The sequence below is a fragment of the Pelophylax lessonae genome (genome assembly GCF_965119305.1).
Source record: "Pelophylax lessonae genome assembly, chromosome: 6".
NCBI classification, from domain to species: domain Eukaryota; kingdom Metazoa; phylum Chordata; class Amphibia; order Anura; family Ranidae; genus Pelophylax; species Pelophylax lessonae.
The window spans coordinates 235,460,933-235,605,111 of NC_138773.1; the positions used below are offsets into that span (position 1 = coordinate 235,460,933).

Consider the following 144,179-nt stretch of genomic DNA (forward strand, 5'->3'; position numbering starts at 1 on the left):
AAAAATTTGGTGGAAACCATCAGCTTTACAGAGGATTCCTTAATCAGTGTCACATTTACTTCCAAATGCACCCTGCTGCGTTTTTCTCTGAAAGAAAGAAGGTACTGTTTATTATCAATCTCCTGACAGAGGAAGCTTTATTTTGGGCATCTCCCTATGTGGAAAAGGATGACATAATTTTAGATAATCTCCACTCCTTTACTAAAGCTATGGACCAAGTTTTTGACGATCCAAATCGATGTGCTACTGCTGAGGCCAAACTGCATAATTTGCGTCAGGGACGACGCTCCGTGGCTGAATGCACTACTGAATTCAGGCGCTGGATTGCAGATACAACCTGGAATCCAGCAGCACAAAGAAGCCAATTTCGGCAGGGGCTTTCTGAGCAAAAAAAGGATGAACTTGCTAGAGGTGATACCCCTGATGATCTGGAGAGCTTTATCCAATTGTGCATCTGTATTGACCAGAGACTTCCTGAAAGGAGAAAAGAAAGACTGGGAATACTGGGAAATACTGAGGGTATGCGTTTTTCTTTTAGTCAACCTCCTTCTCAGGTTTTTCATGATTCCAGTAACCCTGAACCTATGCAGATTGATTCCGTTAGAAGGGGTATCACTACTCAGGAAAAGGAAAGAGGTCGGAGTGAAAATGTATGCCTTTATTGTGGGTACTCTGGACATTATGCTATTACCTGTCCAAATAAGCTAAGGAGAACAGTTGCTGCAACTGATGTTAAAGACATTGAACAAATTAGTTCCATCGCTCAGTCAGTTTCTCCAATACTTGAAGAAAGCAATCCTATACAAGCTCCACCCACTCACTTTATAATTCCCATTCGACTCTCTGATGGAGCTAATGACATTTTCTGCTCTGCCATGTTGGACTCTGGAGCGGGGGAACATTTTATGGACATTGGATTTGCTCAAGACCATCATATTGAATTGAGGACTAAATCCTCACCTGTAGATATGGAGACTGTTGATGGTTTCCCCCTATCCTCCAGGCCAGTTACCCATGAGACTGCTCCTCTTAGTCTGTTTTTTGAGCCTGATCACCAGGAGACCATATGTTTGCAGTTGATTTCATCACCAAAGTTTCCTATCATTCTAGGTATCCCCTGGTTCTTGATTCATAACCCCTCTGTCAATTGAGAAACATGTGTTTTAACTTTTGCCTCCGAGTACTTTAAAGGACATTGTCAACCTGATTCCTCCCATGTCGAGAATCTCCAGGTGGAGGAACACATGGTTCCTGGATATGACGGCCTGCCACCCCAATACAGAGAATTTCATGATGTGTGTAATAAGAAGAATGCTGATCAGCTACCCCCACATCGCCCTTATGACTGTCCTATTGAACTTTTACCTGGGTGAGAGATTCCTTTTGGCCGCCTCTATTCTATGTCTGAACCTGAATTAAAGGTGTTAAGGGAGCGGTTGGATGAAAACCTGGCAAAGGGGTTCATAAGACACTCAACCTCTCCTGCTGGAGCAGGTCTCTTCTTTGTTGAGAAGAAGGATAAGACATTGAGACCATGCGTTGATTATAGGGAATTAAATAAAATCACTATCAAGAATCGCTATCCCCTCCCACTAATCCCCGAGCTTTTGGAAAAACTTTGTTCTGCAAAGATCTTTACTAAATTGGATTTACGGGGTGCATATAACCCCATTCGCATTCGTAAGGGTGATGAATGGAAGACTGCTTTCAGAACCAGATATGGACATTTCGAGTCTTTGGTCATGCCTTTCGGTCTTTGCAATGCTCCAGCAACCTTTCAACACTTTATTAATGATGTGCTGCGAGATCTATTGGATCAATTTGTGATTGCTTATTTAGATGATATTCTTATCTTTTCAGATTCTCCACAGGAACATCGCAAACACGTATCCATTATTTTCGAGCGCTTGAGGAAGAATCGGCTGTACATCAAATTGGAGAAATGCGAATTTGAACAGACCAAGATTCAGTTCCTGGGGTACATAATCTCCCCTGAAGGGTTGAGCATGGACCCTGATAAGATTAAAGCAGTGGTAAAGTGGCCTGCTCCTAGGAATGTTAAAGAAATTCAACGATTTCTTGGATTTGCCAACTTCTACAGAAAGTTTATAAAGGACTTTTCCAAGGTGGTTGCACCAATTACCCAGTTAACCAAGAAGGGACGGCTCTTCACATGGGCACCAGAGGCACAAGCTGCTTTCTGTAAACTAAAGACACTCTTTACCTCTCCACCACTTCTAGTACATCCTGACCCTTAACTGCCCTTTGTTGTAGAAGTTGATGCCTCAGATTCTGTTGTTGGAGCTATCCTTTCTCAGCGTACAGGTGAAAAGATGCAGCTTCATCCCTGTGCTTACTTTTCCCGGTTGATGTCCTCTGCTGAAAGGAACTATGACATTGGGAATAAAGAATTGCTGGCGATAAAGGAAGCTTTCTCTGAATGAAGGCATCTGTTGGAAGGGAAGAAAGGTTATAACCGCGCTAAAGGCAACAGATAGTGAGCTGCGACTTCAAGTGTGACCACACCCCTAAAAATTATATACTGTATAAGTCGCACTAAATTGAAAAATAAATAAATGAATGTCCAACTGTTTAAAGTCCCAAATAACATAAAGTGACTGTAAAGTGACTGGTGATGTATGAAATCTTGTGCTGCTTCCAAAAGATCCCGTAGGAATTGTGCTTACCAGAACGGCAATTTTAAATTGCAGAATTCATGTGATGAGATGAGTTCACGTGCCCAGGTGATCCAATGGAATTCTAGCACTAGGAACTCCCAATGTTGTGGTCGTGTATCATGTGAAGGAAAAATAATAATCCATAGCGTGATACCGTACAAAATTGTCAATATTATAACTGTGTAGGACTACAAATACTGTGACTCCTTCACCAATTGTGCAGCCGCTTACCAAAATGACTAGTGAAAAAGGCATGTAATCAAATCAGAAGAAAGGACCGCCACCAAACGTAGAGCCTCTTACCAGATAGATCTGTATAGATGTGTTCTATCCAAGTGTAGAAAAGGTGAACCACCACCAGACATAAGGCCTCTTACCAGATGGAAATGAAAAGCCAGCAGAACATTGAATCCACATGCACCAATATCAGCAAGCCACCCAAGAGCGTATACGGATCCTCACCACCGTCCAAGAAGATCTCGAGCAGGAGAAGGCGATCCGATGCGGCTGGGCTCTCTACTCGCAGTCCCGACTTGCTCTCTTTCTCCCTCCGTCTCCGATCCTCCGAGTCCTCTGGCTTCTCCTGCTGGGCCTGGCTGCGACACTCCTCCTCGGGGCTCGGGCGGGAACTGACAGAAGCCGGCTTTCACTAGTTTCACTAGTTTCACTAGTCATTTTGGTAAGCGGCTGCACAATTGGTGAAGGAGTCACAGTATTTGTAGTCCTACACAGTTATAATATTGACAATTTTGTACGGTATCACGCTATGGATTATTATTTTTCCTTCACATGATACACGACCACAACATTGGGAGTTCCTAGTGCTAGAATTCCATTGGATCACCTGGGCACGTGAACTCATCTCATCACATGAATTCTGCAATTTAAAATTGCCGTTCTGGTAAGCACAATTCCTACGGGATCTTTTGGAAGCAGCACAAGATTTCATACATCACCAGTCACTTTACAGTCACTTTATGTTATTTGGGACTTTAAACAGTTGGACATTCATTTGTTTATTTTTCAATTTAGCGCGACTTATACAGTATATATCTGTTGGAAGGGGCTGAGCATTTAGTGACTGTTCTTACTGATCATCGGAACTTAAGAGTTCATCCGTTCTGTAAAGAGACTGTCCTCACGACAAGCACGCTGGTCTTTATTCTTCTCCCGGTTTAATTTCATAATTTCTTACATACCTGGCTAAAGAAATGGCAAGGCTGATGCCCTGTCATGGAGTTTGTCTGAATCCCCTTAAGAAAGCAACTCTGACTGCACCATTCTTTCTCAAAAGAACTTTTTAGGAGCCACTAATCCCAAAGAATTTTTGACCTTGCTTAAAGATGGCTACTCTTCTGATTCCCCTCCTTAATCATCCTCCCAAAGACCTGAGTCTCACCTTCAGAAATGGCTTTTGGATTCAGAACCATTGCCTCTATGTCCCTCAAAGTGCGCGGCTAGAAGTCCTCAGACTGGTTCATGACTCTTAAGCTTGCAGGACATTTTGGGGCCTTTAAAACTGCTGAACTGTTGTCTCGTTCATTCTGGTGGCCCAGTTACGAGAAAGATGTAAAGAACTATGTTGCTTCTTGTCCAATTTGTGCACGTCATAAGACACCCCGATCTTCCCCTGTGGGACTGCTTCAACAGCTTTCAATTCCATCATGGCCTTGGGGATCAATTTCTATGGATTTTGTGGTTTAACTCCCTCCTTCGAAGGAACTGACCACCATCTTGGTAGTGGTCGACCGCTTCACCAAGATTGCTCACTTCATCCCAACTAAGGGGGTACCCAATGCGGAACTAACTGCAGAATTAATGATCCGTGAAGTATTTAAACTACATGGGATCCCGGATGATGTGGTCTCAGATAGGGGGGTTCAATTTACTTCCAAATTCTGGAGAAATTTCTGCATGTCCCTGGGTGTCACAGTCAATCTTTCCTCTGCATTTCATCCTCCATCCAATGGCCAAATGGAAAGAACAAATCAGACTTTGGAACAATATCTTTGCTGTTTTTTTTAGCTATTTGTGCACGGAGTGCCTTGCGCCCTGGTGCCATGAGCTGAACAGGCGCCGTGAGCTGAACAAGTGCCGTGAACTGAACAGTGTTGCAAACCGCCCTTCGACCAGCTCGGCTCAAAACTTCACATGCGTAGTTCCGGAGATGCTCGAGAGCCAGCCGCCCGAGACGATGTGATCCGAGTCTCTGTAGCTGCAACAATTGCTCCGCCCCCCCGCCACCTCTCAGCCAATCAGCATTAGAGATCTACTGTTACCCACCCCCCCCTTCTGCAGCCCGCCACATTTGAAAAGAAGATGTGGGCAGCCAGAATACGGGGGCTGTACTGTATCGAGGCGGGTGGGAGTCTGCTGTCCCCAGTAACCAGGTAAATAAAAAAACTGATTTGAAGCTCTTGCAGATGTGGGTTGGAAAGAAGAAGCACTGGAAGTGAGCAGAAGTCTCTTTATTGTGTTTGTTGGGCAGGCTGAGGCTGGCAGGAGATGACACCCGCAGAAGGATGGGAGGAGGAGGTCACAAGGATGGATCTCAGAATTTTTTGCTGGGACTTGTAGTCCCTCCCCTTTGCGGATGTTATCCCCCAAAAGTGAAGGACTACAGGTCTCAGCATGAACCCCTCAGAGCTGAGGCTGTATCACACCCTGCCCCCCCCCCCAAACTAGTGAAGGACTACAGGTCCCAATGTCCCAGTATAAACCCCTCAGAGCTGAAGAGGTGTCCCCCCGGCCCCCCAACTAGTGAAAAACGACAGGTCACAGCATGAACCCGTCAGATATAAGGGGCACATCCTTAGATCTCATGGGGTTCATGCTGGAACTTGTAGTCCTTCACTTTTGGGGGAGATCACATTCTTAAATCTCAGGGGCTCATGTTGGGACTTGTTGTCCTCCACTAGTTGGGGGGGGATGTCCCATCCTCAGCTCTGAGGGGTTCATGCTGGGACTTGTACTCTGTCACTTTTGGAGGATGTGACCCTCCCTAAATCAAAGAACTGCAAGTCCCAGCATGAACCCTTCAGAACTGAGGACATGTCACCCTTCCCCAACTAGTGGAGGACAACAAGCCCCAATAGGCATATATTGATTGTTTTGCGCAAAAGTTATAGCGTCTACAAACTATGGAACATACAGTATGTGTATATATATATATATACGTATATATATATATATATGTATATATATATATATATATATATATATATAAATATATATTATTATTTTTTTTACTACTAGTGGTGGTGATCAGCGACTTATAGCAGGACTCATTGCCTTAGAAAAATTTGTAAAGGGGAGGAGTTAAACGATGACCACGCCCATGTGGGGGCGCCAGAAATATTTCTGCACCCAGGCGTCTGTGTCCCTAGGATCAGCCCTGGCAGGATGATTGGGTAGATTACCTTCCAACAGCAGAATTTTCCTACAATAATTCTAAGCACAGCTCAACAGCTCTAATGCCCCGGACACACGTGCAGATCGTCGGCCGAACGATCGGCCGTCTTTTGTCCCCGGGCTGTCGTGTCTGTTGAAAAGTGCAAAAGACTGCACAAGAATTTTGTCCGCCGACTACAGCCGACTGCAGAAGTGATGTCATGTGATGGTTAACTTTCCCTGTGTTTTTTCTTTTCTGAGCATGCCCAGTCTTGCAAATCTGCTGTCTGTCGGCCGAATTCTGTATTGACTGGTGAACAATCGACCGCTTTGGTGTCGGCATGCAAAAATTTTAATGCTTGCACGACAGATTCTGTTCGGCCGAAAGTGCGCTGTCGGCTGTCGGAAGCTTCATACTAACAAGCCTACAATCGGCCGATCGGTCGTCGGCCGAAGCTTTTCGGCCGACAATCTGCACATGTGTACGGGCCTTTAGTCCTTTTTATGTGAATACAGGGTACCATCCAGTTTGCATTCCTGACCTCCCTATTGCTACACCGATTCCTGCTGTTAATGAAAGGTTATCTCTTTTACAGGAAACTCAAAGTAAACTGCTTGAAACATTGAAGGTGGCACAGGAGGCGTACAAGAAGGCATCTGATAGACGTTGAAGAGAAATACCGTCTTTCCGTGTTGGAGACAAGGTCTGGTTATCCACAAAGAATCTCAGGACTCAGGTACCATCTGTTAAGTTTGGGCCAAAGTATATAGGACCTTTTCAAATCCTGGCACAAGTTAATGCAGTTACTTTCCGCTTGAAACTTCCTGATAGTATTAGAGTCCATCCTGTTTTTCATGTTTCTTTACTTAAACCCTTCTATGAAAATTCCTTCCCATGGAGAGTCCTCCTCCCCTGCCTGTGGTTGTTAAGGCCCCTTTCACACAGGCGGACCGTTTAGATCCGCCTGTCCGTTTTTTTGGCGGATCTGAACGGTCCCCCCATGCATCTCTATGGGGGATCGGATGTCAGCGGAGACATGTCCGCTGACACCCGATCCGATCCGATCTGTCAAATCTGGACGGATGGAAACCCTATTTTCCATCCGTCCAGCGGATCGGATCGGATGGGATCAGGTGAGAACGGACTGACGGTCCGTTCTCACCCGATTTCCCCCATAGAGATGCATGGGGAACTGACAGCTGTGTCTCCGCACACAGCGCGGAGACACAACTGTCCTCCTGCTGCTCAGCGGGGGATCGGCGGCTCGATCCCCCGCTGAGAAAAACGGACTCCGTCCAACGGACGGAGTGTGTGAAAGGGACCTTAAGGGTGAAGAGGAATTTATTGTAGAAGGAATAATTGACTCCAGGATCCACAGAAACAAGTTGCAATACCTGGTGAAATGGGAAGGATACGGACCTGAAGAAAATTCTTGGGAACCTGCTGAGCATGTCCATGCTCCTAGACTGGTTTGGGAGTTCCATCAAAGGTTTCTGCTTAAACCTGGTCCTGAGACGCCCTGTGGTTGTCCTAGAGGGAGGGGCATACTGCCTGACAGATTCGAACCCAGGTCCTTGGTTGCTTCTGGCAGTGCTTCTTCTTGCTGAGCTATCCAGCAGCTGATATTTATGCATTCTAGATCTATGTGGTGACCGAGACCTTGTCCAGTTTCCTGTCTAGTTCCTTGCCCAGCCTCCTGTGAACTCTGAACCTTTGGCCACTCCTTTCAACTTCTTATTTAAGCCTGATCTGGAAACTTCCTGATGCCAGATTATTGTGCTTTTGCCAAGATCTAGCTTAGTGTGCTTCATCCTCCTGAATCTTCAACTTGTGTACCAGACCCTGCTTGTTGACCACGGTTGTGCTGCTTTCTGCGACTGGACTCTGAGCCTGACCCAGTCATCGTGACACAGACATTCTTATACAGGCCACATTTTAGGGGCATGACATAATGACACAAGTTGACCAGGCCAGCTACATTTTGGACATCAAAAGGACAAGGTAATGACTGTTAATTATGTTAATTTTATGCAAGAGGCAGATACCTCACCCTGGCCCTTGGGGGCCAATCTAATAAAACATCTTAAAGGAGGTGATTTGAAAATTTGCAAAGGATTGTAAAATAAAAATTGCCTGAACAGACTTAAAAGGGATTGTAAAGAACTGGGGGGGGGGGGGTGGAACAAATTAAATGTTTATGTTTCTCTACATGATAAATGGTTGTTTCAAGAAATAAAGATTGCAGTTTGGCCATAAACAATACAAGAAGTATTTAATGATGATACCTGGTGATCAATAGGGGTCTTAAGTATTTATGGAGTACTTGTTTATGGTAAACAACATTCTTCAAAGGGTAACTTGTATATCGTAAAGGAATGAAAATTAGGAAATATCCCAACAAATTTTAGCTGTCCAAGGCCAAGGGGCATTACCTGTCACCCAGAAGATCAAAGGGGCTTCTAAAACTGACCAACCAGATTGCTTGATATTTTAGTAAATGGGGAGAATGTGTATATTAGTGAAGGTTATTTTGGCTGAGTAATGACAGGGAAATAGGGTTCTCTAAAGGAGTCTAATTCATTGCATGAAGTACCTAAGTACACTGTCATCTGCCTTGTCTGTATCTCTGTTCTACTATGAAATCAGGTAAATGCTAATCCCTCTGGGAAAGAACTGTTGAACTTGTTACTGCAGGGATACTTATATAAGACAATCTGCTTGGTGGTAATAGGAAAGGTTCCCCAGAGTGCACCTGCCTGGTAACCTGGTCCCTCATAGGGGGTCTTATGGGCCTCAGGTGCTCAGTGGGACCCCCTGTGGGCTAGGTCTGGAAACACTGAGACAATGAAGCCTCTCATCAGTGTGTAATAAATGCAGGACTCTCCCACCCTTTCAACAAATGGCACAACGTATAACCGATTACTAGAACTGTCAGTAAGGTGTATTTGAATCTGTTGGAGAATTGCTTTATGTCTTATTTATATGTGCAACACATTTTACTACAACATGAAAGAGGATCTATTTACCTCTAATTTTATTTTTACTGATGTAATGGTATTTCTTTATGAATTTGTGTCGGCCATAGTGACAGAGTGAAAAAGGGTCACATGTAGGAACTACCTTTAATTTATTGGATGCATCAGAAATAGCAAGAAAATTGATCCACCGCTTTCATTAATTAGGTGCAGGACTTTCTTATACAGCCATAATGCCCATGTCACAAAGACTTAATTTGATCACCCCATATGTGTTTACAGTGAAAGCAGACAGGTAAAAATGTATACACCAGTCACAATAAATCCCATATTACTAAGCCCAGGAAAACTCCAGCCACACACTGCTGTTTCTTCATTTACAGAGCCAAGGCCAGTTGCAGTTTGGTCCCCTGAAGAGGTATCATTGTATTTTTTTGGTGCTGTGACAGGAACCAGCCACAGGTGCATATTAACATTACTTGTACTGACATGCCCCCCAAGTAAAACATGTAACTGTGTTAGCCATGGATAATAACAGAAAAGCAAAAAATGTAATGTAAGTGATACATTTCGATGGCTAACTAATGAAATTTGTTGGACAAACTTAGAACACCACCAATTTTTTTCTTTCAGGTATGGTTATTCAAAAAGCTAAAAAATGAACCCGTGTTTGGAGAAGATAGGTGAGGATTCTGGAAAGCTCACTATGCTTACCAATGTTCTCTTTTGGTCATGGACAGGCATCATCTTTCCTTTGTACTTGCTTTAAGACAATGCTAGACCATGTCCATACAATGCACTCCACCAGGAGGGTGACAACCTAGGAGTATATTTGGGAGGGATTTATCACCGCACAATAGGATGTGCCTAAACAAGGACCTTCACAGCAGGATCACCAAGTAATATTCTAACAAAAGCTGCCTATTTACAACAAATTAAGTCAATTTTTCGAATTATATTAATATGTTAAAGCTTTTATGAGATTTAGTGATTGTCTTTAGAGTTCCAGTACCTGAATATCCAATAACAGTGTCTACTTGTCCTATTCTTTTTTTTTTAAGAGAATATTTTTTCTGAATTAAAGGTAGAAATAATACATTCTCATCTCAGCCGCCTCCTGCAGGGTAGACAAATGTGGTGTCGTAAGTATCGCATGTTGTACTGGAATTATGGCCACAGTAAAATGAGGACACAATTAGGCCTTCCTACATAACTAATGATGTAAAGTTATTGCATTAAAATAGCTAGTAGTTTTCAATCAGTTAGAATTTTTTCCAAATGTTTATTTATATAGCAGTTTTAATATTTGCACTATTTACATGATTGTCTTCTCAACACCATTTAGCAAGTTCGCAATAAGAAGAATACAATTAAACCAGTAATGCATGAAATATGGATGAATTGACAATATTTCTCATTCTGTATCAGATTATGATTATGATGTGTGTTGAAATTTTGAAGTTCATTAAAGAGATCCTGCTTAAAAAAACACCACACGTAGCTGAGAGATAAAATGCTTCCTGGAATTCTGTAAGGTGACAAAATGATCAGCATTTTATAGTTCTTATACTTCAATACAAAAAATGGCCAAGTATTCAATGGTCACACTCATCATCTTCATCCTCGTTATTTTCTTCTTCTTCCTCACGAAATGCAGAATCCTTCTGTTTTTTCATCTGTGTAACCCCTGTATAGAGACATAAGCTAATTAAATAAGTCACTTGACTTTCTACGTAGACTTACCAATGTGTCATGCTTAAAATAACTGTAAGTTGTAAAATAAAGTCAGTATCCTATATATTATTTAAGGATAAACTTATTTCACTCTGTACAGCCCACTTGAGTCCATTGCCTGCAAGCGACCAGGACAGTCAAAAAGAAAAAGTGAACCCAAAAGAAACACCGGGGAAGAAGTCAGCTGTCTCAGCAGTGTGCGGGCGCAGATGGAGGGTTTTGTTTTAAGGTAAGTATTTCATATTACGATGCATACTAGCTCATGATGCCTTTTTGTCTTACTGTTTTTTTTTTTTTTTCCCGGGATTTACAACCACTTCAAGTTTGCTCGCCAATAAGTATGTCTTTTCTGTGTGGCATAACATAAGCCAGTTTTTGCCTTTGTGCATATCCTAGAGCAGTGTTTCTCAACTCCGGTCCTCAGGGCACACTAACAGGCCAGATTTTAAGTATTACCCAGGGGAGTTGCAGACTAGAATTCTGCAATCACTGAGCAGCAAATGTGATCACCTGTGAGTTTTCTTGCAAACCTGGCCTGTTAGTGTGCCCTGAGGACCGGAGTTGAGAAACACTGTCCTAGAGTATGCTGTCTCTTTGATTGGAAATGCAACCTTATTTTTCATGACAGTCAAGTTACTCATCCCAACGTTGGAACTTATCCTCTGTTTCCCATTCACTTTAAACCTTCCCTATCCCGGGTCAAGAATTCAAGTAATGAAGCTAGATCGTCAAAGTATTTGAATCCTTAATCCATTCCAAATGCAGTCTGGCTGGATACAGAAGGTCAACAGTTTTTTCCCCCAGCCAGGCTTCAGCAGACTGGGGCAAACAGCTTTCTCTCCTTAGCCATTTCTGTGGCATAGTAATGAACCTAAAGCAGTTTTACCCCTTCAAAAATAAAAGCTGGAATCCTCCTGTAAGCGTCTATAAAATCAAGCTTCGCCTGAAAACGTAAATGTATGGAAATAACCATTCTAAGCTTTTCCAAAAAAGGGCCCACTTTATGCTCTATTTCAATTGGGAGATTTCCTTTTTATCAAAGATAGAATTGTGGGAGACTACTGCTAAGAAACTCCACTAACTCTCACCTCACTATGGACCTTGGCAGCCCAGCCAGTCTTAAGTTATTACGCCTTAATGTGTTCTCTTTTTCTTTATCTCCCCAAAGGTCTCATAAATTCTTATTAATTACTAATTTTTCTTGTGTGCACGTAACGATCAGGAGATGGGTTACTGGAGGTTTGTGCTGGGACATCACTTCCGATTTCTCAAATTTTTGTAAGATATATTTCCCTTTTACAATCTCTGAGTTTAAATCCCAGTATATTCAGTTAAAGCAATTCATTACCAGATAAATAAAAGTTATTGATGCCATGGTGCCTAACATATCCATTTGTTGCAGGAAAGCATTGCTATGTTTTATTGGGAACTGTTAGTTCTGTTTCACTTTCTAGTTGAGAACCCATGTATGGAGAATAGAGAATGAGACTGTTAGCTTATTAGATATCTCAGAAAGCTTAGTCTCCTTTACTCAATTATGAATCCTAATGCAGGGGAGGTCTCATTCAGTAAATCCAGTAGCACTTCTAGCTGAACACTTTTTGTTATCAGAGAAATAAATTATAAAACTGATCCATCTGAGTCTACTCCAGATATCTGGATCTCAATATATCCTCTATAAGTCTCCAAAACAGCTCATAATGGTTTATCCCCTGCCAGACAGCAGCACAGAAGCAATTCATTTTGCTGATTTGTTAGCATGAACTTCAAAGAGTTAAAACTGGATGCTAAACTGAGAGCTGGTTCCAACCTTCCTCTCCATCTGATCAGCTCTGTCTCGCCCATTTCAGCATTTTCTTGGAGGGAACTCTCAGAGAGTTTATTAAGTAGACCGCCCAATGTGCCTGCTTTCTGTGGGCATCCTCCTTCTCCTCTCTGTCTGCCCCCATTGAACTCTCTCACTTAAGTGGTTGTCCACCCTAGTGTCTCAGAGTCTGGGTGCTCTCCCACAGCCACACATAGCCATACACATGTCTTTTCTGGTCCCTGCTACCTATGACAGGTTCCAGAGACATCCTATGCTGGCATATTGCTGAATTACAGCTTAGGTCTTTGCTGACTGTGAAGCAGAGGAACACTGTGTAGATGTTAAGGAAAAGGTTCAGGCTCATTTGTACACCTTAATTGCCTGGTGGATATTATGTGGTTGGTGTTGCAAAGAGAATTTTACACATTTTGAAAAGACTCTGTTTAAGAGAACTAGGTCTTTCATAACTCCTTAATAGCCTCTAGTGATTTCCCACATCATGACCTAATAGTCTCTCCATCACTGTACGCAACAAGCAGATCAGTCATTGTAAGCAAACTTCTAGATGTTTGACAAAATGTTTTCTCTTGTAGAGGAGGGAAACGTGCCTTTATAGACTAGTGACCCTCAGTCCAAGATGGGAAAGGGACTTTGAATGTCAAACCAATGAGAGAAGGGCCATATGTCCTGCCATTTCTGAGTATCTGGTTGCCATCTTCAAGCATTAATCCTGAAGAAGCTAATATAGCAAAACGTGTTGATTGACATGCATGAATTTCTCACAAATGTCTGTTTGGACCATACCATTTCACATTTTCAATGGTTTTAATAGATGGCAACTTTTAATGTAAATTAATAAATTTGTGATTTTATATTTAGAGTGTATTTTGTGTTCCTCTCTCATTGGTTTGGCACATTCAAAGTCCCTTTCCCTTGTCAGACTGAGGGTCACCAGTCTATAAAGGCACATTTTCCTCCTCTACAAAGTAAAACATTTTGTCAAATTAATGTTATGGGATAGTGCCACAGTGAGATTACAACTTTGCTGGAACTACACTTTCCTCTCTCTCCCTTTCTTTTGTTAAAATTCTAGATGTTACTGCATATAAAGTATCTCACAAAAGTGAGTACACCCCTCACATTTTTGTAAATATTTGAATATATCTTTTTATGTGATAACACTAAAGAAATGACACTATGCTAAAATGTTAAGTAGTGAGTGTACAGCTTGTATAACATTGTAAATTTGCTGTCCCCTCAAGATAACTCAACACACAGTCATTAATGTCTAAACCACTGGCAACAAAAGTGAGTACACCAAATTGGGCCCAATTAGTCATTTTCCCTCCCCGGTGTCATGTGTATCATTAGTGTTACAAGGTCTCAGCTGTGAATGGGGAGCATGTGTGTTAAATTTGGTGTTATCACTTTCACTCTCTGATACTGGTAACTGGAAGTTCAACATGGCACCTCATGGTAAAGAACTCTCTGAAGGTCAAAAAAAAAAAAAGAATTGTTTCTCTACATAAAGATGACCTAGGCTATAAGAAGATTATCAGGACCCTGAAACTGAGCTGCAGCAAGGTGGCCAAGACCATACAGGGGTTTAACAGGACAGGTTCCACCCAGAAAAGGCCTTGTCATGGTCAATCAAAGAAGTTGAGTGCACGTGCTTAGTGTCGTATCCAGAGGTTGTCTTTGGGAAATAGACGTATGAGTGCTGCCAGCATTGCTGCAGAGGTTGAAGGGGCGGGGGGTCAGCCTGTCAGTACTCAGACCATACGCCGCACACTGCATCAAATTGGTCTGCATGGCTGTCGTCTCAGATGGAAGCCTCTTCTAAAGATAATGCACAAGAAAGCTCGCAAACAGTTTGCTGAAGACAAGCAAACTAAGGACATAGATTACTGGAATCCTGTGGTCTGATGAGACCAAGATAAGCTTATTTGGTTCAGATGGTGTCAAGCATGTGTGGTGGCAACCAGGTGAGGAGTACAAAGACAAGTGTGTCTTGCCTACAGCCAAGCATGGTGGTGGGAGTATCTTAATCTGGGGCTGCATGAGTGCTGCTGGCACTGGGGAGCTACAGTTCATTGAGGGAACCATGAATGCCAACATGTACTGTGACATACTGAAGCAGAGCATGGTCCCCCTCCCTTCAGAGACTGGGCCGCAGGGCAGAATTCCAACATGATAACGACCCCAAACACACCTCCAAGACGACCACTGCCTTGCTAAAGAAGCTAAGGGTAAAGGAGATGGACTGGCCAAGCTTGTCTCCACACCTAAACCCTGTTGAGCATCTGTGGGGCATCCTCAAATGTAAGGTGGGAGAGTGCAAGGTCTTTAACATCCACCAGCTCCGTGATGTCATCATGGAGGAGTGGAAGAGGACTCTGGTGGCAACCTGTGAAGCTCTGGTGAACTCCATGCCCAAGAGGGGTAAGGCAGTGCTAGAAAATTATGGTAAGGAAATAAGTTCCGCGCTGTGGATATCTTAACGGATGAACACAAGGTAATTAGGCTGCAGCCTACCCTAAACTACAATCCGGGGATTGTATAAGCAAAAAGGTCAGTGAGTGGGTAATTGGCGCTGCATATAGTGAATATGATAAAGTGCAAATATCAATAAATATATGTAAATGTGGATATCAGTGCATTAGTACGTGAAGTTGATATCATAAAATTGGCATATATATAATAAAAATGGTATTAAAAGATCAACATGTAAACATTAGTGATAATAAAAAATTGAGTACAATCATGTGATAAAAAATATATAAATATATAAAATCCATTATCAAATCAGTTGAAAGTGACAAGTGGCCGTTGGTGATAGTAAAAGGTACTGAGTGCAATCCTGTGCTTATATCCAAATGTATAGATAAATCTATATAAAATCAATACAAAGTGACTAGTGACTAGAAAGTGCTGTATGGGTGAACCAAAATATAAATATATATGGATATATTGCCAACAAAGAAGTGTAAGATATAGGTGTAATAAAGTGCAAGAAAGATGATCGATGGTAATGCAATCAACAATATAGTGACTGGTTAAAAAAAAAATTTATGGTGGCCACACAAAATATTGACACTTTGGGCCCAGTTTGGACATTTTCACTTAGGGGTGTACTCACTTTTGTTGCCTGCGGTTTAGAAATCAATGGGTGTTTTTTTAGTTGTTTTGAGGGGACAGCAAATGTAAACTGTTATACAAGCTGTACACTCACTACTTTACATTGTAGCAAAGTGTCATTTCTTCAGTGTTGTCACATGAAAAGATATAATAAAATATTTACAAAAATGTGAGGGGTGTACTCACTTTTGTGAGATACTGTATGCCTACAAAGAACCTGTGACCTGTGCGGTGTCTGACTGCGGCTCTTTTCGCTGTGCCACCTGAGATACTGGATAGCTACCTACCTGATCCCCTGGACAACCTTACTTTTTATCTTGTTTCTGGTGAACCTTGAACTCATTGCTCCTCCCATTACCTTTCAAGTTAAGTCACGTCTTGCACTTCCTGCTTGCCTGATTATTGTGCTCTTCTCCAGGCTATATCTTGCTCCTTTCGCTCCTGCTGCCATCCCTATCTTCACTACCACTCGTTACTGACCTTGGCTTGTTCCTCGACTATGCTTTTACTTGATCCATACCTGTTACCTAAGAACCCCGCCTTGCTCACCTCCTGGTCGGACAATCCGGAGGACCACTTCCTGGCACTAACACATAGCAAAACCTATCTACATCATCAGGTGCTCTGGTGAAGACCGGTTAGAGCATAGACCCTGCGCCATCCACCATGGGCACCTGCTTTTGCATTTATCCTGCTGGTTTCTGTGTAAACCTTTCCACTGCCGATTTAGGAGGAATGAGTACTGGAATATGGGAATATGATACTGGAAGGAGTGACCCTGACAGCATCTTTTCACAGCAGGCGAGCTGCTATAGGGACACAATATGGATTTAGGTGTACTTTAAAAAAAATTATAATAATAAATACCTGATAGCACTGTCATAAATGTTTTTTGCAGGAACATCCTGTTATAGGGTGTGAATGTTGTATTATTTTAGTTCAGATGGTTTGGTGATATACTAAATGTCTTTATTAGCAACAGCTTGGAGTCATGATGTTCCGTTTTTTGTTTTGGTGAACACTGCAGTTCTGTTCTGTTCAAGTCCTTGAGTTTGTTTTGTCTATTTTTTTTTTTTTTTTGAGCTTATCAAAAGTCACATTGTTCCAGATTATCTAGCACTCATGTTACAAGGCTTCTATATTCTTCTGTCTAAACAAAGGCACTATAATTGCTTTTCTCTGAATTAGGCCACGGTGTCTTTTTTTCCAAAACTGGTGACAAGTTATAATTTTTCTTTACTATATTTTTTGAGAGTTTTTCAAATAATTTGATAAAGTTTTTAAAACTTAAATAAAAAAATCAGCACAACACAAACATATTAGTAAACCAAAAGCCACAAATAATGCTAGTGCAATCTGACCCCTCTAAAAAAAAGGGTAATATGTACAGTACATTAAAAAAAAACTGCTTCTAAGAGCCGGTTCACCCTAATCCGACTCAAAGTCGCCCCCTGCACCGCGACTTCATCGCGGCTTGCAAACGACTTCTCATAATAGAAGTCAATGCAAGTCGCTCCGACTTCGCCAAAAAATAGTGCAGGAACCTTTTTCTAAATCGGAGCGACTTGAGTCGCTCTGATTAGAACGGTTCCATTGCACAGCATTGGGAGATACTTGTCAGGCGACCAAGTCGCCTGACAAGTCGGAGTAGTGTGAACCGGCTCTTAGGAAGATAAATTATCTTTCCAAAATATTTGTCTTAGATTCCTTGGGGTGAGGGCACTGATCTTGAAAAAAAATGAAACCAAGGGAAATTAAATGTAATTTAATTTCAAAAGTAGTTTTTTTTATTATTTTTAAAAATTACGCTTTGATTAAAAGAATGCCTTTTGATTCTGCCTTGAAGAGCTTTGTTCAGGCACTTCCTGTAATAAAACTGTGACAACTGTCAACCCCAACACCTAATGGAGTCTATGAAGCCTAGTACACACAATGAGATTATCGGGCGAATTATCATCCTTTTTTTTTTTGTTTTGCACGCTAGTCTCATATTGAAAATATATAGGTTACTAAAGTACAAAAATTTTTGTAGAACAGAATAAAATTTGGAAGTGATGTAATGTATTTGTATTGTATTTTTTGATGAAAAGTGTACTGATTAAATGAAAATGTTTGTCCCTTCAGATAATTTTGAAGGAAAGCTGTATACTAATGATCAGATTATTGTACGATCGCTTGGAAAGTAGTATTTTATATACAATATTCTGATCGAGTTTACTAGGCTTAAGAAGTCACACAGACCCATATTGTGCGCATTGTCATTTTCAGGAAGCTGGGGCAGAACAATATGTGCAGCGAATACTGGAATGAGTGCGTGTGGACAGGAAGCAGCTGAAAATGGTTACATGAGATCTCAGCACCGAGATAAGAAAAAAAATGAAAAAAAGGTAAAAACAGTATTCTATGAAAAAAGAACATGCCGATTTTTTATAATACACAGTGCTAAAAAATATGTAATCCAGTTAGGACTTAGTCTTCATTGGGACCTATGTTGATAGGCTTTTGTTCACATCAAACAGATTTTGCAATCCCGTACAAAACTATAGTAATACAAAATATGTTTGAAGCAGATCAAATGCAGGTCAGAAGGAGCGGAGGTCAACTCCACCTGTCAATATCTAAATGATCTCAGAAATGTCCCAAACTGATGTCAAAATGATGCTATTGACGAAAGCACATTTCTCATATACATTCCATAAACTGGAATTTTAATTAAAGACATCGTCAACAGGCAGGTTTTTTAGTACACAAGAGAGATAGTTTGTCTCTTCGGCATTAAAGTATTCTTACCTGCATGCACAGCTCAGTGTAGAACTTTGGCATCTGCTGATATGAATGAACTCCCTAAAAACTGAAGGTTGGAAGAAAACTGGCCAAAGATGTCAGTGGCCAGCAGGTTGCTCCCAAACACCGCATTACTGGAGTGGAGGTAAGTTTAGTTCAACTTTAAGCATTTTTAAATGTTTTATTTGCCCGGTCTACCTAATACAACTCATATTGAGACCTTACTGCAGTCATTGGTAACAGTGTTTTTCATCATTGAACTGAACAAATACCTCTGCCCCACAAACATTTTTACCTTTTCTCATCTACTGCTTTTCCTGCTTTACATATCCCAGTATTTTTGTGCTTCATGTCAGTGTTGTCACCTTATGTATATTCATCAAATCAGTCCTAGAAAGATTTATCATCTTCTACAGGGGGGTTTAATTTATTCTGGAATTTTATTCTCTTTGCAAATTTTGTTGCTTTGAAACTTATCACGCTTATCCCACATATTTAACTATTCTGTGTAGTTACTGCTATTTCAGATTTTCATAAATTTCACTAGCTTTTCTCAGTAAACTGGATTGATTAAGGCAGGGGTGTCCAAACTATGGCCCTTCCGCTGTTCAGGAACTACAATTCCCATCATGCCTAGTTATGTCTGTGACTGTCAGAGATATACAATGACTCATGGGAATTGTAGTTCTTGAACAGCTGGAGGGCCATAGTTTGGACACCCCTGGATTAGGGGATGGGGTTATGAGAAAATGTTTATTACATTAATACATTTCTATTTAGCTATGACAATAAAAAGGCAGTGGTGTCCATTTAATAAGCTATTGTACATTAAATTATATCTAAAGCCATTTTTTTATAGAGTATGGAAGGGTTAAAACACTTCTGTGTCCCATTGGAGAGATTTCATTTCAATTCCTGTTCTGTAGACACAACAGGAAATCTATCCAAGGAAAGGGAAGCCCCTGCTTAATCAGTTGTCACTATTCATAGATTTCCTCTCTATTCCTGCCCTGGAGAATTTCCCCATTACTTTTAGCTCCTGAGACTAAAATCAGAACAAAAACAACTTGAATTTTATGGGGACACAGGGGATTCTAACTTTTCCCCACTCTATGAAAAAAAAAAACCTTTTAGCCTTATAGTATCTACCCTATATATCCCACTAGAGACCCTACCTGGAAAGCATGGCAAATCAAGATGATACGGAGTGTCTTTTCGTCTTGGTTTCACGAGCAGCTTGGTATTCTCTGTTACTGTTTGCTCATACGGCATGCTGGTGGACTGATGTCTATCATCAATAGAAATTAAAGGTTTTGCCTGCTCATTGCTGCCTGCACATGCAACAAAGCACATACAAAAACAAAATAAACCATAGCAAAATAAGAAATAAAGAAATAATGCAGGCTTTATAAATAAATAAATAAATAATGACAAGTATTTGGAAAAAGAGCTGAGGGAAGACCATATGGCAACCAAGCAATATCAAACCTGTAATGGAAAATGATAGCTGGAGAAAGAAAGGTCTAATATGATTGGTTGTTCTATATTTTCTGAGAAGCTTCTCTAGCCACCTCAATACCAGCAAATGACACTCTGTCCTTCCCAGTAGGGATGATCGAACTTTTGAAAAGTTCGGTTCGACCAGAACACCCGAATTTCCTGAAAGTTTTGTTCGGATTTCAGAACCCCATTGAAATCAATGGGACCCGAACTTCTGGAATCAAAAAACACCATTTTTAAGCCCTAAAACCCAATAAATGCCCCTAAAAAGTGCCTAGGGTTCAGGGTCATGCCCCAGGGACTATTAATCACACAAAAAAAGTTCTTAAAAATTTTCATTTTTGATAGAGAGACAATTATTGAAAAAATTATTGAAAAAAAAAATGAGATTTCTTTGGATTTAGTGTCTGGGGGTCTAAAAGTGTACCTGTGAAGTTTCAGCTCTGTAGCATGTCCAGAACCAGAAAAAAAAGATTGTTTGTCTTAGAATTAATATAGAACAGGGATATGGCTCCGTTATTTTTACACCTTGCTGGTTTTGTAGCAAGCGTTTTTTGGGCATTTTTTGGGGTTCTTTGGAGGCAGGCATAACATCAGAACTTCTGTGTAGGGGTATATATACACACACACATGTATGTATATATATATATACACATACACATATATAGGTGTGAAAGTAGCAGAACACTATGCTTGCGCTAATGAAATAATTAACAGGCATATGTCTCCGCTCCTATAACATGTGTATATACATACATGTGTGTGTGTATATATACCTATACACAGAAGTTCTGATGTTATGCCTGCCTCCAAAAGATGCCCAAAAATGCCCAAAAAAACGCCAGCTACAAAAACGCCCAGGTGTGTTTTTGCAGCAGGCGTTTTTTTTTGGCCATTTTTTTGGGGTCTTTGGAGGCAGGCAAAACATCTGAACTTCTGTATAGGGGTATATATACACACACACTTATATGTATTTATACACATACACACATATATAGGTGTGATAGGAGCGGAGACATATGACTGTTAATTATTTCATTAGCGCAAGCATAGTGTTCTGCTACTTTCACACCTATATATGTATATGTGTATATGTATATGTGTATGTGTATATATACAGACATGTGTGTGTGTATATATACCCATACACAGAAGTTCAGATGTCATGCCTGACTCCAAACATGTCCTCAAAAAAGCCCTATAAACGCCTGCAACAAAAAGCAGGGTGACAGGTGAGAAGACATATCGCTGTTCTATAAGTGACCTAAGAGAAACAATCTTTTCTCTATAGCGGTCACCCTGACATGGAAGGGTTTTGTCACCCTGCCATAGCAGTCAGAGTCAGTTAACCCTACACTACACTACGGTCCCCTTACACTTAACACTTTCCCTACAGAAACTAGAATATTAAAGCTAACTATAGTGGAAAATAGTACCCTAACTACACTAGATATCCCTTTCCTCACACTAATAATTGCTAAATGACACTTTGAAGCAGAAGTAACAGAACTGCTTCCACTCTCTTCCACGTCCCTGTATTACAATGCTAGGAATTTTGGCGGGTCTATCTTATATACTGGGGGGCGTATTCACTAATGATTGGCCTCTGGACCCCCTAGTCACTCCAATCACATTCCTAGCATTCTCCTGCCCCCTCAATTGGCTTTTACTGATGGTTCTGGTCCAATCACGGGCTTTTAAAGCCCATTTCCTGTCCCATTGCATTTTGGTCGGTTCTGGTTGCCGAATTCCGAACTTTTTCAGCAAAAAGTTCGGAATTCAGCCGAACCTCGAACAGTCAATGTTCGGGTCGAACCGATGGTCGACCCGAACCGTTCGATCATCCCTACTTCCCAGGCCTTTTGTCGGTTTTTAGTGCTGTGGTACATTGACTGACAATTAGTCATGCAAGACTGTACTATGAGTTTTCCATAATTCATTTATAAAAAGAGTGTTCTTTTGGTGGTATTTATGAACCACCGCTTTCCTTAGAGTGGTACTAAGGTCAAAACATTTTAATGCATTCTCTCTAACTCCCCACTACTTGCCCCCCCCATACCTAAACACTTACCTGCCTCCTCCCACAATCCTCTCAGCTGCAGCACCATTCTCCCTTCTTCTGGTTTTCCCAGGAGACTCTGAGAGCAGCAGGAGCCATAGGCTTTGAGAAGTGAGAGGAGGCGGTGCTTATCAGCACTTTGTGATTCTATTGATGCACACAGCCTGGATCGGAGGTGCTCCTGCATGGGTGCCCCCTTAGCAATGTGCTTGCTGAGGGGTCACCTGGAGGAGAAGAAGAGTGGAAAGCATCAGTGGGGGACTCCAGAAGAGGAGGTAAGAAACCCTTTACTAAATAATGGTAAATATGTTTGTTTTGTTTTTTACATTTTAATTTAAAAAAATGCCTTTAGAATCACTTTAATTTCTCTTATAAAACATATCAACTAAAATGGAATGATAGCACGAACACTCCCAAAAACACTCCCTCTTTGGAAAGTAGAGCTATTTTTTTGCCACAAATATTTAGAAAATGAGAAACATGTTGGTATTGAGGTGGTTAAGGTGTGTTTACCCCTATAAAAATCACTAACAGAAGCCAAGTATAAGTCTTCTGTTATTAATGGAAGAGAGTTCCCTGGAGGATGATTTCGCATTGCACTAAAATTGCATTGTGTACCAGGGGATAGATGTCTCGTTAAACCCAAAACAATCCCACAATTATTGGTCATCAGTGGCACGCTAACCCCCCCTCCCCCTCCCCGGAAAAAAAAAAAATACCACAGTCATTGGTGATTAGTGGCACTTTGAACTTGAAAGAACCTTTCCTTTTATAGCCATCCCCTCACAGCTGTCTTTCTCCTCATCTCCGTCAAAAAGTCTGCAGTCCTCCTTCTGCTTCTCTTGTGAGAGAAAGGGGAGAACTCTCAGATGTAAATGCAGACAGTGTTTAAATGTGTGATCGCTGTGATTGGCTCACAGACATCACAATGCTCAGAGTCACGCTGATTGGCTTTGTGCATTTTGCCTGTGATCTGTGCTTTTCTAAGGACAACACAACCCCAGGCACTGCAAGTGTGCGCCAACAGTCAAAATTAGGATATTTACGATGTAACATATAACATCCACCATCTCACCCCTCAATCCACCCCTTCCTTGTGACAGGGGGCGGAGGACCTTCTCCCTGCACCCACTGTCAGAATTTGAAAACAGTATGGCCATGCAATCCACCTCGTCATTGTGACAGGGGGCAAAGGACCTTCTCCGTGCACCCACTGTCAGAATCTGAAAACAGTATGGCCATGCAATCTGCCTCTTCCTTGTGACAGGGGGTGGAGGACCTTCTCCCTGCACCCACTGTCGGAATTTGAAAACAGTATGGCTATACAATCTGCCTCTTCATTGTGACAGGGGGCAAAGGACCTTCTCCCTGCACCCACTATCAGAATTTGAAAACAGTGTGGCTATGCAATCTGCCTTGTCATTGTGACAGGGGGCGGAGGACCTTCTCCCTGCACCCACTGTCAGAATTTGAAAACAGTATGGCTATACAATCTGCCTCTTCATTGTGACAGGGGGCAGAGGACCTTCTCCCTGCACCCACTGTCAGAATTTGAAAACAGTGTGGCCATGCAATCTGCCTCGTCATTGTGACAGGGGGCGGAGGACCTACTCCCTGCACCCACTGTCAGAATTTGAAAACAGTATGGCTATACAATCTGCCTCTTCATTGTGACAGGGGGCAGAGGACCTTCTCCCTGCACCCACTGTCAGAATTTGAAAACAGTGTGGCCATGCAATCTGCCTCGTCATTGTGACAGGGGGCGGAGGACCTTCTCCCTGCACCCACTGTCAGAATTTGAAAACAGTATGGCTATACAATCTGCCTCTTCATTGTGACAGGGGGCAGAGGACCTTCTCCCTGCACCCACTGTCAGAATTTGAAAACAGTGTGGCCATGCAATCTGCCTCGTCATTGTGACAGGGGGCGGAGGACCTTCTCTCTGCACCCACTGTCAGAATTTGAAAACAGTGTGGCCATGCAATCCACCCCTTCCTTGTGACAGGGGGCAGAGGACCTTCTCCCTGCACCCACTGTCAGAATGTGAAAACAGTATGACCATGCAATCCTTCCTTGTGACAGGGGGCAGGGGACCTTCTCCCTGCACCCACTGTCAGAATTTGAAAACAGTATGGCCATGCAAGGCTAAGCTTACACTGCTACATCATTCATTCATTCACAGAGTTCTGTGAATTATTGCCTACAAGTAGCTTCATCCTTTGCTGCTGACAGCTTGTAGTTCTCAATGAACTACAAGAGCGCTTGTAAGTGCTCTCATGGTCCATTGAGCTTCCTTGATTTCAGTAACTGCCTGCCCATATCAAAGGTAAAGACAGTGTATTGACTGTCTGCCAGAGCCTGACAATGCACCCATGATCTGCTGATCATGGGTGCAATGCTTTACAGGCTCCCTAGAAAAAAATAAATAAATGTACATTTTTTTCCCAATCAAAAAGGTAAAAAAGGTGAATTTATCCTTTAAATGTCCATTCAAAACACCCACTACTGTGACTGGCCGTTTAACTAAAATGGCTGATGACTAGGATTTAATATTTTTTTAGGTTCAGTAGCCTGACAATTAGCATGTAAAAGAAACTTGAAGTAAATCAAATATGAAAACACAATATCTAAGCCCAACTGAACTTTCAGTTTAAGTGAGCAAAATACATTCAGATGCATCAAAACAAAGCATGTGCAAAATCTCACGGTTTATTTTCTTTAGAAGCCACACAGAAGAAAAGTCCATCCCATGCAAGCATGCTGCAGAGAAGGATCCTTTCTCTTTGTGTGGAAACAGTTGTCTCTCTGCAGAGGCCTGACATGCTCGGTCAGAACTATAATTCTGCAATGACAAAGCTCATGCGCATGCTCATTAAACATGCTGTATGAAAGCAATACAAGCTCAAGCTAACATAAATAAGCAGTTATTTTATGGCATGCAAGCAAAACAGAATTAAAAACAGGGCTTGTGTACCGAATAGTAATTAGGAAAGTTAAAATGTTACAATGAACGGTTTAAAAAAAAAACTGTACTCCACCACCGCCCAGCCTTCCTCATCAAATTGAAAACAAATAAATAAATAAATGTGTGACAAGCAAGTGTTCTCATCGCCATAATGCAGTTACATTGATGGCAACATTCGGAGAAGATGAAACATCTATATGTTTAAAATATTGTACTACACAAATTAAATAATCAAACCAAACATTTTTCTTTATTATGTTTAACATTCAAACATGGTAATAATTAAAAATTTATTTTAATAAAAGAAGCAACCTGTCCATGGCCTTGTCTAAATAACGCCTAATCCAAAAAAAGTTGGGACGCTGTGTAAAAACTACATAAAAACAGAATGCACTGATTTGAAAATCTCATAAATCCATATTTCATTCACAATAGAAAATAGAAAACGTCTCAAAACTGAGAAAATTTATCATTTTTGGAAAAAAATAAGGTTGTTTTAAAATTCATGGCAGCAACATGTCTCAAAAAAGTTGGGACAGGGTTACAAAAAGCTGGCAAAGTGGTACTAAAAAGTAAGAGCTAGAAGAACATTTTGCAACTAATTTGTCTATTTTGTAACATGTCAGTGACATGAGTGTAGAAAGAGCATCTTAGAGAGTCAGAGTGTCTCAGAAGTAAAGACAGACAGAGGTTCGCCAATCTGTGAAAATCCTCATCTAAAAATTGTAGAACAATTTCAGAATAATGTTCAAAATTGCAAATTTTTAAAAAAACCACCACTTACAGTACATATCATCAAAAGATTCAGAGAATCTGGAGAAATCTATGTCAACAAGGGACAAGGTTGAAACGTAATACTGGCTGCCTGTGATCTTCGGGCCATTAGACAGCACTGCATTAAAAACAGGCATGATTCCGTGATGGGCATCACTTCAGGCGCTCAACAATACTTCAAAGAAATGACTGTCCAAAATACAAGTGAAAGCTCTATCGTGCAGAGAAGAAGCCATATCTCTACATGATCCAGAAACACAGCCATCTTCTCAGGGCCAAAACTCATTTAAAATGGTCTGTTCGAAACTGGAAAATTGTTCTGTGGTCAGACAAATTAAAGTTTGACAATTTTTTTAATCATGGGCGCTGTGCTCTGTGGATTAAAGAGGAGAGGGACCTTCTGGTTTATCAGTGCTCAGTTAAAAAGCCTGCATCTCTGAGGGAATGCAATGGCTAGCTTGCACGTCTGGAAAGGCACCATCAATACTGAAAGATATATCCAGGTTTTAGAGCAGCACATGCTCCCATCCAGACAAAATATTTTTCAGGGAAGGCCTTGCATATTTCAGCAGAACAGTGTTATGCCCGAGTGCTTAACTTGCCTGCCTGCAGTCTAGACCTTTCACCAGGACTGTTGAGCAGTTAGAATCCTATATCAGGCACAATTCTTATTCCAAAACTCCCGAAATTTATCTCCTCAGTTCTCAGACGTTTACAAAGTGTTGTTAAAAAAAGAGGGGATGCTACACCATAGTAAAATTGGCCATGTTTATGGGATGTGCTGCTGCCATCAATTTCAAAATTACCTTACTTTTTACTTAAAATGGTACATTTTCTCAGCCTAAATATTTGATATGTTTTCTATTTTTTATTGTGAATAAAATATGGGTTTTTGAGATTTGCAAATCATTGCATTCTGTTTTTATATAAATTTTACTGTGTCCCAACTTTTTTGGAATTGGGGTTGTAGGTCTCCAAAGGCTGGTACTAGGTTTATACATGAATGTAAGAAGCAACAAACATTCCAAAAATGTTTAAAAGGAAATTGGGTCTCCTTTTGTACCACTGTCTGTGTCTTTATCCCTTGCCGATAGCCATTATGTTCATTTTAATGTAGGCCCACCATTTGTGAGTCAAGTTCGCAGTGTTGTAGATCAAATGGAAAGCATTTTATTGTTGCAAAATTATTCTGTCATTGCGGAGCAATCAACAGTGAAAATGCAACAATGTTTTTTGTATGTTTTCTGTTCCTATAGCCAACTCCACAGGTGAAAGGTAAATAGGTTTAGTAGTCATTTATGGTAGAGACTTTCTGCAAGTGGTAAGTGTACTTTTGTGGTTATTCCTTACAAGCTCAAGGAATACTTTTCCATATATACTGTGCTAAAATTTTTGAGGTCTGTTTTTGGTATCAATAAGCAAATAAGTTCTCAAGAACCATAATATTTAGCAGCCAGCCAGAATGTCTTGACTTCTCACTGGGAAGATGAAGAAAGGCAGTTAAAGCAGACATTGCCCTGTGCTGGGTTGTGGTTGTCTTCTAGTAAATCTTGCAGTCCTCAACTTCCCAAAGTCTTCCTTGAAGGCCCATGACATTACCCTCACCAACCCAAGTTGTAAGGTAAGTATCTTTTTTTTTTCCTCTTAATGTTTGTTTTTTACGTGTTGTGCTCGCATCCTTTTTTTTTTTTTTAAAGGACAAGCACTACTGTTCTATTGTTCAGCAAGAACAATTAAGTATCCAAGATAATCGTGAATCCTAATGTGCATATGTGTTCAAAAGTCAATAGGGTTAATTAGCTAGGGGCGGGCATATAAGGTTCGAATCTCTGCCGATTACTGATGAACCAAAGTTAATTAATTTACTTTTGAACACATATTCACATTGAACTGGTAATGGGTAGGCTGAATGTACCAAGTTGATTGATCAACCAACTTGGGTACAACCAGCCTGCTGGATTCTGATGTGATTATAGCTAGTGGTTGCTATAGTCGTTAGCTATAATCACTATCTTCTCTCAGAGGGGACGACTTCCTCCGAAAAAGTAAATAAACTCTCAGCGCAAACAGTATATTTAGATAAACCCCAATACAAAGGCCAGTTTCTAGGAAGGGAGTGGAAGTCTGTAAGAGTCTATTGGGAAATCCCATAAAAAGTTTCACTTATATTGACTGCTACAGCACTTCTTTTATGAGGGTATTGTAACCTCTAGCAATTGAAGGATAAAAAAACAAGAAGGTGTAGCCTTCTAAGTGTATCTGTTTTTTCTTAAAACACATATAATAAAATAGATTTTACTCGCACAGTGTGGAGATTGGGCTAGCAAAGTTCATCGTCCTCCTCCGGATGTGCCAGATAACAATTCCCTGGATCCTATAGATCAGGGGTCGGGAACCTTTTTGGCTGAGAGAGAGCCATGAACACCACTACCAGGCTTTAGGGACAGTTAACAGTTAACCTTTGTCAGTTTTTTTTTTTTTTTTGCCATCTGTGTCCCATTAGTCCACTTTCCATCTGATAGCCAAAACAGGAAGTTAGACGAAATCCCTGGTTGGCATCAGGGTCTCCAGAACTAACAACCCCCACTATACCTGTTTAGGTGACACTATTTTTAGTCAGTTTTTTTACTTTGACTTTAGTCATAAAGGTACAAAGGACAATTGAGAGGGTGAATTCCCCTAACGGGGGCAAAGACAGCAATAAAAACCTGACTGGTGTTCTAAACCCCCCTCCACGCTATATGTTAACATTCTCTACTCTTTTAGTAGGTAAGCTGCAAGGCTCCAAAAAGCTGGTCCAAGGACTTGTAATTTAAAGCTCAAACATTTTTTGATTCCTTGGACATTTATATGAAAGTATTTGTTGAAAAAAAAAAACATGTTGCAAACATATGTTATTAGCTATGCTAAAACAACGTGACAAGGCAGTCAAACATATAATTAGCACACATGATTATGGCATAAGTAGAAGTTAATTTGTCAGAACATTGAACAGTACCTGAACAGTACCTTTCATCGCCGGGGCTGAGTAGACACTTTGCTTCCTCTGTTTTGGGGAAACGTTCTAGGTTTACAATATACAAATAAGGATGTAGTTTAGTTCATATATTTACATATTCATGCATTATAATTCTAAGAGAATAAATACTAAAGAAGGCAGAACTTCTAATGACTGAAATCTGAACCATGTTGAGGTTAATATAGGTTGGGATGATCGAGTCAAATGGCACACTCCTACAGATAACCCGGATTTACAAGCTTGTAAACTTGGTATATGCAAATTTGTAAAGAATGGAGTTACATAGAAAGCAGATGGCTTCTTCAGAATAAGGATCTGGTTCCCAAAGTAACTACAATACATTACCAAAAAATTGCTGTTGACAGTTATAAAGGACAAGCCCCTAGAGGGGCCTGCACATACCTGCAACAGAGTCCAATGCCTCTGCTTGCACAAATGGCAGGTCATTCTGATCAAGAGAAGCATTGACACTTCCTGGCATTGACTAAGCTTGCCTGCCCCACCCACATCTTCATATATTTAAGTAAGCCAACTCATCATAGTAAGGGATCAATATGAAAGTATGAGAATGGGAGAGAGAGAGTAAACTCCAAAACTACCAGGGAGTGACAGAGTTATGTGTCCAATTATAACAGATAAGCATTTGGGCAGAATACAGGCATCAATAGCTTCTGCCGGTATATGTATAGGCAACTCTAACTGCTGCTCTTTATACCTGCCAGAAGCATGTTTTTCTTGTTAAAGTGACAGAGTCACTGTAAAGCGATCTTATCATAAGAAAAAATGAATCGGTGGTCCTTGGGGGCTTCCTTCGTGCTGTTGCCACTATGGCTGGAGCACGTATGCAGATCAGGAATGTCATAGCAAATATAGAAGTTGTTACCAGTTTCCCTTTTTCCCAAATTTTTCTCTCTACAATTAGGATGTGGTACCACTCTGTAGCCTTGTTTTTCTTTTATCTGTACATTCCTATGGGTTACTGATTCAAAATATCGAACTAAAGCTGGGTACACATTAATAGTTTTTTTCTGACAGATCACCGTACCAACACAAGCGATGTTGGTGCAATGATCTTCCCTACTGTATTGTATTCTTACAGCGGGAAAGCTCTCCTGCCCCACCCCCCTCCCCTCATTAGAATTTAATAGCTGCAAACACAGATCAGATGCTAGTTTTCCAGCATTACCCTTCACCAAAATCTTGTTGTTAGAGCAGCTCCTGCCAGATAGACAGCCGTACACACTGACTGAAAGTTCCTGCTGAACCGGCTGATTTTTGGCCTGTGTGTACCCAGCTTAACCACTTCAATACAGGGCACTTTCACCCCCTTCCTGCCGAGGCCAATTTTCAGCTTTTAGCGCTGTTGCATTTTGAATGACAATTGCGCGGTCATGCAACACTGTACCTAAACCAAATTTATGCCACAAATAGAGCTTTCTTATAGTGGTATTTAATCACTGCAAGGTTTTTTTCTTTTTTGCTAAACAAATGAAAAAAAGACAGAAAAGTTTGGAAAAAAAAAAAAAAGTTTTTTTGTTTATGTATTTTGTAAATAGATACGTTTTTTCATGCACTGATGAGCACTGATGAGGCTGCACTGACAGGCACTGATGAGGAGGCAATAATATGCGGCACTGATAGGCAGCACTGATGGGCACTGATAGGTAGCACTGATATGCAGCATTGGTGGGCACTGATAGGTGACACTGATGGGCACTGATAGGCGGCATTGATGGGCACTGATAGGCAGCACTGATGGGCACTGATCGGCACTGATGGGCACTGATCGGCACTGATAGGCACCACTGGTGGACAGTAATGGACACTGGTGGGCGGCACTGACGGATGGCAATTATGGGCACTGGCGGGGGGGGCACTGGCAGGCAGCAGTGATGGGGAGGGCACTGGCGGGCTTCCTGAGCCCTGATTGCCATCCCTGGTGGCCATGGTGGGCATCCCTGGGGTCATGGGTGGGCATCCCTAGTGGTTTTAGTGGCACCCCCCCCTGAGGGTCTACACTGGCAATCAATGATCTGATTACCAGTGCAGACCCTCCCCGTCAGGAGAGCCGCAGACCGGCTCTCCTCTACTCGTGCTAACATGAACTAAGGAAAGCCGATCAATGGCTCTTCCTTTGTACTATGTGACCAGCTGTGATTGGACACAGCTGGTCACATGGTAAAGACCCTACGTTAGTAGGCTCTTTACCGAGATCGGAGATGCGGTGTGTCAGAGTGACACGCCACCTCACCGATCGCCGCTCTGCGCACCCCCTGGGGGCGCACGGAGCGCATTATCCCACCGCCGTCAAATGACGTCCGGTTAGGATAATACAACCACTTTTCCGCCGTCAATCGCCTATAGGGCGGGTGGGAAGTGGTTAAAGCGGACCTTCAGTCATTTTTTCATCTTTACATCTATTTATTCTTCTGCCCTTGTTTTAAACATTTTTTTTTCTGCCAGTAAATACCTTATACAGCCCACTTCCTCTTTCTTGTCTGGTAATAGCCTTGGCTAATGACAGATAAACTAATAGTGTATACCAGGCTTTAACCCAGCGGGTTGAATGGAAAAAAAAAACCTGACAGCTCTGGTCGGAGTACAGCGTTAGTACGTTTAGTACAGCGATCTCCCCCTCTGAGCTGTTGTGTTCTGATGGGGGGGGGGGGGGGGGCAGCTTCTATTGGACTGGCTGACATACACACAAGCAGAATGTCTGCCAGTTTTCCTGAACCAGCCAATGCCTCCTGAACTTTGTACTAGGAATTGAACAGAGACGGACATGTTGGAAGTCCAACCAATATGACATTGCTCCATCTAGAGAAACATTGGAGATATGAATGAAGCCCTGAAGATGCATGGACTATATTATTTGCAGAATCAACAGGTGAAAATAAAGAGCATAAAAAAGATAAAAGCATGAAAAAATGCAACCAGCACATCAAAGGACTGGTACGTTGCATTATAATAAATGTACAGTGAGGGGAAAAAGTATTTGATCCCCTGCTGATTTTGTACATTTGCCCACTGACAAAGAAATGATCAGTCTATAATTTTAATGGTAGGTTTTTTTTTTTAGCAGTGAGAGACAGAAAAACAAACAAAAAAATTTGGAAAATCACATTTCAAAAAGTTATAAATTGATTTGCTTTTTAATGAGTGAAATAAGTAATTGACCCATTCGCAAAACATGACTTAGTACTTGGTGGCGAAACCCTTGTTGGCAATCTCAGATGTTTCTTGTGTGTTGTGGGTCATTTTCATGCTGGAATACCCATCCACAACCCATTTTTAATGACCTGGCTGCGGGAAGGAGGTTCTTACCCAAGATTTTACAGTACATGGCCTTGTCCATCGTCCCTTTGACACAGCAAAATTGTCTTGTCCGTTTAGCAGAAAAACACCCCCAAAGCATAATGTTTCCACCTCCATGTTTGACAGTGGAGGTGGTTTTCCTGGGACATAAGCAGCATTCCTCCTCCTCCAAACATGGTAAGTTTAGTTGATTCCAAACAGCTTGTCTTTGGTCCTATCTGACCACAACACTTTCACCCAGTTCTCCACGGAATCATTCAGATGTTTATTGGCAAATTTCAGATGGGCCTGTGCGTGTGCTTTCTTGAGCAGGGGGACTTGCGGGCGGCTGCAGGATTTCAGTCCTTCACAGCGTAGTGTGTTACCAATTGTTTTTTTGGTGACTATGGTCCCAGCTGCCTTGAGATCATTGCACAAGATTCTCCCATGTAGTTCTGGGCTGATTCCTCACTGTTCTCATGAACATCAAAACTTCAGGAGGTGAGATCTTGCATGGAGCCCCAGACCAAGGGAGATTGGCAGTTATTTTGTGTTTCTTACATTTGCGAATAATTGCACCAACTGTTGTCACCCTCTCACCAAGCTGCTTGGCGGTGGTCTTGTAGCCCATTCCAGCCTTGTGTAGGTCTACAATCTTGTCGTTGACAACCATAGACAGCTCTTTGGTCTTGACCATGGTGGACAGATTGGAATCTGATTGATTGCTTCTGTGGACAGGTATCTTTCATACAGGTAACAAGCTGAGATTAGGAGCACTCACTTTAAGAGATTGCTCCTAAATTCAGCTAATTATCTCTATAGAAGACACCTGGGAGCCAGGAATCTTGCTGGTTGATAGGGGATCAAATAATTATTTCACTCATTAAAATGAAAATCAATTTATAACTTTTTTTAAATGCATTTTTCTCGATATTCTTGTTGTTATTCTCTCACTGTTAAAATAAATCTACCATTAAAATTATAGACTAATCATTTCTTTGTCAGTGGGCAAACCTACAAAATCAGCAGGGGATCAAACATTTTTTTCCCTTTACTGTATGTTTTTTGGTTTAGACACAATTTAAGAGAATTTATTTTTATTTAATAGGGTAGCAGGAAGCATTTGTTGATAGCAAGCAATCCAGTTCTGCTATTTAATCTCACATCTCAGTCTAAAGTGGGATACACACTATAAGAAAATCGGGTGAACAAGCATACGATTTTCTTCATTGTTTCACAGCAAATCGGAACCAATGAACGAAAATTTGCACGAAAATTTTCGTACGACAAAGGCTTTATTTCATTGTTTTATTGTTTATGATCATGCGCAGTCTTTCTTTTCTGATTTTTCTTGTACAAAAATCATACAAAAACGGTACATATTAAACGAAAAGTGTTAGTTTTGTTCCCGTACGAGAAAAATTTTGGAGTTTGTCCCTTCGAGAATTTTCGTAGGAAAATTTGGAATTGGCTGTTGAAAGTTGTGTACACACTATATGAAAATCGTAGGAAAATTATTTGGATGACATTTTCTTATAGTGTGTGCTAGCCTTAAGGAAAGGAGCATGTTGGAGAAGACATTGATTGGTTACTATAAGCAATAAAAACAGTTCTTTCTTCAGATAATGTTGGTAGAGACCCATTTTATAAAGGACAGTACACAACAAGCCAAGTCAAGCGTCATATACTGACATATAGTGGGAGACTAGTCACAGCAAGCTAAGCTTTTGAACAATGCACACAAATATAAGACTGATGTAGGAACAAAAGGTTGTTTGAGAGCTGATGACTTACCTCTTCATGTGTGCTGGTTGTCCTATTATCATTTATTTCTAGGCAGAAAAGAATATTTATATGAAGTCTATGTTTTATAGATCACATATCCAATATCTATATATTTGCAGCTTCTGTGACATAAACACAATAAAATATAATTTCATTCATTAGTTAAAACGACTTCAATACAAGCCATTGATATAGTAGTAGTCAGAAATTAATTTCCCCTCGTCATACAAATATTTACTGTATTTATTGTCATGTTACCCAATCCTAAATCAGTTTATACAGTAAAATAATTTCTTATAAAGTAACATAAGTTACATATGTAAAACCACCAAAAGCACTGACAAATAAGATGCTAACATTTTTTATCTTTATTTCATGTGTAGTTTGGAAATACATATGGGTAGTTATATTTGTTCATGTCTTATGCAGTGTCCTACTTTACTGAGCTTCACAGTAGTTTTGGTTTATTGCTCCTTCTTACAATGCAATTAAAGTCAGTCAAAACCAGTGCACTCCCTTTGTGGCCGATATCTTATCTCACACATAAAATACATTCTGTAACACCTTTAATAATTGCTACATCATAATTAATCATATTATTATTTTTTTTTACTACATGCCGGATTGTTCAAAATTAATATATTTTCCTTCTCTTTCATACTAATAAATGCACTATTCATACTAGTGCACTATGCACTATTATACAGTAAACCCCCACTCCATCGCGGTTCAGTTTTTGCGGTCCCGGTATATTGTAATGTTTTTTTTTGTAATGTTATTTTACTATATAAATATTAAAAATGAAATATTTTTGTGCTTTCCATAGCTCTTGCTATGTCTCTCAGTATCTTTTATGTGTTTTAAATGAGTTTCTATTGTTTTAAAAGTGTGTTTAAAGACCTTAAAATGCTTTTACACGTACAGTGACAGTAAAAAAAAACATGCCTACAATGCATTTTAATAGGGTTTTTCTATTTCGTGGATTTTCACTTTTCGCGGCTGGGTCCGGAACGCAACCCCCGCAATGGAGGGGGGTTTACTGTATTGGAACCTATATTTAGTATATACATGCAGCTAGCTTATTACATTGCCCATAACTCCAGTGATGTTTTATTCTCAATTTATCCTCACAGTGTAAAGTTTAATTTAGAGTCCAATATATGGCTGAGGTGTCAAAAAAAGCTACACCACGAACCCCTTTTAGGACATTTTCTAAGCTGCAGGCAGAATCCAATCATCGACTGGCAGGACCCAATCTTGGGTCTCCTAAACTCCATTGTGTGTACCTCCTCCATACCCCTCCACCTTCCACTGATGCTAGGTAAGTTTGTTTCTGTATTAGAAGTATTGCAGAGTGCAGTCAAGCAGCAATAGTTGTATAGTAAATGTTGAGTTGAGCTGTCCAGCCTCAACAGCTGTACAATAAGCACTAAATCAAGCGGTCAAGCTGCAGAAGCTTTGCAGTATAGAGACAATCTCAACACTTCACTAGCATTACCATTTTTTCCAAGGGGTCCTAGAATTGTATTTCAGAATAGCATTTAATGCCTATTAAATTGCATAGCTACCTCAGATGTTCAGTGTTTACAACATAACGACAGGAGCTTGATTGCTTTGTCAGTGCTTGTTGAATAGCCTTTGATACTTGACATCTAAGCCGAGTATTTACTGCAAAGCTTCTGCAGCTAAACTGCGTTAGCCAGGCTTATGGATAGTACAAACGATAAGAAAATTGGTTAAAAAATATTGCTTTCGAAGAGATCGTCTAATAATCTGATTAATAAACAGTTTTCAAGAGCCAATAACGACAGTTCATGTGAAAACATCCAAATTTTTCTCATACAATAACAAAACTAACAATTGTTATGTAATTAGCATGGTATTTGCACAAAAAAATAATTTTGTAACCAAGATTACACATGCTCAGAAATGAAAGAATACATTACAATACAATACAATCCATAACATCGATTCTGAAGTTGTATTCTTTTGTATGAGAATTTTCATAACTTTTTGTAACCTATTGGTTTTCGATATGGGACTAGCAGGCAAAAAAATAAAAAAGACCATCATTCATGTAATATTCTTATCGTGTGCACTAGGCATTATTATGCAGCTATTGCAACCTAACTGCCTAATCCAGCATTTACTTTAAAGCTACTATGGGTTGACATCTCTCTGGTATATTGCCAACATGGAACCAAGCCTATCTAGCATTAGTGGAAGGAGGAGTGTTTTGGATGAGGGATGGGAGCAAACAAGACTTGGGAGAGGGACTTGCCGGTTGAAGAGTGGCAAAAGCAGTCCCTTAGCAGGGGATCAAGGTAAAGTTGTCAGCACTCCAGGCTCTTATTGGAACCAGATGCTTTATCAATTCTGAAGTTGTATTCTTTTGTACGAGAATTTTCACAACTTTAGTAACATATTGGTTTTCGATATGGGACTAGCATGGAGAAAAAAAAAAAGGACCACCATTCGTCTATTATTCTTATTGTGTGCTCTAGGCATTATTATACAGCTATTGCAACTTAACTGCTTAATCCAGCATTTACTTTACAGCTACTATGGGTTGACATCTCTCTGGTATATTGCCAAAATGGAACCAAGCCTATCTAGCATCAGTGGAAGGAGGAGTGTTTTGGATGAGGGATGAGAGCCATCCAGACTTGGGAGCCGGTCTTGCCGGTTGATGAGTGGCAAAAGCAGTCCCTCAGCAGGGGATCATAGTGAAGTTGTCAGCACTCCAGGCTCTTATTGGAACCAGATGCTTTATGATAAAAGGGATAAAGTGTGCATATATATAAATGGAACTTTATGCTGAAATAATAACATAATTATAAGCTACCTGTTCATATTTATAAATGTAATATACATTTATTTTTGACTCTTCATAAAGTATGAAGGAAAAGGGGTAGGTCTGTATGGATTTGAAATATGTGGGCATATTTTTTAGTATCTTGTGTAATACAGGGATAATACAGGGATAATTGTAGTTTTTAAATACCAGGCTGAAAGTGAATAAATAACATGTAATTGCTGTTTTGTTTGAATTCATGCTGTTACAAAGAGATTGTTAAAGTTGTAACAGAGCATAGTCTATGATGAATAAATTATAACAAGTGCCAAGTGCTGCAATGTTACCCCACTAACCCCTGAGCATTATGTGGGCAACATACTCCCATGTTTCATAGGGGGAAGGACATTACATCACTGACAACACTATTTTACTCTGCTTCCCACCTGCCACTGTGGCTGTCCTTTGGCTTGTTGTCTCTCCATCTTTACTTATTTTCCTTGCTTTTATCCGGCCAGTTATGGAGCTTTTGTTAGCTTTCACTAAGGAGCACTCAACAATCCAAAGCTGGACCACAATCACCACAGGGATCAAGCACACATGGCTTTATATAAGGCACAGATTCAGTCGATCCCATCAACCTTTGATTACTTAGGTAGAAAAAAAAGGTGGAACATACAGTATCTCACAAAAGTGAGTACACCCCTCACATTTTTGTAAATATTTTATTATATCTTTTCCTGTGACAACACTGAAGAAATGACACTTTGCTACAATGTAAAGTAGTGAGTGTACAGCTTGTATAACAGTGTATATTTGCTGTCCCCTCAAAATAACTCCACACACAAAAATTAATGTCTAAACCGCTGGTAGCAAAAGTGAGTACACCCCTAAGTAAAAATGTCCAAATTGGGCAAAGCTAGCCATTTTCCCTCACCAGTGTCATGTGACTTATTAGTGTTACAAGGTCTCAGGTGTGAACTGGGAGCATGTGTGTTAAATTTGGTGTTATCGCTCTCAGTCTCTCATACTGGTCGCTGGAAATTCAACATGGCACCTCATGGCAAAGAACTCTCTGAGTATCTGAAAAAAAAGAATTGCTGTTCTACATAAAGATGGCTTAGGCTATAAGAAGATTGCCAAGACCATACAGCGGTTTAACAGGACAGGTTCCACTCGCCATGGTCGACCAAAGAAGTTGAGTGCAAGTGCTCAGTGTCATATCCGGAGGTTGTCTTTGGGAAATAGACGTATGAGTGTTGCCAGCATTGCTGCAGAGGTTGAAGGGGGGGGGGGGGGGGTCAGCCTGTTAGTGCTCAGACCATACGCCACACACTGCATCAAATTGGTCTGCATGGCTATCGTCCCAGAAGGAAGCCTCTTCTGAAGATTATGCACAAGAAGCCCGCAAACAGTTTGCTAAAGGCAAGCACACTAAGGATTACTGGAACCATGTCCTGTAGTCTGATGAGTTCAAGATAAACTTATTTGATTAGGAGGGTGTCAAGCGTGTGTGGCGGCAACCAGATGAGGAGTACAAAGACAAGTGTGTCTTGCCTACAGTCATGTGGCGGCAACCAGATGAGGAGTACAAAGACAAGTGTGTCTTGCCTACAGTCAAGCAAAGTGGTGGGAGTGTCATGGAGTGTCATGGTCTGAGTGCTGCCGGCACTGGGGAGCTATAGTTCATTGAGGGAACCATAAATGCCAACATGTACTGTGACATACTGAAGCAGAGCATGATCCCCTCCCTATTTTGGGACCTCATTGGTCATCCATGACATATATACAATTATACATACATATATATCTAGCTGTGCTCACTCAAAGTCCCACAATCCCCTCTGTTCTTTCCAAATTTCACATAGGGATGGAGACAGCTAGATACTCTATGTGATGTGACAGACCTACTCTCCCTATTTGCCCTAGTTCACTTTGGGTGGTAGACACCCCTTTTTGCTAGGTCTGCCACATTTACCGTTTTCTTTTAAGATGTATATGTAATTACCATTTTTCTTGTCAATAGTAATCTAACAACCCCTTAACTTTACCTATTATACACATTAGAGACATCCATCTCCTTCCCTAATGTTGAGTTTTTATTATTTATTTTACTTTTTAGTTTTAATGCTATCATACAGTCCTATGGAGGCTTTTCAGACCAGGGTTTTGGTCCGGGTCCCTGCTCCGGGGCTGCGATGGTATCTAGCCGCCGCTCCCCTTCGCCTGTCTCTGTGTTTCACATCCAGGCTGGGGGCGGGGCTGTGCTACTACCATCGGCGCCATGCTATAGTGGTCGGGTGGTGCGGCGTCCTTCCGACGCCGCCTCGCTATGACTACGTTTACCATCTACATCGGAGGCGGTCTTCTCCGACCAACATCCGGTCTCTGACCGGATGTGGGCGGGTCTGTCTTCCGCCCATATATATCCGATGCCTACATGGCGTTGGCGTGGATTACATCCGAGGTTTGGAGAAACGCAGCCTGGTCACATCTTCAGCATTTCATCTGCTTAGTCCACTTTGACGTATCCCTGCACATTTGTTTTTGGGGTAAACTGTCTTCATTACATTATATCATTCCTCTCTATCACTGCATGTAGCTTTTTGTTTCAATATGATTCACCTGCTTTTCGGGACAAATATGGGTTTCACTAGTGTTCTATACTTCACCACGGCTTTGGCTTTCTATCCTCCCCCTAATCTCACTCATAATCTGAGATCACCTCTATTACAACTTTTTTTTTTCATCACATCAATCTCTTCACTTTTCACACGTCCCCTTAATTGATATATTAATATCATCTGTTCACTTTCACGTTTGGCAACCCCTTCTCCTTGGTATCTCCATGCGGACGTTGCTTTCTTTGGTGGTTCATCAACTTTTATCTACCATACAGAGATTTCTCTATATCTGGTTATATTCTCTTCTCTCCCTTTTTATTATACCAGTTATATTTCTACTGTATTAGAAGAATTTAAACTAAACTTAGTTCAATATATTATATATTTTCAGAATTTACTGGTATCGAACTATTTACCATCTCATTTTTCTGTCTCACATGGGGTTCCCATTCTCTTGCTGCTTACCCCCATTCTATTGGATGCTGTCCATGCCTCAGCCCCGGATCAGGCTTTTCTCGGCTCAGCCCTATGCCTCCTGTCTAGGATTGGATTTTCGGAGATATGACACTACTCAAGGTAGTGTGCACTCCATGTATACTCTGATAGATATTTTTTCTTCCCTCTTATCCATACTATCATCATTTTGATACAATCCTAATCTATATTTCCAGACATACAATTAAATTCTCATGCTCCTGATGAGTGGACGGAGGTCCATGAAACGCGTCGAGCCTACAATCACTCAGCCATCATATACAAGCCCGCCATATTGAAAGATTATATACCCACAAAGAATAGATCCTCATAGTTTATATGCCTCATATAATTTATCATTCTGGACATGTTACTTATATGTTTATTGTTTATGTGAACTTTACACAACCTTTTATTGGTATTGATACATGTTATATTTTATGTTATGAATCTTGAATTGAATATGTTGAACCATGTGCCAGCCCTCTGTAGGTCCCCATTTTCTGGGTCTTAGTAATTTATGTATATTAAAAGATTGTGTACCTACAGAGAATCTGTTGTCACAATAAACCTGTCATTTATAAATAATAAGTTTGAATATGTTATTTCTGTATTTATTTATACCTATAATAATTATATATATGATGTATCATTTATATAGATTCATACCATGTTACTAATTATGAATTATATATTTAATGTCAGTCCATTTTGGGTCCCCTATTTTGGGACCTCATTGGTCATCCATGACATATATACAATTATACATACATATATATCTAGCTGTGCTCACTCAAAGTCCCACAATCCCCTCTGTTCTTTCCAAATTTCACATAGGGATGGAGACAGCTAGATACTCTATGTGATGTGACAGACCTACTCTCCCTATTTGCCCTAGTTCACTTTGGGTGGTAGACACCCCTTTTTGCTAGGTCTGCCACATTTACCGTTTTCTTTTAAGATGTATATGTAATTACCATTTTTCTTGTCAATAGTAATCTAACAACCCCTTAACTTTACCTATTATACACATTAGAGACATCCATCTCCTTCCCTAATGTTGAGTTTTTATTATTTATTTTACTTTTTAGTTTTAATGCTATCATACAGTCCTATGGAGGCTTTTCAGACCAGGGTTTTGGTCCGGGTCCCTGCTCCGGGGCTGCGATGGTATCTAGCCGCCGCTCCCCTTCGCCTGTCTCTGTGTTTCACATCCAGGCTGGGGGCGGGGCTGTGCTACTACCATCGGCGCCATGCTATAGTGGTCGGGTGGTGCGGCGTCCTTCCGACGCCGCCTCGCTATGACTACGTTTACCATCTACATCGGAGGCGGTCTTCTCCGACCAACATCCGGTCTCTGACCGGATGTGGGCGGGTCTGTCTTCCGCCCATATATATCCGATGCCTACATGGCGTTGGCGTGGATTACATCCGAGGTTTGGAGAAACGCAGCCTGGTCACATCTTCAGCATTTCATCTGCTTAGTCCACTTTGACGTATCCCTGCACATTTGTTTTTGGGGTAAACTGTCTTCATTACATTATATCATTCCTCTCTATCACTGCATGTAGCTTTTTGTTTCAATATGATTCACCTGCTTTTCGGGACAAATATGGGTTTCACTAGTGTTCTATACTTCACCACGGCTTTGGCTTTCTATCCTCCCCCTAATCTCACTCATAATCTGAGATCACCTCTATTACAACTTTTTTTTTTCATCACATCAATCTCTTCACTTTTCACACGTCCCCTTAATTGATATATTAATATCATCTGTTCACTTTCACGTTTGGCAACCCCTTCTCCTTGGTATCTCCATGCGGACGTTGCTTTCTTTGGTGGTTCATCAACTTTTATCTACCATACAGAGATTTCTCTATATCTGGTTATATTCTCTTCTCTCCCTTTTTATTATACCAGTTATATTTCTACTGTATTAGAAGAATTTAAACTAAACTTAGTTCAATATATTATATATTTTCAGAATTTACTGGTATCGAACTATTTACCATCTCATTTTTCTGTCTCACATGGGGTTCCCATTCTCTTGCTGCTTACCCCCATTCTATTGGATGCTGTCCATGCCTCAGCCCCGGATCAGGCTTTTCTCGGCTCAGCCCTATGCCTCCTGTCTAGGATTGGATTTTCGGAGATATGACACTACTCAAGGTAGTGTGCACTCCATGTATACTCTGATAGATATTTTTTCTTCCCTCTTATCCATACTATCATCATTTTGATACAATCCTAATCTATATTTCCAGACATACAATTAAATTCTCATGCTCCTGATGAGTGGACGGAGGTCCATGAAACGCGTCGAGCCTACAATCACTCAGCCATCATATACAAGCCCGCCATATTGAAAGATTATATACCCACAAAGAATAGATCCTCATAGTTTATATGCCTCATATAATTTATCATTCTGGACATGTTACTTATATGTTTATTGTTTATGTGAACTTTACACAACCTTTTATTGGTATTGATACATGTTATATTTTATGTTATGAATCTTGAATTGAATATGTTGAACCATGTGCCAGCCCTCTGTAGGTCCCCATTTTCTGGGTCTTAGTAATTTATGTATATTAAAAGATTGTGTACCTACAGAGAATCTGTTGTCACAATAAACCTGTCATTTATAAATAATAAGTTTGAATATGTTATTTCTGTATTTATTTATACCTATAATAATTATATATATGATGTATCATTTATATAGATTCATACCATGTTACTAATTATGAATTATATATTTAATGTCAGTCCATTTTGGGTCCCCTATTTTGGGACCTCATTGGTCATCCATGACATATATACAATTATACATACATATATATCTAGCTGTGCTCACTCAAAGTCCCACAATCCCCTCTGTTCTTTCCAAATGTACTGTGACATACTGAAGCAGAGCATGATCCCCTCCCTTTGGAGACTGGGTCGCAGGGCAGTAATCCAACATGATAACGACCCTGAACGCACCACCAAGATGACCACTACCTTGCTAAATAAGCTGAGGGTAAAGGTGAGGAACTGGCTAAACATGTCTCTAGACCTAAACACTATTGAGCATCTGTGGGGCATCCTCAAACGGAAGGTGGAGGAGCGCAACATCCACCAGCTCCATGATGACGTCATGAAGGAGTGGAAGAGGATTCCATTGGCAACCTGTAAATCTTTGGTGAACTCCATGCCCAAGAGGGTTAAGGCATTGCTGTAAAATAATGATGACCACACAAAATATTGACACTTTGGGCCCAATTTGGACATGTTCACTTAGGGGTGTACTCACTTTTGTTGCCAGCAGTTTAGACATTAATGGCTGTGTGCAGGGCCATCTTACCGAATGGGCAAGCTAGGCAGTTGCCTGGGGGCCCCACTTGCCCAGGGGGCCCCACCTGCCCAGCGACCCAGCCCGAGCCAAGCATTAGTCCCGATTTCGTGTGCATCCCGCCGCCAAACTTAGCAGGTGGCAAGCGCCTGTCGGCCCTGCGCTGCTGTCAGGCCACTTGAGTCGTGGAGGGGGAGCCCACAACTGCAGGAATGCCTGTCGGCCTCCAGGGGAACAGGCACACACAGGACAGTCAAGTCTGACTCCCATCCGTGTGTGTGTGTTCACCGGACCCAGCCACTGCATTGCCCGGGGTCCTTTAATGCTCTTAAGATGGCACTGGCTGTGTGTTGAGTTATTTTGAGGGGACAGCAAATTGACACTATTATACAATCTGTACACTCACTACATTACATTGTAGCAAAGTGTAATTTCTTCAGTGTTGTCACATGAAAAGATATAATAAAATATTTAAAAAAATGTGAGCGGTCTACTCACTTTTGTGAGATACTGTATATATTTTCCAGTATTAATACTATAGATCAGCATTGGGTTTGTTTGTTATTTTTGCTGTGATGTCTTCCAAAATTCAAAATAATATTAATATGGCGTTAAATCCACAAGCTAATGCTTTAGAATTCATGAAGCTGTAACTCACATGATCTACTGTTAAATACATGATTGCTGTGATCTTAATCGATGTAACCTGTTGTTGTACTCTCTGAAGTTTGATATATTATTATGAAAAAAACATTTAATGAATAATGTGTATACTTCATAAAGGGCGACATAGAGTTTCATGGAGCTTGGGAATGCATAATAGACTGTTGAGCAACTGGTTTCCAAAACCCTTTTGCTATTCTTCACAATTACAATCACTTAGAAAAAAAATATATACATTTAACCCCTAAAAGCAATTTAGGGACAAATCAATGCATGATTACCTCAATCATTATTTCCCACTAGAAGAGGGAGGAGCCTACATGGTGCAGGCGTGAGCGCTGGGAGCAGCAGCGTGGCCATCCACCATGAGGCGACAGGGTTCTGAACCCTAGCCTCCTCACCTTTCTGTATCCCCGCTCCTCACCCCCCCAGGCCTGGCTGGTCAAACAGCCACTCTTTTCTGCCTGACTTGCTGGTGGGGCACCACGAGCCATCTCGGGACGGAGAATGGAGGTCCACCGCGGCTCTTTCAGGGGGAGTCACGGGTCTGAGCAGCGCCGGGAAACCTGGATAGGTGGAACTCCCCATATCCAGTCCACCATACCACCTTATTTTTGTACCATTGCACAATGCAAAATGGTGTAACCTACCACTTACCCTCTATAGAAAATCGCTCTCCTTTTCTGATAGGCTATTGTAATCTAAGACTGCAACTTATGTAATATTGCCGGATATAAATGATTTCCCGCTGTAGCAATTCTCTATTAACTGTAGGATAGAACTGTGTGAATTGCTAGGGGGTCTGAAAAGTCCTAGGAGGGATAGTAAGCTCAAGCTTAAGCATGAGAGGCAAGTCAGCAAGAGGTGGTGCAACAGCAAAGTCGCCCAAAGTGAGCTCCAGTCCGGGTACAATTAAAAAATGTATGTTACAAGAAGATAATATAGGAAAACTGCCTCAGGAGAAATCACAGGGAGCTCACTTGAAACAAAGGAAAAAAGCAGTCAAAACAGAGTATCATCAGACCTGCCTTCTGCAGAACAAACCAGCTTAGAACAAGAATCGGATGTTAATGCCGGGCTAAACCACAACACAGAACAAACATCAAGCGTCCAACTGCCCACAAAGGGAAAATGGCTATCATGCTTGCTGCAGTAGAAAAATACTTAAAAATAGAACTAACAACAATTTTCAGAGACCTGGCTCACTTACTATCATGAGTCGAAGACTTGGAAAAAAGACAAGACAGTTATATACAAACAATAAAAAACCTAAAAAGAGAGGTAAAAGAACTAAAAATGGAACACAGGTATCTCTTTTATAAAATGGATCACAAAAAAAAAAGGAGTGGGAGGAAGAACCTGAGAATACGTGGATTACCAGAACAGACACTCGGGTAGGACTTATCCGAAAAAAAGAGAAACATTTTCAAATGGTTACTGGGTAGAGGGGAAGTGGGCCAGATAAAGTTTGAGAGAGTACATTGACTCAGAAGGCCAAAAAATGTCCCACTGAATACTCCCAGAGATTTCATCTTAAGATTTCAGAGTTATTTTTAAAAGGCCAAGATTTGGGAGAGTCTGAAAAGAAAGCCATCCATAAATTGTGAAAGAAGAAGAAGAGACTAGACAAGGCTTCAATGGAGTTGCAAGGGAAAGGTATAAATGGGGAAATAAACCAGGAACATATTTAGCAAAAATCAAGTACCTATATTGAAAAAATAAAAAATAATAAGGGGGAAATGGTTTATTCCACAACAGAAACAGCTAAAGCAGTTCAAAGCTATTATAATATGATATACACTGTCCGACAAAGGGAATCAGATGAAGTAGAACAGCATAGAAAACAAAGGATATAAAAATACATAAGGGAATCAAAATTACCTGAATTAGCAATTGACAAATTATCAGCAATAGAGACACCAATCCCTCAGAAGGAGATAAGGGAGGTTCTAAAAAGTTCTCCAAGTGGGAAAAGTCCTGGACCCGATGGATATACTAGCCGATATTATAGGAGGTTTGAGGAAATATTAGTCCCAAAACATTGCACGTAGAAAAGGTGGTGGTTGATATAGACAGCAGAATGGTGGCCATGGAAGTCAGAACCTACTAAGGAGTGTGTAACAACTGACCTGCCGATTCAACTAGCCAAAAAAAAAAAACTCAACCATCATATAACACTCAGTACAATCAACCTATTTTCTCAAAATAAGGTCTTTCCTTGTATGTCAGAAACCAATAGCAAACAGCAGAAATCAAGAATTCTACATCCTATTGGCCAGTATGGTTGATTTTAAAGTATAACTAAAGGCAAAACTTGTTTTTAATTTTGGAAGAAGTTCAGAGTAATTTTAACATATGTCAGGTTTTCATGCTGTCTGTGCTCCCATTAGAGAGATTCAGGCACCTTCCTACTGTCTATATCAACTAACACCTTTTCTACGTGCAACGTTTTTGGGACTAAAATTGTCATATTTACCAATATCACCAAAAGTGAAAGAAAATCACAATGCTGGGTTGTCAGTAGGGATGATCGAACTTTTGAAAAGTTTGGTTCGACCAGAACACCCGAACTTCACGAAAGTTCGGTTCGGATTTCAGAACCCCATTGAAATCAATGGGACCCGAACTTCGGTAATCAAAAAACACCATTTTGAAGCCCCAAAACCCAATAAATGCCCCTAAAAAGTGCCTAGGGTTCTGGGTCATGCCCCATTAACTATTAATCACACAAAAAAAAGTTCTTAAAAATTGTCATTTTTGATAAAAAAGCCAATTATTGAAAAATTAAAAAAAAAAAAAAAAAGAGATTTTTTGATTTTTACTTTGGATTTAGTATCTGGGGGGGGGGGGGTCTAAAAGGTGTGCATGTGAAGTTTCAGCTCTGTAGCATGTCCAGAACCATGAAAAAAAAGAGATAATTTTTCAGTAGAACAGGGATGTGGTTCGGGAGCCTCCTTTAACTTTAACACCTATATGATCTTTTTTTCTGGTTCTGGACATGCTACAGAGCTGAAACTTCACAGGTACACCTTTTAGACCCCCCAGACACAAAATCACACAAAAAAAAGTTCTTAAAAATTGTCATTTTTGATAAAAAAGCCAATGATTGAAAAATTATAAAAAAAAAAAAAAAAAAAGAGATTTTTTTATTTTTACTTTGGATTTCAGATCTGGGGGGTCTAAAAAGTGTACATGTGAAGTTTCAGCTCTGTAGCATGTCCAGAACCATAAAAAAAAAAGATCGTTTGTATTAGAAAACTTTAAGCACAGGAATATGGCTTCTCTGCTGTAACACCTTGCCGGTTTAATAGCAGGCATTTTTTTGGGTTCTTTGCAGTCAGGAAAAACATCTGAACTTGTGTATAGTGGTACTGTGCACAAGTTCTGATGTTTTGCCTGCCTCCAAAACCCCCCAAAAAATGCCAGCAAAAACACACCTGGGCATTTTTTTTTTGACGCTAGCGTTTTTTTTGGCATTTTTTGGGGTTCTTTTGAGGCAGGCAAAACATCTGAACATGTGTATAGGGGGTATATATAGACATATATGTCTGAATATATACCCCTAGACATATATAGGTGTGATAGTAGCAGAAATAAATGCTTGCGCTAATGAAATCATTTACAGTAATATATTTCTGCTACTATCACACCTATATATGTCTAGGGGTATATATTCAGACATATATGCCTATATATACCCCCTATACACATGTTCAGATGTTTTGCCTGCCTCAAAAGAACCCCAAAAAATGCCAAAAAAAACGCTAGCGTCAAAAAAAAAAAATGCCCAGGTGTGTTTTTGCTGGCATTTTTTGGGGGGTTTTGGAGGCAGGCAAAACATCAGAACTTGTGCACAGTACCACTATACACAAGTTCAGATGTTTTGCCTGCCTCAAAAGAACCCCAAAAAATGCCAAAAAAAACGCTAGCGTCAAAAAAAAAATGCCCAGGTGTGTTTTTGCTGGCATTTTTTGGGGGGTTTTGGAGGCAGGCAAAACATCAGAACTTGTGCACAGTACCACTATACACAAGTTCAGATGTTTTTCCTGACTGCAAAGAACCCAAAAAAATGCCTTCTATTAAACCGGCAAGGTGTTACAGCAGAGAAGCCATATTCCTGTGCTTAAAGTTTTCTAATACAAACAATCTTTTTTTTTTATGGTTCTGGACATGCTACAGACCTGAAACTTCACATGTACACTTTTTAGACCCCCCAGATCTGAAATCCAAAGTAAAAATAAAAAAATCTCTTTTTTTTTTTATAATTTTTCAATCATTGGCTTTTTTATCAAAAATGACAATTTTTAAGAACTTTTTTTTGTGTGATTTTGTGTCTGGGGGGTCTAAAATGTGTACCTGTGAAGTTTCAGCTCTGTAGCATGTCCAGAACCCCAAAAAAAGATCATATAAGTGTAAAAGAGGGGTCCCACCATCCCTGCTCTACTGAAAAATGATCTTTTTTCTGGTTCTGGACATGCTACAGAGCTGAAACTTCACAGGTACACTTTTTAGACCCCCCAGACACTAAATCCAAAAAAAGTCATGCCTGCCTCCAAAAATGCCCGATAAATGCAAGAAAAAGCGCCGTAGAGAAGCCGTATACCTGTTCTAATAAAAATTATAAGAAAATGCTAATTTTTGGGGGGTTCTGGACATGCTACAGAGCTGAAACTTCACATGTACACTTTTTAGACCCCCCAGCTACTAAATCCAAAGTAAAAATCAAAAAATCTCTTTTTATTTTTTTTATTTTTTTTTTTTATAATTTTTCAATCATTGGCTTTTTTATCAAAAATGACAATTTTTAAGAACTTTTTTTTGTGTGATTTTGTGTCTGGGGGGTCTAAAAGGTGTACCTGTGAAGTTTCAGCTCTGTAGCATGTCCAGAACCATAAAAAAAAGATTGTTTGTATTAGAAAACTTTAAGCACAGGAATATGGCTTCTCTGCTGTAACACCTTGCCGGTTTAATAGCAGGCATTTTTTTGGGTTCTTTGCAGTCAGGAAAAACATCTGAACTTGTGTATAGTGGTACTGTGCACAAGTTCTGATGTTTTGCCTGCCTCCAAAACCCCCCAAAAAATGCCAGCAAAAACACACCTGGGCATTTTTTTTTTTGACGCTAGCGTTTTTTTGGCATTTTTTGGGGTTCTTTTGAGGCAGGCAAAACATCTGAACATGTGTATAGGGGGTATATATAGACATATATGTCTGAATATATACCCCTAGACATATATAGGTGTGATAGTAGCAGAAATATATTACTGTAAATGATTTCATTAGCGCAAGCATTTATTTCTGCTACTATCACACCTATATATGTCTAGGGGTATATATTCAGACATATATGTCTATATATACCCCCTATACACATGTTCAGATGTCATGTCTGACATCAAACATGTCCTCAAAAAAACACTGGCAGTGGCAGCCCCTGCAGCATAAAAAATGCTTGCTGGTGAGAAGCCACATACCTGTCCCGAAGCAACTCAGAGAAATGATCATTTCTCTATAGCGGTCACCCTGCTATGGAAGGGTTTTGTCACCCTGCCATAGCAGTCACTGTCAATTAACCCTACACTACACTACGGTCCCCTGACACTTAACACTTTCCCTACAGAAACTAAATTTTTGAAGCTAACTTAAGTGTAAAGGAGCACTCTAACTACACTAGATATCCCTTTCCTCACACTAAAAATAGCTAAATGACACTTTTAAAGTAAAATTAACAGAACTGCTTCCACTCTCTTCCATGTCCAGTATAACAATGCTGGGAATATGGCGGGGGCGATCTTATATACTGGGGGGCGTATTCACTAATGATTGGTCTAGGGACCCCCTAGTCACTCCAATCACATTCCTAGCATTCTCCTGCCCCCTCAATTGGCTTTTGCTAATGGTTCTGGTCCAATCACGGGCTTTTAAAGCCCATTTCCTGAAGCATTGCATTTTGGGCGGTTCTGGTTGCCGAATTCCGAACTTTTTGGGCAAAAAGTTCTAAATTCGGCCGAACCTCGAACACCCAATGTTCGGGCCGAACCGATGGTGGACCCGAACCGTTCGATCATCCCTAGTTGTCAGCAGAACAGGAATACAGAGGAAATTTACCAATAGGGACACTAGTTTCTTTGACTCTAGTGACAACTGATTCCCTCAATTTCCTCTCACTTCCTGTTTTGACTATGAGGCAGCAAATGAAGGAAAATTTCCCCATTGGGACACAGAAGGCAAAAAATACCAGATGGGGGTTTTAACCTTTCCTTGCTCTGTTCAAAATGGGGAAACAAGGTTTTGACTTTAGCTCTACTGTAAATACAACTGTTTTCCAGTTTATACTTACAAAACAATATTAAATGGGACGAAAATCATTCAAAACCACAAAAATGCCACTTAAAAAGCCTTTTTTAACAAAGTTCCACCCCACCTTTTATAGTTTCACTAGAAACAAGAAACTGCTTTTTACCATAAGCTTAATAAAAACAACAAAACTGCCCTATATATCCAGCATAAATCTGGTGCAATTAGAACAACGTACTAGAAATAAAGGCTGCTGTCACCTGCTAGCAATGGATCTTTTGACCCAGAAACACGGACTAATGACTTATTAGCTCCTCTGCGTGATGTATTAACCTTGTCACAGAACAGAGATGAACTCAATGATCTTGAAAAAAGTCCTTGGCTTTTATTAGGATATCATTACATCTATCCCAAGCACAGGTAATTTTGGCTGCAGAGGTTCATTTATGTGTCTCAGTGCTGGCAACCTGCCTAATACTCAACTAAATATAATATTCCCTTAAGGACAGCTCTACAAAGTCAGAGAATGAGTATCCCTGAATAACAAGCTGAATTGTTCTAAAACACACTAAAATACCTAAAGTATGTCAAGCAAACATCAAGGATTATTCATTGCTGTTATGTGCCAATATCCATATATACACATAAAAAGAGAGAGAATGACTATGGGGACTGCTAAGGCACACAATGAAAAGAGAAGCATAAGAGAATACTTTATATCATCAATAAAATTGTCAAAATGTATTAACACGTTCAGTTAGGACAATGGAGCCCCTGCCCGGCCGGGAATGGGGCTCCATTGTCCTGACTGGAAGTCATATGATGTCCTTCAGAACAATCCGCCATGTGCGCCCCCAGGGGCATGCAGCACGGCGATCAGTGATGTAGTGTGTTGCCTGAACACACCGCATCTCCGATCATGGTAAAAAGCCTATGAGGTGGCTCTTTACCACGTGATCAGCTGTGTCCAATTTCAGCTGATCACAATGTGAATAGGAATTGTCCATTATCGGCATTCTTCTACTCGCACTGACAGGGCATGAGTAAAGGAGAGCTGATACGTGACTCTCCTGACAGGGGGGTCTGCACTGATGATCAGTGCATTGATTATTAGTGCAGCCCCATCAGCAATGCCTGCCAGTGCCCCCCCCCCCCAGTGATGCCCACCTGTGTCCACCAGTGATACCAATCAGTGCCCAACAGTAGTGCCAATCAGTGCCGATCAATGCTGCCTTTTAGTGTCCATCAGTGATGCCTAACAGTGCCTCAAAATCAGTGCCACCTATCAGTGCTGCATATTAGTGCCTCCTCATCAGCGCACATCAGTGAAGGAGAAAAATTACTTATTTACAAATTTTGTAACAGAAAGTAAGAAAAACTTTTTTAAAAAATATTTTGGTATTTTTTCATTAGTTTAGCAAAAAGTAAAAAAAACATTGGTGATTAAATACTACCAAAAAAAAGCTGCAGTGTTGCATAGCCACGCATTTGTCATTCAAGTGGGACAGCGCTGAAAGTTAAAACTGGCCTGGAAGGAAGGGGGTAAACGTGCCCAGTATAATTAAACAACAATGAAAGTTGTTTTTTTCATCAATAGAGCTGATGTATAGTACTACATCCCTTCTTTAAATAGTTTTATTTTGTAATTGAACCACCCAACCATCCATATGGAATCGAAGTAAGGTCAAATCCTGCTGTGAAGCACATTCATGAAGGCAGTGCTCAAAGCCTAGGGATCCACTGTGTCTACGGGCACTTCAGCCATTACTCAGTGGTCACCCCATACTCCACTTTGGTTTAAACCAACTCTTTAGGAAACTCCAATTGATCCCTGACACGATAGTTTGGGCATCTAAGGGCATTAAGACGCTTGGACATATTTGTACTGGAGTAGAGTTGACCACCTTTGATAACCTGAAAACCCCGCTTTAACTTGCCTAAATCTTACTTTTCAGATTCCTCCAGCTTCGTAATGCCTACTGTTCTCAATTCAAGGCCTGCCTGGTTGTTCTAGAAACTTCAGACCTTGAGTGTATACTCAGAGATGACTCCTTGTCAAAGTCCCTGTCTATACTGTACAGGGCTCTCTAGCTTTCTGTGCATTCCGGCATGGAGCGGCTTCACTCGGCATGGCAGACAGTTGCTCCTGACATTGACAATGAGGATTGGGAGGATTTTTGAGATTACCTCTTTTCCCTGTTGAAAAACAAGCCGATCCAATTTAAGGTGTTACACAGGGATTTATTTGAAACCATACAAACTGCATAGAATATATACAGGGGTTTCTTCCCAGTGTTGGCGATGCGTGGGTGGGCCTCCTGACTTCCTTCACATATTTTGGATCTGCCGGAAAATTAAAACTTTTTTGTTCAAGGTCACTGTTTTTATCACACATCTGACCACTGTTGAAATCCCTCGGAGTGTGGATGTCTATTTGCTTGGACTGGTGGGCGCATTGGCCTTACGTGGGGCACTTTGGACTCTTATTTGTTTACTGCTTTTTTTTGCCCGCAAGGCTTTTACCCTGAAGTGAAAGTCCAAGGAGGCTCCCACATTACAATCCTGGAAAGTTCTGATAAATAAGGCAATATCCCTTTATAAAGCAACATATGTTTCCTGTGGATGTCCTTTAAAGTTTAATAAAGTGTGGGACATTTGGCTAGGTTGTTCCTCTACAGCCATGTAATTATACTTTGCTGGTATTGTAACCTAATGGGATTTTGTGATGATGATATGTTTAGAAATAAAAAAAATAAACCCAAATGTGCATTATATTCTGGGTCACAAGATCCAAACTGCTATGGTCGGAATTACATGTGACATATTAATGGAAAGAAGGGGCAAAACAGGAGCTGTCTGGAGGGACTGCATCATAGGATGGTGTACTTCTAGGTCCTTGTTTAACCCGTTAGGGGACATTGTGGACCATTAGAATATCCAAAAGGTTTCCATTCTGCACAACAAAGCTAATGTTTCATTGGCAGTAGGATGTGGAATTCTCTTCCACAAGCAGTCGTATCACCAGGGAGCATTGATAGTTTCAAAAAACTATTAGATGGACACCTTAACCACTTGCCGACCGCCGCACGACTATCTACGGCGGCGGTCAGCCCCTCACAGGCAAAGTGACGTAGGTCTACGTCGCTCGCCTGTGAGGGTTTAGGGAGCGAGCGCGCGCCGCCGGAGGCGCGCTCCCGCTCCCGCGTGGTCACGGACCCCCCCGCGCGTGTGACCGGCGGACCCGATCGCCGCCGGCCACTCTGCGATCGGCGGGGGAGAGGGAGAAAGTCAGGCAGCTTGTGTAAACAAGCTGCCTGTCATTCTCCTCTCTGTATGAGAGATGATCACATGGATCTACTATGTAGATCCATTGATCACTCTGCATACAGTTGAAGCCACAGCCAATCACAGTTAGAATCACGCCCCTAGGGACACACACAGCCCCTCTCTCTCAAATAAAGTTAACCCCTTCACTACCAGTGTATTTTTACAGTAACAGTGCATATATATAGCACTGATTACTGTAGAAATGTCACTGGTAACCCCAAAAGTGTCAAAAATGTCAATTAAAATACGCTTTTTGCGATTTTTTTTTACCAAACATAGGTAGCATAAAACAAATTAGCCGAAAATATTAAAAAATTTTGATTTTTACATTTTTTTTGGGGGAATTTCATATAAAAAAAAGGGAAAAATATTGCTATTTTTGCAAAATTTACGCTCTTTTTTTGTTTATAGCGCGTGATCAAAAAATCGCACAGGTGATCAAATACCGCCAAAAGAAAGCTCTGTTTGTGGGAAAAAAAGGACGCCAAATTCGTTTAGGTACAGCGTCGCACGACCGCGCAATTGTCCGTTAAAGTCACGCAGTGCCGAATCGCAAAATACCCTCTGGTCGTTTAGCAGCCAAATCCTCCGGGGCTTAAGTGGTTAAAGACCACAACATACAGGGGTATACAATGTACCGTTAAAAGCAAACACACACACACATCATAGGTTGAACTGGATGGACTGATGTCTTTTTTCAACCTCACTAACTATGTAACTATGTAAGGGACCCTTCTGGTATACACTCAATGGCTGTTACGAATAGTTTGCTAATGTCCTTTTTTATAATGAATTTTAAAGTGCAGAGGTACACTGTGTTTATTACAACACTTGATAATAAAATTACGACGTTCTCCTATGCATTTTCTGAGAGTACACATGGTACATTCTACGTAAGAGAGATTGCAAGGGCACCTAAGAATATAAACAACATACACAGTCAAGCAAGTTATAAATTGCTTAATGTCATAGGTATTGCCTTTTCCATCAGTAATAGAAGTCTGTCCATGACTGAGGAAATGACAGGTAAGGCAGCCCCTCTTCGTGCACTGAAAAGAGCCCGTCCTACTGTCAAAGTATGAGTGTATATCCATGGACCTCCTATTGCACGTGTTCTTGAGTTTGCTAGGTGCTATGATGCTTTTAACCCTGCATGCTCTCTTAAAAGGTAACTTGAGGAGCTGAGGAACAATTAGGACCTAACTATGGATTCATTTGGAGGATGTGCCAATGTTTTTTTGATAGTTTTAAAAATTGACTTGTATCTACTGTTAAACCCTGTTATGAATCTGACATTGTTATTAGTGATGTTGTCTTTTCATACCAGAGAGGGGGCTTCCAAGAATTTTTAAAAGATTCCTGAATATATTGGGCAGACTAGATGGGCCAAATGGTTCTTATCTGCCGACACATTCTATGTTTTTATGTTTCTATGTTTAATAAATGTCTAGGGATATCCTTTTTGTTTGAATTTACTAGTCAACTAAGCACCCTGATGGACATAAAAGTTTGGCCCTACTTCTCCTTTAAAATGCACTATACTCTCTCTTAAAAAATAAAGTAAAAATCATAGCATCTACGCAAAAACTGCCCAAAAAAAACACGAATAAACATGTAACAAGTCTACTATGAAAACTGTTATGTTTTAGCCAAGTCCTGAATCCAGTGTAAACATATTTAACTGCAGGCGAATGGTAGAAAAAGATAAGAAACAGTGATGAGCAAGCATATAGAAGGAAGAGCCAACACTGGGGAACACCAGCATGTATAATTCAGGGCATAAAGTCATTTTTTATGATAAGAGTTCTTCTTTCCCTTGTTTTTAAGTATTGGATAATGTAGGGAAGGATAAAGCCTGTGTCATTTTTTAGTGTTCCATTCTGGAAATTTCACATAGTTTTCTGTCCAGAAGACACACACAAAGTAAAAAACCTAAACAAAGTGAAGGAAATTCCCTTTCTGAACAGTGGTTACCAGAACTGGTGCCCTCAAAATATATTTACCATCACTTTTTTTAAAGTGACAATTTTTGCTTCCCCATCACTTTCCGTGTCAGTGACAGTGCTCATCAGGACAAATTGAGAGGAAACAACCTGAAAGGGGGACACATTTTTACCAATTCCATCGAAACTAAAAAAAAAAAGTTTTAGCTTTAGATACTAATTTTAATGACCACAATATAAGAGAAAATACCACACCAAAGGGGATTTATTACAGAGGGGGGTAAAGAGAAATATTATACCAATTATGAGAGAACCAGCTATGTTTCTTTTACTTCATTCCAATCATGGCAAAATCCCTTACCCCAGGGGATCTCAGGTATAAAAAGAGCATTTCACCTGTTTTCACCATCTTGAAAGCTTGATGCACACAGATCTAAAACAAACCGTTTACAACATTAAAGTATTTTTGATGTTAAAAAGATTAATGCTTTTTTTTAATGTCCCTCCAAAACTGTAGCTATTTTATATAAAAGATCTGGAGATCCTGCCGTAAAGGTCCTAGTGCAGGCACTTCTGGTTATGGGGTGACAATTGTCTTTTAATTGTGCTCCTGCATTGTCACCTTGTCACAAGCGCACCTGGTGGAGAGGACAAGTGACTGTGCTGACACGCATTGTGTAGGTGTGTTTCACCATTGTTTGGAGCAATGATGCAGACATCTGATGAATGATTGATTATAGAAATGAAGTGGCTGAAAGAGGCTGGAGGAGATCAGTAGCATGGAGATTTAAAAAGAATGGAAATAGTGAACACAGTATTTCATGAAAAAATCAACATGACAATTGTTTTTTGACAACAGCAAGCTAAATGTCTTGTTAGGGTTCAGATCAGGATGGCACATGGGTTCTGCCATTACTAACTTGTTTTTAAAAATGGAAGCTCAGGGTTGTCATTCATGTCTTTATTGACTTGCTTTGTACACTGGTGCGCAGTTTTGTTGGAACATGAAATTGTTCAAAATGTCTTGGTATGCTGTTGCCTTAAGAGTTCCCTTTACTGGAACTATGGGGCCAAGCCCAAACCCTAAAAAACATCCCCACGCAATAATGCCCCCTCCACCAAATGATTTAGACCAGTGCACAAAGCAAGGTCTATAAAGACATGGATGAGGGTGGAGTGGGCGGGGTGAAGGAACTTGACTGGCCTGCACAGTCCTGACCTTAACCCGACAGAACACCTTTGGGATGAATTAGAGTAGAGACTGTGAGCCAGGCCTTCTTGTCCACATCAGTGCCTGAACCTCACAAATGCGCTCTGGAAGAATGGTCAAACATTCCCATAGACATACTCCTAAACCTTGTGGACAGCCTTCCCAGAAGAGTTGAAGCAGCAACAATTTTGGTAATATAGTGTAACGCAAGAACACCAAGGGGACAATCCACCGCCTAGCCGTGGGGAAGCACCAACCGACCAGGAAGCTGAGGATCAGATAAGTGTTTCTTTCTCCACTAAAAAAAAAACAAGTTAGTAAGCTTTGCAGTAAAAGCTCGACCCCAATGCAAGGGAATTTATATTTGTGGCCAGAGTTGGGCTTTAAAGCAGGGCTTAACCATGGCTGAATCTAGCTTGTCTGGTATGGGGGTACAGTAAAAAATATCAGAGGGGTAGAGGATGCGAGGTAAGCAGGGCAGTGTTTAAGAGTTAGTGGGGCAAGGTGCAAGAGGTCAGCAGGGCAGAGGATAGGGTCAGCAGTTTGTAGGGCAGTGTACAGAGCGTTACCAGGGCAGTGTACAGAGGGTTATCAGGGCAGTGTATAGGGGTTAGTAGGTCAGAGGAAAAGAGTCAGCAGTGCAGAGGAAAGGAGTCAGCAGTGCAGAGAACAGGGGTCAGCAGTGCAAAGAACAGGGGTCAGTAGTGCAAAGAACAGGGGGTGAGCAAGACAGCATACAAGGGTCAGCAGGTCAATAACCAGAAGTCATTAGGGAAGTGTACAGGGGTCAGCATGGCAGCAGACAGGGGGTCAGCAGGGCAGTTGACAGAGGTCAGTAGGGCAGTGTAAAAAGGTTAGCAGGGCAGCGTACAAAGGTCAGCAGGTCAGAAGACAGTGGCCAGCAGAGAAGAGGACAGGGTAAGTGTCAGCAGGGCACTCAACAGATCTCCTCCTTCCCACACAGCACATAGCTGGGATTGGATTCCCTCCACCAGGTGTGTAGCTAGCTATTGTAGCTGCAAATCCGGTCTGGGATTTTAACAGGTCAGAATTACAACATAGCAGCCAGCTACACATTGTCAGATGGAGGTTGTGTCTGTAGGAGAATCTGTTCTCAGCTATGTGCTATGTTGGGAGTAAGAGATCTGTTGAGTGCCTTAAGTGCTGTGTGGGCAGTGCAGGGACAAGGTCATTTAGCGCTCAGGGTGAAAATTCCCTCTGCAAACTAAAATTCTCCCCAAAGAAAAATGCAAAAAAAAATCCTCTCCTCCCAGTCCAAATCCCTCCTCCAGCACAAATCTTTGCCCCCCCAATCCCACCTTCCAGCTCAAATCCCCCAAATTCCCCACAAAGCTCCCCTGCCCAAAAAAAATCACCCCCCTAGCACACATCCTGTTTCCCCCCAAATCCCTCCTCCTAGCACAACCCCCTCCAAATTACCCTTCCCAGCACAAATCCTCCCCCCAAATTATGCCTCCTACCACATACCCTTTCCACATTTCCTCCTTCTAGCAAATAATCCCCTGCCCCCCAAATTACCTTTCCCAGGACAAATCGCCCCATACCCCCTCCTCCACAAATCTTTAATCCCAAGCCCAAATGGTTGTTATTTTCCCCATCCCCCCCATTGTGTTTCCAGTACAATTCCCAACCCCCCCTGAATCTTACAGGCGGGAACTACAGGAGTAGTGAGGAGGTGCAGTCTGTGCTGTGCTCTCCCTCTCCTGTGATAACAGCAATCCTCTATAGAGCAGATAACACTGGATCACTCTAACATTGGACTGTACACAGCTTGATTACCTGCCCCCATCTCCTCTGAGGACTGCTCTTCTCCCAGCAACAGTAAATGTGGGTAGGGGGCAGGTAACCATACAGTGTATAGTCCGATGTTAAAAATGATCCAGTATCATCTGTTGTATGGAGGAGCACGGTTGTGACAAGGAGAGGGAGGACAAACGCCAGCCTAGCCCTCCTCCTAGTTCTCTCCTTTCTGCCGCTTTCACTTGTCAGGACTTTTTACATTAGTTCACTGCGCCAGCTGCTCTCCTGAGTCCCGACCCTGAGTGTGGGGATAGGGAGAGGAGCTCAGCAGGCATGGGAACAATGTCTAGGGGAAGGGTCTGCCTGTGGGGGAATGACTGAATCTAGGGGCGCATCCCACCTCAGCAACCCCTGGGTCCTGCCATGTACTTAACCCATCAATTTAACAGTTTAAAAAAAAAATTACATTCCTGGCATGTGCCGGGAATGTAACTGTCCCCTTGGTAGTGCTCTCAACCAAAACTGTCAAACTATTAAATGGCTAGTGTAATGCACATGCACATGTGATCAGTACATGTGCATCATCATGGCAGTTGGAGATCAAACAGAAGGCAAGATGGCAACTTCCTTGGCTGAAAACGATAGGAGGGTTTAGTTCTACTTTAAAGGTAAACTCTGGGGGGGGGGGGGGGGAGATGATCCTTTCTGTTGGCTCCCCCGCAATGCAGAGTCAAATGCTTGTGTTCTCTAGAGGGAACATAAAAGACAGTTGTACTGATCTTACTCTCTCTCTGGCAATCTATATTGATGGTGAGCCCTCAGCATTCTTCACTTACAAAGCAGGACTGCTGGTTACCGGTTATGCAGCTAGGAGGAAGTCTGCAGGAGGGAGTAATTAGGTAAGTATAGTCGCTTCCTAGTCAAAATGAACATTTAACCCTCCCCACTGCATAGGTGCCCCGGGTCGGGTTCAGCTTTAAATGCTTATGCCTCAAAAATAGTTTTAATAGTATAATCATCCTTTGATGCTATAGCATTTACCAAAAAAATACCCCATTTGGGTGACCTGACCTTTCAAATATATCTACCCATCACTGTTAAATTATGTAGAGTGGGAGGATTATTTTAGTCCAACAAACCTCCTGGCACTATACTATTTATAAACTGGACTGAAACATTTAAAGGAAGAATAAATAAAAATATTGTTTTTTCCCATACTGTGTGTTCCATAGTTTTTTTTTCATCTGTTTCTAAGAAGTCGACTTCCTTAGAGTTACAGTAAAATATCAGATTCAACTGTCATCCATTAAATATTAAGAGGAAGCTGAACACCAAGGATAAAAGCCAGGAGCTTGGCACAATGCCAACTCACACAATACAGCCTTCTACATGGGCCTTTGGGGATTGCGCTAACATTAGCTGTAAGGTTTAAGGTTATTTTATTCACATACTATAAAATATTCTTAAACACAGTGTGACTTTTTCATGTAAATGGATTTTTCTGCCTACAGATTCTCTTTAAAGTTCACAATTATACAGTATGTGTCAAGTGAGTCTAAAAGATGAACAAGTTGAAGTATTATGGATGTCATCAGGCACGTATCTTGGGTTTTAACTGGAAATCATTTGGCAATAAACAAGCTTTTTCCATTCTCATAAATACATTTTATTTGATGAAATGCTTTGTGGACATTTTAGGCTGCAATTTCTAACATTAAATATGAATGTCTGGCCATGTTTGATTTTGTATAAAGATACGTCTCTAATTGTTGGGGTGGAGGGATCACTGTCGGATAAAACTGCACTGAGTATATTGGACAGTTTTGTAGCCCACAGAAGGAAAATGACCAGGCTTAGAGAGAATCTCTCATGGAAGGGAAGAGCAGAAACTGCTGAAGTTATGAAATTTAGACCTCTCGAGTTGCACATACCTGCAGCAGTTACATCAAATTCTCAGGCAGTACTGACAGGCAAAATGTAATCCGCTCCCCCACCCAATTTTAATTCCTGGATATTGCTGTTGGACAGTGAGGATGTGCATCATAGTGATGGACCAATAGAAATGTGTAGGTATAGGGCTTAGCAGAAGCCGACACTTCCTGGAAGTAAAAGCTTTGTCTGCAAGAATGGCATGGGAATCAGCTGTGATGGTAGGTTGTGGAGGTTGCTGCAGTTAGACTAGCAGAATTATTTCTGTTGGATATTTGTTTTTTTTTTTTGGATTGGAAATGTTATAAGTACTTTATAAGTACTTTAACTAGCCCTGAACGCTGACTGTAGCTTTGGATAAATACTGTAAATGGTACAGTCATTGTGGTGGATTTACTAAAGCCAAGTAGACTGGGCACTTTGCAGGTGCAGTTGCTCCAGAGCTTAGTAAATATGATGAAGCTGCACTTTGCAAAGAATATCCAATCACGTGCAAGGAGCAGAGGCATAAGTACAACCTTTAGGGCCCGGAAGGGCACCCTGACCCCATCCCGGTGGCCTTTCTCATGTTCTGCAGCGGGCCACCTCCTGCCATCTTGAGGCCCCCACATGGTGGTGGAACACCAGGACTCAGTCGCAAGTGCGACCTTTGAGACCCTGGTAGTTCTGCCACTGACCTTACTAGGGGGCAGTGCTGGTTGTGAAGTGGGTGGGATCAGTGGTAGTGGTAGTGGTGAGGGGGGTGGGATCAGTGGCGGCGGTGGTGGCAGTGAGTGGGGTGGGATCAGTGGCAGCGGTGGTGCCATCTTCACCACCACAGAACTCTTCCCTTTTGATGATATCTGTGGTTGGGGGGGAGATCCCTTTCAGCCTTCCAGTGATTGCCTCCCTACATTACTTTTCTCAGGAGAGGATAGGCGGGGAGGCACAGTAAAGTGATAGTCACTGCTCAGCCTCCACTTAGCGGCCAATGGGCAGCGGATCGAACGAGCGAATGGATGGGCCCCTCACACTGACAGAGCCAGAACAGGCAGACGGGCCCCTCACAGCGGAGCGGGAGAGGAACAGATGGGTGGGCCGCTCACAGTGGGATGAAAAACCAGGAGAGGAACGGGCCGGTGGGTCCCCCCACAGTGGCGAAACTCCAGGGTCCAGTCCTAACTGTGGCTGCTGCAACCCTAGTAGTTCCGCCTCTGGCAAGTAGAATGAAAAATAAGCATTTTTGCTTGCACATGATTGGATGAAGGAAGTCAGTAGAGCTTTCCCTCATTTACGAAGCTCTGAAGCAATTACACTTACAAAGTGCACAGTCTATTTGGATTTAGTAAATGAACCCCATTGTATGAGACCTTATAAATGTATACAGTTTCTACAGATCCTGCTAAGAAACAAAACACACCCATTTCCCTAAATATTCATTTCCAGTCACTGTTCACCTATCAAGGAATAAGTGACTAATAAACAAAAAGTAATATTTTACATACTCTAACAAGACTTATAATGCATTCCAAATACTCACTCATCAGTAAAATAATTAGCATGGTTCTTTTAGAGCAGTGGTCCTCAAACTAAGACCTGATCCTTGCAGTTTACAAGCCCACACAAAGAAAGGTCCTGCATGCAGGGCCTTCCATTTGCATGCCAAAGCCATTTTAGGCTCCGTTCACATGTAGGCGTTTTGGGGCATTTTTGGGGAGTTTTTCTGCTCTAGGATCCGCTCTCAAAATGCCCAACAAGACAAATCCTATTCATTTCAATGGCCCCTGTTCACATCTGAGCGTTTTGACGCTGTGAGCAAAACGCCCAACTCTCAAAAAAGTACATGAGCTTCTTTTTGGGCAGATTATAGGCGTTTTCCATTGGTCTCTATTCAATCTAAAAACGCCTGCACAAAAAAACGCCTGTAAAAATGCCTGTAAATCACGGTAAAAATTGCGGTAAAATCACGGTAAAAAAACGCGCGAAAACGCTACGCTCAGGTGTGAATATAGCCTTAGGCAGAAAGGCAGGAGGTGTTGTACTTCAGCCAGCATTTTCGGACAAAGTGATCTCCTACCTGACACTGGCTGCATAGTTCCATCAATTAAAATCTATCCAATAGAGGAGCTGCATGGGACATAAAGCCTACAAAAGGTAAGTGCCACTGAACACCAATGCAGGGGGGGCTTTCCAAATTCCACTGAGACAAATAGCGGGGCTCTATTCCTCCCAACGACACCAAGGATGGGGCACTATACCTCACATTGACACCAACCATGGGTCATAATTTCTTCCTGTGACTTATGACAAGCAAAACAGGACGTTTCTTTATCTTTACCCCCCACTGAGCACTGAACCGGAGGCATTTTTTACTCCCACTGACCACAGTCCAATCCCTCTAGTAGTCTGAAGGAATGTAAATTGACAGTTGATCTAACAAGTTTGAGGACCCCTCTTTTACAGTTTGTACATTTGAGAAAACATATCGTTACCCTGCAGTATGCTTTGATTTCATAGTGATCTCACAGTACTGAACACCAGCTTTGCCAAACTGATCTAGATTATGTGAAAAGCGGGCAAAAGGGCAGCACCAAATCTCATATTGTACAAGCTGTAATAACTTTTTTATGGGCTTTGTTTCCCTCTCCTGCCAACTCTGGACATTTGTGGTCAAAGTCAAAAATAGAACTGTAGGGAAAAGGGAATGCAAGTCAGAAGAGTCATTACAGTTCAAAAAACATGAAACCAGCTGTTTGTTCTCTTGTTTGGTGGTCTGTACATATACAGAAGTATTCTGCCTCCAATAGCAAAGTCTATTGTTCTGGTTACTAAAAAATCATGTGACTCAAAGGGTTGTGCTTTTACCAAAGGTCACCATCATTTGGGTGTGCCTAGGGCAGCATGGTACCTAAATACAGCCCCACACGTAATTGTATTATTGATAAAGGGAATCCTTGGAAATCCTGAGCTATCATTCTTGTCATTCAGGTGGAACTCCGGCCAAAATGTTTTTTTTTCTTTTTTTAGTTTTGATTGAGAGGAGAGGGATTTGATCATCTGTCAGGTTCTCAAATTTGTGGAGTGCATTCTTCATATATTGTTTTTTAGTGAATTCTCTAAGGGCTGATGACAGCGTAACTGACTGATTAGTTAACCACTTAACCCCCCGGAGGATTTGGCCGCTAAAAGACCAGGGGTTTTTTTGCGATTTTTTACTGCGTGACTTTAACGGACAATTGCGCGGTCATGCGACGCTGTACCTAAACAAATTTGACGTCCTTTTTTTCCCACGAACAGAGCTTTCTTTTGGTGGTATTTGATCACCTGTGCCATTTTTTGATCATGCGCTATAAACAAAAAAAGAGCGTCAATTTTGCAAAAATAACAATATTTTTCACATTTTTTCATATGAAATTCCCCCAAAAAAAATGTAAAAATCAAAAATTTTTAACATTTTCGGCCAATTTGTTTTATGCTACATATGTTTGGTAAAAAAAATCGCAAAAAGAGTATTTTGATTGGTTTGCGCAAAAGTTATCGCGTTTACTAACAAAGGGAAAGATTTTTGTAATTTTTGGTGTTTTTTTTCTTAACGCGTAATGGCGGCGATCTGCGATTTTTTTTTCGGTACTGCGACATTGCGGCGGACAGATTGGACCCTTGACTGACATTTTTGACACTTTTGGGGGTACCAGTGACATTACTGCAGTAATCAGTGCTATACATATGCACTGTTACTGCAAAAATGACACTGGCAGGGAAGGGGTTAACTTTATTGGACAGGGAGGGGTTAAGTGTGTCCTAGGGGCATGATTCTAACTGTGCAGGGACATTGCTATTGGTGTAAAAACAAAGATCAACGGTCCTACATAGTAGAACCGTCTGATCTTCATTTTTACACCAGGGAGAATGACGGGCGGCTTGTTTACATAAGCTGCTCCGCCTTTCTCCCTTCACCGGAGCGATCGTAGTGTGACCGGCGGACATCGAGTCCGCCGGTCACACGCACTGACTTGTCTGTGAACGAGCCGCGGCGGGTGCGCGCCCGCCCGCAATTGGCTCGCAAGTCAGTGACAGGCGAGTGACGTATCCATACGTCACTCTGCCTGGCTGGGGCTGACCGCCGCAGTATATAGTCGTGCGGCGGTCGGCAACCGGTTAATTGTTCATAGAAATGAATGAACAATACACTCCAGAAAGTGAAAAAAGGAGGTTGACCTCATAGCAACACCCGAAGTTCTCCTGGACAAGAATAGACACAGGATTTATCTGACTGACTCTCTGCAGTCTTTAATTTCCTAAAACCCACACAATGCACCTGTTAGCCAAAAAGAATATAATCGAGACTGCTTAGGCTTTAAATCACATGAGGGAGAGAATAGGATAATACAACTGTCAATTCTGTATGACAGCAATGCAATGCCAAACAGTAGCAGGGAGATGGATTTTAACACATATGTACTTTTATATTTTAACTTCCCAGGATTCTTGATTGATGAAAAGAAAGAGGTACTCAAAATAAAAATGTGATTTGGCAATGCAGGAATATGCACTAATGATTCCTATAAAGTGTGAATAATAAAGAAAAGTCTGCATTAATTTCTACCACACAATTGTCAATTTATTTGATTCCTAGTTAGTTCATATTTGATATTTATTTTTTAAAATTCCAAGCCCTAGCAGCAATTTACCCACAACTTCCACTCTGGCCCTGCTGATGTACAATGGGTATCCTAAATATTGTCCTCCCATGAAACAGTAAAGGCCCGTACACACGATAAGAAAATATGATGGGAAATTACGTCCGACGACCAATCTGCCGATTTTCGGATTGTTAGTATAGTGCTTTCGACAGCCGACGCCGACTTTTCAGCCGACGAAATCCTGATGTGCAGGCTATATAATTTTTGTATAGAGAGGAGGCGCCGCGTAATCACTCACATCGTTATACGGCGGTTTGCACTGCAGGCAGCCGCTGTCATCTGTGTCCCGCATAGGGTGATTGCAATGCAATGTAAGTGCGATTCTTTACATATAATAAATGTTAAACGATAATGCACTATTGGCGGTTCCTTTCTTTCCCCACTCACACTGAGGGTAAGAACAGCGATAACCCACCAGAGACCCACCCATTACCTACCGTGTTGGAAGAGAGAAGTGTCTCTTGTTTTACAGCTCTACGCATATATCGATCTGGTAAGAGGTTCATCACTTCCACTCCACTTGGATGGTGTTAGGGGTTACATCTTCCCAGCCTTCTTTGGTGTTTGATCTCTGGAGCGGAATCACATATGTACATGCCCTAAATTTTCCTCTTTCTGGTAAGAAGCTACGCTGGTGGTGGGATACTGAATCTTATTCACATGACCTTCACCTTTTCAGCTTAACGGCTTCATCACAAGAAATTTTATTTGGACTAAATTTGTGCATTGTTTGGGACTGTTTTTTATCACGATACACACTTGAGTCACTTATTGGTGTTTTCACTGTGAATGCTGTGGTCTTATTTTGTATTCAAGAAATCCCTTATATATGTTATTAGCACCTTTTGTTGTTATATTCCAGTTTTTCTTATGTTATAAGCACAATATTGGTTCACTTAGACCCCTTTTCTTTGTTTTCACATTGCATAAGATCTTAGTTGAATCATCACCAATTGATTAGCGCACCTGATATACACATCCCTAAATTATTTTTGTCGTCCGTCAAAACAACGTCCGATTTTTTCGTCTCATTAGTACAGATTTTGATGGAAAAAGATCTTAAGAGCAAGACTAGGCATGCTCAGAGACGTAAGAACACACACAAAACAATCCAGCACATGACATCACTTCTGAAGTAGAATGGGAAAATTCGTATGAAAATAACCTCTTCACTTTCCACATCAGACTAGCATGCCACAAAAAACGGACGACAGATCGTTCGATAATCTGATCGTGTGTACGGGGCTTAAAGCTGGCAATAAACTGATTGAAATTCAGATGGCCAACAGGGACGAGGCAAATTTTAAACAGTGTGTGTGTTCCCTTGCTTGACAGAACTTGATTGTTTAATCGACTTCTGTTGAAGGGAGATGTTGGAAAATCTTCCCATTAATTAGCGCCTGCAGGCACTCAGCTGAAGCCACAGATCAGTGTATTCTGATAGAGGCAATGTCCCAGGCGGGAATGATTCCTCCATCCACCATGTTTGTGTGGATAGACCATTCTGGCTGCTTGAATGAAAAAATAAATAAATAAAAGCAAGCCGTGTATGGCCAACTTAAGGATGTACACAATACACATTGATGTACAGAAATGCAAACAGGTGAAACATTCATACAATTTTACAAGATTTATAAATTATTTTAAGTATAGGCTTTGGAAATATACTAAAACATGAAACAAACACTTGTACTATATTTTATGTATTAGGCTCTTCAATATATCCAGGGACAACAAGAAACTCTGCATACATAAACTCACACTACTACATTTATTTTTCCTGCCTTACTCAAGCTGGTGTAAACATTGTTTTGTTTACTCTGGGCAGGTATGCAGTCTAAACTTTAAAGTAGTGATACTTCCTTAGAACTAGAAAGGCTCTCAGTACTCCTCTAGTTGGGCATTCTGCTTTCCACAATTGGCTGTCTAGAATCACATGACAATTTAGAATGGGCAGCTAAATGTTTGCAGGGTCTGCCTTCTTCCAGTATTTTGTGATCTTTTTATCCTGTTATTATATAAGTATATACTCTAAAATCCATCATGTATGGCTCCTGATATGGAATCCAACAGGTATGTGGATCATATGCCATCATTGTCCCCCTCAATCCTGGTCTGCAGACATATTGTTCCCTGCACTATAGAGACAAAGTAAGTTATTATTATTCATAGATCAATACAGTTCTGAAATCAGTAACTATACAAATAGTTACTGAAATAGTTCTTGCTATTATTCTTATTTCTGCTTTTGGCTAGAGTCCCGACAGTTCCTTTGTTAAGTCATTCAGTGCCTACGTGCCCCTTGACTTTGTTTGGTATGACCTGTCTGAGCAGAATTCTATTGTTCTATCATTTTAATTTATGTGGCAGGTGTTTAATGTGGACTGCAAACAAGTCAGATGGGTCTATGTATGTACAGCATTTGTGGTATACCCGGTTTAGAAAATTATTTTAGTCTTTTTTTCCTAATTATATATTCAATAAGAAATAATTAGAGACCTTCAAAGATTTGAAAAGTGTTTAAAAAAATTGTTCTCTGTGTAATTTGTATGCTCTTTTGTAACTATGCATCATTTATTCTATGTTTTCAAGTCCTTTAAGTGCTCACTGTCTTAGCATTTTCTTTTAGGCTCCTTTCACACTTGTACGACTTGGGATCTGACCTGTGAGACTCCAAATCGCAGGACATGTGAAATTCAATATATTTCTATGACAGTAGTTCCTACTCACACTACAGAAGTCGCTGGGACTTCAGAAAAGGTTCCTGCACTACTTTGGTCTGACTATTAAGGCAACTTTGGTCCAGAGATTGTAAAATCAGGTCAAAGTCACACCAAAAGTCGCATCAAAGTTGTGCTTCAAAGTCACACTGGAAATCGTGTGACTTTGGAGACACGCTAATTTAAAGGGAGCCTTAAAGGAAACTAGATGTGAAAGAAATACAAGCATGCAACTGCTAATTCTAGATGCCTGGATGTCACCCTGAGACTGCAATTTAAATATGATATTTTTTCAGTAGTTGAAAAAACAAACAGTAGTAATTGAACTAAAAACTGCTGATCTGTGTATTTCATCCAACCTGGAATTTAGAACATAATCAAATAAAATATAGGTCTCTAGTTAAGTTCCCACCTTGTCCCATTTTTGAACGTGTGTGTGTGTGTGTGTGTGTGTGTGTGTGTGTGTGTGTGTGTGTGTGTGTGTGTGTGTGTGTGTGTGTGTGTGTGTGTGTGTGTGTGTGTGTGTGTGTGTGTGTGTGTGTGTGTGTGTGTGTGTGTGTGTGTGTGTGTGTGTGTGTGTGTGTGTGTGTGTGTGTGTGTGTGTGTGTGTGTGTGTGTGTGTGTGTGTGTGTGTGTGTGTGTGTGTGTGTGTGTGTGTGTGTGTGTGTGTGTGTGTGTGTGTGTGTGTGTGTGTGTGTGTGTGTGTGTGTGTGTGTGTGTGTGTGTGTGTGTGTGTGTGTGTGTGTGTGTGTGTGTGTGTGTGTGTGTGTGTGTGTGTGTGTGTGTGTGTGTGTGTGTGTGTGTGTGTGTGTGTGTGTGTGTGTGTGTGTGTGTGTGTGTGTGTGTGTGTGTGTGTGTGTGTGTGTGTGTGTGTGTGTGTGTGTGTGTGTGTGTGTGTGTGTGTGTGTGTGTGTGTGTGTGTGTGTGTGTGTGTGTGTGTGTGTGTGTGTGTGTGTGTGTGTGTGTGTGTGTGTGTGTGTGTGTGTGTGTGTGTGTGTGTGTGTGTGTGTGTGTGTGTGTGTGTGTGTGTGTGTGTGTGTGTGTGTGTGTGTGTGTGTGTGTGTGTGTGTGTGTGTGTGTGTGTGTGTGTGTGTGTGTGTGTCAAGTACCATGGCATCTTAATATAAAAAAGTATTCAAAAAGCAGTAGAAAGGGTAAAAAGTGTAATTGCAGTAACTGAAAGTAAGCAACCAGAACTCAGCTATTTCTGTAACTGTTAAATATTATAACTACAGCAACATGTTAATAATCTGTCGTCACCTACTGTAACACAAAAGACATACAAATAAGCATTACAGTATTTCATGAGCAGATTTATTAAAACTTTATTTACCTGTGTTTTAGGCAATATGTCATTTTGTACCTAGAATTCTGGATAATTCATGTTCCAAATTACAGTTTAGTATAGACTAGCATACTGTTTTTTTTTTTATCCTTTTTTTTTACCTTGTCACTTCAGTTCTAATTTTCTTATATCTATTATACCTCACCTTCTCCTGATTAACATTGCAAAATAAATAATTGACAAAAAAAAACATAAGTATTATATAGAAAAGAACATCAAACTGTTATACACATTCTGACATAGTAAGTATAATAAACATTATACGTTATGGCCCATTTTATTGGTTTTATCCATTAGTGCACCAAAATACAATATCACTCCACTCACATTGTGAAGCATAAAGCCAAAGTCAAAAAATGTTCTTTAGAAGCAACATTGAACCTCATGTTTATAACATAACTGTGTTCGGTTAAAACCAGGAACTCATCCTTTACTTACCTGGTGGTGGCTGTTCGTTCATTATTACCAGTGAGGCTGGCGTGGGCCTTCTTTTTCTGATCTATTTATAAAAATAAAAAAAAACACAAAAGATCAGAATGTAAAGTAAGGCTGATATGATAGGTAAAGCTCTGTTGTCTTTCAGAAGTTCAGCAGTAGGGTGCATAGCCATGAACCCTATAAGTGCACCTCAGTCTGTGTGCCCCAGCTCTGGCTCCCAGGGTGTCCATTTTTGTCACAGTCATATCTGCTGTTTTTTGATAAATACAGCTTTACCTAGGTACATATTTGAGAACACACCTTTATAGGGCCTTTTGCTTCTAGCATGTTGCATTATTACTACTAAAAAAACTAAAAGAAAAGTGTGATACTGAACCATGCCTAAAATGAATACGAGTCCCAACTGGACTTTAAAAATGTTCTACTGGGTATAAAAAAGTACTAAACTGAAAATATTGGTAGACAGTAAATCATAATAGCAAAAAAAAATGTACCGTAATATATATGCCATCGTCCCCAAATTGTATACAGATCAAAAAAGAGAGTAAAGAAAAAGTGGGACTATACCGGCATCAAAAATGAAGGGATGCAAACAAATCTTCACACTTTCATTAAAAAAATAAAACTTTATTGATAAATAAAAAAGACAAAAACCATGACACCACATATTACATAAACATATAGATAAAAATTAGATCCATAGCTTCCACCTCAGTTGGCTAGTACAGAATACCAAATTGTTGCAGGATCTAAATATAAGTGCCGTCTAACGGTCCCCGTTAAGCTTACCAGGGAACCGTCAGACGGCACTTATATTTAGATCCTGCAATAATTTGGTATTCTGTACTAGCCACCTGAGGTGGAAGCTATGGATCTCATTTTTATCTACATGTTTATGTAATACGTGTTGTCATGGTTTTTGTCTTTTTATTTATCAATAAAGTTGTATTTTTTAATGAAAGTGTGAAGATTTGTTTGCATCCCTTCATTTTTGATGCCGGTACAGTAAATCATAAGGTGCCAGATGGTACCCTACTTATCAGAAAAAAGGCCTGTACACATGATCAGAAAACTGTACAAAAAATACTGCCTAAGAAGCAATCATACGATAATCTGATCATTAGTTCACAGCTTTCATCTGAAATTATCCAAAGGGACAAACAAAAAAAAATTTCTCGCAGGATACCAAATCGTACGTTTTTTTTTTTTTTTAATCAGTACAGTTTTCGACCGAAAATACAATACAAATACAATACATTACATCACTTCCAAATTTTTATTCTGTTGTAACCTCTTAATTTTTGATATGGAGACTAGCATGCAAAAAAAAATTGACGATTATTTGTCTGATAATCTCATCGTGTGTACTAGGCTTCAGCCTTTTGACAAGTTTGCTTGGGGGCCGTGGAAGATTCTATGCAAATACCGACCTGATAGTCTATATTTGCAAAAGGTTATGTATACCCTGCCCATAAGACAGTACTAGGCCTCCCAGCCTACATAGTTTTCCCAGTTTCGGATTCCTAAAAAAAAAATACTCTAAACATTTAATTTAATAGTTATTTCCACCTGTGTTACTTTGTTGCATCATTTGCCAGGTACTAACGAGAGGTAAATATAAGCCTCAGCAATATTAATTGATACGAGAACGATCACTGGATGAACCTTACAAAGAGCTTGAGGGCACATCTAGGGAGCATTTATAGGTATCAGCTTAGCGCAATGGTATGTGTGGTAAAATATACACTTTGTATGCCTCAGAGGAAGAGGGAGTTTTTTTTTTAGGTTATATTTGCTATTTTTTTATGAATTAAATTTGACCTATGCACATTGTTGAGGTCACACCTTTATAAGGTTTTATATCTTTGTTTTTACCATGTTGCATGCTAACCACTACAAAAACAAAATTTGATACTATGCCATACCCCATTTTAATATAAGACCCAACTGGACTTCTAAAATGTTCTACTAGGTATAAAAGTACTAAACTAAGATTTCTAGTGAATAATAAATCATATGGTGCCAGGTGGTATCCTTACTTATCACAGTAAGCCCATTGACAATGCTGCTGGGGGCCTTAGAAAAATCTATGCAAATACAGACCTTCTGAACATCCATAGTTGCATCGCTTTAAGTGCACATTGCCCACAACGTTGACAGTACTAGGCTTGGCAGCCTAAATCATTTTCACAGCTTAAGATTCTTTTGGGTGCATAAAGCTGACCATAGATAGATAGAGTTGTTAGGAAAAGTGTTATAAAATTTTGTAGGAATATTCTCAGAATTTTGCTTGACGTTTGAAAGATTTAATTTGCTTTTAACATTTGATTTTGGAATGAATTTACTTTACTGAATGAAAGGCACATACACTGTTAGAAATAAGTTTCTTCAAGAAAAAAATTTTCCATCCTGCTCCTTCAAATGTTCTGTTCACTGCGGTCGAAAATGAATGTCAATTTGATCCACTAATGATTAGAGTAATGAACAAACTTTCTTAGACCCTTCTTTTCCTAAGAATCCTCCTTCAAAATTATACCCATCTATGGCCAGCTTACGTCAGAGGTCTGAGAGAAAAATAAGATAGTTGAATGTAACCAAAACTACAATGCGTCTATTATATAAAGTAATAAAAACTTCTACAAAGCCCCGTTTCCTAATATGCAGTTGTGCTCATAAGCATACCCTGGCAGAAATCATTTTTGGCATTGATATTGAAATAATGACTGATCATGTCTTTTATTTAGGGAAATTGATCATCATATGAAGCTATTTATTATCACATAGGATCCCTTTTAAATCCTAATGATAAAAAAAGTTTACATATCCTGGAATGTTGGTACAAACACACAATGTGACATACATAGGTTTAAATGGTAGTTATAGGTTAGTTTCCCACTTCTGTGGCTTTTTAAATGGCAATTAGTGTCTGTGTATAAATAGTGAATTTATTTTGTTAACTCTCACGTGAATGCATTGAGCAGGCTAGATACTGAGCCACAGGGAGCAGAAAAGAACTATCAAAAGACCTACGTAAAAAGGTAATGGAACTTTATAAAGATGGAAAAGGTTATAAAAAGATATCCAAAGTAAGTACTGTTCAATCACTTATAAAGAAGTGGAAAATGAAGGGATCTCTTAATACCTAGCCAAGGTCAGGTAGACCAAGAAAGATTGCAACAACTCAAAGAATTGTTTGGGATAAAAAGAAAGATCCTCAGGATAAATACAGGCTGTTTTGGGAAAAGCTGGTGTGGTTGTTTCAAGGAGCACAATACGACAATACTTAAACAATATGAGCTGCATGGTTGAGTTGCCAGTTTAAGCATTTACTGCGTCAATGCTACAAAAATGCCCAGTTACAATATGCCCGACAACACCTTGACATGCCTCACAGTTTAGGGCACACAGTAATCTGGAGTGACAAGACCAAAATAGAGCTTTATGGCCACAATCATAGGTGCTATGTTTGTAGATGGGTCAACAAGACCTATAGGGAAAAGAATATCGCCCCCCACTGTGAAGCATGAAGGTGGCTCACTAAAGTTTTGGGGGTGGGGTGTTAGCTCTAAAGGTACAGGGAATCATGCAAAAATTATGGCAAGATGAATGCAGCATGTTATCAGAAAATACTGGCAGAAAATATGCATTCTTCTACACAAAAGTTGTGGGGTAGTCTTGGAGTTTCCAGCATGGGAATGAGCCTAAGCACAAGGCCAAATTGACCCTCCAGTGGTTACAGCAGAAAAAGTTGAAGGTTCTGGAGTGGCCATCACAGTCTCCAAAATTAAAGTGGTTGTAAAGGCTGAAAGTTTTTTTTTTACCTTCATGCATTATATTCTCTTCAATGGCTGAGACAGCAGTTGATACCCTTTGTCTCCCACAGATGTCAATCACAGCCAGTGAGCCAATGAGGAGAGAGTGGGGAATTGGGGCGGAGCCGCAGCTCTTTGTGTCTTATGGACGCAAAGAGCAGCGGCTCAGAAGCGAGAACTCAGGGGTGCCCCAGAGAAAGAGGCTTTCTTTGGAGGCACTGCTCTAGGGGGATGAGCCAGGAGCGCCAGCGAGGGACCCGAAAAGAAGAGGATCAGAGCTGCTCTGTGCAAAACCACTGCACAGACCAGGTAAGTATAACATGTGTGTTATTTTAAAAAAAAAAACAAGCTTTTATATCACTTTAATATTATCAACCACTCTGTGGAGATCCCCAATGTGCGGTTCACGTAAGATGACAAAAGACTTTGCATGACCTTGCAGCATTTTGCCAAAAAGAATGGGTAGCTATACGACCTGCAAGAATCTGGGGCCTCATAGACAACTTTTACAAAAGACTGCACACTGTCTTTGATGCTAAAGGGGGCAATACATAGTATTGTGGCAATGTTTTGTTTTATGATTGCGCCATGACCTACAGTTGAATATGAAACCTAGAAGAAATGTTTTTTGCCTGCTCACCCATGTTTTGTAGAAAAATGGTACATAGAGTATTGTATATAACCAAGTCTCCAAGGATATTCAAACTTTTCAGCACAACCGTATCTATACATCTACAAACCTTAGTGGTGACCAGACAGGAAAAATAAAAAAAAAAACTAAATGGACAGATAGATATTGCTGCCCCTGTTACCTCGTTGAAATGTTTGCTTGTTACCAATGAATGATAAATAATCCTTGGCAATACAAAAACCTTTTGGGTCCATCTAAGGAGCATTTATAGGTCAATGATTCATGAGGTAGACTTTACACCCTTTATACCCCAGAGCTAACCAATACAGTCTCATTCAGCCAGAGATGAAAACATAATTTTTTATTAATGTGGACTTCTAGCCTTTTAACAAAGCTGTGGACTAAATCCTAATATCAGTATATACTTCATATGGAACCACCTATAAGATGCTTGTATTAGGAGTAACAGTGAGGTTCTCCTTCTAAACATGCCAATTGCCCACTTGTCCCTAGCCTTGATCTATTTTGAGTTACAGACCCACACCAAGCATGCAGTATGTCAAAACAAAGTCAGAACTCTTACTATGCATACTTGATTTAGGTTGTTGATGTAGATCTGCATGGCAGCCAGGCAACTAGCCTGTAAAAAAATCCAGCAGTGCTCACACAGATCTTTAGTGCAAAAACAACAAGCCACTTTTTATTGCTGTCTGTGCCACCATAAGGAAGATTCATCCTCTATTTGTCCTGTTTACCACTATTATTGAAAGTGAAAGTAAAAGAAAACCCTAAATTTTGGGTTATCCCCAGAAAAGTAAGAGAGGGTAAGTCTTCCAATGGGAGCCTGGGGGTCCCCAAGGAATCTTAATTTGAAGGGATTTTTTCACTTCCTGTTTGGCTATGGGATAGGAAGTGAAGGGAAATTTTAGCAATGGGACACATATTGCAAAAAAAAATCTGACAGGGTTTATAACCCTCATTTGCTCTATTCAAAATGAAAAAAAAAAAAAATAGTTTTGCCTATACAGTAATACCTTGGTTTGCAAGCATAATTTGTTCTGGAAACATGCTTGTAATCCAAAGCACTCTTATATCAAAGCGAATTTCCCCATAAGAAATAATGGAAACCCTGATGATTCGTTCCACAAGTCCTTCAGTTTATAGTCTATATACAAAGATTATAGCAATGTGATAAGGTTGTGTAACCATAAAATGTCCATCCACAATATGCAGCATTCCCAAGGGGATTAGAAGCAAAATCTAGCAGAGCTACAGTGTATAAGAGAGATGAGAGGAGCCTCTAAGTGTAGCAAAATGGTTACATTTAATGAAGGTTCAACAATTAGCAACTCACATGGTTGATGATTAAAGAGGCACACCTAAGTATGCAGGCATCCGGGGTAAAGCTGTCCACATAGACCATCTTCTGAACCACCAGCTCTCACCACCAGCTCTCACCACTGTCAGTCTACAATCATGACCGGGAAGAATAGCCTGCAGTAGAGTGATCTGAAAGTGAGGCTTTGAATCACTCGTGGAGTGCAGCGGGGAAGGGATGATGAAGATGGCTGTGCAGAGGACGGTCTATGTGAACAGCTTTACCCCAGATGCCTGCATACTTAGATGTGCCTGTTTTAATCATCAACCATGTGAGTTGCTAAATATTGAACCTTCATTAAATGTAACCATATTGCTACACTTTAGAGGCTCCTCTATTCTTTTTTATACATGACGCTACTTGTATATCAAGACATCGCTTGTATATCAAGTCAAAATTTATTTTAAAAATGTGCTTGTCTTGCAAAGCACTCTCAAACCAAGTTACTCTCAAACCAAGGTTTTACTGTAGTTCTATTTTAATTTAGAAAAAAGCAGATAACACTTGTAACAATATAGCAAGACACTTAATCTAGATTTCCGGCTGCAAGGTTTTTCTGAAGTATTATAGCTGTGTTGTGTCAATGTTTACAACGCAGTCCAGGCATGTGTGTATCAAACTGACAGTTGCAAAAGGCACAGGGTGGGAAAAGTAGCATTAACAAACTAGACACAAATCGACTGAGTTTCGGCCGCTGACACTCAGCCTCTGTCTGGAGGTAAAATCACTAAATTACTAAACAAGTGACAGCGCGCTCTAGAGCTGGTCTCCTATATTGGTGACTTTATTGCCTGCCTATTCTGATGAGTTTCAATTGGATACCACCAATCTTTCTCAAGAAAGGCCAGCCAGAGGATTCCTCTCTCATTATATTCCCTTTCACTCTGCTCTGCCTGCTCATTAACTCCACATAGCTGCATTGAACAGGAAAATCAACCTAAACACCCCCCAAAAATGACTGCATCCATGCACTACTGTATATTAAAGTAGAGCAAAAGGTATAAAAAAACAGGGAAAAAATGGGAAAATATAGAAAATAGAGGGGAAAAAATAAATCAAAAGGGGAAAAAGGAATATATCATGTGAAAAAAGTATCTTTAATATTAAATTGTGAACAGTTCAATATCTAAAATTCAGTCCCTTTGGGGCAATAATGTTCAGTTTAAAAATGAATTTAGACTCACATCTTTGTAATGTAATCTCCTCCTCTCCAGTCAGGTTTCACTACCTCTATGTGCAATGTTCCGGTACCTTTGGTACCCTAAATTACTCTTTTCACAAGTGTATGCGCCCCACCATTCTCTTTTGGAAAGGTGCGCATACACCTTTAAGACTGAAGCTGTCATCACTCAGCGCCGGACTAGATGGCTATTTAAATCGCCGGTTCTCACTCGCATGTGTTCGTTCAAACACCCTTACCTGGATGCTAACTTGGCTTGAAGCTTTCGTGCCCCTCTATAAACTTATACTAAGCTTACACTATCTAGCTCTGCATAGTAAAGACTATTTATCACATCTGCATATCTAGATTGCTAGCTCTTAAGACTACTGCTACTTATTCCTGCACTGGGTTGATCTCTCTTGTATGTCCACCTGCTACTCTGTCATCTGCTACCATACATGATTGCTAAACCTACCTGCATCCATCTGCTACTGTCTTACCTTCAAGTGTCTGTCACCTACCACCTCCACTCAACCTGTCTCTTAAATCTTCATCACTATGTTACTACATACATAAAGTCACTCTAGGAACCAGCTTGTTGAGTGTGTGTATTACTAGCTGAATTAAGACCTTCCACACATGATGAGTCATTGAGGTTGGGAATGGTATCTCAGCATCTCTCTTACATGACTACTGAAGTGGAATATTTCTGCAGCTGAAAATCCACACCATACATGAAACGCAGGAGCGTTACACTATGTCCCAAAATGTAGTACCTTTCAGAATCTGGTTATAGTACTCACTAGAGTGCCTGGGGAAGGGATGTCTACCATGCCCTTGTACAGTAGTATTTTGCTAAAGTGGTCTTGAATTCAAGCTCTAAGTTCCCTTTCAGTCCACCCTACATAAAGTTTATGGCATTGGCATTGTATTGCATATACCACACCCTTGGTTACACAGGGTAAATACCGTTTTTTTTTGTTATAGTATATACCTGCTGATTTTCTGGAATAACAAAATCTGTTACCTTTTTTTCCCCACTGTTTTTACAGGTCATGCATGAGTTACATCAAATGATCGTATTTATTACCAATTGATATGAGGTTGTTTCTAGCAGTAGGAGCAATCTCCAGGCCTGGAGTTCTTGCTTATATATATATATATATATACATATATATATATATATATAAAAAAATATATATATACTGTAGATATTGGGCTTGGAGGTAACTTAGGGCCCAAAATGTGGTCTCCTTTTAGGATTATCCAATGTTTGGAAAGAATCTTTCTCATGATATGAGCTGTGAACTAAATATAATTACTACAAAAATATATTCCAGATCAAATGGTCTGTCTTGATTTTCCCGGGTGCTTTTATCTTTCTGGATCTCTTCTCTAGGTATGCTCTCCACCTCCCTTGCCATATAGTTACATAGTTAGTCAGGGTGAAAAAAAATAGTCCATCTAGTCCAACCAATAAACAACCAACCAGCAGTAACAAGGAACTCCTTATGGTACTCCTCGTCCAAAATCTGGTAGGTCAATAGTTTGGATTCCTGACTATAATCGGTCAATTTGCTGTAAATGAGGTGTGTAAACTGCCCTTTTGGGATGTTCATCAACCAGCCGGCCAAATAAAAATATGTGTTAAGAAATAAAAATCTTATTCAAGAGTGTTCCCACCCATAAAAGGTGAATGCAAACACCCTACATGGACTAGAAGCAACAAACATATCTGGATGGGATTTTTCAAGCATTCAATATGTCCACATATATACATGAATAAAAAATCATAATTATTAACAGCCGCTAGCGGAGCTCCAGGCTCCTTCAGAAAAAAAATAAAATTTGACAGCTACAAATACTGTAGCTGCTGACTTTTCATATAAGGACACTTACCTGCCCACGAATCCAGCAGTATCTTCACCCGAGTAGATTTTTCAATTAGCTCTCAGGTGCTGCCGCTGCCATTGTGACTAGGGGAAACCGTCAGGGAAGCCTTACGGCTTCACAGCTGGCTCCCTACTGCACACGCGCAAAGCATGCTGCGCTTTGTGAATGGCCGGCGATAAAGAAAGGAGGAGGGGGCTGATCTTCTAGCTGCATTCGCCGAGGCAAAGTCAGCCGGAGGTGGGAGCGGATACCTGTCAAAACCAGGTACCCTCTCCCCCCGAAAGGTGAACACCAGAGCTTCCCCTTTTGGGTGAAACTCTGCTTTTAAATTTTTGACACATGTAAATAATTAAAAAGAAAACGGGGTCTAACAATACAAATATACAGTCATGATGTTGTGTACAGCTCTTTTTGTTCACAGCGCATTTCAAAATGTCCTTCTTCCTCAGGGGAGAAGAAAGTTTATTCACTGAAACATTTAATATGTTATAATAACCTTAGAGATGTCATATTTCACATAGAATACAAGTAAACATTCAAACAAACTTATGGCACACATGTGCACGTATGTGTATGTGCCTGCCTAGTAAAAACAGCTTTGATATGTTCTGGTGTAGTCCCCTCAACGAGATCTGTAGCCCCCTCCTCTAAAAGAACCTGTGGGTGTTAATCCAAATAAAGTAATTAAAAAGTAACTTTAATCTATATATCTATATGTGTGCCCATGCATCCCACACAACCAATAGAGCTAAACTATGAAACAAAAAAAAAAGAATAACACTCACCTTTACATATGATACAGTATCAAAAAAGAAATGCAACTTCAATAGCATCATCCCAAGACACTGCACCAGAGAGATCCCCCCACAGATGCTGAGGGTAAAGGTGATGGACTGGCCAAGCTTGTCTCCAGACTTAAAACCTATTGAGCATCTGTGGAGCATCCTCAAACAGAAGGTGGAGGAGCGCAAGGTCTCTAACATCCACCAGCTCTGTGATGTCATCATGGAGGAGTGGAAGAGGACTCCAGTGGCAACCTGTGAAGCTCAGGTGAACTCCATGCCCAAGAGGGTTAAGGCAGTGCTGGAAAATAATGGTGGCCACACAAAATATTTACACTTTGGGCGCAATTTGGACATTTTCACTTAGGGGTGTACTCACTTTTGTTGCCAGCAGTTTAGACATTAATGGCTGTGTGTTGAGTTATTTTGAGTGGACAGCAAATTTACACTTTTATACAAGCTGTACACTCGTTACTTTATATTGTAGCAAAGTGTAATTTCTTCAGTGTTGTCTCATGAAAAGATAATAAAATATTTACAAAAATGTGAGGGGTGTACTCACTTTTGTGAGATACTGTATCTCAAAGGAGAACTAAGGCACTCAGTAGGGCACTCAGTAGGAGACCTGGGGCCCATGCCTGGGTGCAAGGATCTAGCAACAACCTTGGCGACATTACTTAAGCAGCACAGGTACATCCTATTCAAGTCTATGGGACATTACTGGCAAGGTGTGAGTAGCACTGTGCTAGATTTTTTCCAGCAGGGATTTAAACAATATAGGCGGTCGCCACTTTCGGAAGACATAAGCACTGAGCTGGGGGGGAAAGCTTAGGGTGCTATATAGGATAAAGGGAGGGGGTTATGTAAAGTAATGTAAACCATTCCATATTAACCTAGGGATATCATTTAGGAGGGCTAACAAACAATCCAGCTATAAATCTCAGAAATCAAAGTATCAAAAATATGTTTTTAAAGGGCTGTAATCCAGATCATGTGATCAATTTTCTTCTGCACTTAATTGCATGTACTTGGCCTGAGGAAGAGGGAGAGCAGAGTACATGTGTAAAGAAAGAATCCCGCGCTATGGAGTTACAAAGGAATAAAGGGGCTGCGGGCTCCCTAAAATATAGCGAGAGCTATATTTGGATATAGATGTATAGAAGTAGTGAATTGGCGCTGCCCAAATGGGATATTATGGTAGGTGTAATCCAGTAATTATCACAGGTACCTGTGATAATTACTGGATTGCACCTACCATAATATCCCCTTTGGGCAGCGCCAATTCACTACCCCTATACATCTATAGAGCAGAGTACATATTATCACATGACCTCTGGCCAAAAAAAACTTTTACTGACATAATATTCATAATTTTTATCCTGGGATTGATTGCTTATTAGTTTTCCAGGCCATCTGGTGTAAAGTAAAACCTCCTTCTATTCTGCCTCATTAGGAAAGCAAGGCCCCAAGACACTGTCAACCACCAACCTGGAGCCACCCTGCTAGCATAGGTGCCACAGCCTATTGCATTGCATCCCTAAGCTCCAACATAGATGCATGCCTGTGTATGTATATATATATTTATATATACAGTGGGTACGGAAAGTATTCAGACCCCCTTAAATTTTTCACTCTGTTATATTGCAGCCATTTGCTAAAATCATTTAAGTTCATTCTTCTTCCTCATGAATGTACACACAGCTCCCCATATTGACGGAAAAACACAGAATTGTTGACATTGTTGCAGATTTATTAAAAAAGAAAAACTGAAATATCACATGGTCCTAAGTATTCAGACCCTTTGCTGTGACACTCATATATTTAACTCAGGTGCTTTCCATTTCTTCTGATCATCCTTGAGATGGTTCTACACCTTCATTTGAGTCCAGCTGTGTTTGATTATACTGATTGGACTTGATTAGGAAAGCCACACACCTGTCTATATAAGACCTTCCAGATCACAATGCATGTCAGAGCAAATGAGAATCATGAGGTCAAAGGAACTGCCTGAAGAGCTCAGAGACAGAATTGTGGCAAGGCACAGATCTGGCCAAGGTTACAAAAAGATTTCTGCTGCACTTAAGGTTCCTAAGAGCACAGTGGCCTCCATAATCCTCAAATGGAAGACGTTTGGGATGACCAAAACCCTTCCTAGAGCTGGCCGTCCGGCCAAACTGAGCTATCGGGGGAGAAGAGCCTTGGTGAGAGAGGTAAAGAAGAACCCAAAGATCACTGTGGCTGAGCTCCAGAGATGCAGTCAGGAGATGGGAGAAAGTTGTAGAAAGTCAACCATCACTGCAGCCCTCCACCAGTCGGGGCTTTATGGCAGAGTGGCCCGACGGAAGCCTCTCCTCAGTGTAAGACACATGAAAGCCCGCATGGAGTTTGCTAAAAAAACACCTGAAGGACTCCAAGATGGTGAGAAATAAGATTCTCTGGTCTGATGAGACCAAAATAGAACTTTTTGGCCTTAATTCTAAGCGGTATGTGTGGAGAAAACCAGGCACTGCTCATCACCTGTCCAATACAGCCCCAACAGTGAAACATGGTGGTGGCAGCATAATGCTGTTGGGGTGTTTTTCAGCTGCAGGGACAGGACGACTGGTTGCAATCGAGGGAAAGATGAATGCGGCCAAGTACAGGGATATCCTGGACAAAAACCTTCTCCAGAGTGCTCTGGACCTCAGACTGGGCCGAAGGTTTACCTTCCAACAAGACAATGACCCTAAGCACACAGCTAAAATAACGAAGGAGTGGCTTCACAACAACTCCGTGACTGTTCTTGAATGGCCCAGCCAGAGCCCTGACTTAAACCCAATTGAGCATCTCTGGAGAGACCTAAAAATGGCTGTCCACCAATGTTTACCATCCAACCTGACAGAACTGGAGAGGATCTGCAAGGAGGAATGGCAGAGGATCCCCAAATCCAGGTGTGAAAGACTTGTTGCATCTTTCCCAAAAAGACTCCTGGCTGTATTAGATCAAAAGGGGGCTTCTACTAAATACTGAGCAAAGGGTCTGAATACTTAGGACCATGTTATATTTCAGTTTTTCTTTTTTAATAAACCTGCAACAATGTCAACAATTCTGTGTTTTTCTGTCAGTATGGGGTGCTATGTGTACATTCACGAGGAAGAAGAATGAACCTAAATGATTTTAGCAAATGGCTGCAATATAACAAAGAGTGAAAAATTTAAGGGGGTCTGAATACTTTCCGTACCCACTGTATATATATATATATATATATATATATATATACACACAGTATATATTATAGAGAGTTAGCCTGAGATCCTGACAAATGGTGGAGGATGAATTGGGCAGTTTGAGGGGTGCTAGCCAAACCCATGTCCTGAGTTAATGCTGTACAGGCTGGAAAAGCATCCGATAAAGCATTGGAGGAACTTAATGAACAACTGATACTGGTTCTAAAAACAATCTAAGCCTGCTTGAGAGTGTGGTGAGGGTTAGTGGACAAAAGGTTGTAGCACTTCTTGACTCGGGGAGTGGGGTTACCCTGCTCTGATCGGACAGGTTGGGGGGAAAGCTAAAACCCGCTAAAAAGATTGGGGTGGTCTCTGTACATGGGGTTGTCAAAGACTATCCAATGGCCCATGTAACCCTGTCCACAACAGCTGGAACTGCTACATTAGGAGTGATTCCAGGGTTGCCTCATGACTTGCTAATGGGGTGAGACTGCCCCATATTTTGGGACTTACTTACTCAAAAGCTCAAAGGTTCAGAGGCCTCCCCCAAAAAGGTGATACCTTCATATGAAGTGATTAAAACTGTGTTGCATGATGTAAATAGTAATGAAATGTATCAGATGTGTGAACCTGCAGAAGATGACTTAGGTTCCCAGGAGGTATTTGCGGGAGTAGAAACGGAGTGTTCTCCCTCTGAGCCTGACTTATCTCTTGGGGGCTCCCGAGAGGATTTCCTTGGTGTTCAGAGGAAAGACACCACTTTGATCCCCGCCAGGGAACAGGTCACACGGTTGAGTGGTGAGCCACAGCATCCTGGGGAAGATATGCGGTCCCCCCGATTTGCTGTGAATCATACATTATGATGCAGAGTAACCAAGCATGGTAAAGTGTTTAAACATGGGCACAAACCATTTAAAGGGGTAAGAGCCCAGAGTGAAGTTGCCAACCGATCTGCCAGGATCAGTATAAACCTAAGGATCAAGTGCTGGTGGTTGTGCCTACTGTGGAGAGCAGGTGTCTCATGAAGGGGCAGGAACCCTCTGAGGTAGTGGAAAAGGTGGGTTCTATTCTCAGTGGTAGTGAAGGTGGAATCTGTGCTGGTGACTTTATACAGCCGATGCTACCTGACTATCACATTGAGGACCTCCTGGCTGAATTTGAGAACATGGCATCATTTAAAGTGTGGCCTAGAAGCCACTGGGCTGAATTGGTGCAGCAGCTTCTCACAAAGGTGTACCAGGAAGTGTACAGCCTAATGGGACCTGGTCGAGATGACTATGATAGGTATAAAGCAGCAATCTGCTCTAGAGAGGATGTAGGAAAGGGGCATAGACCTGGGTGCGTGCATTGGAAAAAAGATGCCCTTTCCTAGTCCCATGGCCATTGTGGTATATATTGTCCAGACCCCGGGCCTGGAACGGGGGGGGGGGGGGGGAGAATATGTAGACAGTCAGCCTGGGTTAGGTTAAGAGAAGCCTGCTTATTAGGCAGCTGGTCAGAGAGGCTGGGGGGAATGGCTGTTTTTGCTATCAGTGCTGAGAAGAGCTTGAAGCTGGATAGAAGCCTGTTGCTTCTGACTTGGTGAGCTTGCCTGAACTGGTACTTTTCTATATTATATGCTGCGGCTGTGACGCTGAGCATTATTTAAAAGAACTGTGTTATACCGATAAGAGTTTCTTGTGTTGTTTTGAACTGCCCATGAAGACAAAGTCTGTCATTTTTTTTGCTGAATAAAGCCTCTTAAGTTGACTGAACTATCTCACAGCTGCCTGTTGATCCCGACAAAATATACACTATATTACCAAAAGTATTGTGACGTCTGCATTTACAACCACATGAACTTTAATGGCATTCCGGTCTTAGTCCATAGGGTTTAATATTGAGTTGGCCCACCCTTTGCAGCTATAACTAACAGCTTCAACTCTTTTGGGAAGGCTGCCCACAAGATTTAGGAGTGTGTCTATAGGAATGTCTGTCCATTCTTCCAGAAGCGCATTTGTGAGGTAAGGCACTGATGTTGGAGAGAAGGCCTGGCTCATAATCTGCACTCTAATTCATTGCACAGGTGTTCTGTTGGGTTGAGGTCAGGACTCTGTGCAGGTCAGTCAAGTTCCTCCACCCCAAACTCGCTCATCCATGTCTTTATGGACCTTGCTTTGTGCACTGGTCCAAATCATTTGGTGGAGGGGGAATTATGGTGTAGGGTTGTTTTTCAGGGCTTGGGCTTGGACCCCTAATTGCAGTGAAGGGAACTCTTAAGGCGTCAGCATACCAAGACATTTTGGACAATTTCATGCTCCCAACTTTGTAGGAACAGTTTGGGGATGGTCCCTTCCTGTTCCAACATGACTGCGCACCAGAGCACAAAGCAAGGTCCATAAAGACATGGATGAGCGAGTTTGGGGTGGAGGAACATCACTGGCCTGACCTCAATCCAATAGAATACACACACACACTTTTATAAATATATGTAAACAAACATTTTAAAATGTATTAAACATTTTTAATAGACAGTTATCAATGTAAACATGTTCATTTTTTTAACTTCTCAAAAATGCAGTGAGGCCAGTCAGTGAGCAGTGTGCCGTGAGGGCAGCTTTTTACCGCGGCAGTGCGACTCTCCTGCGTGAACCAACATAGACCTACGTCGGTCGCGTGCCTGCAGCTAGGGGGCGAGCGCGCGCTGCTGACCGTTCTGATCTCTGCAATGATCATAGAGCGCCTGTGATCCTGCTATATAGGAACACAGGTCTCTGTGACAATTTCAAAAGCCACGCCCCCCCCATAGTTAGAAACACGGCCCTAGGTACACATTTAACCCCTTGATCACTTACTGTGTTAACCCCTTCCCTGCCAGTGTTATTATTACAGTAACAGTGCATATTTCTAGCACTGATTACTGTAGCAATGTCACTGGTCCCCCCAAAAGTGTCAAAAATGTCAGTCAGGGGTCCGATCTGTCCGCCGCAATGTTGCAGTCCTGCAAAAAATCGCGGATCGCCGCCATTACTAGTAAAATAAATAAAAAAAATAACAATATAGAGGACATAAATCTTTCCCGTAGTTAGTAGACGTGATAACTTTTGCACACACCAATCAAAATATGTTACATAGTTACATAGTAGTTGAGGTTGAATAAAGATAATAGTGCATCCAGTTTAACCTGTGTAGGCGCGCGTGGCCGTAATCTACCTCTTGTGGTAGAGAATTTCACAATCTTGTAGCCCTAACAGTAAAATACCCCCTGCGTTGCCTGAGGTCAAAGGGCTTCTCCTCTAATCGCATTGTATGTCCTCGAGTTTTCATGCAATCCTTGCGACTGAATAGCTTTTTTTCTATGCTGAGATCACCATTGAGGTATTTATAAATTGCTATTATGTCCCCTCTCAGGCGTCTTTTCTCCAGGGAGAATAAATTAAGTGATTGTAGACGCTGTTCATAATTAAGGTCCTCCAATCCCCTAATTCGTTTAGTTGCCCTCCTCTGGACTCTCTCCAGCTCCAACACATCCCTCCTGAGTCTGGCGACCAGAACTGGACAGAATACTCCAAATGCGGTCGGACCAGAGTTTTATAAAGTCGTAGGATTATAGTTTTATCTCTGGAATACATCCCTTTCTTTATGCATGCTAATATTCTGCTGGCTTTGGCAGCTGCCACTTGACAATGCATGCTATTGCTTAGTCTATCCTCTACCAAGACTCCCAGATCTTTCTCCATTCTTGACTCCCCCAAAGGTTCCCCCCCTAAAGTGTATTATGCTTTTACGTTTTTAGTCCCCAAGTGCAAAACCTTACACTTCTCCACATTAAACCTCATTTGCTATGTCATTGCCCACTCTGTTATTTCAGGTCATTCTGAAGGATATCTGCTTAATGCTGTGCAGTTATTGCCCTGCCCAATTTTGTGTCATCTGCAAAAACTGATATAGAACTACTGATCCCGTCCTCAATGCTTATGCTCATTGCGATAAAATGTTAAAAATTTTAGATTTTTACATATTTTTTTGGGGAATGTTATATAGCAGAAAGTGAAAAATATTGTTTTTTTTTTTTTTCAGAATTGTCGCTGTTTTTTTGTTTATAGCGCAAACAATAAAAATCACAGACGTGATCAAATACCACCTAAAGAAAGCTCTATTTGTGGGGAAAAAAGAGACATAAATTTTATTTGGGTACAGCATCGCACGACTGCGCAATGGTCTGTTAAAGTAACGCAGTGCCGAATAGCAAAATATGGCCTGGTCATTAAGGGGGAAAATCTTCCGGTCCAGAAGTGGTTAAAAAAACCTACCAATAAAATTATAGACTAAGGGCTCTTTCACACATATAGTCCGTCATTCCCCCGCTGAGCAGGAGAATGACAGCTGTTCTCCGCACTTTGTGTGGAGACACAGCTGTCACAGCCCCATACATCTCTATGGTGGAATCCGATCCGCTGGACGGATGGAAAATAGGGTTTCCTTTCCATCCATCCAGATTTGATGGATCGGATCAGATCAGGTGTCAGCGGACATGTCTCCGCTGACGATGCCCCATATAGATGCATGGGGGGACCGTTCAGATCTGCCAATAAAACAGACAGGCGGATCTGAACAGTCCGCCTGTGTGAAAGGGGCCTAATGATTTCTTTGTCAGTGGGCAAACATACAAAATCAGCAAGGGATCAAATACTTTTTTCCCTCACTGTATGTGCAAAACTATTACAATTCAAATGTGCTGCACTTCTATTATATTCTATATCAACTCTAAAGAGCTCCTTCTAAACAAATTATAACCAGTGTCTCTCTATGGAACACATCACAAAGTGCACACTTAAGGGCTCAAATAATAAACTGTGAAAGCAACTTCAAAACAGAAATATATCCACCACTGCTCTTATAATGAATTACAACATACAGTGTATAGACTTTGCAGCACTCATGCGATATTGTGAACAGTGAACATATATAAAAACGTGCAGTCCTTGGTTAATAGTGAACCAATCAAATAAAAAGAAAACAAATTGAAAGTCCAGTTAAATCTGTGTGCAAGTACCTATTGTGAATGGGCCCTTAAAAGTGAACTTAAAGCATCATAAGAGCATTTCATGGCCGTACAGATACATTGACTTAAATATGAAAGGGAATATTGCACAGTCAGATCAAAATAATTGTAAATAGCTTGCGAAAAAAAAATAATCCACAAGGCACAGTGAATCAGTTCCCATATGTACACAATTGAGCCTGCATGAATAATGTTACTGTTGCAAAAACAAGCATAAAAATATTTTGCTCAGCTGAAAAAGTGATATAAGAATTTAAAAATCAAAGTCATTGCTGACAGCAAGTGTTTTCCGCCATGCATACACTCTGCATAGCACAGAATATTAGTTCTCATATGTGTAGAATTTAATGAACATAGTGCATAACACTGCTCTAAAACAGAGACACGCAGGCTCTGCACTTAGCTGAATTAAACACAATAGGCATCCGGGAGTCAGAGTTGTTGCTGCCAAAAACAATCCATCGTGCCTAATCTGCTTAGCAAAATGACAACATTTCGACCCGACTGTGACTTTGTCAAGTTTTGAAGTAGATGCATGTACAATCTATGCTGCTGTATGAAATTACACAGTTCAAATAATTTTAAAATGCTTGCCCTTAAGTAGATATTTTACATTCACTAAGCTCATATTAGACCTCATATTCATAAAAAATATTGATTTGTTGACTATAGCATTCAATCAGCCTTCAGCTGCTAGTTTTTTTGCAATGCTTTAGAGCAGGGGTATCAAACTCCGTTTCATTGCGGGCCACATTAGCATTATAGTTGCCCTCAAAAGGCCATTTATAACTGTAGAATTAGATGTCCAGAGCAACCCACGCCACCTTACACGGGATTTCAAGAACCCCCCCACCATAAGTCTATGTCACCCACCCTTCCTTACATCACAATGCACCCCCTTACCTTGTGCAGCTGCCAGGAAGAAAATGCCAGTGGATCTAGGAAGAAGTGCAGGGTCTGGAGGAGAACCAGAGGAGGGCTGGAGTCAGCTTCCAGAGTCTACTGAATGCTGAGACCAGGAGAGGAAAAGGCAAGGTGGTGTTGCGGCTGCACAGAGAGGTTTAGGATCTGCAGAAGGAGTTCTGCCCCCCTCTTTGCTGCGGACTGCTGAAAGGGGGGGGGCAAAGATTAGCCTTTCTGCAGCTGCACAGAGGAGTGCAGGATCTGGCAAAGGAGTTCTGTCCTCTCTGCTGACGACTACAGAGACAAGGTGGGGGCAGAGACAAAGGGGGTGTCACAGCTGCAGGAGAGGTGTGAGGGCCACATGAAATGGCCTGGGGGGCCGGATTCGGCCCGCGGGCCTTGTGTTTGACACCTGTGCTTTAGAGGAACATTAATCTGTCAAGTATGGTCAACTATATGCATTTACTGTATGTGGCAACACAGCAGCGGGCTTTAACACTGTTGCATTCTATTTATATATATTTATATATATATATATATATATATATATATATATATATATATATATATATAACACATCTCTTCAGAGAAACCTATCTGGCATCCACCTAACAACTGTACTTTTATTTTCTCCATCAGCCCATCCCCCAAAGTTATTACCTCTTGTATCTCTTGACCCTCCCTCTTAGATTAACGAGCAGGGCCCTCTGATTTGCCCCCTTAATGACCAGGCCCTATTTTGCGATTCGGCACTGCATTACTTAAAAAGACACTCTGTACGACTCTGTACCTAAATAAAATTGACGTTCTTTTATTCCCACAAATAGAGCTTTATTTTGGTAGTATTTTATCACCTGCGCATTGTTTATTTTTTGCGCTATGAACAAAAAAAAAAAAAAAAGCAACAGTTTTGAAAAAATAAATAATATTTTTCATATTCTGCTATATGACATTCTCAAAAAAAATGAAAAAATGTAAATATAAATCTAAATTTAAAAATCAAAAATTTGTAATATGTTAGGCCAATTTGTTTTCTGCTACATATTAGTTGAGGTTGATGCTGTTTTCTGCTGGGTGTGTACTCACTTCACTTGGTGACCCCAGCACATTGACTGCACTGTCAAAGACAACTCCTGGTCACTGTTTACCCTGGGAAATCAGTAGGATGGGCTACCAATCTGGTGGTCACTATGCCAATCATATGACAGGGAAGCCCATGAGCAAAGTGTACATTTTTATAAGATATGACTAATTGTTCAGAAATAACACAGGTATTTATTGTTTTTATTTAATGTTATACTATTTAAAGTGATTGAAAAGCTTCAAATTTTATCATTTAAAATAATAAACATATTATACCTACCTGCTCTTTGCAATGGTTTTGCATAGAGCAGCCCGAACCTCTTCTTCTGGGGTATCCCACCGACACTCTTAGCTCCTCCTTTTCTGTGTCTGCGTCCATAGCAAGAGCTTGCTATGGGGGCAGATGTGTGGGCTCAATCCTAACCCAAGTTGTGTGTGTCAAAGACAGTGTGGCCTGGCCCTGCCCCCTGCTTCCTTATCACAGGGTTTGATTGACAGCAGCAGGAGCCAATGGCTCCCACTGCTGCTTCTGTGCCTGTGAGACGAGTGAGAGGGACAACAAGATTTTACTCTCAGGCACAGTACTGGATCGAAGGAGAAACCAGGTAAGTATTTAGAGGAGTCTGGGGATTGCTGGTTCTAGAAAGCTTTTTATCCTAATGGATAGGAAGCATTGAGGTAAAAAAAAAATAAAATGTTAAAGCCTTTAGATTAAGGACTGGCATAATAAACCCCCTTTCTGTTCAGGCCATTTTGCATTTTTTAGCACTGTAATACTTTGGCTCAGAATTACTCAGCCGTGCAACTCTGTACCCTAATGAAATTTATATCATCTTTTTCATATAGAGATTTATTTTGAGGGTATTTCACCCATTTTTGGAAAGTGAAGTTTAGTAGAGGTATGGGGAGTTTTTTTAAATTGTAACTTTTTTTGAAGTTAATTCTCACATACAGCATGGGCAGGTAGGCAGGTAGCGTATAGTTTAGCTACTTAGCACCCTGCTTCCCAGGTTAGGGGGAAAGGATTATTGTTTTGCTACCTTTCACTGGTATATTTGCAGACCTTTGCTGGGGTCAAGTCTCCCTCCCAAGATCTATAAAAGGGAAAAGGTCTGGACCCTAAGCGGGCCTCCGGGGAATACTCATGGGGAACACACACAACTAAAGACTCACTGGGAACTGTGGTCCGCTCTGAAACGCTTATTCGCTGGAAAAACCCTGGAACATTAACATTTCTGTTAGAGCACTGCCACATATGGACTTTTCTCAAAGAGGCTGGAGGAGAGAGGGTTCAGGACTTTCTCATCGCTCCCAGTCATGGAAGATCCCAACAGGTCACCACAGACTGGAATACAACCTGGAAGATCCAGGAGAAAGGGGTCAGTCACAGGGTATTATTCTTGGTAAGCAGAGGAGAACCCATATAATATGGCAGCACATCCCTGAGCCAGGCATCCAACATTCTTCTCCTATGAGGGGACACATCCTGGGTCACCCAGATAGGAACCTCCTCAGGTCCATGTCAGCAGTGTCAATGTCAGATGAGGAGGACTGATGGAGCAGGTCCCAGGTAGGAAGCAGTGAGGATCATCCACTATGTATCAAGCACAGCCCTCCCCTCCTCTGCCGTCCTTGGATCACAGCATCACATTAAAGCGTAAGTTCACTGGACAGCCCCCCCCAGTCCCTCTGTTCCAATGTCCTGCGATCCCCCCGCTGTCAGGACGCCGCTTCACAAGTCCGAGGATTTGAAGACCCCCTGCGGCAAAACCAACATCTGTAACTCTCAGCAGAAGAGGCGCTGGCCAATCAGATTTTGTCTAGCCCATCCTGTCAACATGCGGACGGGCCCCCTCAGCGCTGGTGACACACGCCACAATCAGTGGTTAGGACATGGCGGCGGACGGGTGTCACAGCTCTGGTGGGTGTCACCCGGGTGCGGTCCACACCCCCATAGCAACGCCACTGCCGCCAGGGACTGTTTTTGTTCAGGAGCAGGCTGTTTTTTTTGTGCGGGGGAGCTTTTTTAATGCCCCCCTGCAAAGTGCCGGCCTAGGCCAAGATACAGCGTTGCCTCCAGTCATTCAGGAACTACAATTCCCATTATGCCTAGTCATGTCTGTGAATGTTAGAGTTTTACAATGCCTCATGGGACGTGTAGTTCCGCAACAGCAGATAGGCCGTAGTTTGGAGATCCCTGCCCTAGAGGAATTTCACCCTAGAGTTCCAGGACAGTAGAAACACCTACAAAACAACTTAATTTTAGAGAGTAAACATCCCAAGATATATTTTTAAAGAAGCATGGTAAATGTGTTAAAGATTTATTTTTTCAGCCATAAGTTTCTGGAAAATGTGGAGAAATAGAAGAAATGGAAAATGTATTTAATAAGATATTTCTTACACACAGCATGGTTATATTTAGAATTAAACCCCAAATCAACAATTTTAAAAACTGTTTACTGTAAATAGTCAGGGCATATAGCTTACTGTAGCGTCAACTATAGCATTCCTATAAGCTAAGCAAGCCTAGACTACTGGTATGTGGTTGCCCCCAGGAATGCCACTGGCCTGGAAGTACAGGAGGCTATAAAAAGGATAAACAAAATAATTATCGTGGTTCCAGGAGTGCAGTTGTCTGCAGGGGCTAACTAGACTGGTGTCTGGCAGGAACATAGTCAGTAGGACGCGCAGATAGGGAAGTTCAGGCAGCAGGCAGATATGTGGTAAGCAAACAGGCTAAGGATTGTTCCAGGAGGCAGAAAAAAAAAAAACATGGTCATGTTCCCTACAGGTGGCAGGCAGGGGGAACATTGTTGCTGACTGCACTGCCTCTTGTGACACTGTACTGATGTGGAGGCAATCAGAGTTATTATTAATGGCTGCATTTGCATTGGTAACATGGGCAATGGTGTGGCTAGCGTTCAGGAACATTTTTGCTGGCTGCACTGGTCTGGTGACACTGTCACTGGAGTGGAAGCAATCTGGAACTATTGCTGGCTTACACTGGTCTGGTGACACTGGTACAAGTGTGGCTGCGGTCAGGAACACTGTTGTTGGCTTACACTAGTCTGGTAACACTGGGACTGGTGTGGCTGTGATCAGGAACACTGTTGCTAGTTGCTATGGCAGTGGTGACACTGGCACTGGTTTGGTTTTGATCAGGGACACTGTTGATGGCTGCACTAGTTTGGGTCATTGGCATGGCAGCAATCAGAAACACTTGCTGGCTGTTGGTGTGGCAGCAATATGGAACACTGTGGCTGGCTTACACTGGTCTGGAAAATTTACACTGGAAAATGAAATCAGTATCTCCATAAAGCTGATCAGCAGAGGGAAGCATGAAGTGCTCTAGAATTTCCTGCTAGAGGGCTGCACTGACATTGGACTAATAAAACACAGTGGACCAACATTATCACTGACTGTAAAAAATATTGCATTTCATTTAGAAATCCAGGTCCCAGAGTCTGGAGGAAGAGTGGAGAGGAACAGAATCCAAGTTGCATGAGGCCCATTGTGAAGTTTCCACAGTCAGTGATTATTTGGAGAGCTATGTGTTGGTCCACTGTGTTTTATCAAGTCAAAAGTTAGCGCAGCCCTCTAGCAGGAAATATTAGAGCATTTCACGCTTCCCTCTGCTGACCAGCTTTATAGAGATTCTGGTTTCATTTTCCAGCAGGACTTGGCACCTGCCCACACTGCCAAAAGTACCAATACCTGGTTTAACCTTCCTGGCGGTCTGATTATGTCAGTATTTTTTAATGTAAAAGCGGTACATTGTTTTGTATGGAAAACTTTTGTTTTGTATGGTACTGTAGGCCTGTAGTTCTTAGGAAAAAGTGAATAAAAATTAATAAACTATTTAATAAATTTAATAATAAAAAAATATTAATAAAAATAAAAGGAATAAAACAGTAAAAGTGCAGGCAGGGCACTGTAAAAAGCACTAGGGACAAAACGGAGGTGAAATAGTTTTATACAGTAATGTAATCCTAATGGATTACAATCTATCATGACATGTTTTGTGTACTTTTTTTTTAATTTCCCGCCCGATTCCGCTCCCCTGCATTGCTGCGCTCACAGGAAAGAGAACTCCGAAGACGGATGCTGGCATCGGCCGGAGGACACAGCGGGAGGACATCAGGGGATCATAGAGACAAGGTAAGTTTCACTTCAGGGTAACCTTGAGTGGTGCTCGGGGTTACTGATTTTGGTACTGAAAATTAACCCCGAGCCACATTCGGGATTACCGCCAGGGAGGGTAATGATCATGGTATCACTGTGCTTGATTGGCCAGCAAACTCACCTGACCTAAACTCCATAGAGCAAGGATTCCCAAACTGCGGCCCGGCAGTTGTTCAGGAACTACAATTCCCATCATGCCTAGTCATGTATGTGAATGTCAGAGTTGTACAATGCCTCATGGGATGTGTAGTTCTGCAACAGCTGGAGGGCTGTAGTTTGGGAATCCCTGCCATAGAGAATATGTTGGGTATTGAGAGTAAGAGACCCCTATCAAAGCAACCTGGGCTTTCATAACACCTCAGCAGTGCCACAGCCTGATCGCCTCCATGCTACGCTGCACTGATGCAGTAATTCATGCAAAAGGAGCCCCGATCAAGTATTGAGTGCATACTATACGGCAGTGGTCCTCAACTCCAGTCCTCAGGGCCCACTAACAGGCCAGATTTTAAGTATTACCTTGGGGAGATGCAGACTAGAGTACTGCAATCACTGAGCAGCAAATTATATCACCTGGGATTGATTTCAGTTATCTTGCAAACCTGGCCTGTTAGTGGGCCCTGAGGACCAGGGTTGAGGACCACTGCTATACGGTACATGGACATACTTTTCAGTAAGCCAACATTTTTGTATTAAAAATCCCTTTATGTAATATTCAAATTTTCAAGATGCTGAATTTTGGGTTTTCACTAGCTGTAAGCCATAATCATCAAAATTAAAAGAAAGAAATGCTTGAAATGTATTACTTTTTGAATTGAAATACTGAAATAAATGTAACTTTTTGATGATATTCTAATTTATTAGATGCACCTGTATATGTGCTAGCTACACTGCCTCGTCAATGCCCCTTGCCCTGCTGTCGCAATTCTCATTTTTAAGAGCCTCCATGTTAGAGCGTATTATTGTCTATAGCAATGGGTAAATTAAAGGCATGGCAGCAGCCAATTACTCTTTAAAGACACAGGCACACATTAGAAGTCCAGCAAAGAACAGCAGCAGCTGAATGGGGTCCCCGTGCAAATTTTTAGCAAGCTAAATAAAAATGGCAACCACCCACATTTATAATTAGCTTTTAAATAAGGTGCACATGAAAGGTACTCAACACAAGTAAAAGAAAATTGGCATGGAGATACATTGGATTCCTCCAGCTGCCATTGTGCTTTGCTGAGCTTCTGGTGTGTCCTTTAGGGAGAAATGGGCTGCCACCGGCACCAGGCATTCCTGCCCCTAAAGTGGAATTGAATAAAATAATGCTGACAGGTAGGGTTTGACAGAACAGACGCTGCTGGTGCTTCTCCCTGCCTGTTAGCAGTAATATACACTGAGCCACACATGTGCAGGTCAACATACATTTATGGGACACCTCTGTACAATAATGATGTGACTCCCATGCACATGTGCTGGACTGATGACGTTGCAATCCTACCAATCGCGTGGCCGAACAGTCCAAATCCGTAGGGAAGGCTGCGGTAAGACAGAAGCACCCGTGCTCAGAAGGAGCGTTGACAACACAGTGCTGGAAGAGACCATTTGACAAGTGCATATCAGCACATTATAGATCCTGGGGGCCCTTAAAAAAGAGCAGGGAAGTTAATTTCTCTTTAATTTTTCCATTGCTATATATGGACCAATATGGAGACTCTCTATAGATTATAGTTAAGACAGAGGGTCCTTGACAAGGCAGTGCAGCTTCCACATATATGGTTAAACCTCTGTTTTTAACCACTTAAGGACTGGAAGGTTTTACCCCCTTAATGACGAGGCCATTTTTTGCTAAAATGGCACTTACTTTAACTGACAATTGCGTGGTAATGCGAAGCTGTACCCAAATAAAATTGTCCTCTTTTTCCCCACAAATAGAGCTGTCTTTTGGTGGTAATTGATCAACTCTGCAGTTTTTTTTTTTTTTTGCGCTATAAACAAAAAAAAAAGAGCGACAATTCTGAAGAAAAAAAAACATTATTTTTTACTTGCTGCTATAAAACACAGCCAATAAAAAAAATAAAAAAATCTATTTTTTTCATCAATTTAGGCCAATATGTATTCTGCTACATATTTTTGGTAAAAAAATCCCAATAAGTGTATATTGATTGGTTTGCACAAAGGTTATCTACAAACTAGGGGATAGATTTATGTTATTTTTATTAAATTTTTTTTTTTTTTTACTAGTAATGGTGGCGATCAGCGATTTTTAGCAGGACTGCGACATTGCGGCGGACAGATTGGACACCTGACACTTTTGAGGGGACTAGTGACATTACTACAGCAATCAGTGTTAAACATTTTCACTCTTACTGTACTAAGGAAACTGGCAGGGAAAGGATTAACACCAGGGGCTATCAAAGGGCTAAGTATGTCCCTAGAGGGCTTACCAACTGTGTGGGGGATGAACTAACTAGATGAACATAAGGATCTGTGTTCCTGAATAACAGGAACACAGGATCCCGGTGTTCATCTGTGACAGAACAGCGGTCTTCCTTGTTTACATAGGCAGATCCCCATTCTGTCTTCTGGGGAGCGATCGCGGGTGGCTGGCGGACATCGCGTCCTCTGGACCCACTGATTGGCTCCCCCTCTGGCCAATCAGCGCGTGCACCCCCACTGTCTAATATATGAAATGACGTACAGATACATAGTTTAGTGTAATAGAGCCAACCTGCCGCTGTAGTGGCGGCTGGTTGGCGAGAGGTTAATGCAAATTGGCTGGCTAGCTGGTGGATGTGCTGGAAATAGTTTTTAAATTGCGCTAAGAAAATTTTAGAAGTCTGATTTAGATTAGCTAGTCAAGATTGTCATGCCTTGACTGACAGATGGAGGACTCCTCATGGGCCAACCTATCTCATATCATTAGATCTACATTTAGACATTTGTTATATACCCTTACATACTCTTTCTATTCTCTATTTTTTATTATGGAACCATGCTCCTTTACTATAAACAAGTCCATTTTTTAAAAAATGAAATTATATTCAATGTTATTTCCTTATGGCTTTTTTTTTTGAAAATTCAATAAAATTCTTTGTAATAAAGATTAGCTAGTCAAAACTGTGACAGAATTGGTGAAAGGTTCAACTTTGAGGTTAAAACAGCTTTGCCATAAGAACTACACTAACGTTTTTGTTTAGACTGTTGTCCTTCCGTACACACAGGCCGAAAGAAAACAACAGTCAACCTTCGTCCCATGTGTTTGACACCCTTTTGGCTAGCTTCTGTCAGACGATCATGCTGGAAAACCAGCAGTCAACCTGCTCCTGATCAGCACTCTCAGCCAATGGCTGAGAGAGCTGATTGGAGTGTTCTGGCAGGGGGGCTGTTAACAGCTCAACGGGGAAGATCGCTGTACTAATGTCGGTTTGTTAGTACAGTGGCTCCGACCGAAGCTGTTTTTTTTTCATTGAACACATTGAGTTGAACGGAAAAAACACGTATATAGTGTGTACCAGGCTTTAATACGCTGTTAATTTCCAGTTGCACCAGGCTTTAATACGCTGTTAATTTCCAGTTATATCTAATGCATAAATGTTGGCAATAGGAAAACAGTATTCACAAGAATTTTGTATGCTGAATTGTGTTTGCCCAGCTCATCTAACTACATGCACTAAAACAATTGGGTGTATTTACAGTTTGATAGCGAGGAGGCCACCAGACAGGCCGTCTCCAAAGCCGCCTCCCTGTATTTGTGTCAGGACTAGAGGACAGAAAAAAAGATTGATCCAGAATTTCTAGGACTAGAGGACAGGTGCAACACCAGGCAGGCTTAGTTCTCAGGCAGAAGGCCAGCATAACACATACACCTGATCATTGCAAATGCTCATATAATAACTACTGGTAAATCTATCTAAACAATGATTTCTCATTCCCTTCCCCCCGTAGAAAAGTGCATAATCTTTTCTTTCTTGATGCAGCCTCACCCAACCAGTTGGATTTTATTGATTGATACATACACTGTATCCATTCACGCACATTCTTTCTTTAAAGAAGTTTAATTGCGATTCATCATATAGACATGATCGTTCAAGAAGTAAAATAATTAGAACATATACGCATTTGACAAAACTGGAATCTGCAATGAATCATGCAAATCTGGAGTGCTTTAAGTGATCTGATTTTGTAATATATATATATATATATATATATATATATATATATATATATATATATGTATAGATCCACAGATTTAAAATCTACGATCAATAAAGTAAATATTTTAAAATTTGAAATAATTGCACAAACCCATGTGCTTCTTTGGCAGAAGGAAGTAGGTTAACAAACCCACTGTAAATAATGTACAGTGTATGACCTCCAAATCTTAGGATTAATAATGTGAGTAATTAGTGTGAAAATCATAAGTTACACAGAGAATGGTAAATTACACAAAGAGATCCTACATTCTGTAGAATAAGACATTAATGGACATTTACTGTACCATTTGTATGAATGTTAGAGAGTTTTTAAGCAGACATGATGGTCCCTTTCATGTTTACAATAAAACCATGTCAAAAAGAATTGCACATTCCTAAGGTAATAAGGCAATATACCATAAAAAATTTCTTTACTATCAGAAGCCGTACATTTTTTTACTGCTTGGAACCAGTTGAATGGGTTTTGTGAAAAACGCTTAGCAAGTGGATACAGGTAAAATAAAAATATAGTTGAGAAACCAGTATATAGCACTATCTATGTACACAGAAAGAAAACCTAGATTAGTGTATCCATTATAATTTCATAAGACCTTTTAAGAAAACGGATGGGGCCCATCAAGCATTAACAGAGTACTACGTGAATGATATGAAGGGATGTCAGAATGTAAAGACAAAGGCGTAGGGTCATATTTCTGAATGTCTTTGTTGTAAACGTACTTTAGAAATAGTATGGAACTTTTGCTTTTAATGTAAGGTGCTGAGTATACAATGTTGCAACATCAATAATTACATATACACTAAACCAGATCATTAAAGTTACTTACTACGAAACCTAAAATATAATAAACATACGTTTATTTTTTATTCTTTTTTTCAACAAATAAGAAAACACATTTTTACCTGTTCTGAGGCTTCTGGATCCAGCTGACTTTGAAATAATGGCACTGCAAATTGTATCTTTTTGGGACTGTTGGGTTCCATATTGTAGTGATGGCAGTTGAAAAAAAATGACACCCCAATTAGCCAAGAAGTCCAAGTGTTTTGCCTCTGGCACACGCCTTTAAAGAGACTCTCTGTGCTATTTGATGATAGCTGTAGTTTCTCCGTTATCAAGTGCTGCTGCATGAAATAAGCAACTCCCTTATTCCACATCAATAGCAGTTCTTGTAACTGGTCTTTTTTTTTTTTCTTCAGTCCTTTAGATCCTCTCCGCACAAAGCTAAAGCAACAATGAGCTAATTGTGTACCAGTTTTGCTTCTGCACATGCCAGGGATTCACTCAGAATCTAATTGAAAATGCAATGCTAGCCTTGAATGGCCCGGTGCCCTGGGATTTTGGAAAAAAAAAATCGCATAGATCCACTGTACATTACCAAAGCTTTACTCACAAATGCAATATAAGCTCCCTCTGAGCATTGCTGATGGACCATTAATATTTGATCATGACAATTCAGAGAGTGAGGAGGCTTAACAGCATCCAGCTAATATATCTCAAGCTTACCACTTTTAGTGTGTCCAGATGTTTAGACAAAAAGCGTTCTCTTTTGTACAAGGCAAACAAATTGGTTTTTACTGACGCTAACACATTTGAAAATATCTGGTCGTCTTAAGTGTCAGCCATCTAGTTAGGCAAGTAAATTTTACAGTTTATTCCATGAAAAATGTTATATAGTCGTCAATTAGTAGTCATTGTATGACTCTCCCTCTTTCATAATTGCAGGATTACAATTCATACAAGTGCAAATTTTTACACCTAATTGACAGTTATGATGTACTGCTGTCATAAAGAATACTATATAGACTCTTTCCTTTAGCCTAGGTTCTAGGTGCACCTACAGAAAACACAGGGAAAAGGTCCCTGCATCCTTTTTTTTAAAAAAAACAGCCACCAGGAAACCTATCTGCAGGTGCCTTTGAGGTTCTAATGGCACCCCTATGCATCTGCTAAACGTGTTTTTGCTGTGGTTGTGGGAAAGTGTGTGATTTTCACACATTCCCGCACAGATGAGAATTTAGCTTACCTTATTGTGCCCAAATTTGACTAAAACTTTTGTCAAGGCAGTTTGTGACTTGCTTAGTAATGGTTAGAACACAGAGATTGTACAACTCATTAAAAAATTCTGTTCACGCAGAGCAAATTTTTCCCTTATTTCTTCCAGGTCAGGAGAAGAAGAGAGAGGATCTCAGTAGTCAAGTGCAAGAAAATGTTTTACTGCCCATTCATCATGTTGCATGTTTTTCTATATACAGTTAGGCCCGAGGTCTGTCTAAATTTTATCCACAATATAAAAGCCAGCATTTAGGTTTCCATAAATCAGCCTTTCTAAACTCTTTTTACCTCAGAAAAAACATTAAAATAATTTTAGGTTTTGGGGAACCTTTACTAAAACCAATTCAGTTGGTGTCCGCAGGAAAAATGTCCCCTTACATTGGCTGGCGGTGGAAAGAATTCTACCTTACAATTATGTAAGAATGCAAACCTTACAGACTGCTAAAAAGATCATTAGTCATGCATCTGGTGCTTCCAAGTGGCATTGGCCCCAGATGTATGCAAGCACCATCAAAATGGGAGGGTCAACCAGGTACAGCTCAAGGAAACCCAAGCAATCCAAGAAGGAACCCTTGGATTCCACAAAATCCTGGTTGAAAATGACTGTACTAAGCTGTACTGAACAAATCAAAGGACAGCAACAGCTAGAACTACTAGTAAGCTTAGCTAAGCACATAATGTGTACATGGACGAGTTTAGGGTTTTATTTTTGCTATTATTGTACTGACTGCCTAATCCTAATTACATTGTTTTCCCTTCTATAACCACTTCCCTCAAAATGGATGTACAGGTACATCCTTGGGTTGAATTGGTTATGTGACGGAACTGTCCAGCACCCAGCTTGGGTGCTTCCGTCAGTATACAGCTTCCTCCAGTCAGGACCAAGGAACCAGTTATTGTAGCTGAGCACCCAAGATCTAGACAACACTAGCTTAGGTGCAAATTAGAACTCACTTTATTAAAAACACAGAATATATAGCACTCAAGATCAGGTAGAGCCTGATCACATTGCCCTAACAATGCAAACTATAAACAAGAATATAATTAACATAGCGAAGGAACACCCAACATAAACTTTAAACTAATTAACCGCTTAAGGATACTGCGACAGAGCAGCCCTTAAGCACAAAATCACATATGTGTGATTGAACACAGTGGGATCCAAACACAGTGGGAGCCAATCAGCGTGTCCGCCGGAAACCCAACGATCATTCCAAAAGAGGCAGAACGGCGGTCTGCCTATGTAAACAAGGCAGATAGCCGTTCTACTAGTAAGGAAGATAGAGATATTGTGTTTCTGCTAAGCAGGAACACGGATCTCTGCCTTCCTTCAGTTAAACCAACCCCCACACAGTAAGAAAGCACTCCCAGGGATCACAATTAGTCCTTTGATCGCCCCTGTTAACCCCTTCCCCCCAGTGACATTAGTACAGTGACTGATCACTGTATTGGTGTCACTGGTTCCTTAAAAAAGTGTCACTTTGTGTCAGATTTGTCCACTGCAATGTCACAGTCCCACTAGAAATCACTGATCGCCACCATTACTAGTAAAAAAAATATATTAAAATATAAAGTCCATAAATCTATCCCATAGTTTGTAGATGCTATAACATTTGTGCAAAAAACAATCAATATACACCTATTGGGATTTTTTTTTACCAAAACAAGTAGAAGAGTACATATTGGCCTAGATTGATAAAGACATTTTTCAAAATATTTTATTGGGTGTGTTTATAGCAGGAAGTAAAAAGAATTTTCTTTTTCAAAATTGTTGGTCTTTTTTGTTTATAGCGCAAAAGATAAAAACTGCAGAGATGATCAAATACCATCAAAATAAAGTTCAAATTGTGGAAAAGGGGACATTAATTTTATTTGGGTACAGCATCGCACGACCGTACTATTGTTAGTTAATAAAACGCAGTGCAGTATCACAAAAAATGGCCTGGTCAGGAAGGGGGGTGAACCTTCCGGAGCTGAAACGATTAAACAGTAAGCTTTTTAACAAGTCAATTAAACAAGTGTAGGGGCCCAGACTGTCTGGCAAAAAGCCCACAACCATGGATACACAAAATACAATACACATCATCATACACATAAAAATCTTACAATGGTTCGATAACAAGATAAAGTGGACACAATATTAATCACATCTCAAAGCGATGAGAAGACAGACAGAAACAATTGGTGACTCAATTAACAACCATAAAGTTTGTTTAAGTTGATTATATTAACATCTGCTCTGAGTTTCACAGTCTAAAGCAGTCATTGCAGGTTTGGGCACAAAGGCCCCAAATCTCTATCCCAGTCTAAGATTCCCAGGGTCTGGGTGTTTTGTGAGACATTGACCCAAATTCAAAGAAAGACCATTCCAAGGGTCCTCCAGGCACACAACTCCCAAGAATAGAGCCCCATCAAAAACCAGGGCCCATAGTCAGTAGGCAAGAGGCTACCCTGCAGTCCTCTCCAGAAACCCCGTCCTGGGTCTGTAGCAGGTTTGAAGGGGACAATGGCTGCAGCTGCAATTACAGTATGATCCTGGTATCAATCTTTTAAGCCAGAAATGTTGAATAAAGTATAAAATTTTACATGTAGCAGAACATGGTCCTCCCCTCCATGCCAACTTTCTGGGCTCTCCCATCCCACTGGGTAGCCCGGGACTGAAGCCAGTGGTTTCCATGGCTTACTACAGATGACCGAGGACTAAAACTTCCTGGATCATCTCTATGTTCTAACAAACCAGAAGCAATGAGTATTTTGTCACTTCCAGTTTCAAACTTATGTAAATAGGCCATTAACAGCCTGTGAAAGCATCTGATCAAACCAATTGTGGTGTGATCGGATGCTTTTAAGGGCAGAGGAGAGATCTAGGGTCTAATAGACCCCAGATGTTTCAGTAAAGAGAATCCATCACTGCCCATGCTATCACAAGGGATGTTGTTCATCCCTTCTGATAGTAATAAAAGTGATTAAAAAAAGTGTCCCTGTCTCTCCCCTGCTCGTGAGCAAAGGTGAACACATACGTAGGTCGTGCTTCTATATGTAAATTGTTTTCACATCACACATGTATCGCCACAAATGTTATAGTAAGAGCAAAAAGTTTAGCACCAGACCTCCTGCCTCCTGTGTAACTTTAAACTGGTAACCTGTACAGCCTTTTTTTTTTTAAGTACCGCAGTTTGTCACCATTTCATGAGTGTACACAATTTTAAAGCGTGACATGTTATGTATCCATTTACTCAGCATAACATCTTTTATATGTTATCAAACAATTGGGTAATATATATATATATATATATATATATATATATACATATATTCTAAGCAATTTTCTTGCAAAAGAAAAAGCCTATTTTTACATTTATGTGAGAAGTGTCAGTATAGGCTTGGGAAGCAAATGGTTAAAACAGAAATCTGGCTTCTTTAAATACAGTTTTCTTGTAGTATTTATACCCAACACTAAATATAATAATAATACATCAGTTGAGCCATAATGACATAAAAAATTTACAAATGTAATTTTTTATTTCCCTACCCCCCAAGGTTTTGACTAACAACTTTTAGCAGATTTAATTGTAGAAAACAAGTTAAGGATAAAACTACATCAAGCGCACACAACTATCATTTAATGGAAGGGTACTGTAATGCACATAAGTGTATATATCTTTGTACACATGAAGAAAATTCGAAATGGAGACAATTTCCCCAAAACAGTATCCAAGGAAGAGGGGAAGAGAGAAAAAAAAATTGGACTTCCTCTGTACCTCAAGCTCAATACACATAGGGTGAAAATAAAATGTAATTTTATTTATACAAAAAAGATAACATATTCAAAAAGTTTTTCAAATAGAGACACATAAATATAAAATACTTTAGAGGTTAGTCTAACAATATTCTACTAGTATTTAGTGCACTCCAAAAAGGAAGCAAAGTGTATAATGGATCCTCACTGGGCGCATACTCCTTTACATGTTTCGTGGTTGAATACCGCTTCTTCAGGAGGAACGCTGTAGAAAAACTCTGAAACAGAATAAGATACAAATAATATACACAAAACGATATGCAAGATATATACAGCAATGGTTAGAATCAAGTACAATGGGGAAAGAGGAAGGGGGCACTGGTGCTTACCATAAAAGACAAACACGCTAAACCAGATCAGACGGTGGCTCCTCCAAAAGTTTCCCTGCGACAGACACTAGATGCTTTAATGCTGTGTAACAGCTATAATATATATATATTTTTCTCCCTTTCCCCACCCCTTGGAGACTGTTTTGGGGAAATTGTCTCCATTTCGAATTTTCTATTGTTTCATGGATGATGGTACCCCCAATCGGTATTCTATCATAGAGGCTCGCCCCTAAAACATACAGTGCCTTACGAAAGTATTCGGCCCCCTTGAACTTTTCAACCTTTTGCCACATTTCAGGCTTCAAACATAAAGATGTAAAACTGTAATTTTTTGTGAAGAATCAACAAGTGGCACACAAGCATGACGTGGACCCAAATTTATTGGATATTTCAAACTCTGTTAACAAATAAAAAACTGAAAAATTGGGCGTGTAAAATTATTCAGCCCCCTTAAGTTAATACTTTGTAGCGCCACCTTTTGCTGCGATTACAGCTGTAAGTCACTTGGGGTATGTCTCTATCAGTTTTGCACATCATTTTTGCCCATTCCTCCTTGCAAAACAGCTCGAGCTCAGTGAGGTCACACCCGCTTCTTTCCAGGGGTCTTCTTTTTGGGGGGCATTGCTAATTAGGCATTGGCCTATGCAGAGATTCACCCATTCTGTATCACTTCTGTTTTTTTAAGAGCCCTTCATACCCTAGCTAGTCAACTGTACATAGCTAATCTTACATTTCTAAACAATTTTTAGCTTCACCAACTTTTGCTGTCTATCATCAATCCCCTTCTACAATGGACATTCTTGGTACAGCTTGGGCTGGGTTCATGTCCATAATTCAGGCTATATGTCTGACAGGACAAAAAACTGATGAGGAACTTAAGCTATTTCTTGATAGAATGTTCAATATATTGAAACATAAATTACATTTATACTGGCATATTGAGTATTTCAAACAATACATCAATGAAGAGACGTGTCCCCCGGGGCCTACAGGTATTTCCAGGTATTTCCCACCATCAAAGAACCATCCCTGGTTTTCAAAAAATCTCGGGAAAAGAGCTTGACCCAATGAAACTGCTCATAACTCGATATACAAGTTATATGACATCCCTTGATGGGGAAATAGCCTGACTAAACCTACAATATAAACACCTCACAGAGGCACCAGCCTATTCCACTAAGTGGAAAGAGCAACGGGAGCGTCTTGAGCTGTTAAATAAAGAGATAATTGCAAAAAACAAGGCAAATTTATTAAAGACAAACTTGCTTTTTCAGAGGGATATGCATACAAATGGACTGGTAGGAACTTTGGTAGGAGTGGACCTCCAAGAGAAGGACATCCCCAGGGTCAATTCACTACTCTAGATCCTACTGAATCTGACTCATCACTTTCTTCTACTTTTTCTGAACTGACAAGGTTAACGGTTTGCTGGTTCACAGGCATTTAACTCCTCACGTAAGCGGTTATGTTTTGGTGGTGGTACTTCACCGGCAGAAATTAAGAAGGGTAAAAAATCCACAGTCACACAAACAATCACATACACAAGGAGTGTCTCCTCCTTCAGGGCATCTAGCCTCAGGTGGCGGTACTCCCTTACCTTCCTCTGCACTTCACAATGTCATTCCAAAGATTTTTTGATCACCTAGTTATTTTTCCTAAACACAATCAACCTATAATGATTTTTTAGATCTTACAACACTCAATCCAAGTAAACAACAACAGCAAAATCTAGATACATTTGTTCTCAAACCCCCCTCCCCTAGCACCCTGATAACCCCACACAGTTGAACATTATTAATCTCACTTCTACCATATTATCCCAAGATGAGCTTTCTGTTTTGCAATTAGGGCCTGGGTTTCTGCCCACTTGATACACTTAATGTGACTGAGACATTTAAAGACCTTTACCATTTTGCGCATAACTTGACCTTTAGATTTATTTTTGACAAAAACAGACAACAAATGCAATTGGAGAAGGAATTAACTGATCGCACCAAGCATTTCTCTATGGTGGAGTTTCGGGCTCTCCGAGATCTCATTCTTTTATATGAAGAAGGGACTTTAGAGGATGATTCATCCTCTACCCCGAGTGACTCGCAGGAAAGGGAGTCCCTAAATAAACCCCCAATTAATCAGAACCAATTTGTATCCATGCCCCCTAAAACTTTTAAACCCAGATCACGCAATTTTCCGGACTTAATGACGTGCCCAGCTGTTTGGGCTTTTCTATATAATTCAATCAAGGACCTTAATAACCAGCAATGGCAGGATACCCCCTCCAACCTTACTCCCAATCAAACTCGGACTTCTTCAAAAAAGAACGGACATTGTTATTAAACCAATAAGATAAGAGTGGCAACATTGTCCTTATGTTCCATGTCCAGTATCAATTGATTGAATACGATGTTTTCAACAATCATACTTGGTATAAACCAATCTCCCCTGTGATTGTACAGAGATTTATTGGTGAATTTTTAGCATTGGTTGTATGTGTGTTTTGCAAGGGGCTCATTGATTGAGATACGTTTGAATTTCTCAATACTGAATATCCATGGACTCCTACATTCTATACCCTTCCTAAAACCCACATAAATTTAGGGTCACCTCCCGGAAAATCTATTGTGTCGGGATTGGCTCATTAACAGAGAAGGCCAGCAAATTTGTCGATGCTTTCCTTATGCCCCATGTTCTTGATTTACCAACTTTTATATGGGACACTAAAGACCTCCTCAAGCACATTGAGGGTATTCAGATCCCTCTGGATGCCCTGCTCGTGGCTGTTGATATAGAGGCTTTGTACTCGAGTATCCCCAACGAGCAGGGTGTCCGGACGGTCTAACTATTCTTGATGGAGCAAGATCGGTCAACCTGGACCCTAAATGCTTTTATTTTGAAACTATTACATTTTATCTTGACCAGAAATTATTTTGTGTTTATGGAACAACATTTCCTACAAACCCACGGTGTAGCTATGGGGACTTCATGTGCGCCCACTTATGCAAATCTTTACCTCAGTGGTTGGGAAAGACAGGTATTTTTGGAGGACATCTATGCACCTTACCTCAATCAAGTACTTTTTTGGTATAGGTACATAGATGACCTGCTCTTGGCTTGGACAGGCCCAGAAAAAACTTTAATTGAATTTGTCCAACAAATAAACATCAATAATTTCAACTTACACTTCACCTTCAACTACAATGTCAAGCATATTTTCTTCCTGGATTTAATGATTATTAAATATCCAGATGTGACTACCGGTACCAATCTATACCGTACATCCATGGCCGTTAACACATTGTTAAATCATCCAGGGCACATCCCAAATCTTTGGTTCGCAGTATCCCCTAGGCGCAATATTTGTGAATTTCGCCAACGGGTTGGTGATCATTGATATCATTCTACCAGTGGGAAACTAACTACCATAGGCTATCCTTTTAGCCTATACCTTAGATTTAATTTTAAAGTGGCTACATTTCTAGTTCTCAAGGTTGTCTCTCAGGGTTCAAGGGGTGGTGATTGGGACAGAGCCATTTTGCAATGCGAGACATTATGGATAGAAAGACTTAATGCTACCATCCCACCAGGCCTAAATGAGGTCTTGTCTTATTAACCATTTCTGTAAAATTACTGCTGCCGCATTGACACCCCCTCCTTCTCCCTGCCTCCCCCCGCTCCTTTCTTTGACATCAACTCTATACATTTCCTGTACTGTATGTGCTTCCATTGTAGATAAACAGGGATTAAGTTCATTTGATTTCTTGTAATATGCTGTATTTTAATTTATCAACCCATATTTGTCTGTATATAATCAATATTATTGGTTTTGCTGTATGTAATAAATATATTGCCTTGTTGTTTATGGGGGCATTGGGGCTTTAAGACATTCCTGCTGTTGGATCTGTGACACTTGGCTTGGCCTTCTTTTCCCTTTCGGCAAGCGTGAGCTTCTGGGCAGGCGAGAGGCAACTGAGACACACTCTGCTTACGGGGGTTGTGGTGCGTGCCTTTCAATGCCTGACCAGGGTGTGCATATGCGTGAAACAGGAGATCAGATCAGACCCGGTGATGTCATACGCTGACTGCGGTCGGCGTGTTGCACAATCACCTGGGTTGGGGACTATTTAAGCAGGCATCTGCCTGCTTGTAAATGTGGTGGATGTTAGCCAGGGGGAGGTAATGCAGTTTGGAGTTTCAGGTAAGCCCCGGCTCATTATCTTTTCTCTATTGCCTGTTATTCTAGGCATTTTGGCCACTCTCTACGTGTATCTGTATACGAATAGATTTTAGTTTGACGAAGCTTTACGCTTTTTAGCCTCCTAGGACAATATGGAACAATACAAGTTTTACACCATGAGCCGCTCTGTGGTTATATCTCATCTCCTGGATTAATATATGGGATCAGTAAAAACACCCATCATACTTTTGGAAATATTTATATATTTCCTTTCTCACTCCCCCCTGGCTATCGTTGATTGGTGCATTCAGGTTAGTCCTATATTAGGGTGTATAGTATAGGCCCCCCCTGTAGCCCCCTCCTTTCTTCCCCCTTCCTTCCCTCCCTCCTCTCCCCCCCCTCCACACTTGAATATGTATTGACGTTATATATCTAAATTTTGTTATAGCTGGTACACAGCGTTAAAGTATTCACTCATTAATGTCATCCACGTCCGCTGTAGGGAAACTTGTGGCAGTGCCACCGTCTGATCTGGTTTAGCGTGTTTGTCTTTTATGGTAAGCACCAGTGCCCCTTCCCCTTTCCCCCTTGTACTGGATTCTATCCATTGCTGTATCTATATATATTACATATTTTGTGTATATTATTTGTATCTCATCATTGTATTTCAGAGTTTTTCTACAGCGTTCCTTCTGAAGAAGTGATATTCAACCGCAAAACATGTAGAGGAGTATGCGCCCAGTGAGGAGCCATTATACCCTTTGCTTCCTTATTGGAGTGCATTAAGTACTAGTAGAATATTGTTAGACTAACCTCTAATGTAATTTATAATTGTGTCTCTATTTGAAAAAACTTCTTGGATATGCTATCTTTTTGTAAAAATAAAATTACATTTTATATTTACCCTACAAGTATAGAGCTTGAGGTACCGATAAAGTCCAATTATTTTTCTCCCTTCCCACCTCTTGGAGACTTAAATTGTCTCTATTTCAAATTTTCTATTGTTACATGGATGATGGTACTCCCAATCGGTATTCTATCCTAACGGCTCGCCCCTAATACATTTGTACACATGTGCAGAGGTTTAGGTACCAGCCAGTGTAAGAAATTCCACACAATGGTGTGAGATTCCAATGATTTGTACACTGCCCTGTTTTCCTAATTTTCCCCCTTTATCCTGTGTGAAATTTATCACCTATGTGTTTGAGCACACAAAGCTATTGTTGATTTTATGGGAATGGGAGTATTGCTCAATGTCTGAATCCAAGGATGAGGGAACCCAGTGCACAGCCAGCACACACAGCTAGAGCGAGGCACAGGACCTGCAGCGGCACTGGGGATTCATAAATGAACACTTCATTATTAATGGACCTGTAGATTTGTCACTTTAAAATGTATTGTAATGGGACACAGGAAAGCATTTGCAGGAAAAACAAAAACCACACACACATTATTTTTTTCATTGTGCCCTACAAAGCGCTGAGTTAACAAAATGGGCCTTAGGGCCCATTCAGACTATAGTGTTGTGGCAATGCACATTTAAAAGGGTAATGCTGCAATTTGTGTCAAAGCACAGCTCTATTTGCCGTACAATCCTTCACATGAAAATAGGAGACTAAGGCTCCATGTACACTGGCTTAAAACTTTGCTGCTTCTACAGGAGTTTTGTGTTTTGCCTGTAGAAGCAGATCAGTGTTATCCTATGTGTCCATGCACATTAGGACGATTACAGGCATATTTTAAAACAGAAATAAACCAAATGATTTAAATTTCAAAAAACATTTACTTTTTCGGCACAGTAGAGGATTAAACGGAGGCCAAGATGGCAGCTACCTTGGCTGACATCGATAGGTGGTTTTACTTCCAATTTAAACTCAATGTTTAGAGGCAGGAAAAAAAAAACCCTTCTGGTTTGCAGAAAAAATGCAAAACTCTCTTAAACTCGTCTAAACTGTGTACAAAAACGATCTACCGTATATGAGCTTTTTTTTCTGCCAGGGGAACCTTCTATTTTAAGCCCAGTGTGCATGAAGCCTTAAGTTTCACCTGCTGACAGCATGGGAGGCTATGTAATATCAATTTGTAATAGTTCATATTTATCTGGCAAAGATTAGGTTTTTAGTCTGACCATAGCAAAGAAATACATTTAAAAACCGTTATATTTCTGCTTAGTGATGAAAACGTAACTTCTTGCTTTGGGAGCGCCAAGCCAACACATTGTACAGACAACACATGACACGGAAGAAAAATAAGCTACCTTAAACTGTCAACACACAGAAAGGGACTGTGTAAGCTCTGGAAGGTTTTACCCCCTTCATGACCAGGCCATTTTTTGCTTTTCGGCCCTGCACTACTTTACCTGGTTATTGTGCAGTCATGCAACACTGTACCCAAACAAAATTTGTATAATTTTTTTCATACAAATAGCTTTCTTTTGGCTGATATTTGATCTCCACTGGATTTTATAAAAATTTTATTATATAAACGATAAAAGACCGGAAATATTTGAAAAAAAAAATTGCTATAAAACATATCCAAAAAAAATAAAAACCTTTTTTTCATACATTTTGGCCAAAATGTATTCTGCTACATGTCTTTGGTAAAAAAAAAGAAAAAAACCTTAGTCAGACTTACCGGTGATGGCAATTCTAAGAGCTTTTCAGGATAGCATCTGGAGAGAGTTCAGCTCCACCCAAATTTCCCAGGTAACATTGAAGCCTTTAAAATCCGTCCTTTTCCACGATGCCTTCAATTCTAGAGTAGCCTCCAACATGCTGGAAAACAGAGCACATAACAACAAACAACCATAACAGGCTATTAAGTCATATTTTAGAAAAAAAAAAAAACCCAGGGAGGGTAGCAGCTGTTGTCCTGAAAGGCTCTTAGAAATACCTTCACCAGTAAGTCTACCTAAGGTTTTCCCAGAACAGCACCTGGAGAGGATAACCGAGAAACTTACTACCCTAGGGTCGGACCACTGCCTGCAGCACCTTACTACCGAAAGCCTGATCTGCAGCTGACAATAAGTCTAGCCTATAGTGCTGAAGGAAAGTAGAAAAGCTGGACCAGGCAGCTGCCTTGCAGATTTGTTCAGGTGAAGCACCGGCTCTTTCGGCCCAGGAAGCTGCCACTGACCTTGTAGAGTGGGCAGCAATACCCTCAGGAGGTTCTTCCTCCTGGGCTATGTAGACTTCTTTGATTGCCCACTTAAGCCACCTTCCTAAAGTACTCTTGGAGGCCTTTTCTCCTTTGCGGGATCACTTGAAGAATATGAAGAGTGTGATTGATTTTCCAAATTCTTTAGTTAAGGATAGATATTGTATTAGACATCTTCTCACATCTAAAGTATAGTAGGCCTCCTCCTTTGCGTTAGCTGCAGCCGCAGAAAAGGTAGGTAGTACTATTTCCTGAGTACGATGAAAAGATGTAGAAATCTTAGGAAGAAAGGCCAGATCCGTTCTGAGAATTATTCGGTCAGGAAATATAACTGCAGAAGGATCTGGGACTGAGGAGACCGGAATTTCACTAATTCTTGGGGCAGACGTGATCGCTACCAGAAAAGTGTCTTGAGAACTAAGTTCTTCACAGATGCTTCCTAAAGGTTCAAACAAAGTTTTGGTGAATCCTTGTAACACAAGAGACAAATCCCATTTGGGAAAAACCTTAAGGGGTACTGGACTACTATTCCATGCTAAAGCCCTGAAAAACCTAATAATCAAAGCTTCTTTGATAATGTTTTCTCAAAAAAAAATCTGTAAGAGCCGCCACTTGGGTTTTTAGGGTGTTGGTTGCCAGCCCCTTCTCTATTCCTTCATGGAGGAATTCTAAAACTGAAATTATATTTTTACCTTGAAGTCCCTTGTAAGAACACCAGAAATGATATTTCTTCACCACCTTCATGTAGATAGCCCTAGTCACCTTTTTTCTACTAGAAAGAAAAGTGGTAATAAGTTTCTGAAAGACCCCTGGCCCTTAAGAGGTCTTCTTCAGAAACAAAGCTGTCAATAGTAGACGATCCGACTCTGGATGTTTCAGGGTTCCCTGCGATAGTAGGTCCTTGCTGAGCCGAAGTTTCCAAGGGGGTTTCGTGGCTGGATTTAGAAGTGTCGTAGACCATGGCCTCTTTGGCCAAAAGGGAGTGATCAAGATCAAATCTGTGGATTCTTCCTTGAACTTCCTGAGAACTAGAGGTATCAGCTAGAAAGGGGGGGGGGATGCATAGCACAAGGGGAAGTCCCACGGATGAGCAAGAAAGTCTAGACCCCAGGCCTGATCCTCTCTGTGAAGAGCAAAGAATATTGGCGCTTTTGCACCCCAGACTTCCACAACCATCAGGAAGACCTCCTAGTTTAGGCTCCATTCTGCTTCTACTATCTTTTTTTTGCTTAGGAGATCTGCCAGGAGATTTTGGGATCTTTTCAGGTGAATTGCTTCTGGAGAAGCCACATTTTGTTCTGCCCAGGTAAGTAGCTGCATGGCCAGATCCCAGAGACTCCTGCTCCTTGTTCCTCCCTGTTTCGACACATAGGCCACTGCCATCATGTTGTCCGACAGGACTTGAGCATGTTGAGCCCTGACAGCATGTTGAAAGGACAACTGACACAGAAAGATGGCCTTCAACTCGTCAGTTGGACGACTTCCTGGCCTCTATCTTGGACCACGACCCTTGTACAGTACGGTCGTCTAGATGCCCCCCCCCAGCCCCATGCACTTGCATCAGTGGTCAGCCATTTGTTTAAAGGAAAAGACAGTGGCAGGCCCTTTTTCAGATTGAGCGGGTTTCGCCACCACCAGAGAGCCCTTTTCACCCTTGCGGCAATCCTGATTGGCATCTCTAGGGACTCTAGATGTGACCATTTCTGTAGAATGTCCATCTGGAGAGGGCAATAAAGTAGTCTGGCCCACTGGACAGCTGGTATGGATGTGGTAAGCAGCCCTAGTGTTGCTATAGCCCCTGAACTGTCACCGTGAGGTTGGTCTGAATCTGACCCTTCGCAGACTGGACCTTTACTGTTTTTCTTGAGGAGGAAAAACCTTCTGAAGTACTGAATTTATTGTGTACCCTAAAAAACAAACTCCTCCTGTGCTGGAATCAAGTTGGACTTTTCCAAATTTAGGAGCCACCCCAAGCTTTTAAAGTGGGACTGGGTCTCCTGTTTGTTTGCTAACATCTGACTTCTGGAGTCTGCGAAGAGCAAGAGGTCATCCACATAAGGGACAATGGAGAGCCCCCTCAATCTCAGCAGTTCCAATGCTTCTGCCATCACTTTTGTGAACACTCTGGGGGAAGATGACAGACTGAAGGGAAGAGCCCTGAATTGAAGATGCCATACCGATTCCCCCAAGTTGACAGTGAGCCGGAGAAACTTTTGACAAGACTGGGCTTTTGGAATGTGTAGATAAGCATCCCTCAGATCCAACGACGTCATGAAACACCCTGGGGAAAGAAGCTTTGTCACTGAGTAGATTGTGTCCATCAGAAAGTGTTTGTACTGTATTGATTTGTTTAGAATCTTTAGGTTTAGGATCATCTGATATTTGCCGGAGGGTTTATTTACCAAAAAAAAGTGAATAGAAGCCCTCAGCCTTTTCTCTTTCTTGGGGACTTGGATTACAACTTCCTGCTGCATCAGCTCCTGTAAAAGTGACATCATTACGGAAGCTTTTTCTTTGTCCCTTGGGAGAGGGGTGACATAAAACCTGCTTGGGGGTGTTTCCGAGAACTCCAGGTTGTAATCCCGAGTGAAGATGTTCCTGATGAAGGGACTTGAGGTTATTTTCTTCCACCGGGAGGAGGCTGTCATTTGCTTTTGGGGGATTGATCCGGGAGTCTAAAAAGCACCCCACCTTTTACCTTGCCCCTCTGGGAGGAACACCTGGTCTTCTGGTCCTGTTTTCTACCACTCTGGTAAAAAAAAAAATTCTTGAGAGGTTGCTTCTTTTTAGAAGGGAAGGCTTTCTTCCTATCAGCTGTTCTATCCAAATCTGTTTCCAGATCTGGCCCGAACAGGAAGTCCCCAGAAAACGGTATTCTGCACTGTTGGAGGCAGCATGTTGTTTTATCAGATGTATCTGGATGGTTGAAACCTGATTACACCTGGCTTGGAATACCGGCAGAGCAAGTTACCCAGCAGGATATTCCTGACAAGGAGTCATAAATGGGAATTCATATCCTCACAGGATGTTCTTGCATGGGCCCCTGGGGAGGTTATGCCAACATCAAAGGCCAGCTGTTACTGGAAGATGACCCAGGTCAAAAAAGGTGATTCGTGGACGAATGGTGCCCATAGTGGAAGCATATAACATGCTTCCTGGAAAGATGAGATACTTCCCATTGATTAGGAAGGGGGCATCTTATGAGCTGTCATTGGACAAGCAGACAGTGGGTGTTTATGTGGGTTGTGCCTGAGTGGACTTTTGAAAGCAATCACCAGCTAGAATTCTGTCTTTTGGCTGTTGGCTCCCATGGCTCTTGTGCTGTCTATTTATCCTTTTGTGTGCTTGAGACCAGCTAAAAGATATCAAACCCTGAGGATGAATATGTAAAGTATTATCTGTGATTGTTTTTGTCTTATATGCTTTGTAGTATCCTTTTAGTGTTTTACGTTAGCATTTTTATTTTCTTTATTTCTTTATAATAAATTAGATCCTTGCTTATTTACACAGTGTGTTTATTTTTACAGCTAGCATTGCCATTGTACCCTTCATTAACCTTATCAGAGCTTTGATAGACTATTATAGGTATGGACAAGAGAATACATGTTCATAATAAATAGGGGAGGTACAAAACCACCCCATATTTATTTCATGCACTATATGATTTTGGAAGCCGATTCACCTGACCAAGTTTTGAGTCAAATTGCGCGTCTGGTAGAGCTGACCAGTGCTGAAGCTTTTGCAGACATTTTGATTGATTCTGCAGAAGCATCATCATTTGACTGCTTTTAACATTACTGGAAAGAAATTGAGTAAATCTTTTCTTGATGTCCCTGATTCCATGTTCCCTTTAAGCTGTTCCAACCAGCACTCCAATTTCCTGGCAACCACTGTGGATGCCATAGCCAGTTTAAGGCTGGATGAAGTGGGATCCCATGCCTTTTTAAGGAGTGAATATGCCCTTTTGTCCACTGCATCCTTTAAGACACCTATATCCTCGAACGCCAAATCTGTGCGATGGCGATGAGAGACTTGATGAAAGGATGCATCCACCCTTGGCCTTTTATTCTAAACATGGGTCTCATTATCTTCCGAAGGGAACCTTCTCCTAAGGGTCTTGGAGGAAAAAAAGGGCCCTCTCAGGATCTTCCATTATTATTTTTTTTTTTTAACTGTTCCTGACAGAACCTTATGAACTGGGAATACTCTATGTTTGGATTCATCCAGTCCCTGATACATTCTGTCATGTGCGAAGAGTTGAACCTTCTCCTGCTGGATCTCGAGAGTAATATAGATTGCTTTAAGCAAATCATCTACTTACTCTAAAGATAATTTGCATCTGGAAGTTCTAGAAATATCTTCTTCCTCCTCATCCGTATCCTTGAAGTAAAGAAGTGTACTTGCTCCTTCTCCCTCGGAGTCACTGGCCTCTGCCAACTTTGAGGTGGATGCCAAGGAGCTGGATAAAGTACTTTGCTGGGAGTCTGTGTTGCTGGCACTTTAACTAATAAGGAATGAACTGAACTTAAAGTATCCGTTAACTCTTTCACAGAAGAAAACAAATCCTTACATTGCTATGAAGATTCCTCTTTAACAAGGTCTGCTATGCAGGTTTTGCACAGCAGTTTTGGCCATGAATATCTCAAAGGGGTTTTTGCAAGGACACTTCCTTTGAACTGAGGGAGATCCTTTAGATTTAACCACTTAAGCCCCCCGGAGGATTTGGCTGCTGAAAGACCAGGGAGTATTTTGCGATTCGGCACTGCCTGACTTTATTTAATGGACAATTGCGCAGTCGTGCGACGCTGTACCCAAATGAAATCAACGTCTTTTTTTCCCCCACAAACAGGGCTTTCTTTTGGTGATACTTGATCACCTGTGCGATTTTTACTTTTTGCGCTATAAACAAAAAAAAAGCGACAATTTTGAAAAAATAACAATATTTTTCACATTTTTTTAATATGAAATTCCCCCCGAAAAAAAAAAAAGTAAAAATCAAAATTTAACATTTTTGGCCAATTTGTTTTCTGCTACATATTTTTGGTAATTTTTTAGCAATAAGCGTGTTTTGATTGGTTTGCACAAAAGTTATTGTGTTTACTAACTAAAAGGAAAGATTTTTGTCATTTTTATTGTGTTTTTTTTTTTTACGAGTAATGGCGTCAATCTGCGATTTTTTTGCGGGACTGCGACATTGCGGCGGACAGATCGGACCCTTGACTGACATTTTTGGGGGTACCAGTGACATTACTACAGTAATCAGTGCTATACATATGCACTGTTACTGTAAAAATGACACTGGCAGGGAAGGGGTTAACTTTATTGGAGATGCAGGGGTTAAATGTGTCCCTAGGGGCGTGCTTTTAACTGTAAAGGGGTGTGGCTAGTGATGTAACCACAGGGACATACGATCCTACATAGCAGGATCGTATGATCTCTGCTGTTACACCAGGGAGAATGACAGGCGGCTTTGTTTACATCAGCCGCCTGCCTTTCTCCCTCTCCACCGGGAGATCGCGAGTGACCGGCGGACATCGGGTCTGCCGGTCACGCGCGCAGACATGTTAGGGAAGCGGGGGGGGGGCGCGCGTGCACCCCCCGCGGCGTGCGCTCGTCCCCTAGAGGCTCTCAGGCTAGCGACGTAGTACTACGTCACTTTGCCTGTACGGGGCTGACCACCGCAGTAAATAGTCGTGCGGCGGTCGGCAAGTGGTTAACTGTGGTTTTGACCTGAAACCCAAACAAACAAAAATGCCAACAGTCACCTAACAGCTAGATCGAACCCTACTAGAGTGAACAGACTACTACCACCTCACCTCTACTCAATCTCGTGCAGATTGCGCAGCAGAAAGTGACAGAACCGCCATCTGATTAAATCCACTCTTCCAGCACCCCCATGTCCTCGGGACTGGAAACACCGACCTTTCAACCTGCCCCTTGTGTTCCAGCTGCTGGAACCATTGCCGCCATGCCCTCACCCGAAGTCCCACCTACTGGAAATTACGTCACTAGCCGGCCGGGATTGACATGCAGGGACCGCCGCGAGCCGCGGCTCCCCTCCTGGACTCCCTTCCAGCCACAACCCCCGGATCCCAGCCACACAGGCTGGACCCTCGATGAGGCACTGCCCCCCTGAGGTGGAAGGACCGAAGGCTCCGAACATCCCCACCACTACACCTGGGAGGTGCTGGGATGGTCATGTACACACTAAAAAAGCCTAGGAGGCAAGCTCACCCTTTGTCCACCTGAAGAGTGCGCAGCCCCCCTAACTGGTTCCCTGCAGCGCTTCCGCCATTGCGGAGGAAACACAATAACTGAAGGCATGGTGGAAGAGGGGGGATTTGATTTTAAAGGCTGCCGTGTTTCCTGGGAAATTTGGGTGGAGCGGCTCTCTCTCCAGTGCTGTCCTAAAAGGCGATTTTGGAAAATACTAATAAATGTATATTAATTTGTTTCTGTGATAATTATCATCTGCAGTGCCTTGAAAAAGTATTCATACCCCTTGAAATGTTCCACATTTTGTCATGTTTCAACCAAAAACATAAATGTATTTTATTGGTAGACCAACACAAAGTGGCACATACTTGTGAAGTGGAAGGAAAATGATAAATGGTTTTCAATTTTTTTCACAAATAAATATGTGAAAAGTGTGACATGCATTTGTATTCAGCCCCCTTTACTCTGATACCCCTAACTAAAATTTAGTGGAACCAATTGCCTTCAGAAGTCACCTATTTAGTAAATAGAGTCCACCTGTGTATAATTTAATCTCAGTATAAATACAGTTGTTCTGTGAAGCCCTCAGGGGCTTGTTAGAGAACCTTAGTGAACAAACAGCATCATGAAGGCCAAGGAACACACCAGACAGGTCAGGGATAAAGTTGCGGAGAAGTTTTAAAGCAGAGTTAGGTTACACAAAAATATCAAAACTTTAAACATCTCACGGAGCACTGTTCAATTCATCATTTGAAAATGGAAAGGAGTATGGCACAACTACAAACCTACCAAGACATGGTCGTCCACCTAAACAGACAGGCCGGGCAAGGAGAGCATTAATCAGAGGAGCAGTCAAGAGGCCCATGGTAACTATGGAGGAGCTGCAGAGATCCACAGCTCAGATGGGAAAATCTGTCCACAGGACAACTATTAGTAATGAACTCCACAAATCTGGCCTTTATGGAAGAGTGCCAAAAAGAAAGCCATCGTTGAAAGAAAGCCTTAAAAAGTCCTATTTGCAGTTTGTGAGAAGCCATGTGGGGGACATGTGGAAGAAGGTGCTTTGGTCAGATGAGACCAAAATGTAACTTTTTGGCCTAAAACCAAAATTCTGTGTGTAGCGGAAAACAAACGCTGCATATCACCCTGAACACACCATCCCCATTGTAAAACATGGTGGTGGCAGTATCATATTGTGGGGATGCTTTTCTTTAGGAGGGACAGTGAAACTGGTTAAGAGTTGATGGGAAGATGGATGAAGCCAAATACAGGGCCAATCTTAGCAGAAAACCGGTTGTCTGCAAAAGACGAGACTGGGACAAAGGTTTACCTTCCAGCAGGACAACAACCCTAAACATACAGCCAGTGCTAAAATGGAATGGTTTAGATCAAAGCATATTCTAGATTGTAAGCTCTAACGAGCAGGGCCCTCTAGTTCCTCCTGTTTTGAACTGTATTATAACTGTTTTGTCTTCCCTCACATTGTAAAGCGCTGCACAAACTGTTGGCGCTATATAAATCCTGTATAATAATAATATTCTTGGGTTAGAATGGCCCAGTCAAACTCCAGACTAAATCCAATTAAGAATCTATGGCAAGACTTGAAAAATGCTGTTCACAGACGCTCTCCATTTATCCAATCTGACAGAGCTTGAGCTATTTTGCAAAGAAATGTGGGCAAAAATTTCACTCTCTAGATGTGCAAAGCTGGTAGAGACATACTCAAAAAGACTTGCAGCTGTAGTTGCAGAAAAAGGTGATTATTCAAAGTATTGACCTGGGGGGGTGAATACAAATGCACGCCACATTTTTCAGATATTTACTTGTAAAAAATTTTGAAAAACCATTTATTATTTTCCTTCCACTTCACAATTATGTGCCACTTTGTGTTGGTCTATCACATAAAATCCCAATAAAATACACTTCCATTTTGGTTGTAACATGACAAAATGTAGAACATTTCAAGGGGTATGAAAACTTTTTCAAGGCACTGCACAAACTATAATATATTAATATATATATATATATATATATATATATATATATAGTGGATATAAAAAGTCTACCCGCCCCTGGTAAAATGTCAGGTTTCTCTGATGTAAAAAAATTAAACGAAGATAAATAATTTCAGAACTTTTTTCACCTTTAAATGTGACCTATAAACTTTACAACTCAGTTGAAAAACAAACTGAAATCTTTTAGTGGGAGGGGGGAGGGATGAGAGTAGAAATAAACTAAAATAATGTGGTTGCATAAGTGTGCACACCCTCTTATAACTGGGGGTGTAGCTGTGTTTAGAATTAAGCCATTACATGCAAGATCATGTTAAATAGGAGTCAGTACACACCTGCCATCATTTAAAGTACCTCTGATTAACCACAAATAAAGTTCAGCTGTTCTAGTAGCTCTTTCCTGACATTTTCTTAGTCGCATCCTACAGCGAGCTTCCAAAGCATTATGCCCCGTACACACTATCAGATTATCTGAAGACTTTTGTCTTCAGATTTACCTTTTCTATGTAGTGCAAGGGCCCTCCCGGATTGCATACAAATTGAAAGTGTTTAGGTTTGACCTCATATTATATGGTTTTGGTAAGTCTGAAGACAAAAGTCTTCAGATAATCTGATAGTGTGTACAGGGCATTAGAGGGATCTCATTGTTAATAGGTATCAGTCAGGAGAAGGGTACAAAAGAATTTCCAAGTAATTAGATATACCATGAAACACATTGAAGACAGTCATCATCAAGTGGAGAAAATATGGCACAACAGTGACATTACCAAGAACTGGACGTCCCTCCAAAATTGACAAAAAGAAAGCTAGTCAGGGAAGCTGCCAAGAAGCCTACAGCAACATTAAAGGAGCTGCAGGGATATCTGGCAAGTACTGTGGTACATGTGACAACTAGGGATGATCGAACTTTTGAAAAGTTTGGTTCGACCAGAACACCCGAATTTCCCGAAAGTTCGGTTCGGATTTCAGAACCCCATTGAAATCAATGGGACCCAAACTTCTGGAATCAAAAAACACAATTTTGAAGCCCTAAAACCCAATAAATGCCCCTACAAAGTGCCTAGGGTTCTGGGTCATGCCCCAGGGGACTATGAATCAGGCAAAAAAAAGTTCTTAAAAATTGTCGTTTTTGATAGAGAGCCAATTATTGAAAAAATTATTGGAAAAAAAAAAAAGATTTCTTTGGATTTAGTGTCTGGGGGTCTAAAACGTGTACCTGTGAAGTTTCAGCTCTGTAGCATGTCCAGAACCAGAAAAAAAACAGATTATTTTTCTTAGAATTTCAGTAGCGCAGGGATGGTGTTACCCTCCTTTCACACCTGGGCGTTTTTGTTTCAGGCATTTTTCAGGCCTTTGGAGGCAGGCATGACATCTGAACTTCTGTATAGGGGTATATATATATATATATATATATATATATATATATATATACACACACACACACACACACGTATGTATATATGTATACCCCTAACCCAGAATCTGCATAGTGGGGTCACCCTGACATGGCAGAGTTCGGTCACCCTGACATGGCAGAGTCAGTTCACCCTAAACTACACTACGGTCACCCTGACATGACAGAGTCAGTTCACCCTAAACTACACTACGGTCACCCTGACATGGCAGAGTCAGTTCACCCTAAACTACACTACGGTCACCCTGACATGGCAGAGTCAGGTCACCTAAACTACACTACGGTCACCCTGACAATTAAAGGTATCCCTACAAAAACTAGATTATTGAATCTAACTATAGCGGTATATAGTACCCTAACTACACTGCATATCCCTTTCCTCACACTAAAAGAACAGCTCCATACAGCAGAGAAACACACATGCTTCCACTCTCTTCCACAGCCCCTGTATTACAGTGCTAGAGGTTTGGCGGGGCTATGTTATATACTGATTGGCCTCTGGACCCCGTAGTCACTCAAATCACATTCCTAGCAGACTCCTGCCCCCTCAATTGGCTTTTACTGACGTTTCTGGGCCAATCACGGGCTTTTAAAGCCCAGTTGCATTGCATTTTGGGCGGTTCTGGTGGCCGAATTCCAAACTTTTACCGCAAAGTTTGGAATTCGGACGAATTTCGAACACCCAATGTTCGGGTCGAACCGATGGTCGACCCGAACCGTTCGATCATCCCTAGTGACAACAATCTCCCATATTCTTCATATGTCTGGGCAATGGGGTGGAGTGGCAAGAGGGAAGCATTTTCTTACGAAGAAAAACATCAAAGCCTGGCTAAGTTTTGCAAAAACGCATCTGAAGTCTCTCAAAATCATGTGGGAAAATGTGTTATGGTTTGATGAAATCAAGGTTGAACTTTTCGACCATAATTCCAAAAAAATGGATTTTTGTAAAATCTTACCGTAAAATCCTTTTCTCTTAGCTCATTGACAGACGTAGTCCTCGGTGATTCAACACCCTCGGGTTATGCTGCTCTCCACAGGAGTAGGACTAGACAGGAAAGAAAATGCTCTGGCCACACCCTAGGGGCAGTCCCCAAGGGTATATCCTCTCTCTCTCTGCTACAGCAAATCAGTTATGTCACAAAGCAGTGTCTAGAGAATTTAACCAAACCAAACCCAACTCCAAAACAGAGGGGCGGGTACTACGTCTGTCAATGAGCTAAGAGAAAAGGATTTTACGGTAAGATTTTACAAAAATCCATTTTTCTCTATCGCTCATTGACAGACGTAGTCCTCGGTGATTCAACACCCTCGGGACGTCCCAAAGCAGTACCACAAATGAGGGGTGGGAAATTGGAAATCAAATCCAATCTAGAAGGCCCAACCGGTGCCAACTAGAAGTTTACAATGCTCATCCTCAGTGATGAGACTCAACAGAAATTTTTCAACAGAAAAAAACCCTCGAGGTAGACCACCGGTCTCCTGCAAAACCTTGCGGCCAAATGAGGCATCCGCCGATGCCATCACATCAATCTTATAAAATTTTGTAAAAGGTATGTACCGACGACCAAGTGGCCGCCTTACATACCTGGACTACTGACGCCTGATGGCGGAAGGCCCAGGAAGTACTGAGCGCTCGAGTGGAGTGCGCCCTAACAGGGAACGGAGGACTCCGACCCTTAATAGCATAAGCCTGTACCACCGTCTGTCTAATCCATTTGGAGATAGTCGCGGCAGATGCAGGCAACCCCTTTCTGGGGCCATCCGGGATCACAAAAAAATGGATTTTTGTAAAATCTTACCGTAAAATCTTTTTCTCTTAGCTCATCGACAGACGTAGTCCTCGGTGATACACCACCTTCGGGTTATGTTACCTCCGCAGGAGCAGGACTAGACAGGAAATTAAAAAGCTCTGGCCACACCCTAGGGGCAGTCCCAGAGGGTATATCCTCTCTCTCTCTGCCTCAGCAAATCAGTTATGTGAAAAAGCAGTGCTTAGAGAATTTAACCCAACCCAACTCCAAAACAGAGGGGCGGGGACTACGTCTGTCGATGAGCTAAGAGAAAAATGGATTTTTGTAAAATCTTACCGTAAAATCCTTTTCTCTTAGCTCATCGACAGACGTAGTCCTCGGTGATACACCACCTTCGGGTTATGTTACCTCCGCAGGAGCAGGACTAGACAGGAAATTAAAAAGCTCTGGCCACACCCTAGGGGCAGTCCCAGAGGGTATATCCTCTCTCTCTCTGCCTCAGCAAATCAGTTATGTGAAAAAGCAGTGCTTAGAGAATTTAACCCAACCCAACTCCAAAACAGAGGGGCGGGGACTACGTCTGTCGATGAGCTAAGAGAAAAGGATTTTACGGTAAGATTTTACAAAAATCCATTTTTCTCTAGCGCTCATCGACAGACGTAGTCCTCGGTGATACACCACCTTCGGGACGTCCCAGAGCAGTATCACAACTGAGGGGTGGGAAAATGGAAATCAAATCCCAATCTAGAAGGCCCAACCGGTGCCAACTAGAAGTTTACAATGCTCATCCTTAATGATGAGACTCAACAAAAAAATTTTTCAAACAGAAAAAAACCCTCGAGGTAGACCACCGGTCTCCTCAAATTGCGGCCTGCAAAACCTTGCGGCCAAATGAGGCATCCGCCGATGCCGTCACATCAATTTTATAGAATTTAGTAAAGGTATGTACCGACGACCAAGTGGCCGCCTTACATACCTGGACCACTGACGCCTGATGGCGAAAGGCCCAGGAAGTACTGAGCGCTCGAGTGGAGTGCGCCCTAACAGGGAACGGAGGACTCTGACCCTTAATAGAATAAGCCTGTACCACCGTTTGTCTAATCCATTTGGCAATGGTCGCGGCAGATGCAGGCAAACCCTTTCTGGGGCCATCCGTGATCACAAAAAGTGAATCCGTCTTACGGAATGATTCCGTAGCTTTCAGGTATACCCTGATTGCCCGAACCACATCCAAGGAATGCAACGCATGTTCCCGATGATGCTTGGGCTGAGGACACAAGGAAGGTAGTACAATATCTTCATTCAGATGAAAATCTGAAACCACCTTAGGAAGAAAAGATGGCTTAGGATGAAGTACTACCTTATCCCTATGAATCACTAGGTATGGGGACTGGCATGATAATGCAGCCAGTTCTGACACCCTGCGAGCAGAAGTAATAGCCACCAAGAAGACCACCTTCTGGGATAAAGTAAGCAAGGGAATCTCCCTGATGTTTTCAAAGGGAGGTTTCTGTAGAACCGACAAAACCAAATTAAGATCCCAGGGCGGTAAGGGCGCGCGGACTGGAGGAGCCAGGTGCCGCACCCCCTGAATGAAATTCCGCACCAAGGATTTGGTAGCTAAAGGTTTCTGAAAGAAGATTGCTAATGCTGAAACTTGACCCTTGATGGTGCTCAAGGCTAGCTTCTGCTCAACCCCTTGTTGCAAAAAGGCCAATATTCGAGACACCGAATAGGTACGTGGAGGAAATCCTAAAGATTCGCACCACGCAATATAAGTCTTCCATGTGTGATAATAGACTTTGCTGGAAGTCGCTTTCCTTGCTTTAATAAGGGTAGGAATGACTGAAGTAGACAAACCTCTGTCCTTCAGTACTTGGGTCTCAATGGCCAGGCCATTAAAACCAGCGACTGTAAAGCACGAAGGTAAATAGGTCCTTGAGACTACAGACACTCCCTGAGACGAAGTTCCCACGGAACGTCTGCGACTAACATGTCCAAGTCGGCCAGGCCGGCTTGAAGAGGCCAGCCTAGAATTTCTAGGACCACTGGCGCTGATTGGATCTGAACCAGGCGTCCCTAGAGCTATCTGGCCCCGACCATCCGAGAAAGTCTGGTCGTTTTCTGTTCCCACACATTTATCAGATACCTGATAGTTATCAGGCAAGGTGATCTTTTCTGGTTGAACCTCAGGGACCGAAGTCACCCGACTAGAGGCTACTTGGCCTATCTGGTCAATCAGATCCGATTCCTGTGAGGTATCGGGACTAATCTTAGGAAAAGGTAAAGGAAAAGATCTATACAGGGAACGGTAACTACCGCTTCCTGTACTTAAATGTTGGAAGGGAAGAATCGCACCGGTAGTAGTGGTTGATGCTCGATCTAATGTCCTGAATACCGGTGAAAACGTCCCCCCACCCTGAAATCGGGTGGGGGCGCACCTTCAGGCTGTGTACTCCTTTACTTCGGGTTTGGCTGGGTTGGTCCTCTGCTTGTCCGACCAGCCCTTCTTGAACCCTCCTGGAGGAGTCTTGCCTTTCCCGGGAGTACCAGCCGGGCGCCCTTTATGGGCAGTAAAGAAAGGTCCTCGCTTGTTGCGAGGTCCCTTAGCTTTTGCAGCCTGTGGCAAAAAAGTACTCTTGCCCCCGGTGGCATCCTTAATGATTTCATCTAGGTTGGCTCCAAATAGACGATTCCCCTGAAAAGGGAGATTGGTCAAAGTCTTTTTGGAACCTAGGTCAGCTGACCAGCATTTTAACCACAGCACACGTCTGAGGATCACTGCTAACTTAGATGCATGCCCTAACAAGGGAGTGGTGTCCAAGGCTGCGTCACAGATAAACCGTAGCCCTTGTATGATCTGTTCTATCAAATCAGATGTCTCCTGGGGAATATCTTTTCCCCTAAGATCTTGGCGTACCATTTTCGCCCATTCTGTAAGTGTCTGGGAAACTAGACCAATAACAATTACTGGTCTAAATGCTGACCCTATCAGAGAAAAGATAGTGCGGGACTCCGCTTCTATCTTTCGATCCACCGGATCCTTAAAGGACGAAGTGTCCTCCACTGGAATAACCGTGGCTTTATTCAGCCTGGAAATAGGCGGATCCACGACTGGTGGTACCGTCCATTTCTTAATGATGGATTCCTCAAACGGATAGCGTCTAGCAATACGCTTGGAAATAGTAAAGGTACGTTTAGAATGCTCCCATTCTCCTTTAATCTGATTACCAAAACATTTAGGTACAGGAAAAGCCTTCGCCGTCTTGATGGGCTTATTAGTCCCAAAAGGCCTTTCTGTTTCAGTTGCCTCTGCCGGTAAAGCCTCAAGTTTTAAGGTTTCTTGCACTGCCACAACTAGTGCGTCCACCAATGCTTCTTCCTGAATTATAGCAGGAGAAGAAGCGTCCTCCTCACTGTCTGAGGGGGCTTTACCTGGGATAACAGCCCTTGCAGAGGAACCTGCAACTGCAGTGACCATCTCTGAATCTGAGTCAGAGGTGTCAGATAATATAGGGGTAGGCGGGGGTCGCTTCCTTGACCCCCGTCCCTGACAGGCCGCCTCCACCCGAGCCACCATAGACTCCATAATAGCTGTAAATGACTCTATACTCTGTGCACCGGCGGGTCCCGAGGCCCCCTCGAGGGAAACAGGTGGGGGAATATGTGTGGCAGGGTCCATAATAACTCCAGTTACTTCCTGGATGATATAATTCAAAGTAAAGAAAAAACTTTTTGACCCTCAGCGCCACAAAAAAACCCCTTAGTGTTACCTGCTAGGGATCCCTATCGATCGAGAGAGAGAGAGATAGACCCCCAGGCTCACCACTTGATGTTCAGAGTTGAACTGCAACAGCTTACAGCGCTGTCTTAGACAAACAGGAAGTCTTTTGGCTGGCTGCCCAGGAAGAAAGGAGGCGGCTCCGCCCCTCTGCACGCCTTCCGGCGCCTCCCCCAAGCTCCACGAGGTGTGGAATCACCTCAAACATGGCCGCCCCCATGCTGGAGACACGAGGCTACGCCAAAATGGCGGCTCGTGCGATCCAGCAAAAAAAATGGCGGCGGCCTGTGCTGACTAGCGGTGTGCTGCAGGCACACAACACTCTCTCTGCATGGGGATATGGCGTGGTTGGCGGTACCGGCCCTGGCGGACCGCATGGCCGTTCGGGAGGCCTGCTATTAGGTGGAGATCTGACTTGGAAGGCAGTCTACATGTCCATGGCTTCTGACTGGTAGGTAGCTTATACTTAACCCATAAGATTCCCAGAATGCCACAGATTACATCTTTAAAACATGTATACAATAGATTGTTAGCTCCCAAACCAAGCCTCCTGGCTTTTGCACACATAAAATCACACTCAAAGTAGGAGGATTTGTGACATGTTATAGGATAGAAAGAAACTCTTTCTTACCATACAGAGAGGGGCCCGCGTTCACCACAAAACCCGTCAGGGAAAACAGGGGGAACATACTACTCACCATACCGGAACCAGGCGGGCACCAACTCCTGACAGTACCCCTCTCCACCGGGGCGGGAGGGCTGTCGACCGATACAGACGCCGTGACTCATGGTCTTTGGCGTTTCAGCGAGACGTTTAACTCGCGGGTTCAGTCCTTTAATGGGACTTTGTCGCGGCCGACCCAGCGCGGAGCTATGGCCTGCACGCGCTCGTAGGCTGAACTGGGGTGACCACCGGATCTCAACATCCAGCCCGTCGCCCAGTTCAGCTTTCTTGCTTGAAGATCTCACAGGAACACTGGAGAAAAAAAGCTGTCCAAAAATCCTTTTAGAAAAAAATTTCTTGCCAGGACCTAAGATCCCAGCAAGGTATCTAGGTCCTTACTCCTAACTAGACAGAAAATAACTGATTTGCTGAGGCAGAGAGAGAGAGGATATACCCTCTGGGACTGCCCCTAGGGTGTGGCCAGAGCTTTTTAATTTCCTGTCTAGTCCTGCTCCTGCGGAGGTAACATAACCCGAAGGTGGTGTATCACCGAGGACTACGTCTGTCGATGAGCGCTAGAGAAAAGGATTTTACGGTAAGATTTTACAAAAATCCATTTTTCTCTAGCGCTCATCGACAGACGTAGTCCTCGGTGATACACCACCTTCGGGACGTCCCAGAGCAGTATCACAACTGAGGGGTGGGAAAATGGACATCAAATCCCAATCTAGAAGGCCCAACCGGTGCCAACTAGAAGTTTACAATGCTCATCCTTAATGATGAGACTCAACCAAAAAAAGAGAAAACAAATTTTTTTTTTTTTTTTTTTTTTTCAAACAGAAAAAAACCCTCGAGGTAGACCACCGGTCTCCTCAAATTGCGGCCTGCAAAACCTTGCGGCCAAATGAGGCATCCGCCGATGCCGTCACATCAATTTTATAGAATTTTGTAAAGGTATGTACCGACGACCAGGTGGCCGCCTTACATACCTGGACCACTGACGCCTGATGGCGAAAGGCCCAGGAAGTACTGAGCGCTCGAGTGGAGTGCGCCCTAACAGGGAACGGAGGACTCTGACCCTTAATAGAATAAGCCTGTACCACCGTTTGTCTAATCCATTTGGCAATGGTCGCGGCAGATGCAGGCAAACCCTTTCTGGGGCCATCCGTGATCACAAAAAGTGAATCCGTCTTACGGAATGATTCCGTAGCTTTCAGGTAAACCCTGATTGCCCGAACCACATCCAAGGAATGCGACGCATGTTCCCGATGATGCTTGGGCTGAGGACACAAGGAAGGTAGTACAATATCTTCATTCAGATGAAAATCTGAAACCACCTTGGGAAGAAAAGATGGCTTAGGATGAAGTACTACCTTATCCCTATGAATCACTAGGTATGGTGACTGGCATGATAATGCAGCCAGTTCTGACACCCTGCGAGCAGAAGTAATAGCCACCAAGAAGGCCACCTTCTGGGATAAAGTAAGCAAGGGAATCTCCCTGATGTTTTCAAAGGGAGGTTTCTGTAGAACCGACAAAACCAAATTAAGATCCCAGGGCGGTAAGGGCACGCGGACTGGTGGAGCCAGGTGCCGCACCCCCTGGATGAAATTCCGCACCAAGGACTTGGTAGCTAAAGGTTTCTGAAAGAAGATTGCTAATGCTGAAACTTGACCTTTGATGGTGCTCAAGGCTAGTTTCTGCTCAACCCCTTTCTGCAGAAAGGCCAATATTCGGGTCACCGAATAGGTACGTGGAGGAATCCCTAAAGATTCGCACCACGCGATATAAGTCTTCTATGTGCGATAATAGACCTTGCTGGAAGTCGCTTTCCTTGCTTTAATAAGGGTAGGAATAACTGAAGTTGACAACCCTCTGTCCTTCAGTACCTGGGTCTCAATGACCAGGCCATTAAAACCAGCGACTGTAAAGCATGATGGAAGATTGGTCCTGGAGACCGCAGACACTCCCTGAGACGAAGTTCCCAAGGAACGTCCGCGACTAGTATGTCCAAGCCGGCCAGACCGGCTTGACGAGGCCAGCCTAGAATTTCTAGGACCACTGGCGCTGACTGGATCTGAACCAGGCGGCCCTAGAGCTATCTGGCCCCGACCATCCGACAAAGTCTGCTCGTTCTCTGTTCTCACACATTTATCAGACACCCGATTCCTATCAGGAACGGTGATCTCTCCTGGTTGAACCTCCAGGACCGAAGACACCTGGCTAAAGGCTTCTTGGTCTGTCTGTTCAACCGGATCCGATTCTTGTGGGGAACTGAGACTAATCTTTGGAAAAGGTAAAGGAAAAGATCTGTTCAGGGAACGGTAACTACCGCTACCTGTAGTACTTAAATGTTGGAAGGGAAGAATCGCACAGGTAGCAGTGATCGATGCTCGATCTAATGCGCTGAATACCGGTGAAGACGTCCCCCCACCCTCAAACCGGGTGGGGGCGTCTAACTCGCAGGGTCAGTCCCCGTCCAGTGGGACTATGTCGCGGCCGACCCAGCGCGGAGCTATGGCCTGCACGCGCTCGTAGGCTGAACTGGGGTGACCACTGGATCTCAACATCCCAGTTCAGCTTTCTTGCTTGAAGATCTCACAGGAACACTGGAGAAAAAAAGCTGTCTAAAAATCTTTTTAAGAAAAAAATCCTGCCAGGACCGAAGATCCCAGCAAGGTATCTAGGTCCTTACTCCTGACTAGACAGAAAAAAAACTGATTTGCTGTAGCAGAGAGAGAGAGGATATACCCTTGGGGACTGCCCCTAGGGTGTGGCCAGAGCATTTTCTTTCCTGTCTAGTCCTACTCCTGTGGAGAGCAGCATAACCCAAGGGTGTTGAATCACAGAGGACTACGTCTGTCAATGAGCGATAGAGAAAGATATGTTTGGGGCAAAAACCAACACTGCACATCACCAAAAGAACACCATACCCCTCAGTGAAGCATGGTGGTGGCAGCATCATGCTTTGGGGCTGTTTTTCTTCAGCTGGAACAGGGTCCTTAGTCATGGTAATAGCAATGATGAACAGTTCCAAATACCAGTCAATATTGGCACAAAACCTTCAGGATTCTGCTAGAAAGCTGAGCATGAAGAAGAACTTCATCTTTCAGCATAACAACAACCCGAAGCATCCAAATATATCCAAAACCAGTAAGGAATGGCTTCACCAGAAGCAGATTAAAGTTCTGGAATGGCCCAGTCAGAGCCCAGACCTGAATCTGATTGAAAATCTGTGGGGTGATCTGAAGAAAGCTGTGCACAGGAGATGCCCTCACAATCTGTCAGATTTGGAGTGTTTTTGCAAAGAAGAATGGCCAAATATTGCCAAGTCAAGATTTGCCATGCTGATAGACTCAAACCTGAAAGACTGAGTGCAGTAATACAATTCAAAAGGTGCTTCAACAAAATTATTAGTTTAAGGGTGTGAACACTTATGCAACCATATTTTATTTTTACTTTCCTCCACGTAAAAGATTTCAGTTTGTTGTTCAACTGAGTTATACGGTTTGTAGGTCACATTAAAAGGTAGAAAAAACTCTGAAATGATATACCTTTGTCTCATTTTTTTTTTTACATCACAGAAACCTTACATTTTAACAGGGGTGTTGTGGACTTTTTATATACATTGTATATATTGGAGTTTTTTTTATTTTTTTTACTATACTAATAAACAGTGATTTAGAATTGGACTGAGATAGTGCGGCGGGAAATCTGATACTGACACTGGGGATAAACTGCCACTGACATCACTAGTGACACTAATACAGTGACTGCTGCTAATAATATACATGATCCCTGTACTAATGACACCGGCTGATAAGCGGATATCTAGGGCGACGAATGGGTTAAGTGTGTCCCTAACAACGTGTAATGTGTGTAGAATGTGCTGCTTTTTACTAAAGATCTTTCTCTGTCTTTACCCTTGCTTTGCAGGGATAAGAAACAGAGACCGGGCTCCTTCTGTACAGAGCCCAATGTTGATGGTCAACACAGGGCTCTGGGCTGTGATTGGACACAGATGATCAGCAGGTCTCGGCCATGAATTATTGGCCAGGTTTTGCTGACAGACTCCCAGCTGTGTTGATACACAAAAAGTGATCATTAATGTGGGAGTAAACTCCCATCTCTGACATTTACCTATAGGTAAGCCAATAAAATAAGGCTTAATTATAGGCACTGTAAATATCTCTTAAACCTGCACCATTTAGATTTACTGTACATGCAGCTGACGACATGCGCAGGAGTAACTTCATCGTGGCTCTGACCACTCACACAGCCGGAGTCTGCAAACCCGGAAGGAAGACCAGGTAAACATGTCAGCCCTCTCAGTGGTGACAGCGCAATGCTAAAGGACTTTGTTTTCAGGTAAGTTTTCATCACATGCTAGCACATTATGATATTGCCTTGCAGGTTGCAAAAACACACACAGTGGTTTATTACCGCTTTAATATCAACCAGATTCTAGTTGCTATGGACAATCACTTTCACTCTGGTTTTATTTGCTTTTCTGGATGTGTGGTTAGGAGCCCCTAGTACAAACTTCCATTGTACTTGAAATTAGTTTAAAAAATGTATTTGTTAAGAACATCAAAATCCAGCCATTGAAAGGGAAAGTGGCTCCCCATTCATCAAGGTTTGAACAAGAATTTTTAACGCAATCCAGATGAAAACCTGAGAATGGGGCTAAATTGAGACTAGCGTGTCCCAACAGCAATGTAAACAGCTGGCTGGCTCTTCTCTAGCTTGATGTACATTTCCCCAGTTTCGTACACAAATAAGAGACTCAAGGTATATGCAAAATAAATACTTTATTATATTTAGAAATCAGCCCTTGTGTATGGAGGAACACAAAACTTTATATAGTTTTCAGACTTTCTGCAACATTTATATCCACAAATATTGTTCCAATTACAGCTCAAAACAAAACAAAAAATAACAGAAAGGAAAAGGGGTTTAACTCTGCTCCAATCCCTCTGCCTAGACATACTTTCTCCATTTATCTCAGACATACATACCTTCATTTCTAAAAACAGCTGGTGTGTGGGGTTTAGTATTTCTTGGGAGGCTCACAGAATGCAAAGTACATTTTGTATAATATGTACTCCACATTGAAAACACATAACACAATGGGATTAGAAAGGAAAGGTATAGTGTTAAAAATATGGCACATCGAAAAGGTTGAGTTAAATGGGAATTCCTCCCTACACTGAATTAGCTCTTCTGGTGGTGAAAGTTATGGTGTCAAAGTCTTTACACTCCATTTTGTTTTTACACTTCAATATGCTAAAAAAGCAGCCATGATCCTGTCTTAAGATTCCTTCTTTCACTTTACAAGGGAAAGCAAGGGGTGGAGAAGCGACTAATGGAATGAATTGTAAGGCCAGGGACCCAACACCGTAGCAAAAAGCACCAACAGGGGAGAGAAAAGTAAAACCACTGAGGTACGTAAAAGCTTGCTTAATACTTTTACTCACTTAATCCTGCCAAATACCAACATTTTGGTGTAGGGTTGCCTTCTTTAAGCATTTTAATAAAACATTAAACAAGTCCGAGTATAAAGATATACCACTTTCAGTGTAAGAACTATAAAAGTAGTTTTTGGGGAAAAATAGGAACTCTGCAAGTGACAAACTTTAGCTACAGCAACTATCTGGAAGCTCTGCTTACACTGGACTTGTCGCCTGCACTGCTTAGTGCCTTGGAAATATCACTAGTTCCTAGTGAACACATTCCTGTATATAGTGGTTCAGCCCATAAAATGGCTACTTCCCTCATGTGCAGAGGACCAGTACTTGTTAAAGTGACTCTATAAAAACAGCAGAAACTAGAAAGTTTGTTAGAAGTTCAGAGTGAATCACTTATTGCACAGTCTATACCTCATGGAGGTCAGTGTATAAGCTAAAGAGATAAGACGTTAATATTGGTTGTTTAACCTTATTACTCTGCAAAACCTGGAAACTCTCCCCTCTTAAAATAAAAAAGGCATAGTTTAGGGAAAAGGGTACATTTTCAAGTCTCAAAAAAAGAATACAATGGGATTAGAATTAGTACAGTAAAATAAATATTGTTTGAAACCTCCACAGTCCTCTTATTGGCAGAAAGCTAAGCAAGGTGCCCAAATTACACACAAGAACAACAGTCAATGAAAAGACAAAAAAAAAAAAAAAAGAAAACAGTAGATCACTTCAGCAGCAAAAAAAGTCCTCCTGGTTTCTTAGTCTTGACATAACGAAGACCTGCAGCTAAATCCTGATATCAATTTCCAAGAGTTCAATCAATTCTTGTGGACTCCTGTCTGTAGATTAGAAAAAAGGAGAAAAAAAATATTAAATGTAAAAGATACAGAAACCACACTTAAAGTGACTGTAAAATCTTGTTTAAAAAAATAAATAAATAAAACAACAAACATGTTATACTTACTTGCTCTGTGCAGTTGGTTTTGCACAGAGTAGCTTGGATCCTCTTCTTCACGGGTCCCTTCTTCTGTTTTCCTTGCCCCTCCCTCCTGTTGAGTGCCCCCACAGCAAGCAGCTTGCTATGGGGGCACCCAAACCAAGTCACAGCTCCCTGTGTCCATTAAGACATGGAGCCAGGACCTGGCCTGCCCCCTCTCTCCTCTGATTGGCTGACTGACTTTGACAGCAGCGGGAGCCAATTGCGCCACTCTGCCTTCTTAGCAAATGAGGAGGGGAGCGTCGGGCAGCTGAGACACTCCTACAACATCTCTGGATAAAGATGGGCTCAGGTAAGTATTGGGGGTGCTGCTGAACACAGAACACATAGAATGCATTAAATCCCTTTAAAGCGTTTGTTACTCCAACACTTCATATTCCTGCTATGTGCCTGCTGTACCATGTCCCTGGTGTCCCTGCCAGTCCCTCTGCTTTCCTATTAAAAACTGACCACACTAAGAAGAAGATCACATCGTGGTCAGTTCTCTAGCTATGCTGGGAACTCAGTTTACTCTCCTCCAATGATCAGACTTGTCCTGACACCCCCACACTGCACAGACATTTACTGGGAAGCTTAGTTTGCTGCTGCTTCTCCTCCCCCAGATCTTATGCAGCTAAAAACAAAGGGAATGTGATCACTTATAAAAAAGGAAAAAAAAAAAAAAAAAAAAGGTATTTATAATTTTTTTTAAATCTATATAAAAATGTTTTGCCTTTCATTTCCATTTTAAACTAAATGGGTTGTTTTACAAGGTGATCATTTACAATGACTTTAAAGCTGAAATTCAGACAGCTATATATATTTTTTTTCTTTAATGTTCTTTATTTTACATTTTTTCAAAGTCCTGTTTACGGAAAACATAAGAGAAGCAATATTTCACATTTACATAAAGAATACAGACCGTTGATTGTAATTTAGACAGTTCTCATATACTAGAATAAGTAAAAATATGGTTACGGTTAAGAGATCACAAATGAGGATCGACAAACCATGCTGATTGTGGTATATAATTTTTCAAAAAAGCTATTGCTTATGTGAAAGGAAGCTCCAATATATTCGATTTTACGTTCCGTTTTAGAATTCTGACTCAAAATGGTTCAAAGCCTATCTAAGTTTAAGTGTTTGAGTATACGCATGTAAAGGAAGTAGAAGAATAAACAAGGAAGGGAATAAGGAAGGTGCAAGGGGGAGGAAAAAAAGAACTGGAGGAAATTCGGTTAGAGTATTTAAATAACAAACTTGTGTCCTGCAAAATTTCTTTGCCTGCATGGGTTTCCTTCAGTTTCCTCCCACACACCAAAGACATGCTGGAAGTTATTAGGCTCCTGTCTGAACTAGTATGTGTATGAATTTGAGTTAGGGATCTTGGATTGTAAGCTCTTTAAAGCAGGGACTGCTGTGAATGTACAATATACTGTATATGCAAAGCGCTATGTAAAATTGATGGTGCTACATAAGTACTTGTAATAAATACATTTCTAGAGGTCAATAATTGTTCCTCCGCTTATTAGTTCTCAAGGTAGGTACAGAAAGGGCTCAAACAGTGCGCTAAAGAGGTAAATCTCAGGAGCTCAAAAGCACATGGGGGACAACCCAGTATAAATGGAAATGAGGGGGGGAGGGGGGGGGGAGGACTTGGACAAATAAGGAAAAGTAAAGAGTACTTAAAGCGGAGTTCCAGCCATTTACTCACCTGTCCAACGGTCCAGCGATGCGGCCGCCGGAAGCCTCGATCCTCTCCCACGGCGCCGGCATCACTGCTGTGGGCACCCGGCTGTTACAGTTTGCGGCTTCACAGCCGGGTGCCCACTGCGCATGCGCGAGTCGCGCTGTGCGCCGTGATTGGCCGGCAATCTTCTGGGACCTCTGACGTGTCCCAGAAGATTGCAGGGAGGGAGGGGGAGAGGAGAACTTCCGCTCAGGGCGCCGCGGCGCTCCGAGCGGAAGTGGGAGCGGGCACCTGTCAAAACTAGGTACCCGCTCCCCCCCCCAAAAAATGACATGCCAAATGTGGCATGTCGGGGGGTCAGGACTCCCTAAAGCGGAAGTTCCACTTTTGGGTGGAACTCCGCTTTAAGTGTAGGAAAAGGTAACGGGAGAATAAGGACAAAGCTGGTATCTATTATAGTGTATACAGTCCTTTAGGATTAGCTAGGTTTGCTTTGTCGACTATGGTTACATTTTTATCTTTTTATTGTTTTTTACGATACAGAAGACGTGTTATTGAATATGTCAGTCTATCTAGTTTGTAGTGCATAATGAATACCATTTTATGGACATGGCTTGCTTGTTCTTCCCAGTCCTTCAGAGATGGAGCAGTGGGTGTTCTCCACAGTTTAAGGGAAATTTTTTGTTTAAAACAGGAAGTGGGGTGAGTAAAATATTCTTCTATAGTGCAGTAGATTCAGGAGATCACATGAGTTTTTTTTTTTTCTCAAACATTGTTAAAGAGCAGGTATAAAATTGTGTCTGAAAGGATTATTAATCAGGAAATATCTTCCAATGTAGATTTTGCATGTCTGTCCGAATGAGTATCTGTCTTAAACAGAAAGGGGTCATTACTCCAAATTTGGGTAAATTCATTAGTGCTACGCTGTGGGAAGTCTGCATTCCCTATCCCGGATGTCAGAGGACTCCTTTATGTTAAAAAATTGGGTTTTTGACTTACAGTAAAATCCATTTCGCTGACGTTCATTGACGAACACCACTCCTGATCTTCATAACCATTGGGTTATACTGCCCCCTACAGGAGTAAAACACTAGGCAGAAAAATAATCTGACTATGCCTATGGGCAGTCCCAGGGGGTATACTCCGCTCTCTGCTTGGAGGTACTCAGTTTTGTTACAAGCAGAGTCAGAAGAATTACAACTCCACAGAAAGGTGGGTGCTGTGTCTGTCATGAAACATCAGAGAAGTGGATTTTACGGTAAGTTAAAAATCCCATTTTCACTTTTGTTTATTGACGGACACAGCTCCTGATCTTCATAACCATTGGGACGTCCCGAGGCAGTATTAAACATGAGGGGTGGAAACAACAAAAAATTTCCCAAGCCTAAAAAGTAGCCAACCATGCAACAGGAACTCAACCAAAACAACTGGAGCCCATCTGAAAAAAAAACCCAATATACCCTCAAAGAGGATCAGGTCCTCTAAACAGCAGCCTGAAAAACCTTGTGGCCAAAAGATGCATTCACAGATGCCAACACATCCACTTTAGAAAACTTTGTAAAAGTGTGCACTGCCGACCAGTTGGCTGCCTTGCAAACCTGCATCACTAAAGCCTGAGGACGGAAGGCCCAGGAGGCAGTAACCGCCCAAGTAAAGGGCGCCTTGACAGGGAGAGCAGGAACCTGACCCCTGATGGAATAGGCCTGAATAACCGTGTCTGATCGATCTGGAAATGGTCGCAGAGGAAGCGGATAACCCTTTCCAAAGGCGCATCCGTGAGCACAAATAGTGAGTATTGACTTCCAAAAAGACTCTGTAGCTGCCAAGTACACCCTAATTGCCCGGACCACATGCAAGGCAATTTCCTTTGGAAGTTTAGGCCTGGGACACAGGGAAGGCAACACAATGTAAGCTAGGGAATCTCCCACAGATTCTCAAAGGGAGGCAGATCTGGAGGACCGAAAGCACCAAATCGAGGTGGCAACGGAGACCGCACTAAAAGAACCAAATGTCGGACACCCTGATGAAAGGTACGCACCAGGGAGTGTGTGGCCAAGGGTCGTTGGAAGAAGACCGCCAAAGCCGACACCTGGCCCTTGATGGTACTCTAGGCCAATTTTTGTTCAACCCCCCATTGAAGGAAGGTCAAGATCCAGGCCACAAAGAAGGAGCAAGGATGAACTCCGAGACTCACACCACGCAATATACGCCTTCCACATACGATGGTAGATCTTCCTAGAAGTAGATTTCCTAGCTTTTAACCTCAAATCCTTCAGCTCCTGGCGTTCAACAACCAAGCCGTCAAAGCAAGCGGCTGTAAAGTAGGATGGAGGATTGGTCATTGGGACAGCAGATCCTCCGAGAGGAAGCTTCCAAGGAACGTCAGCGACCAGCCACACCAGATCGGCGTACTAAGCCTGCCGAGGCCAGTCCAGAGCCACTAAGATGACCAGAATCCCTTCTGCCTGGATCCTGTGTAGAAGTCTTTGCAGAAGCTTGAGTGTAGGGAAGGCATAAATCAGTCGATACTGACCCTACGGCCACCAGTGCATCTGTGGCATCTGCCAGAGAATCCTGTGACTGAGCCACAAACCTCTGCACCTTTCTGTTGAGCTGAGATGCCAACAGATCCACCTCAGGGAAGCCCCAACGGAGAACAACTGATAAAACACCTCCAGATGAAGGGACCACTCCCCTTGGTCCAAAGCCTGCCGACTGAATTAAATCGCCTGACAGTTTTCCATCCCGGGAATGTGTACAACAGAGAGGGCTGGAACAAACCTCTTTGCCCACCTTTGAATGCCGGCTACCTCCAGAGCCGCCAGGGCACTGCTTGTGCCCCCCTGGTGATTGACATAAGCCATGGCCATGGCATTGTCCGATTGAATGTGCACTGGACATCCCTGAAGATGATCCGTCCAATGGTCCAGACACAGTCTGATCGTTCGGATTTCCAATACATTGATCAGTAGACTGGATTCTTCCAGTGTCTAGATCTCCTGAGCAGAATGTTTGCCGAGGACACCTCCCCAGCCGGACAAGTCTGGCATCCATGGTGATCACTGTCCAATACAAGGGGGAGGGAGGGAGGAAGGATTTTCCCAGACAAAGCCCCGGAGAAGGAAGCCACCATTATCCTCCACTCCTTCGTTCCCCAGCTCAGCCGGATCTGATTGTTCGGAGACTGCTGGGTCTTGTGCCATTTGGCCAGAATCTCCCTTTGCAGAAACCTTGTATGGAACTGCGCAAACGGAACTGCCTTGAAGGTAGGCACCATTAGGCCCAGCACACGCATGCAAGTTCAGAGGGCAGACCAATTGCAGCCTGCAATTTATGGAGTTTGTCCAGAGGAAGGAGCACTCTGGCAAAGGCTGAGTCCAGAGTAAGACCCAGATAGTTCAGCTTTGAGGACAGAACCAGAGCAGACTTCTGAAAATCCAGAGTTCGTATGGGGATTTCCAGGTTGTCCACCAGAGCAGTAAGAGACTCCCCTCACAGAAAGAGGTCATCCAAGTAGCCCAGTACCACGATCCCCTGTTGGCACTTTTGTAAAGACCCAAGGAGCAGAGACGAGACCAAAGGGTAACGCCACAAACTGATAATTCTCCTCTCCCACTGCAAAGCGGAGGAAGCGCTGGTGACTGGCACATATTGGAATGTGAAGGTAAGCATCCTTGATGTCGACAGAGGCAAGAAAATCCCCCTACAATGCGAATGGACTTCATTCTGAACTTCTGCACCCGCACAACAGTTCAGCGCCTTGAGGTCCAGGACTGGACACACCTTGCCTTCCTTCCTGGGAACTGTTAACAGGTTTGAGTAAAAACCTTGAAAATGTTCTGAAGTCGGAACCGGGAGAATCACCCCTTGAAGCAACAGGTCTTGTACCACCCCAAAACAGACCCTGTAAGCGGTCCGAGACAGGTGCAAGTTGGAAGGAAAGAACCTTGCCGGGGGACAAGAGTGAAACTCGATCTTGTTGCCGAACCAAATCACTTCCTGGACCCACTTGTCTTGTACCAGGAAAGTCCACGGGTCCGGGAACCAGGTGAGACAAATGATACGGGGGAGGGCACACCTTCATGCTGAAGGAACCTTGTTTGGAGAAGCCCGCTCTCTGCTTGCCAGACCAGGTTTGTGTAAATCCTCCAGAGGAGGCTCTAAAAAGGCTAGGAGCCCTTGTCCAAAGAGGGGAGAGGGGGGACAGCTACTCACCATACCAGGAACCGGATGAGCACCGCTCCAGACAGAACCCTCTGGCCATCAAAATGGGGGGGGGAGGCTGTTAGCCAGGAGGAACGCTGAGACTCGGGCTAGGAGGAACGCGGAGACTCGGGCTGAGACCCGGTCGTATGCAACCTTGCGAGGTGTTTAAATTGCAGGCCATCCCCTGTCCAGTGGGGCTATAGCACGGAGATGAGCTCTGCACATGCTTGCTGGCCAGACTGTGGTGACCAATGTATCTAGATTATTCAGCCTGTCACTCAGTCCATCGGTTGATTGCAGATCTCACAGGAAAAACCAGGAGACAAAAGTTCTATTTAAAAGAAAAAAAAATAGTAGTAAGGAGTAACTATAGAAGAGTAGAAGAGAGGGGGGAGTATACCCCCTGGGGCTGCCCATGGGCATAGCCAGACTATTTTTCTGCCTAGTGTTCTACTCCAGTAGGGGGCAGTATTACCCAACGGTTATGAAGATCAGGAGCTGTGTCCATCAATGAACGAAAGAGAAAAGTAAGAGAAAAGTAAGAAAACAGTGGGTTTTTCGTCTAGGAACTAGTCTAGTACAGACCATAGTATAATTGCGAGTGGGCACTTAGTCCAAGTTTGTTCTATTTTTATCCATGTCTTGATATTTTCGTTGAGAAACCAGTCCGTGATAAAAGGATGACATGCGTAATATTGGTGTTTGATATTTGGCAACCCTAGACCCCCTTTGCTTTTAGGAATACAAAAAGGTAGCTTTCTGAATATGATGCCTCTTCTCTAGCCAAATAAATGTATTGGAATTTTTTTTTTCTAATGATTTGAAGAATTCTGAAGAGATTTGAATAGGAATGATTTGAAATATTTTTAACCAGCGAGGACAAATATTCATTTTTTTATGATTGCAATGTAGCCCAACTACAAAAAGGCTATGTTATTCCATTTTTGGTGACATCAAGGGGATAAAATGTACAACTTAAAGCTGTGATAAGATGTCCAGACAGTTAGGGAGGCTCCTTAAGCAATTTAAGGACTACAATCATAAATTTTTTTCTCTAAAAATGGAAAGAGTGCAGGTGCCTAAATTTGACTTGATATGAGCCTCTTGTAATCCATTCTACAACAGTGCTCAGACAGAGGGAGGAGCAATGCAAGTAGCATTATAACGGGAGAGCAACGGATAGAAAGTTGAGCAAAGTATTGTGCTACTTCTCCTTTCACTCCTCAGAGACCTGTGTTACTAAACTGCAGCAGAGAAGGTAATCTACTGTTCCTAGTGATGCACCGAAATTTCGGAAACCAAAATTTTCGGCCGAAAATGGGCTTATTCCATTTCGGTCGAAAATGGGCTTATTCCATTTCGGCCGAAAATGGGTTAAAGATGCCGATATTAAAGATGGCCGCCGCGGGCGCAGCGCAGGTTTCAAAAGACCCGCCTCTGGCCGGTGGCCCGCCTCCCGGTGATGTCACTACTACTACGATCTGTGCATGAATGAACTAACACACCGGGCGAGCGGCCGCTAATAGCTGTAACTAAGTGAGCGCTTCATTTCCCTATCAGGCGGGTATCTCCTCTGACAGGGAAGTGAAGCGCTCACATAGTTACAGCTATTAGCGGCCGCTCGCCCGGTGTGTTAGTTCATTCATGCACAGATCGTAGTAGTGACATCACGGGGAGGCGGGCCGCCGGCCAGAGGCATGTCTTTTGAAAGGAAGGACACCGGAGGAGCAGAGTGAGAGTAAGGAGATTGCATCCTTGGGATGGGAAGGGATGCTGAGGCGGGGGGGGGGTGTACTGCCGAGAGGGACGCTGAGGCAGGGGGGGGGGGAAGCTGAGGCGAGCTTACCATTGATATTAGTATTATGCAGCATGAGGGGGTTAATGTATTGCCACTGCTGGTCACTGATGCAGTGGAAGTTAATTAACCCTTTTGTGCTGCATTAGTGCAACCAGTATCAGTGCAATCAGTGTTAATTAACACTGATACTGGTTGCACTAATGCAGCACAAAGGGGTTAATTAACTGCCACTGGTTGGTCACTAATGCATCAGTGACCAGCAGTGGCAATACATTAACCCACTCATGCTGCATAATACAAATACCATTGGTAATTAAATTAACCGCTTGCCAACCCGTCACAGTACATATACTGTGACAGGGTGGCAGCGACAGGTGTACGTCGCTGCCTGTTTTTGGTGTATGCCCCTGTTCTATCTATTTTAAAATTATTTGGGGGAAAAAGTCATTTTCGGTTTTCGGCCAAGGGCATCCTGCATTTTCGGTTTCGCATCCCTAACTGTTCCATATTATGCTGCTTGGGCAATAAATGCTTCTTACATGACTACTACAAAACTACTTAAGACTGTACAATGAGATGCACATGTACAGCTCAGTGTGCAATTTTGGGATGCATGATAGAATAAATTAAGACCTGTGTGCATTCATGGTAGTTACCAATGAGGGTAAACCCTAAGGAACACAGAGCAAATAAAAAAAGTGATGGCGATCCAGCTTGCATAGCTGGAGGAAGTCATTTTTAGACTTCAGTTCCTGCTTTACGTCTCAAGCATCTACAAAAGTTATCTTAACTTTTTGGATGGACTGACCCTTTAAAAGGAAAAAAACAAAGTCAGAAAAACTGAAGACAGCGAAAAAAAATGCATGAAATGATCACCTACCCTAAACTCTCCCATCTGTTTTTCCATCCAACGAGCGAAGAGGAGAAGATACTGCTGCTAGAAGTCCACTTACTATCTCTCGTCTGATGTCTCCAACAATAGATTCTTTGATCTAGGGCAGGAAAACAGACGTAAGCACTGTAATCAGGTGCACACAGTTACTTAGCTCTATTATTAAGTAATTCTCCTATGAGAAAATTTAAAGGAAAGTAGTAGTAGTTCATATATTTTTTCATGTGGTTATTAATGAAGAACAAAGACAGGTATATACAAAATATTGCATATTAATATTAAATATATAAAGAGGTTATGCATGTTAAACATATAAAAGCAAAGTGTTTTCTATTACACATACAGAGCTGCACCCGCTTTTTTGGTTTTCATTTTGGGGGGTGGGGAAGGTCTATGGCAGATATGGTTATGGTCAACTCTAGCGGAGTAGAGTTTATAAAACCACACCAAAAATATTTTTAGGGATACAGCTACTGTAGCACTATTATTATTGAATTCTGGACTGCGCAAAACTCAAATTCTTTACAAATGTATGAGAATACCACTAATGATTCATATTTTATTAAAATGCCTAAGTGTACAAACATGAAAACCTCAAACAAAAATGTTTATTCAGAGCAGATGTAATACATGCACTCCTCTTTCAATCCATGTTTGCAGAATACACAGTGCTAGAGGTTGTCATTTATAAATCAAGGCTTAAGAGCTTGCCTAAAGACACAACATAGGAATAACAAACAGCAAAGTATAAACAATTTATGGGAGGATACTCCACTGTCTCCAAAAAGTGCTTTCCATTAAACAGTTTTCTTTTTGGAGTCCTGCATGCTAATAACTGAAGGTTCTGTGATAAAGCTAACAGCTTAAAAAAATAAACACAGTGGCTGGGCTGCGTAAATACCAACCTGTGCAAATCATGCACAGTTTTCTTGGTATATATACACAGCTCAAACAGTAGTTCAAATAGTTTCTTGTTACTTTCCAGCAACAAAGTAGAAAGGGTCGACTGACCATAACTACCCCATATACTGCTATAAGGAATCCAACAGAATGTAACAGTTTGTTTGCGGATACAGAGAATGTACTTTCTGGTGACATTAGATCTGATGAAAAGCAAACCCCGGTTTCTCATTGCTGAGTATTATGCTGTTACAAGATATGAGTTTGCTACACAATTTTGAAACTAGAGGGACTCTGTATGAAGCATCAAGTATTTTTTTTCTCCATATACTCTTTAGATGGGAAACCTACGTCTCCAATGTGTGTGATGCAAACCCATCCACCCATTGTAAAAGGTAAGCCTGACAAGACTAGGGAAACGCATGTCAAAGGAAAAAGCAACACCTGTAAAAAAACTATACTGTAAATATATACAAATGACCTCTTGGTGTCTATAACAAGCCAAATATATTAGTTGTTTTCAGGAAAACAATTAAAATTGAACTTCTAAAAATATGCTACTAGTATTTTCTTTAGGAAAATTTTAATTCTTGTGACTATGTAAAATATTCAAGAACAATAAGTCTTTTTATAGCAATATGCATGTGTCTGCTGACCATTTTGCAGCCTGTAATACTAAGAGTAGGCAGCACACAGTCACACACTTTATCATACATGCCACCCAAACTTAACCCCGCTAAACTGCTGAATGAATCAGACTCTGTTTCCATTAGCAGGCAAGACAATAGGAATCATGTAGTAACACAAGAACGAAATGTATTCCATTACCTACTTAGTCACAACTGAATTTGTGTATCAGTTAGAGGAGAACAAAGTGTCAACTATGCTATAAATTGTGACATTATGGGTTATGCAAATTGAACTCCCACTAACTAGCAACAAGTTTGTAAATAGGAGTATTCTTGTCTATAAACACAATAGAATACTACTATCATTAATAAACTTAAAAAACAGGTTAGCCAAATGTGCTTGCTTTATCATGTCTGCATGTGTATCATCAAAAAGGTAATTTATTTCAGTAATTCAATTCAAAAAGTGAAACTCGTATTATATAGATTCATTACACACAGGGTGATACATTTCAAGCATTTTTTTCCTTTCATTTTGATGATTATGGCTTACAGGTAGTAA

The 144,179-nt window shown here is 41.6% G+C and overlaps 2 protein-coding genes across 3 annotated transcripts in view; both read right to left on the reverse strand.

Moving 5' to 3' along the window:
• Positions 1 to 10,348: 10,348 nt before the first annotated feature.
• Positions 10,349 to 99,144, reverse strand: PPP1R1C (protein phosphatase 1 regulatory inhibitor subunit 1C). The gene is made up of 6 exons (XM_082261402.1): positions 98,622 to 99,144; positions 69,447 to 69,507; positions 33,913 to 33,950; positions 28,815 to 28,869; positions 19,683 to 19,838; positions 10,349 to 10,731 (listed from the first exon to the last, which is right to left on the reverse strand). The coding sequence occupies exons 1-6, from the start codon at positions 98,985 to 98,987 to the stop codon at positions 10,640 to 10,642; spliced, it is 768 nt and encodes a 255-aa protein (XP_082117528.1). The 5' UTR covers positions 98,988 to 99,144; the 3' UTR covers positions 10,349 to 10,639.
• A 33,298-nt stretch (positions 99,145 to 132,442) lies between these two features.
• The window catches only part of ITPRID2 (ITPR interacting domain containing 2), a 198,400-nt gene continuing 186,663 nt past the window's right edge, over positions 132,443 to 144,179 (reverse strand). For both annotated transcript variants that reach the window (XM_082260381.1, XM_082260382.1), the window contains 2 exons: positions 142,077 to 142,188; positions 132,443 to 133,365 (listed from right to left, as the gene is read on the reverse strand). In XM_082260381.1, the coding sequence (XP_082116507.1) occupies positions 142,078 to 142,188 (111 nt within the window). In that variant the 3' untranslated portion in view covers positions 132,443 to 133,365; position 142,077. The remainder of the gene's footprint in view (positions 133,366 to 142,076; positions 142,189 to 144,179) is intronic.

Coding starts and splice junctions, on each gene's coding strand:
- PPP1R1C (XM_082261402.1), bottom strand. CDS start 98,987: ATGTGCAGAAGCAAAACTGGTACACAATTAGCTCATTGTTGCTTTAGC. Junction 19,839..28,814: donor CTCAGCCCCGGCGATGAAAG/GTACTGTTCAGG, acceptor TTGCATGTGCAG/GCAGCAATGAGCAGGCAAAA. Junction 10,732..19,682: donor TGATTTGCCATGCTTTCCAG/GTAGGGTCTCTA, acceptor GTCTCTATACAG/GGGTTACACAGATGAAAAAA.